The following is a 144179-nucleotide window of genomic DNA, read 5'->3' as shown; positions in this document are numbered from 1 at the left end:
CTAGGGTGTCAACCACCCTTAATGCAAGGTTCAAGCATGTGTCATTTTTGGTTTGCGGTGACAATTCCCACTGCTCCTTGAACAATATACAGTTCAATGCGCAAAACCTTGCGACTTGATCTGCATAACCGTTTCCCATAGACACAAAGGCGGTCATTCTGACCTTGGCGGACGGCGGAGGCCGTCCTCCAAGGTACCGCCGTCAGAACACCGCACCGCGGTCGAAAGACCGCGGCAGTGATTCTGACATTTGCCCTGGGCTGGCGGGCGGCCGCCAAAAGACCGCCCGCCAGCCCAGGGCAAATCAACCTTCCCACTAGGATGACATCTCAGAATTGAGCCGGCGGAGTGGGAAGGTGCGACGGGTGCAGTTGCACCCGTCGCGTATTTCAGTGTCTGCTAGGCAGACACTGAAATACTTTTTGGGGCCCTCTTACGGGGGCCCCTGCCGTGCCCATGCCATTGGCATGGGCACGGCAGGGGCCCCCAGGGGCCCCGCAGCACCCCCTACCGCCATCCTGTTCATGGCGGGCGAACCGCCATGAACAGGATGTCGGTAGGGGGTGTCAGAATCCCCATGGCGGCGGAGCGCGCTCCGCCGCCATGGAGGACTCTGACGGGCAGCGGAAAGTCGGCGGTACACCGCCGACTTTCCGCTTCTGACCGCGGCTGAACCGCCGCGGTCAGAATGCCCAGCGGTGCACCGCCAGCCTGTTGGCGGTGCAACCGCGGTCAGTCGCCCTGGCGGTTTTTACCGCCAGGGTTAGAATGACCACCAAAGTCTTGTGACTTAACGTGAGCATTGCATTTCACCACGGCAATCTCAAGAGGTAACTGAATTGCATGTAACAAATCCTTTATTTATTCACCATTTTTCACAGGAGAACCAGAAGAGGTCATGAAACCTCTCTGTGACCACAGTTGGTCGAAATCATGTAAAATTCCAAATCCATATCTCCTGTCAGTGTAGATAGTGACTCTCAGATTCACAGCTGCATGGCATGCCTTAGTAAGGGCAATTAATTCTGCCACTTGTGCGGAAAACACTCTCTCGAGCCAGGAAGCTTCAATGATACCAGCTATGGTACATACAGCTTAACCAGCCCTCAGTGTTCCGATGGAATCTCTTAAACAGGACCTATCGACAAACATGATACAATCATTCTCTTTCAGCTGTGTGTCTTGAATATCTGGTCGTGGCTTGGTACATAATTCCGTTACCTCAAGACAATCATGCTCAAATTCTTCCTCAATGTAAATTTCAGTATTCTCAGCAGGAAGTAAAGTTGCCGGGTTCAATACAGTACATCGTTTCAGCGAAACATTCTGTGACCCCAGTATGATTGTCTCGTATTTAGTGAGACTAGCATTTCTCATGTGCTGAGTTTTGGTCCGAGTCAACAGAATTTCAACTGAATGTGGAACCATTACTAGGGGATATCCCATCACTATGCCTTCACACTGCGTGAGGCTTTGACCAACTGCTGCAACTGCACGCAAACAACCCGGTAAGGCTGCTGCGACGGGGTCCAAGGTAGCTGAAAAATATGCTACAGGGCGATTTGCACAACCATGGACCTGTGTCAAAACAGACAAAGAACAAGCATCACGTTCATGGCAAAACAATAGAAAAGGTTTCATATAATCAGGCATACCTAACGCTGGTGCCCTGCACATGCACTCTCTCAGTTCCATGAATGACTCAAGCTCTTCTTTGGACAAAACTATGGTATGTGGCTCATCTTTGATCTCTTTGCCTGTCAATTTTATCAATGGTTTTGAGATTATTGAGAAGTTGGGTATCCACTGGGCACAGTAGCCCACCATTCCCAAAAACATCCTGACATCCCTTTTTGTCGTTGGAGGGTTCATTTGCAGTATGGCTGTTATTCTTTCTTTCGATATTCTCCTGGACCCTCTTTCGATTAGATGCCCTAGGTATTTCACCTCTTTCTGACAGTATTGCAGCTTCTTGAGTGATACCTTGTGTCCATTCTTTCCCAAATGATTCAGTAAGGCAATAGTATCATATTTACAGTTATCCCTCATTTTGGATGCAATCAGCAAATCATCGATGTACTGCACTAGGGTCGAGTTAAAAGGCAGTACTAAGGATTCCAAATCCTTTTTCAATATCTGATTAAAGATGGACGGTGACTCAGAAAACCCTTGAGGAATCCTGCACCAACTGCACACCTTATCCAGGAATTTGAAACTGAACAAAAATTGGCTGTCCTCATGAAGAGGTATAGAAAAGAAGGCTTGTGACAGGTCTATAACGGTGAACCACTCAGCATCACATAGAACCTGAAACATGATTACTGCTGGATTGGGCACTATGGGGCAACATTTTACCACAATCTTTTATTTTTCTCAAATCCTGCACAATTCGGACTTTCCCACAGGGCTTTTTCAAACCCATTATTGGAGAGTTACATGGACTGCTCAAAACTTCCTTCAGGACTCCCTGTCTCAGAAAATCTGCAATTATCTGTGACACTTCAATAAGAACATATTGTGCCATATGATATTGTGGCACCTGAGGAAACACTGAATTTGGCTTTACTTGTACTTTAACTGGTTCCACGCCTTTTATTAGTCCCACTTCCTTTCCTGTCAGATCCCACACTTTCTCTGTCACTGTTCCCTGTAACTCGACAGGTAGATCAATCATTGTAAGCATTGGGAACAAGGTAATTAAAGGATAATCCTCATTTGTCATCCCTGTCTCCTCTTCTGAGAACTAACCTTCGTCTCCTTCCTCATCACTATTTGTCTGTACTTCAATTCCATCATTGGAACAGGTAATCAAACATTTTGTCTTGCACAGTAAGTCCCTTCCCAGTAAGGATACTGGACTTGAATCACAGACTACAAACCAATGTAGCCCCTGGAAGTTGCCGATCTCAACCTGTACTGGATCTGTAATCGGGTTTGTCAGATACTGGTTTGCTACTCCGACCACCCTTGTGGTACGCCCCGAAAGTGGTAACTTTGGAACCTCTGCAATTCTGACTGTAGAGCATGTAGCTCCAGTATCGACCAAGAATGAAACTTTATAGGCCATTACCTTTCCTTCGACATAGGGACCCCTCTGATCAACCTCTAGGCATGCTGCAAGCCTGCATTCTTCACTATCTGAGCTATCATCCGACCATTCTTCATTCATGCCATTTTCACCTCGTAATGGGAATTGCTGCACTGTTTTATTTTGACTCATTACTTGGCCTGTGACCTGTTGAGGAAGCATCACCTGTTGCTGACCCATCGGAGCCATTGGTAATTGCATTTGCTGTCTAGGTACCATGGGAACCTGCTGTTGTACTTGTTGCATTTGCCCTGGCTGAAAACGCGGCATTTGTATCTGCTGCATGGGCTGTACCCTTTGCATCTGTACCAGGTTATTTTGAAAATTCGGGTTTTGATGTCTCAGTTTTGGACATCTCACATTTTGCAATGTACAGACATTAGTGCTTTGCTGAACAACACCATCCTGCACCACATTCGGGCACACCCGTTTCCAGTGCCCCACGCCCCGGCACGCGTGACACGGTGACATCTTTTTCACCCCTTGTACGTCATTTTGAACCATAACGGTATTCAAATCTGGACCACGATTCACAAACCCTCGACCTCGACTTCTCAGTTGCGCCTGAAACACACCATTCATTTGCGGTTGTTGCTGTATCATCTGTTGAACTCAATTTCCCTGTATTCCTGCCTGTGCAGCCCTTATCTGCATCACCATTACGTTCTCTTTCAGCTTTTTCTGCTTCAGCTCAATCTCATCACTACAGTATTTTGCATACTGCAACACTTCATCAATCGGCTTCGCTTGCCAACAGATCAAATGATTCTTAATCATCTGGCTAACTTCTGGTCTTAACCCTTCAACAAATCTGAACACAAGATGATTCATGTCCTTCAGGCTCAATGGTCTCAGTACCGCTGTAGTGTTTGAATGCCTTCAGCAACCACTCATAGTAAGCATGTATTGATTCCTTAACCTCTTGAGAGGTCCGGTCAATCTTCTGCCAATCAGTCACCTTCGGCGACACCTTTTGTTTCAAAAACTCAATCACCTTGTGATAATATTTCATCACCTCTTCAGAGGGAGCTCCGGTCACCTTATCCCTTGCCGGCTCCTTCGTCGGCCAGTCTACCCCTCTCTTACACTCGAGCCACAAATCAGGTGGAACAATGATCTCGAACAAAGTATTCAAGTCTTCCCAGAGACACTTCGCAAGTTTCACAAACCTATCTGTTTGCTGATACCACTCAATTGGCTTCTCCCTCAACCTGGGATAATCATTAGTAAAGGATAGGATGTCTCCTCTGGACCACGGCGCATGGACTAAGACACCACCAGCTGTTTCTCTCATGGGTAGTATTTTTACTGATTCTGTATCGGGTGAGACTTTGGCCTGACTCGACCCTGGACTGTCACCTTTTTCCTTATCTCTTTTCTTTCCCCATTTGCTTTCCCATTTTTCTAATGCACCCCAAATTTGAGCACTTTGCAATAATTCTTTTAAATGCGCCTTCATTCCTGCAGACCTCATGTGCTCAAAATCTTTCGAATCAAAGTCTAATCTGTAGCTTCTTTTCAAATGTTTAGTGTTCTCAATATCAATATTATATTTGTCTGCCAGGTTTGCTAATCTCTGATGCACCTTGCCCACTTCTTTGGTAATCTTGGGGTACAGGAATCTCAGTTCTGCTTCAGTGTATGACTTCAATTTATTTACTCCCATCATACCTTCCACTAGTTCAGCAGCTTCCGCTCCCAGTCTTACAAGATTTAGGTAGTCATCTTGCCTTGCCTTCTCTGGTTCCGCTGCAGTCACTGTAGTCTTTTATGAAGTATAAGTCTTTTCTAGCCATTCATTCAGCTGTTGCACTGTAAAACCCTGCAGTGAAATGTTCCCTGTATGTATCATTGGTGACTGTGAGGCATTCGTACTCATCGTCTGTGGAGTTAAATCCCCTAATCCTGCCTGACACATTGCTTCGATAGGTGCTTCTACTGGGCTAAGGTCTATTAAGGACCTCGGCTTTTCAACTGCTTGTTCTCCTGGGGCCATTATCTGGGGAGTTCCTATAGACCCTCCTCTTATCGCATCTTGGGTCATTACTCCCTGATCACATACGCCAGATTTGCCTTGTGCATACAATGGCACTGGTGGACCGACAGTAGTTGGTAATGATATGGCAGCAGGTGTCTGACCTGGTCCCAAACTCCGTGGAGCAGTAACTCCATAGGTCTGTTCCAAAGTACCCGGGACAGGCTCTAATGGAGGACCAGCCACTGGGTTATACCCTGGTATCAATTGTGGTTGTGGCTGGGATAGCAATTTCGGAGTTGACTCAATCTGCATTAACCTTGATTTCGTATATATCGGGTCTGGTGGTACTAACAGATTTGTAGTAGTCTCAAGTACTGGGAGGTCTGGATAGATTCTCTGTATCTGCGGTGGAGGTTGCAACTGTATCTGCATGTCTGGTGCAGTAGGTACACTGACACCATTCTGTATCGAAGTCGTATCACTAGTCTGTACTGTATCAGTAACTCCCCTCTCCTGCGTCTGGTTCCCAGGATTCACACTAGTGCTTGGAGCACTGTCGCTCACCGCATAAGGTGGCGGGCGATCATGTAATAATCTGTCCATGAATTCATCATTGTCTGAATCATCTTCTTCTTCCCAAGGTCTTTTATTCTCTTTAGACTTACTAGAGTCCTTATCTGTTTTACAGGAGGCTTTCTTTCCCTGTGTCTCTTCTCCCTGTGCTATTGCTGGGAACAATTTTAATCCGTCAACAATTCCCCGTCTCCACATTTTGTTCTCGTTATCCCATCTAGCCTCTGCGTAAGATTTTTCTGCCCTTTTCAGTCTTCTCTGAAACCTTTCTTGCCTATGTTTTTAAGAGCCATCAAGTCCCAAATCGCTAAAGCCTCATATTGAGCTGGTCTCGGAGGTGGTTTTTGTGTACTTAACATCTACGTTAAGTTCTCCAGCACCTTCGGATTGAACGTCCCAAGTTCTGGGAACGCTAAACATCCCTCCTTCTCTGTTAATTTGCGCCACTGTTTCATCTATAAACAAGGCACAACACACTTCTCCTCCATAACCAGGTAGGCTGGAGTATCCTCAGGCGGTGTAGGCTCCCCATCAGTTGCCATAATATATGCGTCTCCTTTCAGAGCGCTTTTGAATGCTTTGACAAAATTCATTTTGCGATTTTCTCTTATTTGTATTCTAATTAGAAAGTGACTTAGTTCCCAGGACACTCTTCACCCACCTTTCTCAACCTATTGCCTCTCACGGACGGCGGCCAATCCGTGCGCGACCCCTCTCGACAACTGACCTATCTCAGCGCGGCACCACTGACGTCACACTCACACACTGCAGCTGAAAAAGTCTTGCGGCTCGTCCGCCCCTTGCTGAACTCACACAGACTAATGCAAAATTATTGTGAGCACCTTTAATGACAACACAAATCTGCCGGTTTACTACAGGAAGGGTAACCCATTTGCTTCAGAACTTTATAGAGATTTCACTTGAAGCCTCGCCCGCTACTCTCTCCTTCTCAGCTCCCGCATACGCAAGCAGAATTCGACCCACAAATTCTACTCTCGACTTGTCAATGGTTTATCCTAGTGCACTTTAGAACTTGCCAAATCTCCATCGAAGGTTTCACACATACATTTTGGCTCAAACTTGGCTTGTCAACCACACCCGATTGACCTATTAAACCACACAGATTACAACATAAATTCAAGTGTCCCCTATACTTGTCAATATACTCCAGAGTCTTAGACCACGACGGGTCCGTACAATACAACCAACCACGTGGATAATTTTGAGCACAAAGCGCCACACTCATGTGAAGTACGCCGACTTCCCTACTCTCATACTGCGGAGTACGCCCACTCCTTATTAAGACAACATTTATCTGACCTAGATACATGCAGATTTCACAATCGCCTGCAAAAAGGCATAAGCTGAGCAAGCGCAAAAACCCTATACCACACACATTATGATGCCGAGAACATCCCCAACTCACTTAGGCAGGCTCCGAGATCCCGGGAAAGTCATGGTGAATTTAGAAACCCATCATACTTCCAATTTGCATTATCACAGAAAAACAATTTAAACAATGATTCTCCGTCCTAGGGCCCCAAAGGGCCAAAACCGTCGCTCTGCTGCCAGAACTGTTAACGCGTCCTTTTATGTTAATTTATTACACAATAGGACTCGTTTTAGGCCAATGAATCTTGTGACCCAGTTGAGAGACACCGTAGGACGAGATAGCTGATCAATATGTCAAGCATTATATCAATAATGTTATCAGTATTTATCACAACAATGCACTTTACTTTGGTCACAGACATTAATCAAATTTAAGACGCAACCATGACTTTTCCAGCCATGAATAACCACACCTTTTAATAGAATTTTATGAATTTTATTCCCTATTGGTTACAATCTACGAGCAAAAGAGTTTATCTCAATACCAAGAACCATAATAGCATAGTCACAATGTGGCAACTGTGACAAGATTTCATTAACGCGAGAATTACAAATATCAGAACATAGCACGGCGTAAACATAGATCAGAATACAGCAAGTGTCAAATATGCGTCAGTTCAACATAGCACAATGCCAGTTGTTTGTCTATTTGTGTCAGTTTAAGTGAACCCCTGTCCTAACCACTGATTAGCATTAGCATGTTGGGCTTCATGCAAAACAATTTAGAACACCAATATGAAAAACATCTAGCTATGGTCTCTATTAAAATGAGCAGTTGGTACCTAGAAATTACTGTCAAAATTACCCTCCAAGGATTAGGTCAGCACCCAGGATTAGTCTTCTGGACATCAGTCAAAACGCCATCAGTCTAAACTCAACTAAAGGGCATCAGGTCACTTCCCTCGTAAGGAGGAGAAGTGTAAAATGGGCAGTCTATGGGTGAGTATGGTTTTGATAAGTCTCGAAGTCACCAAACAGAGTGACAGAGTTTCTGGATAAAATCAATAGCATTCCCTACCTAGTTCCAATGACCCTTCTGTGACATGGGTTTTTATCCCTTTTTCGTAGTACATCCCCCAAAATTCTATTGGATATTTACTATACCCCATTATCTTTAACCTATCAAATTTAACATTAGGTAATCCCAATTGTCACCCCAAATTTATTCATAGCACTTTGATTGGTTTTCATAATTGACGTCTTCGGAGGTGGCACGTCCGGTGTTACTTCACACTTTGGCACATCTTTTGGGTCAGCAGATCCATTGTCTATCGGTCTAAGTGACCTTATACATTACATTAATCTACATTTGTTTCAGTTTGTACATAACTCTTGAACCAAGGCACCAATTTTGTGCTTGAAAACGGAATTGACATAGATACATTCGTCTTCCAAGTTGAAGAAAAAGAACATTTGCAGGGTCATGTCCCTTTGTGAGTCAGCACACTGGAAAAACAGAGAAATGCATTTAATATGAGAGCTGGGCAACTAAAACCCACAGCTCACGCTAATTTAAGGCCTATAAGATTTTCAATGTAGATGCAGTAACATAAATGTTAGTATAAACTTAATTAATCATAACATGAACATTTTACTCATCATTATTAGTTTGCGTAAACATTGGTGGCCTTTTACCGTGGTCACAATTCAGGTGCACGTTTAAGCAAATTCGCTATTATTATTGTTTTCTATGCAGCATCATTACACATTAATATAAGCATTTCGTTTTAATATATGTTATGTAAGCTGCGCTCTCTCACCTCAATGAGATCTGATCTATTCTTTTTTAGGGTTTTGATTAAGAATAGATTCTAAGTTAATCAAATGTGAAAGTCCTGCTAGGTATGGAACCAATTTGCACATATTGGGGGTCATTACGACCTCGGCGGTCTTTTCAAAAGACAGCCGAGGCCGCGGGAGACAGAATACCGCCATTGCAGGCGGTATTCCTGGCTCCCTATTATGACATTTCCGCTGGGCCAGCGGACGGTAACAGTGTTACCGTCCGCTGGCCCAGCGAAAATGTCACATCAACATTGCTGCCGGCTCATAATAGAGCTGGCGGCAATGCTGATGTGCAGCGGGTGCAGTAGCACCCGTCGCGCATTTCCCTGCCCGAAATTCGGGCAGTGAAATGCGCGACGGGGCTATGTCTAGGGGCCCCTGCATTGCCCATGACAAGTGCATGGACAGTGCAGGGGCCCCCAGGGGCACCCCAAGTCCCCTTACCGCCAGCCTTTCAATGGCGGTGTGTACCGCCACGGACAGGCTGGCGGTCGGGGACTCATAATCCCCAGGGCAACGGTGCATGCACCGCTGCCCTGGGGATTATGACCGCCAGGCGGTATCCTGGCGGGAAAGTGGAGGGGCCGGCGGTATGGCCGTGGCTTTTCCGCCACGGTCATAATTGCTGGCGGAACACCACCAGCCTGTTGGCGGTGTTATGGCCAATTTACCGCCGGCAGCCAGGGTCGTAATGACCCCCATTGTTTTTTCCCTGGAAATAGATTTCCCCATTATCTGGTGTGGGTCTTTTTTAGGTATTGTCTACACGATTGGTGTTGGCACTAAATGTATTCTTTAGTTGATTATGTTGTGTGGTGTATTGGAAATGTTTTTTGTGCAGGTGTTTCTATCATTCCTTCACTTTTTGGGTGTTCTAAGCTATTCATGCTGTTAATATTCACATCCACCTATATAGTACACTGGCAATTTTTGGATGGCATTGAACGATTTTCTGTAATGTTTAACATAGATAACTATGCAATTAAGTAATATATCCTTTTAATCCCTTATCTAAGTTTATATTGTTTGCTTTGGTGCTCTAAATGTATTTGCCCTGAAGAAGGTGGCTTGAGAGATTACAAGTATATTGGAGAGTTGGATCCATCAAAACGCGTGTCGGTGAGGGAGTACTGAATGTTGATTTTCTTATAAAAAGACAAACAATGCAAATATGGGAGCTAAGAATTGTCAGCCTTTTATAAAAAAAATAAAAAAAACAAAGGACAAAAAATATGCACAAATCTGGATAAAAACTTAAGAGACTTACAGAAAGTGGCAGAATATAAACTCTTAGTACCCTATGTGGGCAATATATGTGGAACTGCCACCATTGAGAAATTACATCTACTTCTATATGAGAAATATATGAGGTGCTTGTGTGTTTATTTGTTATTACCTTTGTGGAATTTTCTGTCAAGGTTTATTGAAAGATTTTTTCAGATATACATATGTTGTTTTTGATTATATGACAATTGTTTGGTCTGTGTTTGTCTATATACTGTATGGTTGTTTGATGTCTTGTTGATTGTTGACTGTTGGGTTTATGTTGTTCGTCCTTTGAACATTTTATCATTTGATATATGTCATTTGTTGTTCAGAGTCAGGCTTAGCATTTAATTTTGTATTCTTTAAATAAAGTATTTTATCTCAAGTGTATATCAGAACGATTGATGTTCATTTTTTGCTTATAAGATAGGAGAGTTTCACCTTTTGTGATTTGGGGGTCCCTCTGCCGCCAGGCTGGCAGGGAGGGAGGGGGCTGTGGGCCCTTGAGAGACTGCTCCCACCATGTGCCACCCGGCACGGGGGCCTCCCTCTCCTGCCCTGCGCCCTCGGGTGCCGGGACGGGGCCCACAATCCTTTGCAGGTCAGCATGGTGACCAGATTTCCCGAGTGGAAATCCCTGGTTCACACACATCACCGGGAGGCAAGCTGTCCCAAAAAGGAGCTTCTCAGAGTGCACGGCCAATCTTGTCTTCGCCGGGGTGACTGTCGTGCTGCCTGGTTCACTCTGGCCGCTGGGTCTTTGCAGGCCATCTGGTCACTGGGCTTGCCAACCAGATGGCTCACCGGCTGGGTGACCAAATGTCCAGTGGGGCAGGCCGCCAGACTAACTCTGACTTTTGTCTCTCCCCGGGGCTCTGTAAGCCCCCACTTCATGAGAGATTCAAAGTCAAAGAAAATGGGCAGGCCAGTGGGGGGAGGGTGTGGGGCAGTCCGGGCTTAAGCCTCTTGGTTTTCCCGTGCATGGGCTCCAGGAAAGTGGAAGGTACCCGCCCAAAGGCAGCACCCAGAGCCCACAGTAAAGTGAAGGCAGTCACTACCCAGGGCAGGGTGGCAGCAGACCGGAGAGGGCTCTTGTGCTCCCCTTACCTGGTTCAGGCCTAGAGTAGTGACTAGCCCTGCATGAAGGCTTAGCTCCCCCCCTTCCTTTCAGGTGACGAGCTGGAAGAGGAGCCCAGGAGAGATCCGAGAAGCCCTTAGCAGGGCCCATACTGGACAGCATCGCTGCAGCTGAGGACGTAACCATTACGCCCTGGGCACATAAGGGGTTAAGGGGACAAAGTATTCCTTCTACCCAGGGCTATGGAGCTCCAAGTCGCGTAAGATTCCAGGTTTTTCCCTTGGATGAAAGTGCACAAAAATCACTTCACATGTTCTAAAAGACATACAACCTCCTTCACAATGTCAGTTAAGAGCCTTCAGTGTCTCTGGCCCATTTCTAGCCTCTTAGCACGAGTTTTAGTGATATTTTCAACATTTTGAGTATTTCAGGTTCAAGAGGGCAAAGTCATTCCTTCTACTCAGGGCTATGGAGCTCCAAGTCCTATACAATTTCAGGTTTTTCCCTTAGATGGAAGTGAACCAGAAAAACACTCCACATGGTCCAAAAGGTATACAATCTCTTTCCTAATGTCAGTTCTGAGCCTTCAGTGACTCTGGACCATTGCTAGCCTCCCAGCACCCGTTTTAGTGATGTTTTTGAAAATTTTGAGTGTTTCAGGTTCAAGGGGACAAAGACATCCCTTCTACCCAGGGCTATGGAGCTCTAAGTCATTTAAGATTTCAGGTTTTTCCCTTAGATGGAAGTGAACAAAAAAAATACTCCACATGGTCCAAAAGGTAAACAAACTCCTTCCCAATGTCAATTCTGAGCCTTCAGTGCCTCTGGCCCATTTCTAGACTACCAGCACCTGTTTTAGTGATATTTTCGACATTTTGAGTTTTTCAATTTCAAGGGGACAAAGTAATTCTTTCTACCCAGGCCTATGGGGCTCATAGTAGGGTAGGATTTTAGTTTTTTCTCTTGGAAGGAGGTGAACGAAAAACCCTTCACAAGGTCCAAAAGGTACACAAACCCCTTCCCAGTGTCAGTTGTAAGCCTTCAGTACCTCTAGTCCATTTCTAGCCTCCCAGCTCCCTTTTTAGTGATATTTTCAACATTTTGCTCTGAGTAGGGTAAGATTTCCAGATTTTCCCTTAGATGGAGGTGAGCAATAAAAAACACTTCACATAGTCCCACAGGTACACAAACTCCTTCCTGGTGTCATTTCTGAGCCTTCGGTGTGTATGGTCCATGTCTAGCTTCTCAGCACCTGTTTTAGTGATATTTTTTACATTTTGAAATTTTCTGGTTAAAGGGGAGAACGTCATTACTTCTACCCAGGGCTATGGAGCTCCAAGTTGCGTAACATTTCAAGTTTTTCTCTTAGATGGAAGTGAACAAAAAAAAACACTCCACATGGTCCAAAAGGTATACAATCTCCTTCCTAAAGTCAGTTCTGAGCCTTCAGTGACTCTGGACCATTTCTAGCCTCCCAGCACCCATTTTAGTGATGTTTTTGAAAAGTTTGAGTGTTTCAGGTTCAAGGGGACAAAGACATTCCTTCCACCCAGGTCTATGGAGCTCCAAGACATTTAAGATTTCAGGTTCCTCCCTTTAGATGAAAGTGAACAAAAAAACAACTCCACATGGTCCAAAAGGTATACAAACTCCTTCCCAATGTCAATTATGAGCCTTCAGTGCCTCTGGCCCATTTCCAGCCTCTCAGCACCTGTTTTAGTGATATTGTTGTCAGTTTGAGTGATCAGGTTCAAGGGGGCAAAGTCATTCCTTCTACCTAGGGCTATGGAGATCCAAGTCAGGTAAGATTTCAGGCTTTTCCCTTAGATGGAAGTGAATTAAAAAATACTCTACATGGTCCAAAATTTAGACAAACTCCTTCCCAGTGTCAGTTCTAAGCCTTCAGAGCCCCTGGCCCATCTCTAGCCTAACAGCACCTGTTTTAGTGATATTTTCGACATTTTGAGTGTTTCAAGTTCAAGTGGGCAAAGTCATTCCTTCTACCCAGGGCCATGGAGCTCTAAGTCATGTACGATTACAGGTTTTTCCCTTAGATGGAAGTGAACAAAAAACAACACTCCACTTGGTCCAAAAGGTATACAAACTCCTTCCCAGTGTCAGTTGTAAGCCTTCAGTACCTCTGGTCCATTTCTAGCCTCCCAGCTCCCTTTTTAGTGATATTTTCAACATTTTGCTCTGAGTAGGGTAAGATTTCCAGATTTTCCCTTGGATGGAGGTGAGCAATAAAAAACACTTCACATAGTCCCACAGGTACACAAACTCCTTCCTGGTGTCATTTCTGAGCCATCGGTGTGTATGGTCCATTTCTAGCTTCTCAGCACCTGTTTTAGTGATATTTTTGAAATTTTGAAATTTTCAGGTTAAAGGGGAGAACACCATTACTTCTACCCAGGGATATGGAGCTTCAAGTTGAGTTAGATTCCAGGTTTTTCCCTTAGATGCAGGTGAACAAAAGACAACTTCTCATAGTCCAAAAGGTACACAAACTCCTTCCCAGAGTTAGTACTGAGCCACCAGTGCCTATTGCCCATTTTTAGCCTCCCAGCACCTGTTTTAGTGATATTTTCTACATTTTTAGATTTTCAGGTTCAAGGAGACAAAGTCAGTCCTTCTACCCAGGGGTATGGAGCTCAGAGTATGGTAAGATTTATGGTTTTTCACTTGGATGGAGGTGAACAAAAAAAGCAGTTCAAGTAGTCCAAAAGGTACACAAAAACCTTCCCAGTGTCAGTTCTGGTTCTTAAGTGCCTCTGGCTGGGTCTGAAAGCTATGACTGGGCCTGGCTGGGTGGAGAAGCTATGATGGGGCACCAGGTGAAAGCTGTGGCTAGCCATGGGTGGAAGCGCCCACTCCAGTCTGCCAATCCACAAATATAAATCAACCATTTAAAAGTGCTTCTAGGTCAGTGAACCTTGTGGGATCCACACAAAACACACCATATATTATTCCTTTAGTGACCAGTTTCCCATAAGATGTGACGGCAAGGTGTTCGCTACCGGGAAGAGTATGCATGGACGGTAAAAAGCAAAGAAAACACCAAAACATTATTGCACACCCATCCACTAGTCCATCTCAGGCATATTGGTTGGATTTGGCAAAAGGGTAAGTAAATGGTTCCTAAAAAATAACTTGATTCACCAATGACTTTCTGAAACAAAGGGCCAGATGTAGCAAGGCTTTTGTGCCTCGCAAACAGCGAAAATCACTGTTTGGGAGGTGCAAAACCCACATCGCAATGCCCATTCTCATTTTGCGTGTCGGTAACCTGGTTATCGACTCGCAAAATGGGAATGCGAGTCGCAAAGCTGGAATTTGCTACATCTGGCCCTAGATCCCTAAATAGCATTGATAAATCAAGCACTTATAAGTGCCCCTAGGTAAGTAAACCTTGTGCGTGCTACACAAAACACACCACATATATAATTCCCTGCTCTGATGACTAGGGTTCGGCGTGCGCATGCCAACATCATCACATCGCTGAGGGGGGGGCACGGGTGGCGGCAGAAGGTGTTCCACTGCCATTCCCGGTAGGAGCTTGTGGGTGGGTGGCCCACAGGGGTACCTTTTCCCCTGGGTCGGCCCAAAACATAATGGTTACGCCCTTGGTACAGCAGCGCTGCAGCTGAGGACGTAACCATTATTGCCTGGGCACAGAAGGGGTTAAGATCAGTAATGAAATTGAATAATCTTGATTTAGTATTTGTGAAAGACATTTTTTAACTTTAATTCTATGTGTTTGGTCTATGGACAAGTGTCTTAATAAAATAATTGTATTTTATTCTTTCCTATTATTACATTGAACAATGAAATAAAGACAAACTAGAAATGTTTAAAAACACAATTTTCTCAAATTATTCCCTGTTAAAGGATATTGTAAAAGCATTAGTATAGCCGTGACCTTCCCATACTGACCTCAAACACAGACCAGCACTCTAGATAGTGATGAAAAGGGAAGTGGGGAGGATGGTAGGAGTGGCAAGCAGCAACATATCATGACTGACCTCCATCCATCTGTGCGGCTGCCAGAGAAGAACAAACACACTAATTATTTATTTATCTAGAAAACTTTATTTCACAGTATTACAATGGCATTTGTGCGACCGACAAGGCAAGCTCCATTCCAGTGTTACACAATAGCTTGACTTTAGATTGTATGGGTGTTAGTGAGCCATCTTTAGTTGGCTACCCAGCGGTTGATTCATTCAGCTGGACAAACAAATGGTGACAGCAGCTTGAAGAGGAAGCACTCTTCCTGTGGAAGCCCACAGCTTTTGCCAAAACTAAAAAGCTGTACTTGTTCAAACCAGCATCAGGGTGTGGAAACTGTTCTGCTCTCTATAGAATTCCTGAATACTTATTTTTCTGTTAATCACATAAGGATGCCGATAGCTGCACTGTCAAGCAGGATGTAAAAAAACAAGTATGATTGTAAACTGCCCTGGCATAAATCATATAAGCATATGTGCAGAACGTAATATCTTGCTAAATATTATAATAATATAATATATTATTATTATTATAAATATGGTGAGGGGAATCATGGCCCAATGAAGAGCTGTCTCTCGTGAGTTATGGTACCCTCCAACACTCAATAAATGTAATAAATAGCATATTATTCTTTCATTTGAAAACCATAGTGAAAGTGCAGGTGTGGTTATAATACAACACAGAACACCCTCATATTCCCTAGTTATGGTTAGCTTTGGGAACCATATCTTGCACACCTAGCATGCATATCACATGCACAAAAATTACTAAACTATGCAGAAAGATAAGTACAGTAACGTTGAAAGAAGAATCATCTAGATTTCTTTTTACTTATTACTGATATCAGGGGTTTGTAAAATGGCTTTAAATTTTAAATGAACACCAAGACAGCATTATTTGATAGCAATCATGCTGCATAACAAAAGTAATTAGTTATACATATTTTACCTTACGTGTCTTTCAAATAACTCAAAGGGCCCGAATTAGAACTTGCAGAAAAAGTACTCTGTCACAGATGTAATAGGGTACCCAGTTCGCCACTCAATCTTCCCACCTAATTTAGAATTGGGCAGAATGTTAGTACTTCGTCAACACAGTACTTATTTAGGGTCGATGGGGTAACGTTTATTAATTTAGGAGCATCAATAAACATCTTGCCACAATCTGTTCTCAAAACTCTACCTATCCACCGAACACTTTGTCCCACCAACACTCAGGTCTATGCATTTGGGTCATCGACTCCACTTTCCCTTGCGGGAATTTTCACAACTGACATTGCGCATGGTCAGCAGACAACAAGTGCCAAAATGTATGTCACCAAGTCTGGATCCGGCATGTTGCTGAGATGCAAGACGGCGGAGAAGCTCCACCTGGTGTCATTCGCATTCACTGTGCACTTGAGGACGGTCAATGATTTGACCTCAGAATTCTCACAGCTTTTTGAAGGTATTGGATGTCTGAAGGGGTGGTTAGTCAACCTCCACACAGATGAATCCATTCAACCTTTGAGGCATCATCAGGTTGCGTTTAATTTGCGTCCCAAAGTAGAAGAGGAGTTGAGTTGAAGTTCGGCAAGCGGATATCATTGAACAGGTGAAGGGGCCGACTCCATGGGTCTCACCCATCGTCATCACTCACAAGCCTAAACAACCAGGCGAAGTACATATGCATTGATATGAGACTGCCTAACGTAGCAATCCAAAGGTAATGTCACCTGACACCGACCATTGATGACATTGTGGCTGAGGTGAATGGATCGTGAAGGTTCTCAAAGGTGGATCTCAGGGCACCAAGTGTTGCTGGCCCAGGAATCACGAGCCATCACCACATTTTCAATGCATGTGGGCCTCCGCAGGTACAAGTGCCTCAGTTTTGGCATCTCGAGTGCAGCAGAGGTCTTTCAGGATATCATTCATGGAGTGCTAGCCAGGTTGGAGGAGGTCATCAATGTTAGCGATGACATTCTGATACATTCCCGTACCATTGAAGATCGTGTTGAGAAGTTGCGAGCCACTTTCACGCAGCAGCATGGCAATGGTTTGACACTTCATAGGGAGAAGTGTACATTCCTACAACTGGAAATTGCCTTCTGTGGGTATCACTTCCCAGAAAATGGAGTCATGCCGCGCCCCGACAAGGTCAGAGACATTCAGTCTGCTCCGTAACTGGAGTTTGGAGTTTTCAGGGTACGGTTACATATTGTGGCAGGTTAATCCAGAACATTACCTCCCTCACCACCCCTCTTCAGGAGTAAACCAAATCTAATGTCAGCTGGGAGTGGGGAACTGCACAGGAAGCGGCGTTTTGAGCCTCCAAGCAGGCGTTGTCAGCGCACACCATTCTCCAACTTCAAGAATACCAGTTCTTGGTAGTTTATCGACTAGGAGCCCAAAATCCGGCAGACTATCTCTCTCGACATACCCGACCAGCTGCTACGAGTGAAGAAGCAGATGTCGGGGAGCTCGAAGAATATATGCAAAATGTATACAATCCTGGCCCCTACCCATCACACTAGAGGAAATCAGAACAGCGACTCAGACTGATGAGTGCCTGCAGTTGGTCATCTCTGCCATCACTGCAGGGAAGTGGCACACTTTGACACATCATCTCTCATGATGGACCGAAGAGGCGCAGTTGATGTTGTCATCACTTCATTCAGTTCAGCAAGAATTGGTGCTATCTCCAGATGAATGCTTACTAGGGGGACCACGATTAGTGATCCCGTCGTAACTGCAGCAGCGAGTGGTGGATCTTGCTCATGCCGAGCACCAAGGGATTGTCCAAACCAAAGCACGCCTCAGGTGCAATGTATGGTTCCCTGGCCTCGACGAACATGTGGAGCGTACTGTGAGATATTGTCATATTTGCCAAACGGTTGGTCCTGCAGATGCTCCGACGCCCATCATCACTGAGCCCATTCCTTCTGCTCCATGGCATTGCACAAGTGTGGATTTTGGAAGCCTGCCAGATGGACGACACATGTTAGTCGCCATTTATGACTTTTCAAAGTTCCCCGAGGTTGAAATCCTTGACTCCATCACCATGCCCACACTGTGCCACGCCTCGAGAAGATCATGGCCACCCATGGTCTTATTAAAGAGCTACAGATGGATAATGGCCCACCTATTTCAAGTCAAGACTTTGTGAGTTACCTAGCCTCTCGTAGTATCCACTATATTAAGATCACTCTTTGCTAGCCAAAAGCGAATGGGGAGGCTCAACAGTTCATGCGAAACTGAATGAGGTCTTGAGAATCGCTGTGGCGAATGGACGTGACATTGAATGTTCTCTGTATGCTTTTCTATGAGAATATCGGCTCACTCCCCATACCACCACCAAGGTAGCCCCCAGTGTCTTGGGCATGAACCAGCTGGTGTGTGACACGATCCCTCCTCATGAAGGTCCCTCGGTGTTGCGCAACCATGTAGCTGACAATTTGCGGCAACGTCATGTGCGTAACAGTCGCATATCCCAAAAGAGGCGGGCCAAGAGTCAGGATATTCAAGTAGGGGATCTCGTGTTGATCAAGAATCGACATGCTGTGGGAAAATTCTGGCTACCTTTTGAACCTGTCCCATGGACTGTGAGTCTGGATAGAGAAACTCTAATCACGGCTCAGCAAGGAAGTGCATCTTTAATGCGGAATATGACATTTTCAAAACAATATCTGTCCATGGAGTCCGCCCCTGATGAGGAGACCAGTGACTCTTCGGACGTTGTTGTGAATCCTCGAGAAGTTGGACTATCTGGTAGCTCAGCAGGAGGAGACACAGATCAGGCTCTTGAAGACAGTCTGCTGGGTATTTTCGTAACTGTTTGAGGACCGATTTTGTTGGGAGGCGGGGAAGTGTATTCTTGTATCTTCTATATGTTTGCTACACGTATGTAGTTTTCATTTTCTTTGATGCTGGTCAGAGTTAGTACTATCTTTTGTTTTTTTCCAGTTTCCAGTTTTACAGTTTATTACTGTGGGTATAGGAGGAATATTATTTTTGGGCCGTGCTATTGTGAGGAGTTTCTGTCCTCCCACGGCCAGTCGTTTTCCCTCATCCTGAGCAACACATGGTATGCCCCTGAGGTAAGGGGCAGAGGGAATGAAAGGAAGGGTTGGTCTTCGCACCACTATCTTCTATTACCCCTATACCACTGTGTCCCAGTGTTTGTATTATTCTATAAGGAGAGCTGCCCTCACCTGGTAATGGCGCTCCCCCCTGCAGGGCCAAAACAACCTGAAGGCATACTATGAAGATCTAAGTAACATCCACCATAAAAAAACCTTTATGTGGATCCTGGCAACTTCACAGTAAATCCAAATACCTTACTCTTTCATTTGCTTTATGGTGGTATTCAATTTGTTTGTTTGTACTTTAGCATATCTTAGTTATCAGTTAGTCATGCTTTATTCATGAATAAGGTTAATGTGTGTATGCCTTGAGTGTGAATACGGCTGCACTAGGGCACAAACAAACATGTGCTTCAGGCCCTTTGTGTTATTTATCTTCACTGATAATTACCTGTTGGCCGTCTCTTTTTCAACTTTATGCTAGAGTCGATACCATTGTCCTGGGCATGCCCCTTGGTGAAGAATACACACCTCATACTCAGGCTGCTGTTGAGAAGCTCCTGAGACAAGCTGGACACAGTCCTTGCCAGTTGGTACCACTGAACTTTGAAGAAGCTCCTCTGTAAAGGTGATGAGGCTACAGACATCCACCATGGGATATGTTCATCAACGCATATAAATTAAATCTTTTTGACATGTTCTTGTACCTGTAACTGCAAAACTGACCAACTGATAAAACAAGCAATTTCAAAGACAATAGTTTTTGTCTTTCTATGATGTACGCCTGCAAGAGATAGACCTGCACTCAGATCTGTTTGATTTCTTCTGTCCAGTTGCCTGCCTTAATGTTTCAATGGCCATGTGGCACGAAAGGAAGATGCATGCCAGGTATCGATAACTTCAATGTTCGTAAATATATGGGGCATATCAATCTACAGCTGAACAGAAAGGGTTATTTCAGGGCTACACTGAGCAAAAAATCATATGTGTCTTGGTTTATTAGGGCCATACATGCATTCTTGGGCTGCAGTAAGCATAGAGAGTTATGCTTGAGGACATAGTGCTATAACTGGACATATGAGACAGCAGTAATCATATAGGGCTATACATGAAAACAAGTTGCTAATTCTGTGACTATGTTGGGCTACAACTTAATTTATTGGGCCGCACTGAAAAATGGGGCCATACTTGTATATATGAGGCTTTACGGGACATGCAATAAATAGTTAAGGCAACCGATTTTTGGATACCACGGAGAATGTAGAGCTGCCTTTGTATCTTTAAATCAATGCCTCAGTGTTTGAGTGTGCACTTGACATTTGAAGTAAAGTATACAGGAGTATATAATAGTTGTGTCATAGTGTTTGTGCTTGTGTCTTGGTTGTTAAGGCTGTGCATTGCCATGAAAAAAGATTCCTAGTTTTTTTAAGCTCTTTTGAGGTATTTGAGTGTGTAATTGGGATTTGAGCCTGCTGGGATCTTGAAATGGTAATTTGGCATTTGAGGTTACATTTGACCACTTGCGGTTTTCATGAGATGTTGAAGCTGTACTGTAACTTGGACACTTGGGGGCATATTTATATATGTTTTGCACCGAATTTGCGTCATTTTTTTTTTACGTACATTCGGTGCAAAACTAACTCCATATTTATACTTTGGCACAAGACCTGTCTAGAGCCAAATTTATGGAGTTAAAGTCATTTTTTATACGTGGAAACCCACTTTGCGTCAATGAGATGCAAAGTAGGCCTTCCCGTGCAAAAAATTTCTCTAAGGCCCTAGTGCCTTATTTATCCTCCCATGCAAAAATCACGCAATGGGGGAAGGAGGGGTCAAAAAATGGTGCAAAGCTTGCTTTGCACCATATTTAACGTCTGGGTCAGGGCAGGCATTAGGGACCTGTGGGCCTATTTTCATGGTGGAACACCATGGAATAAGCCCACAGGTGCCCTTCCCAGGCCCCAGGGAAACCCCCACCCACACCCCCACCCACACCCCCACCCACACCAGTGGGACAGCCGAGGATGGGGGACCCCATCCAAGGTAAGTATAGGTAAGTACATGTAAGTATTTTCTTTTTTTTAAAGTGCCGTTGGGGCCCTGAAATGGACCACCCTACATGGCACTGAGTGCAATGACCATGCCCAGGGGACCCTGGTCCCCTGTGCTGGCCATTGGGGTGGTGGGCATGACTCCTGTCTTTTCTAAGACAGGATGGTATGGATGATTTTGCATCAGAAAATGACTCTAGGCAGGTTAGAGTAGTTTTTTTTTACTCTAACCTGCCTAACGTCATTTTTTGGTGCAAAACCCCCTTCTTCCATACAGCCAGCCCCACCCGACTAACGTCATATTTTTTTACGCTAGCCTACCCTTTGCACTGGTTTCACCATTCCATAAATATGGTGCCCGGCTGGTGCACAGAGAAGGTGCAAGCCAGTACTAAACAATTATTGACGCAAAAGAGGTGCAAGCACAACATTTGAATTTTGTATGTTTGCGCCGTTTGTGGTGTTCGTGTTTGTGTGCTGCTTTTGTGTGTTAGTGTGGGTACGTGCGGATCTGTCTGTGTGCTTGGGATAGGTTGGGGAATGGGGGATTGGGAAGGGGAAAAGGGAGGTGGAGGGGGAACTGAAGGGGAGGGTGACCGGCTGCTGTCAGTGAGGATGCTAAAGCCTGAAAAGATTTCTATAAGCCAGACATGGCACTAGGAATGCTGTCCAGGAATGCATTTGTCTGCTGCAGTTGGGTGGACTACCCCTGGATGGCATTCACAGTGGCAGTCTGACCCACAGAGATACTCCTCAGGAGGTTTATAGCCTCCTCACTCAGGGCAGCAGGGGCAACAGGGGCAGGGGCAGAGGTGCCTGCAGTAAAGGAGACACACACACCCTCTTGGGTGAGGGGGCATGGCCAACTGGGAGGAGAGCAACAGGGAGGGTGACAATCAATGTTCCCTCTCATTTATTTCCACTGTGTGCGGCAGTGTAAGGTCTCTGTGCGCTGCAGCCAAGGGTACGTACGCCAAGAAATTGACCATACACGCAAGTGCAGCGCATAACTATCAAGATCTTTGCCATTTGCCTCTCCATAGCTTTGTTTTACCACTAAAGCAAAAAAGGGATGTTTGTATAAACATTGCTCCATGTAAATGGGCATTACAGCAGTTTTGTGACCTAGTGGCACACCCCAAAGACCTGACCTGTTGAGTGCCACCTACACCCCATTTAGCGAAAACAGAAATCAGGAGGTTGAACCATTATGAATCTTTAATGAATACTCTCAGTGTGCTACAGAGAGCCATGTACATCAAATAAAGCATGTTGTACAATTAGTTAACATTTACAATTTGATAAACACACTACTGATAAATGCCATGAGGCTCCTGCAAAGAGACAGGCTGAGAAATGCTCTTACCCAAGCCACATAGTGACTGTAAGAAGAGCGGCATCAGAGTTTAGACAAGTCAGGTGCCAACAGTAGATGTGTGACATGTTTGTTTCTCTAATCGGTCCTTGCCATTCTTCCAGTGCTGATAAACTCGGTCTATGTCAACCTTTCCATTTGAGAGGCAGGCCTTTGTCCTCATCATCATATCTAGGTGACTCTTCTTGAGTCTGTTTCTTAATTTGTACTTGATTTCATTCATGAGGCTGAATCCTCCTTCACAGTCTGCACCTGAAGCCTGGAAAGTTGCACAGACATCAACAAGCTGAGATACAACACTATACTGTGCAGCATTCCGCACAGTGAAATTCACCATGTCTTGAAAGGTCCTAAACAATCCGCTTTTTATATGTTCTGCCACCACATATTTATAATCTCTGTATTGCTGAAGAACATCCTCAGGGGTGTCACAATCACCCAGGACCAAGACCTTCCTATACTTTTCAACAAGTCTTTGCACATTCTCAGTTCCAAAATCAAACTGTGATTGTGTTTTTACTGCATGGAAATCAAAGCTTGTCCATTCCTTCAATTCATCTTTCTTTCCATGTGCTCACAAAGAAGTTTAATGAAAGATAACATCGGCTCACTATCAAACTCTCGGTCCTCTCTGTTCAAAGCCCTCAGATCTCTTACTGTGTTGCTCTAAAAGACAGTGTCGCCCAAGTACTGTTCCTTTATTTGACCAATTGTTGCTCTTGCATATTGTACAGCTTCAACAGTGGTCAAAGAGCTTTTCTGAAACAACTTGCACAAAGATGCAAGTTCACCCAGAATGTCATTCAGTGCTGCAAAGAAAATATGGTAGTTGGCATCAGATAGTTTTTTTGTAGCAATATTTAGCAATTGGGTCATTCTCCTCAGCTATTTCATGATCAAAGTATTTGAGAGCAACCTCATAATTACGCAAGAGTGCACCAACAGCAAAATGCCTTGAAAGCCACCGCACTTCATTGAGAGGCCGTCAGGAGACTGCTTCACATTCAGGGGGTCATTATGACCCTGGCGGAAGGCGGAAAAGCGGCGTAAGACCGCCAACAGGCTGACGGTCTTTTTTTTCGAATTATGACCATGGCGGTTACCGCCATGGTCATCCGCTGGTTCTCCGTTCCGCCTGCCAGGGTGGAGACGACTGCCGGGCTGGAGACCTGGGTCTCCAGCCCAGCGGCCGTCACTATACCGCCGGCGGTATTTGGACCCGGCTGACCACCATGGATTTCATGCGGTTTGAAACCGCCATAAAAACCATGGCGGTAAGCACTATCAGTGCCAGGGAATTCCTTCCCTGGCACTGATAGGGGTCCCCCCACCCGACTCCCTCCCCTACACCCTAAACCACCCCTGCCACAACAGCACATCACTTACTCACACACGACACACACGCAGGCACCACCAACACAAATACACGCACACACGCCGACATACATGCAAACATCCACACACACAGTCCGACACGCATACCCACATTCAAACATACACGCACACATCCATACAGACATACCCGCAGACATACACGCACTCATTCCTATACTCACGACACCCCCGCAAGCATACAGGCACTCAGACATCCCCACTACATACAAACATGCACACCCCCATGCACGCACACAAAACACAACACCCCCACACCCCCCTCCCCTCACGGACGATCGACTTACCTGGTCCGACGATCATCCGGGAGGGGACGGGAGCCATGGGGGCTGCTCCGCCAACACCACACCGTCAACAGAACACCGCCACGCCGAATTACAGGACGTGATTCGGTGGGCAGTGTTCTGTTGAAGTGGAGGTGGAGCAACCTCCACTTCCCCGCCGCCCGCCATAATGGCTGTTGGCGGCTCTTCGTCCGAAAAAGGATGGAGAGCTGTCAACAGTCATAATAGCTGCAGTTTAGCTGCCTGGCTCTCATATTAAATGCATTTTTCTGTTTTTCAGTGTGCTGACTCACAAGGGGCCATGACCTTGCAAATGTCCTTTTTCTTCAAACTTGGAAGATGAAAGTAACCATGTTAGATCCGTTCCCAAGCGCATCTTCGGTGCCTTGGTTTAAAAGTTATAAATGAATTGAAACAAATGTAGATTAATGAAATGTACAAGGACACTTACACCAGTGAACAACAAATCTGCTGACCCAAAGGATGTACCAAGGAATGCCAAATTATGAAATAACGCCGGATGTGCTACCTCTGAAGACGTCAATTATGAAGACCAATCAAAGACCTGTGAATTAATGTGGGTTAACAATTGGGATTATCGAATGAAATTTGATAGGTTAAAAATAGTGGGGTAAACTAAATGTCCAATAAAATGTTGGGGCAATGTAGTACGAAAAAGGATAAAAACTCATGTCACAGAAAGGTGGAGAGAAATAGGTAGGGAATGGTATTGTTTTTATCCAGAAACTCTGTCACTCTGGTGACTTCAGACTTATTGAGAACCATCCTTATCCATAGACAGCCCATTTACACTTTCCTCCTTAAGAGGGAAGTGTCCCTTTTGCCCTTTAGTTAAGTCCTGACTGATGGTGATCTGACTGATGTCCTGAAGACGAAGACTGAACCTGTGCGCTGACCTAATCCTTGGAGGGTAATTATGACAATACAAATTGTAATTTGTCTGTTTGCTTTTCCTTTCTAGGTACCAACTGATTGCTTTTGACAGAGACCATAGCTAGATGTTTTCCAAATTGGTGTTCTAAATTGTTTTGCATGAAGCCCAACATGCGAATGCTAATCAGTGGTTAGGACAGGTGTTTACCAAATTGACACAAATAGACAAACAACCGGGACTATGCTTTGTTGAACTGACGTGATATCAATACTCTGCTATACTTTAATCTATGTTTAAGTCATGCTATGTTCTGATGTTTGTGATTCTTGCGTTATTAAAATCTTATCAAAGCTGTCATATCGTGACTATACTATTGAGTTTCCTGGTTTTGAGATTACCGTATATTATGCTAGATTGTAACTAATAGGGAATAAAACTCATGAAATTCTACTAAACAGGTGTGGTTATTCATGGCTGAAAAATCATGGTTGCGTCGTCAATTTGATGAATGACTCTGACTAAAGTGAAATGTGTGGTTGTGATAAATATTGATGATATTATTGATATATTGATTGACATATTGATTAGCTATCTAGTCCTACGGTGTCTCTCAACTGGGTCAAAAGATTAATTGGCCTAAAACGAGTCCTAATGTGTAATAAATTAACATAAAGGGACGTGTTAACAGAAGTGTTCATTTTGGTTGCTAGCAACACATTGTTGATGAGAATCTTTATTTTCTCAGGCAGAGATCTTTGCCGTTCAATCACTTCTAGTCCGTCTGCTCTGTCACTGGCAGATTCCGTCAGCATGGTGTGCACTCCAAAACCCAGCCTGGCAGCTGCACTTTTATTTCTTAGGGTCACCAAAGCAGATTCATGAACTTTGCTACATAGATGGCGATTCAAGTAGTCCAGCTTCCAGCCATCACTCCATTTCTTCCCAGTAGAAACGTCCCCTGCGATCTTTGCTTCTGTACATACTTTGCAAATCAGGCCTACTTCTGGATTGTATAAAAATAGCTCTCCCAGTTGTACGCTAACCTTGCTTCGTGACTTCTGTGTCTCAGTCTCCACAATTTCTTTCAGCCATTCTTCTTTGAACACAAGACAGCCTTTCTTCCTTTGTGGTGAAGCACTTCTCTCTGCTGAAGTCACATCTTTGCACTTGAACATTTTGGTGGCAATCAGTCTGAGTCTACTATGCCGTAAAGCCTAAAAAAAAAAAAAACAGAGGAACATTTTCTAAAGTGAGAAACATTATTTAAAGTTGGTTCTTAAGCTATTGAATGCAGGCTACCAGACAAGTCTGAGCTATCGCTTAGAAAATGTAGCAAGTAATTACCTGGGCCTTTCTGTTCTTACACCTGCCTGTAGATGTAACACTGTCTGCGATGTCTGCAATAGAAGAAAAAAATGGTTACAGCACATGCTTAAGTTCCAATGTTTCAGATGTACTACAAGGAAAAACTACTAAATAATCACTTGGTCTTTCTGCTTGTAGTCACTTCTGCCTTTTCTAATCTATGATTAGCACTGTCTAAGAAGCCTGCAAAAGAACAAAAACAGGGGTTGAAGAATGTTGTTGTATTATAATGTACTGGGTGCATCACAAGTGAAATCTACAAATAAATACCTTGTCTTTCTGCTTCTACTCACATGTGACTTTTTTAATCGATGAGTAGTGCTGTTGGAGATGCCTGCAAGAGAAGAAAAGGTGATTACGGTAGGTTGTCAGATTTCCCTGTACTAGGCGCACCACAATAGAAATCTGCAAAATTATTACCTTGTCTTTCTCCTTCTACTCATGTGTGCCTGTTCAAATGAATGTATAGCAAGGTCCAAGATGCCTGTAAAAGAGGAAAAATTGATTAAATCTCCTAATCGTTTCAATGCCTCATATTCACCAGAAGGAAAAACTAGCAAATAATAACCTGCTCTCTCTGCTGCTACTCCGGTCTGCCCGTCTTCCTCTATGACCAGTTCTGTCTGAGATAACTGCAACAAAAGAAAAGATGGTTAACAGTTGGTTACAGCATGTTGCCATGTTATAATGTGCCAGGTGACCCAGATGGGGGACCTACCAAATAATTACATGGTCCTTATGCTTCTACGCATGTCGGACCCTTTAAATCTATAACTTGCTCGGTCCGACTAACCTGTAATAGAAGCAAAGGTGTGGATCATGAAGGTGATTTATCTAGAGACCCTTAATCCCACCTGGAACATCTACAGAATTACCTGGTCTTCCTTGGTACTCAAGCCTGCCTGTTCAAATCCAAATGCCGACTGTTTGTAATTGGAGAGAAGATATTCAGCATAGGGTTTTAGGAGTTACAAAAACATTATGCATGACAGTTCCAGAGCTATCGAAGAGTTACCTGGGGTTTCAGTTTAGATGAACTATGGTTCCATATTATCATCCATTTAGAAACCTACATCATGCGTTAGACCTTTGACGATGCAGCCTTTACATGCCTCAAGTTATCTGCCAGCCCACTCGCTATGACTAATCAGATTTTAGAAGGGTGGGCTAGGAAGGAACTTACAGGGAACATTGCCTATGAGAACAGTAGTTCGCACAATAATGAAAAATGACTTTGGGAGAGTTTAATTACCAGGACATTTAAAACTTATTAGTTCAAGTCCTGCCTTTTACTTACTTAGCACCCTGCCCTATGGGCTACCTAGGGCCTACCTTAGGTGTGCCCTATGTGTAATAAAAGGGAGTTTAAGGGTTCTCAAGAGGTTTTAAATGCCAAGTGAAGGTGCAGTTGCAGGCCTGAGGGATGTTTACAGGGCTACTTGAATGGCTGGCACGATCAGTGCTGCTGGCCCACTAGTAGGAGGCCCTGGGTAAATGGTATACCACTTTACAAGGGACTTACAAGTAAATTAAATATGCTAATTGTGTATATAACAAGGTTACCATGTGTAGGGGAGAAGCACATGCACTTTAGTACTGGTTAGCAGTGGTAAAGTGCTCAGAGTGCTAAGGCCATCAAAAAACACAGCAAAAACAGGAGGTGAAAGGCAAAATGTCTGGGGTAAGACCACTCTAAGAATACCAGGTCTAACAATTGCCACTAATTGGTCCCTTAAAATTTTAGCTTTCTACAAACTTCTGGATGCCTTAGATTATCCATTCTGGGGCAAATGTGTGATAGGAAAGCACCTCCAATACTTGATTTGAGCAGGTTGATACCAGTTGTGGGCTACTGGCACTTATTTTGTGGGGCCAGCACTTATTTACCCTCATGAGACATGTCCCATGAGTGAATAACACACATCATAAATAGATGGAACAAGGGAAAGACAGAAAATCTATCACCAAGAGAGAAGACAGAACCCTGTTAAGTGTGGGATTATGGGACTGTCTGGCAGAGAATTAAAGAGACCTGAGATGGATTCATGACAACGTACCTTTGGTATTCAGCATGCTGACATTTTAATAGTGCTGACCAGGGATGTCTAAGCAGCGCATTGGGCATCGCCACCTAATATTTTACAAATAAAGCACGAGCACCTGTTTACCTGATATTTTCTAAACGTGTGCATATTTCGGATTGTAAGAGACATCAAATAAAAGAGTCAAAATTAATATTCAATAAACAGTTAATGTATTACATTATATAGCACCATATGCTCATAGGGTTATATAATAGATAGTACACATTTTGGCCACAATAGCTTTCCAGAATGATAAACGTGCACACTTTACAGGGAACATTGGTGCCCATACATGTGTGTTATATATATATACACACACACACACACACACACACACACACACATAAGACTAGACATATAAAATTAGCTATGGCTTGACCTCCCACCCTGCACCCCCAACCCACCCCGCCCACCTCTCTCTGCTCCCCACTCGTCTCTCTGCTGGGAGCAGACAGGGGACTGTGTTGCCTGACAGTAACAGATAAATTACTTTAATTATTGCAAACTTTGTAGGCATCTGTTAAAAGAGAGCATACCTTGAATTCATGCTTCCCTAGATAATCTGACCTTTGTCCCAAAAATCGGGACATTTATGTAATGATCTGACCTTCGTCCCAAAAACCGGGACATTTGTTTAAAATTAAGAGAAATATCGGGACACCGGGACAGTCCTCTTAAAAAATGGGACTGTCCGGTGAAATGCGGGATGTCTGGTCACCCTAGCTACAGCATGCTTTGTCGCAGGGTAGAGCAGTGGCACTGAAAGGCAGAAATGTCTGGGGTAGAGTCTGTTACCTATTGGGCTACAACAGGGTCAAGCTTCTGCCCGCGAAAGCCAGGTATGCTCGGGGAAAGTCCATCTCATGTCACCTATGTTGCTGCAGGAGGGGTAGGGCTGGGCCAGGGTCAGTAGGTTTGATACCTCGAATAGGTGGATCGGTGTGATGCTATTAATTGTGTTTGACCAATGACTTTGTGTTTCACCACTGCACATATTAGTTGTTCAATGTTCACCAGTAGCACATTATGGGGGTCATTCCGACCCTGGCGGTCATGGACCGCCAGGGCCGGGGACGGAGGAAGCACCGTACCGCCGTGGTCAGAAAAGGGAAACCGGCGGTTTCCCGACGGTTTTCCCCTGCCCCAGGGTATCCTCCACGGCGGCGCTGCAAGCAGCAGCCGCCATGGGGATTCCGACCCCCTTCCCGCCAGCCTGTTCCTGGTGGTTTACACCGCCAGGAAGAGGCTGGCGGTAACGGGTGTCGTGGGGCCCCTGGGGGCCCCTGCAGTGCCCATGCCACTGGCATGGGCACTGCAGGGGCCCCCTAACAGGGCCCCATTAAGATTTTCTGTGTCTGCAAAGCAGACACTGAAAATCGCGACGGTGCCACTGCACCCGTCGCACACCAGCAACTCCGCCGGCTCCATTCGGAGCCGGCTTCATCGTTGCTGGGGCTTTCCCGCTGGCATGGGCACTGCAGGGGCCCCATAACAGGGCCCCATTAAGCCAGTGTGACCCGCTAAGGAGTCATGTTAAAGATGATACCTGATTCAATCCTTGATACGTTCCCATAGTGTGTCTTACAGAATGGCTCAGGCCTCTAAACTCTGCCCTGACAGATGATGTAATTAATAACGTCAGCGGTCCACATTTTATTGACCTCGGAAAGATGGAAACTGCATTGTTTACATCTAAGACGAGCCTGCCATCTGCAGGGTTCGCACAGATTTTGGCAGAGTAAGCAGCTCTAAGTACAGCTATTTCCCTGATTCTTGGTGTTTGGTCACAGGTTTTAGATGACCCCCAATACCCAAAGCGAACCTGCTGTGGTTAACACCATTTCAGCCCCGACAGGCCTATCCAGACTGTAGAGGACCGGACTGGCCTGACTAACTCTGCTCCTACCCCTGCCCATTTTCAGAGGGACCGGCTTGGACTGATGAGCCTCTAGCCCGATTGTTCTGCTTTCCTACTTATCTCCTATCAGAGCTTACAGAACCTCTCTGGAATGCACTTCTGAGTTCAAAGAAGACCTTTATTGTTGTTAATTCTTCCCCACCCACAAGTTCTTTAGAGATGAATTAATAGACTTCAAGCACACGTTCAAAAGAGTAAAAGTGGTCGCAGTAATGAAAACAAAATATATCACAGTACTTCTCAGTTGCAATGTACACAGCAGATTATATTAGCAAAGCATAAAAATTACAATTCATCACTGTATGATCAAGTAGGACCTATCTTCAGCTTCATCTTTCTGGGGTCTGCAAGTTGATGACTTCGGTCAACTGCGAGAAAGAGATTATCTACCCACACGGGGGACTGGCAACTGGTGCCTAGTTCCAGCCTGAAGTCAAGCAGATTCAAATCTAACTCACTGTAGCCCAGAGTCATCCTTACAAAAGCGTGCCCCCTCTTCTCAGACTCAGGAAAACTACACAACCCTTTGGAGACTGGCCAGATCTCCTAGACTTCTCCTATTCCCAAGCCTGAGCAGAAAGGAAAACACCAAATGTACTCTCTCTTATCAGGTCTAGTCTGGTGTGAAGAAAACAGCTTGGTTCATCTTGTGAAAAAACACAGCTTGGAAGAATACAGACATCTGCGATGTTTCAACTGCAATGTCTAACTCCACGTTAAAGCCAATAGGCAGCTAACCTAAATATCAAATGTAATGTCTAATGTCATGTCAAAGCCAATAGGCAGCTGAACTGAATACAGCATGTCAAAGCCAATAGGCAGAATACAGAATGTAATAGCTAATGCAATGTCAAAGCCAATAGGCGGCTAAACTGAATACAGAAAGTAATGGCTAATGCCATGTCAAAGCCAATAGGCAGCTGAACTGAATACAGAATGTAATGGCTAACTCCATGTTAAAGCCAATAGGCAGCTAAACTGAACAAAACATATAGGGCCTGATTACAACTTTGGAGGATGCTGTTAAACCGTCCCAAAAGTGATGGATATACCACCTACCGTATTACGAGTTCCATAGGAAATAATGGACTCGTAATACGGTAGGTGGTATATCTGCCACTTTTGGGACGGTTTAACACCGTCCTCCAAAGTTGTAATCAGGCCCATAATGTGCTACTAGTGAACATTGAGCAACTAATATGCGCAGTGGTGAAACACAAAGTCATTGGTCAAACACAATTAATAGCATCACATTCCACCCTATGACCAATGCATTTTGGTTTCACATATCTATTGTTTCAAAGAAAAACAAAAAACATCAACACAAAAAAAACATTATCAGCAAATCAGATTTGAATGATAAAAGCAATCACTGTAAAGCAATGGAAGTGGATTAACATATTGATCTCATAACCTTTCACATCAGATACATCTACACTGAAAAGACTGAAACTTTTATACTTTGAATGAGATTATAGTGTCTCTAATTCAACAGTGTTTCTAGAACAGCAATTTGATGTAGCATGATTACTACTCATGTAAAGGTGCACAGTCCACTTGAAAGGTTTGCTGGAAGGTAAGTGAAAGTCAGAGTTCCACACGAAAAAACCCAGACAGTTAGCTTTTAAGGTTGCTTAGTTCCAGTGGAAGAATGTAATCAAACAAGTTGAACTTGAACTGAAGGTTCCATTTGCGCAAAATGGATTCATGGTGCTTGCACTTTACTCAGTCAGGTTCGGTTTTGGGGTTCGGTCCCTTCCCCGACCCCACACGCACACACCCGAAGGGGGACCACACAGCACACTCAGGGACAGTGGCGATACGTGGTAGGATCTGCAAATGAAAAAAGTATGACTTTTCTGGCAAATAACATTTGTCAATTGAAATGTACCATTCCTCTTTTCCCTGTTTTATAATCAGCAGGACTTTTTTGGGGCCCTTTGTTATTATTTCTGCAGGTTCTGGAGGGTCACTTGGGGCTTCAACCCACACCTCAGCACTGAGGTTTTTATCTGCTGCACCACAGCTTCCCTTTTCTTGCACTGTCAGAAGGGGTGGGGCAGACTCATTCTTTACCAAACCTCCATTCACTGCATTTTTGACAAGTTGGGCCATTCTGTCTCCAATTTGTATGAATGAATCAGATTCTTTTCAAGGTATCAGTATAATTTTGATTTCTCCTCGGTAATCTGCAGCAATCATTCCCCCTAAAACCTGATCAATATGCCATTTCTGTTCTGGTAACTTTCCTCTCCCCAACTGCTCTGCGACTGCTTGTGGGACAGATTGCTCTTGTGCGTGCTGCACAGTTTTTATCAAATCTAGGGGAATGTGCTTCTCTCTCATCTCTGCCCACCTATAAGTGGCTTTTTCTCCCAGCTGTTCACATTTCTGGTGCACCCACTTAGCCATCCCCACTAAGTCAGAATTCTGGGTGAACACTTCAGACTTTGATTTTTTCTCTTTAACATCTGCAAGGGAATTGAACCAGTTATGTACAAGCCATGTGGAAAACCAAACGGCTAAACCATTGGCAGTGAACCAAGAATCATTGTAAAAATGACTCATCTCACGCAGCTCTTGCTTTAAAATCTGACACACATTGTACAACACTGTTCCTTCTCTTGTGCTAGAAAACAACATTTCAGTCAATGAATCATTAGTCAAACAAACATGCTTTTTATCCTCAGGGGACACAAATACGAATGGTGCACTCAATTTCACTGGTGACTCTTTTACCTGTGGTACTCTAGCCCTGTCTTGCAGGTACCAGATCCAGTGTATGATCCTAGCTAGGTGCACTCTTTTCTTCCCCTGTTCCTGATTTACATATAAATCAGTGTTTCCCTCTTCCATTGTGCAGAAACCTAAAGTCTGCATTATTTCATTTGCCAAATCACAAGCGCGCAGCTGCATATAATTTTTCCTAGTGACCATAAACAAAAGTGTTAAGATTTCACTCAGATGAGGGCTATTCTGTTTTCAAAAATCAAACAAGCGAATGAAACTCTGTGTCTCTTGCTTAGTACAAACAGTAAGAAACTATAAAATCTTTCGTTTAACTTGCACATTTTGCAATGGTACCTCGTAAATCACACTCTGAGCTCTGTTCTCCATGTTATCAGTTAAGGAATGCACTTTGACTGCCAAAAAACCTGGCTCACACGGAGGCTCAGACTGGGTCACAGCTGTCTTAACCCCCTCATTACTGGAATGGGAAAAGACAGATTCTTCTAAAACAGCAGTTTTATAACTTTCAGCATTATCTTGCATTAATGTATTCTGGCTAATCTGCTCACGTAAATTCTTATTTTCATGTTCCAACTGCCTACATTTCTCCTGCATTTTTTTGTAAGCAGATAAAAGTATCCAAACCCTTCTGTCAAGAACAAAATGAACATCATTGCTTCCAAAAGGCACATTTTCTAAATATGCTTTATCACAGAAAGAAAACATGTTTCTCACAGCACCATCAGGCCGCTTAACTACACATGCATTTTCAAACATGGTCTGCCGTGCTTCTGTAATTCTCTAAACAACAAAAAACAATTACACTTTTAAATTGAGCACGTAGAAATCTATAATTCGACCCCACTCCTGGTACCAAAATGTTCTGCTTTCCTACTTATCTCCTATCAGAGCTTACAGAACCTCTCTGGAATGCACTTCTGAGTTCAAAGAAGACCTTTATTGTTATTAATTCTTCCCCACCCACAAGTTTTTGAGAGACGAATTAATAGACTTCAAGCACACGTTCAAAAGAGTAAAAGTAGTCGCAGCAATGAAAACAAAATATATCACAGTACTTCTCAGTTGCAATGTACACAGCAGATTATATTAGCAAAGCATAAAAATTAAAATTCATCACCGTATGAGCAAGTAGGACCTATCTTCAGCTTCATCTTTCTGGGGTCTGCAAGTTGATGACTCCGGTCAACTGCGAGAAAGAGATTATCTACCCACACGGGAGACTGCCAACTGGTGCCTAGTTCCAGCCTGAAGTCAAGCAGATTCGAATCTAACTCACTGTAGCCCAGAGTCATCCTTACAAAAGCGTGCCCACTCCTCTCAGACTCGGGAAAACTACACAAGCCTTTGGAGACTGCCAAGATCTCCTAGACTTCTCCTATTCCCAAGCCTGAGCAGAAAGGAAAACACCAAATGTAATCTCTCTTATCAGGTCTAGTCTGGTGTGAAGAAAACAGCTTGGTTCATCTTGTGGAAAAACACAGCTTGGAAGAATACAGACATTTGCGATGTTTCAACTGCAATGTCTAACTCCACGTTAAAGCCAATAGGCAGCTAACCTAAATATCAAATGTAATGTCTAATGTCATGTCAAAGCCAATCGGCAGCTGAACTGAATACAGCATGTCAAAGCCAATAGGCAGAATACAGAATGTAATGGCTAATGCAATGTTAAAGCCAATAGGCGGCTAAACTGAATACAGAAAGTAATGCTAATGCCATGTCAAAGCCAATAGGCAGCTGAACTGAATACAGAATGTAATGGCTAACTCCATGTTAAAGCCAATAGGCAGCTAAACTGAACAAAACATATAGGGGGTCATTCCAACCCCAGCGGGCGGCGGGCGCCGCCCGCCGGGCGGAGACCGCCAAAAGACCGCACCGTGGTCACCGCGGCGGTCATTCTGACTTTCCCGCTGGGCGGGCGGGCGACCCCCAAAAGGCCGCCCGCCCGCCCAGCGGGAAAGCCCCAGCAACGATGAAGCCGGCTCCGAATGGAGCCGGCGGAGTTGCTGGTGTGCGACGGGTGCAGTGCCACCCGTCGCGATTAAGCCACTCAGATAACCAGTCAAAACTGGCGATAAGAGCTTCTCTCATGAGACAGTTCCTCTAGAAGAGCATACATTCCCACAGTTCCTACATACATTCACCTAGTGCCAAACTGAGTAACAAAAACATCCCTTGTAGAAATGTTCAAACCAAATCCATTACCTTTCTCTCCTATCACTCTCTCTCTCTCATCGTTCCATCACTTCACTTTCCCTCCCTAGTTTTCTCTGCCTTTCACCACTCTGTCTCTTTCTCTAGGGATAAGAGGCCTCCAGGCCAGGCGTTTCTTTCACGACCCTCCGAGTCATTCATTTAACAAATATCTCTTAGACTTGCTGAAGTTACACCTAGCCATACACACTTGCATTCAAAAGAGGCAGAGAGTGTTTGCCTGAAAGTACAAATTTCTCCCAGAATGTTCCTTTGACACCACGTATATGACAATTATTTGGCTTCTGCGTGTTTTGAATCTTTCAAAGCGCTCTGAAGTGCACAAAGGCTGAGGTGTTGGCGCTCTGTGGAACACAATACAGAAACAGGCCCATGCTCAGGCTGACATTTCGCTCCGCGGTTTGCAGGCAGGTATTTTTTCTTGCTCGGTAAATAAGACGCCTCAGAGCAGGAAAGTCTGTCATGTCGAGATTTCCTGCCTGCCATTGTGCCAGCGGGCCCATAGAGGACGCCTTGTTGGTACCCACTGGCCTCGTCACAAAAGCCGAGGTGTTGGCGCTCTGTGGAACACAATAAAGAAACAGGCCTGTGCTCAGGCTGACATTTCGCTCCGCAGTTTGCACGCAGGTATTATTCTTGCTCGGTAAACAAGGCGCCTCAGAGCAGGAAAGTCCAGCATGTCGAGATTTCTTGCCAGCGGGCCCATAGAGGACGCCTTGTTGGTATCCACAGACCTCGTCACTAAGATACACAATGGAACCAAGGAAAACAGTGGTTGAGCCAGGCCTGTTGGAAAACTGACTGCGCTTTGTTTACGACTCCAAAACCCTTCTTTGTCCCACACAAAAAACTGACTGGCACCATGACTAAGTTAACTGCTTTGGATGGTGACACGTCTGTGCTTCACAAGGGAGAGTCAGAGGAGCCATTGTCCATGGCGTGCTGACACAGACCTGTGCCTGTGATATCAGAACGCTGTACGTACAAGGACGCACACTTACCTGCTTGCATTTGGTGCAGGGGGTTCTCCTCCGGTCGCCGTTTCTTGTACTGCTCTGCCCCGTCCTGCTCTGCCGCGAAGAGAGTGACCTTGTTTTTGCGCTGTTTCTTTTTTAAAACGTAGCGCTGACATACAGTTTCACTCTCTCGCGTGAGGCAGTAACGTGTCATGCAGGCACTGGCGACGTGGTGAACAACGTGCACGCACGGCAGAGAGGCCTGCGCAGTGGGTGAAGAAGGGTGCGCGCGCGCCTGTGCGTGCACTTTACAGGGAACATTGGTGACAATAGAACTGGGGGTATCTTACTAGCCACAGAGGGTAACCCAAGAAAACCCGAGGAGTCTGTGTAGAATTGATTACAAAACAACAAGGACCCCCTAGGAACCACTTATAACCTGGAACAATCCCATCCCTCATATCAACATATGCAGCGTTTAGGAGAACATCCTTTATTATTTAAACAAAATATATACTTTCCTCATATATATGCACAATATATACAATCCCCCATCATAACAAGAAGAAACAAGCATTTGCAATGCAATAGGTCTCGCATTTGCTTGAGTTAGAGCTATTGGTGTAAATGAATAACTGGACTTTTCTTGCCACATAAATTGGTCAACCCTGCTGCATAATTTGGTCCTTTCTGCCAGATAATTCCTATGGTCTTGCACATAACTAAAGCATTTACACTGTTCCTCTTTCTGAAGCAAAAATGAAAATATTGCCGTTATTTATTATATTTACATCACTGACCAAACTTTGTGTTCCCTGGGAAAATGTTTGTGAGTACCTATGATATAAAGGAGCCCTGCTTTCGGCTTTGTTGCTCTGTATAGTCATGCAATTCCTCTGTAACTTGCTATATTCTTATAATGTAAGGATGGGGGTATGTTATCCAACATTTCAAGTCCTAACACCAAAGTAGCAATAGGAGCAGCCTCACACCAATTACTTTTAAGACTACAAAAAGCGAAATACCAACGTTTAGAGAATCTGGGCAGATGTTATTGTATATCGTAGAAAGCTTTACTGACACCATGATGCAACAGATCTAAAAAAAATTATGAGACCTCCCATGCAAATAAGACCAAGGAGGGCCCTTAAAACAGGAAATACATTTTCAAATGGTAAAGGCAAAAATGATAACTGCTTTTACAAAATTGTGTTAAATAAAATATTTGACAGCAAGGCATGTTTTTGTTAGACCAGTAACATCAACATGGCCCGAGATAAACATACTATTGATGAGAACGTCTGCATTTATTATATATTTGCTAAGACAATAATATACGCTTGCGTAAGAAATCTGACATTGTACAAAGTTAATGCCCACTCATTTTGGGGGTGAGTAGGATTTAACCATAACTGCTTTTGAACAGCAAGCAAACCAGGACTGCTTATGTTCTGACCACATTAAACACGAAGAATGCAATAAGAAATGTATTTTCACACTGCACGCTGGTTGGGACATTTCACTGAGTTGCTTGCTCACAGTAAAGCTGCACCGGCCTCCGTGCCTTGCGCCCGCCGCCATACTGCCACGGGAAGAGTGCGGGCTTGAAACTCCATCTAACTCTCATCCCAGGCATTCAAACCCAACACCATGAAAGGAGGGAATTTACATACTTTTAGTGCCGTTCTTGCCTCCTTTAGTCAGCCGCAGAATGCCATGTTGGAGCTTAGGGGACAATAGAGGAGGAAAAGATATTCTCGGGAGAGCAGAGTGACCTGCAGTGTCACCTGGTGATAGGAGGCTGGATCACATCTCTGTAACTATCAACAGTAGTCAAAACCCATAAAAAACAAGCAATGGCGAAGGAAAAGACACGGCGCTGTGATGACGTTAATAACGTCAGCGCACATAATGTGCAGTAGCCATCTTAAATTGGAGGAATATGCATTACATTTTGTAGTGGTAGCGATTTTCTCTACGCATCGACAGCGCGTAAGGAAATCAGTGTGAACACTGTTGTGCTCGCGATCGTCTTTTTGTAGCGGTGGCAGAAGGCAGAAACAGGTGCCCTCTAACATTTGACCTCGGTTTTTGAATGCACACCACATGTAACCAGAGAAGAACATGATTTAGAGCCCTGTTTACAGAAACAGACTGGAGCCACTGAGCACATTCAGCGCTCTGGTCAAATGTTCTTAGCCTAAGAAAAAGTAGTCCCCAAGCACATGCTACATTGGCACAAGTGGAAGGGTACAAGTACTGTGGCCATGCTCCAGGGAAGTGTACACCTGAGGAAAAGGTGGGACAAATAGGTAGGATTGACCACTAGCAATCAAGGATTTTGTAAAGACACTGAAACAAACCAATGAAAAAGCAGAGAGCCCACAAAGAAGTATATACTAAAGTATTTACAAGAGGTCTCGAATGCTCGACCTAAAAAGGACAGAACAAAGTGCGAATGAATCTTGGATTGGTGTAATGGGAGATTATTATCCTTTTTCTTTTCTTTCTTGAATAAGGAGCACTTGTTTCATTCACACTTTGTTCTCTCCTTTTTTCTTCTTGTTATGATGGGATATTGTATATATCGTGTATATATATGAGGAAAGTATATCTTTTGTTTAAATAATAAAGGATGTTCTCCTAAATGCTGCATATGTCGATATGAGGGATGGGATTGTTCCTGGTTATAAGTGGTCCCTAGGGGGTTCTTGTTGTTTTGTAATAATAGAACTGGGGGTGGCAGACAAAGATGGTACAGGAGTATGTCTCAATAGGTCCGCCACCACTAGGGAGTGGCCACTGGAGGAAGAATCTGATGATGACGAGGATGTAGATCCGGTCTCCCCTCACCCTCCAGGCCACTGAGTCCCTCTGTGTTGGTGGTATCTTGACCCAATGTTAAACCTGACAGCCTTAGGGCGGTCACCCCTAACTTTTTGCCTGGCTCCCTCCACTTTTTAGATACTGTTTTTGCTGGTTTTAAGACTCTGCACACTTTACCACTGCTAACCAGTGCTAAAGTGCATATGCTCTTTCCCTTTAAACATGGTAACATTGGATCATACTGTAGGAAAGTACCATCTTGCCTGGCATGTTACCCCCATTCTGACTTGTGTGTATGTTTGTTTTTGCCTGTGTCACTGGGATCCTGCTAGCCAGGACCCCAGTGCTCATAAAGTATTCCCTGTATGTGTTCCCTGTGTGGTGCCTAACTGTATTACTGAGGCTCTGCTAACCAGAACCTCAGTGTTTATGCTCTCTCGGCTTTTAAAATTGTCACTGAAGGCTAGTGACTAATTTTACCAATTCTCATTGGCACACTGGAACACCCTTATAATTCCCTAGTATATGGTACCTAGGTACCCAGGGTATTGGGGTTCCAGGAGATCCCTACGGGCAGCAGCATTTCTTTTGCCACCCATAGGGAGCTCAGACAATTCTTACACAGGAATGCCACTGCAGCTTGCGTGAAATAACGTCCACGTTATTTCACAGCTATTTTCACTGCACTTAAGTAACTTATAAGTCACCTATAAGTCTAACCCTCACTTGGTGAAGGTTAGGTGCAAAGTTACTAAGTGTGAGGGCACCCTGGCACTATCCAAGGTGCCCCCACATCGTTCATGGCAATTTCCCCGGACTTTGTAAGTGCGGGGACAGCATTACACATGTGCACTACCTATAGGTCAATACCTACGTGTAGCGTCACAATGGTAACTCCAAACATGGCCATGTAACATGTCTAGGATCATGGAATTGTCTCCCCAATACCATTCTGGTATTGGGGGGACAATCCCATGCATCCCCGGGGCTCTAGCATAGAACCAGGGTACTGCCAAACTAACTCTCTGGGGTTTTCCTGGCAGCTACAGCTGCTGCCAACCCTCAGACAGGTTTCTGCCCCCCTGGGGCCTGGGCAGCCCAGTCACAGGAAGGCAGAACAAAGGATGTCCCCTCCCTTTCGAAATAGGTGTTAAGGGCCTGAGAGGAAAAGCCTCTCCTGGCCTCTGGAAATGCTTTGAAGGGCACTGATGGTGCCCTCCTTGCATAAGCCAATCTACACCGGTTCAGGGATCCCCCCCAGCCCTGCTCTGGCGTGAAACAGGACAAAGGAAAGGGGAGTGACCACTCCCCTGACCAGCACCTCCCCAAGGGAGGTGCTCAGAGCTCCTCCAGTGTGTCCCAGACCTCTGCCATCTTGGATGCAGAGGTGTGAGGGCACAATTGACACCTCTGAGTGGCCGGTGCCAGCAGGTGATGTCAGAGACCCCTCCTGATAGGTGCTTACCTCTCTCTTGTGCCAATACTCCCCTGAGGGCTATTTAGGGTCTCTCCTGTGGGTTTCTTGTCAGATAACAAATGCAAGAGCTCACCAGAGTTCCTCTGCACTTCCCTCTTCGAGTTCTGCCAAGGATCGAACGCTGACTGCTTCAGGATGCCTGCAAAACCACAACAAAGTAGCAAGAAGACTACCAGCAACACTGTAGCACCTAATCCTGCTGGCTTTCTTGACTGTTTCCTGGTGGTGCATACTCTGAGGGCTGTCTGCCATCATCCTGCACTGGGAGCCAAGAAGAAATCTCCAGTGGGTTGACGGAATCTTCCCCCTGCTAACGCAGGCACCAAACTTCTGCATCACCGGTCCTCTGGGTCCCCTCTCGTCTTTATGAGCATGGTCCCTGGAACAAAGGAGCTGGATCCAAGTGACCCCAAAAGTCCAGTGGTACTTCTGTCCAAATTTGGTGGAGGTAAGTCCTTGCCTCCCTACGCCAGACAGTAATCCTGTGTACTGCGTGATATGCAGCTGCTAGGGCTTCTGTGCACTTTTGCAAGGATTCCTTCGTGCACAGCATAGCCCAGGTCCCTACCACTTGAGGCCCCTTTACATGCCTCAAGTTATCTGCTCTCCCACTCGCCATGACTAATCGGATTTTATATGGGTGGGCTAGGAAGGAATTTACAGGGAACATTGCCTATGAGAGCAGTAGTTTGCACAATAATGAAAAACGACTTTGGGAGATTTTCATTACCAGGACATTTAAAACTTAATAGTTCAAGTCCTGCCTTTTACTTACTTAGCACCCTGCCCTATGGGCTACCTAGAGCCTAGCTTAGGTGTGACCTATGTGTAATAAAAGGTGAGTTTATGGGTTGGCAACAAGTGAAGGTGCAGTTGCAGGCCTGAGGGATATTTACAGGGCTACTTGAATGGCTGGCACGATCAGTGCTGCTGGCCCACTAGTAGGAGGCCCTGGGTAAGTGGTATACCACTTTACAAGGGACTTACAAGTAAATTAAATATGCTAATTGTGAATACACTAAGGTTACCATGTTTAGGGGAGACCCACATTCACTTTAGCACTGGTTAACATTGGTAAAGTGCTCAGAGTGCTAAGGCCATCAAAAAAACAGCAAAAACAGGAGGTGAAAGGGAAAAGGTCTGGGGAAAGACCACTCTAAGGATGCCAGGTCTAACAATTGCCACTAATTGGTCCCTTAAAATTTTAGCTTTCTGCAAACTTCTGGATGCCTTAGATTATCCATTCTGGGGCAAATGTGTGGTAGGAAAGCACATCCACTACTTGATTTGAGCAGGTTGATACCAGTTGGGGGCTACTGGCACTACTTATTCTGTGGGACCAGCACTTATTTACCCTCATGAGACATTTCCCATGAGTGAATAACACACATCATAAATAGATGGAAGAAGGAAAAGACAGAAAATCTATCACCAAAGTAGAAAACAGAACCCTGTTAAGTGTGAGATTACGGGACTGTCTGGCAGAGAATTAAAGAGACCTGACATGGCTTCATGACAACGTACCTTTGGTATTCAGCATGCTGACATTTTAATAGTGCTGACCAGGGATGTCTAAGCAGCGCATTGGCCATTGCAACCTATTATTTTACAAATAAAGCACGAGCACCTGTATACCTGATATTTTCTAAACATGTGTACATTTTGGATTGTGAGAGACATCAAATAAAAGAGTAAAAATTTATATTCAATAAACAGTTAATGTATTACATTATATAGCACCATACGCTCATAAGGTCATATAATAGATAGTACCCATTTTGCCCACAATAGCTTTTCAGAATGATAAACGTGCACACTTTACAGGGAACATTGGTGCCTATACATGTGTGTTTATATATTTATTTATATATATATATATATATATATATATATATATATACACACACACACAAGACTACACATATAAAATTAGCTACGGCTTGACCTCCCACCCTGCACCACCAACCCACCCCCGCCCACCTCTCTCTGCTCCCAACTCGTCTCTCTGCTGGGAGCAGACAGAGGACTGTGTTGCCTGACAGTAACGGATAAATTACTTTAATTATTGCAACCTTTGTAGGCGTCTGTTAAAGGAGAGCATACCTTGAATTTATGCTTCCCTTGATAATCTGACCTTTGTCCCAAAAACCGGGACATTTATGTAATGATCTGACCTTTGTCCCAAAAACCGGGACATTTGTTAAAATTAAGAGAAGCGTTGCGACACCGAGACAGTCCTCTAAAAAATGGGACTGTCCGGGGAAATCCGGGACGTCTGGTCACCCTAGCTACAGCATGCTCTGTCGCAGGGTAGAGCTGTGGCACTGAAAGGCAGAAATGTCTGGGGTAGAGTCTATTACCTATCGGGCTACAACAGGGTCAAGCTTCTGCCCGCGAAAGCCAGGTATCCTCGGGGAAAGTCCATCTCATGTCACCTATGTTGCTGCAAGAGGGGTAGATCTGGGCCAGGGTCAGTAGGTGTGATACCTCGAATAGGTGGATCGGGCTAGAGGCTCATCAGTCCAAGCCGGTCCCTCTGAAAATGGGCAGGGGTAGGAGCAGAGTTAGTCAGGCCAGGCCGGTCCTCTACAGTCTGGATAGGCCTGTGTGGCTGAAACGGTGTTAACCACAGCAAGTTCGCTTTGGGTATTGGGGTCATCTAAAACCTGTGACCAAACACCAAGACTCAGGGAAATAGCTGTACTTAAAGCTGCTTACTCTGCAAAAATCTGTGCGAACCCTGCAGATGGCAGGCTCGTCTTAGACGTAAACAATGCAGTTTCCATCTTTCCGAGGTCGATCAAATGTGGACCGCTGACGTTATTAATTACATCATCTGTCAGGGCAGTGTTTAGAGGCCTGAGCCATTCTGTAAGACACACTATGAGAACGTATCAAGGATTGGATCAGGTCTCATCTTTAACATGGCTCCTTAGCGGGTCTCCCTGGCTGACTGCATTCACACACCCACACACTCAGATAACCGGTCAAAACTGGCGATAAGAGCTTCTCTCATGAGACAGTTCCTCTAGAAGAGCATACATTCCCACAGTTCCTACATACATTCACCTACTGTAAAACTGGGTAACAAAAGCAGCCCTTGTAAACATTTCAAACCAGCTCCATTCCCTTTCTCTCCTATCACTCTCTCTCTCATCGTTCCATCACTTCACTTTTCCTCCCTATTTTTCTCTGCCTTTCACCACTGTGTCTCTTTCTTTAGGGATAAGAGGCCTCCAGGCCAGGCGTTTCTTTCACGATCGTCCGAGTCATTCATTTAACAAACATCTCTTAGACTTGCTGAAGTTACACCTAGCCATACACACTTGCATTCAAAAGCAGCAGAGAGTGTTTGCCTGAAAGTGCAAATTTCTCCAAGAATGTTCCTTTGACACCAGTATATGGCAATTATTTGGCTTCTGCGTGTTTTGAATCTTTCAAAGCGCTCTGAAGTGCACAAAGGCTGAGCTTTTGGCGCTCTGTGGAACACAATACAGAAACAGGCCCGTGCTCAGGCTGACATTTCACTCCGCGGTTTGCACGCAGGTATTTTTTCTTGCTCGGTAAATAGGACGTCTCAGAGCAGGAAAGTCTGTCATGTCGAGATTTCCTGCCTGCCATTGTGCCAGCGGGCCCATAGAGGACTCCTTGTTGGTACCCACTGGCCTCGTCACAAAGGCCGAGGTGTTGGCGCTCTGTGGAGCACAATAAAGAAACAGGCCTGTGCTCAGGCTGACATTTCGCTCCGCAGTTTGCACGCAGGTATTGTTCTTGCTCGGTAAACAAGGCGCCTCAGAGCAGGAAAGTCCGGCATGTCGAGATTACTTGCCAGCGGGCCCATAGACGACTCCTTGTTGGTATCCACAGACCTCGTCACTAAGATCCACAATGGAACCAAGGAAAACAGTGGTTGAGCCAGGCCTGGTGGAAAACTGACTGCGCTTTGTTTACGATTCCAAAACCCTTCTTTGTCCCACACAAAAAACAGACTGGCACCATGACTAAGTTAACTGCTTTGGATGGTAACACGTCTGTGTTTCACAAGGGAGAGTCAGAGGTGCCATTGTCCATGGCGTGCTGACACAGACCTGTGCCCGTGATATCAGAACGCTGTAGGTACAAGGAAGCACACTTACCTGCTTGCATTTGGTGCAGTGGGTTCTCCTCCAGTCGCCGTTTCTTGTACTGCTCTGCCCCGTCCTGCTCTTCCGCGAAGAGAATGACCGTGTTTTTGCGCTGTTTCTTTTTTAAAACGTAGCGCTGACATACGGTTTCACTCTCTTGAGTGAGGCAGTAACGTGTCATGCAGGCACTGGCGACGTGGCAAACAACTTGCACGCTCAGCAGAGAGGCCTGCGCGGTGGGCGAAGAAGGGTGCGCTCGCGCCTGTGCACGCACTTTACAGGGAACATTGGTGACAATAGAACTGGGGGTATCTTACTAGCCACAGAGGGTAACCCAAGAAAACCCGAGGGGTCTGGGTAGAATTTATTACAAAACAACAAGGACCCCTTAGGGACAACTTATAACCTGGAACAATCCCATCCCTCATATCAACATATGCAGCATTTAGGAGAACATCCTTTATTATTTAAACAAAATATATACTTTCCTCATATATATATACACAATATATACAATCCCCCATCATAACAAGAAAGAAAAAGGCCAGAACAAAGTGCAAATGAATCTTGGATTGTTGTAATGGGAGATTATTATCCTTTTTATTTTCTTTCTTGAATCACAAGCACTTTTTTTCTTCTTGTTATGATGGGGTATTGTATATATTGTGTGTATATATATATATATGAGGAAAGTATATATTTTGTTTAAATAATAAAGGATGTTCTCATAAATGCTGCATATGTCGATATGATGGATGGGATTGTTCCTGGTTATAAGTGGTCCCTAGGGGGTCCTTGTTGTTTTGTAATAATAGAACTGGGGGTGGCAAACAAAGATGGTACAGGAGTATGTCCCAATAGGTCCGCCACCACTAGGGAGTGGCCACTGGAGGAAGAATCTGATGATGACGAGGATGTAGATCCGGTCTCCCCTCACCCTCCAGGCCACTGAGTCCCTCTGTGTTGGTGGTATCTTGAAGGCAGGAAGGCAGAACAAAGGATTTCCTCTGAGAGAGGGTGTTACACCCTCTCCCTTTGGAAATAGGTGTTAAGGGCCTGAGAGGAGTAGCCTCTCCTGGCCTCTGGAAATGCTTCGAAAGGCACAGATGGTGCCCTCCTTGCATAAGCCAGTCTACTCCAGTTCAGGGATCACCCCAGCCCTCCTCTGGCGTGAAACTGGACAAAGGAAAGGGGAGTGACCACTCCCCTGACCAACACCTCCCCAAGGGAGGTGCCCAGAGCTCCTCCAGTGTGTCCCAGACCTCTGCCATCTTGGATGCAGAGGTGTGAGGGCACAATGGACACCTTTGAGTGGCCAGTGCCAGCAGGTGACGTCAAAGACCCCTCCTGATAGGTGCTTACCTCTCTCTGTAGCCAATCCTCCTCTAAGGGCTATTTAGGGTCTCTCCTATGGGTTTCTTGTCAGATGACAAATGCAAGAGCTCATCAGAGTTCCTCTGCACTTCCCTCTTCGACTTCTGCCAAGGATCGACCGCTGACTGCTCCAGGACGCCTGCAAAACCGCAACAAAGTAGCAAGATGACTACCAGCAACACTGTAGAACCTAATCCTGATAGCTTTCTTGACTGTTTCCTGGTGGTGCATGCTCTGAGGGCTGTCTGCCTTCACCCTGCACTGGAAGCCAAGCAGAAATCTCCTGTGGGTCGAAGGAATCTTCCCCCTGCTAACGCAGGCACCAAACTTCTGCATCACCGGTCATCTGGGTCCCCTCTCATATTGACGAGTGTGGTCCCTAGAACACAGGAGCTGGATCCAGGTGACTCCGACAGTCCAGTGGTCCTTCTGTCCAAATTTGGTGGTGGTAAGCCCTTGCATCCCCACGCCAGACAGTAATCCTGTGTACTGCGTGATCTGCAGCTGCTAGGGCTTTTGTGCACTTTTGCAAGGATTCCTTCGTGCACAGCACAGCCCAGGTCCCTAGCACTCTGTCCTGCATTGCTCAACTCGCTGAGTTGAACACCGGCTTCGTGGGACCCTCTGTTGTAGTGTTGAGACAACGCCGTGCTCAGATTTCCTGAATGCCTGTTCAGGTGCTTCTGTGGGTGCTGCCTGCTTCTGCATAGGCACTCTGTGTTGCTTAGCGCCCCCTTGGTCACCTCCTCCAAGGGGTACCTCCTGGTCCTTCCTTGGCCCTGGCAGCTCCCAAAACCTTCAAGCGGGACTCTTGCAGCTAGCAAGGCTTGTTTGTGGTCTTTTTGCGTGGAAATAAATCTGCATCCTCCAGCACACTGTGGGCTATCTTCTGACCAAAGGAGAAGTTCCTGGCACTTTCTGTTGTTGCAGAATCTTCGACTTCTTCCACCCGGAGGCAGTCCTTTTGCACCTTTATCCGGGGTTTATTGGGCTCCTGCCCCCCCTGGACACTTGCGTGACTCTTGGACTTGGTTCCCTTTCTTTGCAGGTCCCCAGGTCCAGAAATCCGTCTTCAGTGCTTTGCAGTCAGTTGTTGTCTTTGCAGAATCCCCTATCTCGACTTTACTGTCTTTCTGGGGTAGTAGGGTAACTTTACTCCCACTTTTCAGGGTCTTGGAGTGGGGTATCTTGGACACCCTTAGTGTTTTCTTACACTCCCAGCGATCCTCTACACACTACACTAGGCCTGGGGTCTCTTCGTGGTTCGCATTCAACTTCAGAGTATATGGTTTGTGTTGCCCCTAGGCCTATTGTCTCCTATTGCATTCTATTGTATTCCACAGAGTTTGCACTACTTTTCTAACTGTTTACTCACCTGATTTTGGTCTGTGTGTATATTTTGTGTATTTTACTTACCTCCTAAGGGAGTATATCCTCTGAGATACTTTTGGCATATTGGGGGTCATTCTGACCCGCCAGGGTCGGCGGGAGCACCGCCAACAGGCTGGGGGTGCCCCGCAGGGCATTCTGACCGCGGCGGTTTGGCCGCGGTCAGAAGAGGAAAACCGTCCGTCTCCCGCCGGTTTTCCGCTGCCCAGATGAATCCTCCATGGCGGCGCAGCTTGCTGCGCCGCCATGGGTATTCAGACACCCCATACCGCCATCCTGTTCCTGGCGGTTCGCCTGCCAGGAACAGGATGGCGGTATGGGGTGTCGTGGGGCCCCTGGGGGCCCCTGCAGTGCCCATGCCAATGGCATGGGCACTGCAGGGGCCCCCGTAAGAGGACCCCACAAAGAATTTCAGTGTCTGCTTTGCAGACACTGAAATTCGCGACGGGTGCAACTGCACCCGTCGCACCTTCCCACTCCGCCCGCTCCATTCGGAGCCGGCTTCCTCGTGGGAAGGGTGTTTCCCACTGGGCTGGCGGGCGGCCTTTTGGCGGTCGCCCGCCAGCCCAGTGGGAAACCCAGAATAACCGCAGCGGTCTTCTGACCGCGGTGCGGTATTCTGGAGGGGGGAACTCTGGCGGGCGGCCTCCGCCGCCCGCCAGGGGGTGATTCTAACTCTGGTGGGCGGCGAACTGCCAGGAACAGGATGGCGGTATGGGGTGTCTGAATCCCCATGGCGGCGCAGCAAGCTGCGCCGCCATGGAGGATTCATGTGGGCAGCGGAAAACCGGCGGAAGACCGCTGGTTTTCCTCTTCTGACCGCGGTCAGAATGCCCTGCGGGGCACCGCCAGCCTGTTGGCGGTGCTCCCGCCGACCCTGGCCCCGGCGGTCCTTGACCGCCGGGGTCAGAATGACCCCCAAAGTACCTTTATTTTTTAGTAACTCTGAGTATTGTGTTTCTTAAGATATGGTGCTATATGATATAAGTGGTATAGTAGGAGCTTTGCATGTCTCCTAGTTCAGCCTAAGCTGTTCTGCTATAGCTACCTTTATCGGCCTAAGCTGCTAGACACTACTAATCTACTAATAAGGTATAACTGGACCTGGCACAAGGTGTAAGTACCACAAGGTACCCACTATAAGCCAGGCCATCCTCCTACACAATAACCAGTTGGACTATATAATTTACTTATAAGTCCCTAGTAGAGTGCACTTCATGTGCCCAGGGCCTGCAGATTAAATGCTACTAGTGGGCCTGCAGCACTAATTGTGCCACCCACTTAAGTAGCCCCTAAGCCTTGTCTCAGGCCTGCCATTGTAAGGCCCGTGTGTGTAGTTCCACTGCCAATTCGACTTGGCATTTAAAAGTACTTGCCAAGCCTAAAACTCCCCTTTTTCTACATATAAGACACCCCTAAGGTATGCCCTAGGTAACCTATAGGGCAGGGTGCTGTGTAGGCAAAAGGCAGGACATGTACCTGTGTAGTTTACATGTCCTTGTAGTGTAAAACTTCAAAATTCGTTTTTACACTACTGTGAGGCCTGCTCCCTTCATAGGCTAACATTGGGGCTGCCCACATTTGTTTGAGTGGTAGCTGCTGACCTGAAAGGAGTAGGAAGGTCATATTTAGTATGGCCAGAATGGTGATACAAAATCCTGCTGACTGGTGAAGTTGGATTTAATATTACTATTTTAGAAATGCTACTTTTAGAAAATGAGCATTTTTCTGCACTTAAATCCTTCTGTGCCTTACAATCCACGTCTGGCTGGGTTTAGTTGACAGCTCCCTTGTGCATTCCCTCAGCCATACCCCAAACACAGGATACTCAGCCTCACTTGCATACGTCTGCATTTTGAATGGGTCTTCCTGGGCTGGGAGGGTGGAGGGCCTGACACTTGCATGTCAAAGGACAGTAGCCTGCCCTCACTCAAAGGACTGCCACACCCCCTACTGGGACCCTGGCAGACAGGATTGAACTGAAAGGGGACATTGTGCACTTCTAAGCCACTCTTTGAAGTCTCCCCCACTTCAAAGGCATATTTGGGTATTTAATCAGGGCCTCTGCCCCTACCAACTCAGACACTTCCCGGAGAAGAGAACCTGAACCAGAACCTGCATCCTGCCAAGAAGCCCTGTCTGGCTGCTCAAAGGACTCACCTATCTGCTTTCTGTGAAGGACTGCTGCCTTGCTGCTTTCTGGCTGTGGTGAAGAAGTGTTCTCCAAGGGCTTGGATAGCGCTTGCCTCCTGTTCCCTGAAGTCTCAGGACCAAAAAGACTTAGGGGGTCATTCTGACCTCGGCGGTAAAAGGCGCTTACCGCCGGTCAGAAGACTGCCATAACACCGCCGCGGCTGCGGTAAACCGCCACGGTCATTCTGACCTGCAACTGGCAAACCGCCAAAAACCCGACATCAACAAAAGTCCGCCACACCAAAGGTCAGCGAAAAACTGGCGATGACCAAACCTCCACCGTCACGCCAACAGAAATACGCCCATGCCATTACGACCCACGAATCCACGCGGCGGTCTTTCAACCGTGGTATTCCATTGGCGGTACACACCGCTGAGGTCAAAATACACACACCCTTACAGAACACAACCACATTGGACAATTTGAAATACACACACCTGATACACAAACACACCCACACACCCAAGACAATATAAAACACCCACCCACATCACCCACAAACCCCTTCGGAAAATAAAATCGACAGAAAGCCAGAGATAGACAGCACTGCTTAGACAACACCATCACACAGAGGCAAACCACACCATCACCCACACAATATCCATGCACAAAACACCACACATCACCACACTCACCACACTCTACAACACATACACCACCCCACACTTCATCCACACCACCCTATGGCACCCCAAAGACACCCCCGGTTCTCAGACGCCGAACTCCGGGTCATGGTGTAGGAAATAGTTCGGGTAGAGCCCCAGCTCTTCGGGACACAGGTGCAGCACACCAGCATTGCCAGGAAGATGGAGCTATGGCAAAGGATAGTCGACAGGGTCAACGCTGTGGGACAGCATCCACGAAATCGGGATGACATCAGGAAGCGGTGGAACGACCTACGGGGGAAGGTGCGTTCCATGGTATCAAGGCACAACATCGCGGTGCAGAAGACTGGTGGCGGACCCCCACCTACTCCCCCAGAATTTACAGCATGGGAGGAGGAAGTCTTGCACATCCTGCATCCTGAGGGCCTCGCAGGAGTAGGCGGAGGAATGGACTCTGGTAAGTCAAATCTTAACTACTTCTGCCCACCCCCACCCCACCTGCATCCCAAATCATACCCCCACCCACACCCCCACCCCCATCACACCTACTCCTTGCAAATGGCTCACCATCACAACCCACCCATCCCAACACCTAGACCTGCATGCGTCCACAAAGCATGGACACCCATCACCAAAGCATGCCCACTGCACATACACATCTCCACCACAAGCCACCGTCACAAACGCCCACACACAGGAATACCAGCCCTGGGGTACACGGGCACCCTCCCATTGACCGATATGGCACACACTGAAGCAATAACCATACCTCTATACCCCTGCAGGACCCGAACGCCACCACACCGCCCAGGAGGGTCCAGAAATGTCCATCCCTCCCCCAGAAGAGGCCACCAGTGATGACAGCAGCTCTGTCTCCCTGGACCCAGATGACCAGCCCGGACCATCGGGGACCTCTGGACAGTTGGTTCCCCTCACACAGCCACTGGCCACAGCAGACCCAACCCCCTCTGGGAACACCAGCACAGCTCCCACCCAGCGGGCCCATGCCTCTGTCTCCAGGACATGTCAATCAGCGGTGTGTCCACCACTACAGGGCACCCAGGTTAACCCACCACCCCAACAACAACAGGGACCTGGGGGCAGTGGTAGTGGGCACACGGTCCAGGGGACAGAGGCCCAGGGAAACAGGGGAACTGGGAGGGCTGCTGTGCGACAGGGGGGGACAGGCCTAGGGAACCCACTCTCCACGAGGCCCTCTCCTCCATCATGGGAGCATACCACCACTCCCAGGAGACGATGGCAACGGTACTGGCCAGGTTCCAGGAGATCCAGGTCATGCAGGAGCAACAGTACATGGGGTTCAGGGAAGAACTTCGAACCATCAGTTCCGCAATGGGCACCATCGTAGGGGCACTCAACCAGATTGTCACCACATTGCGGGACCATGTGGCACCACAAAGGGCCCCTGTCACTAGCAGGGACCAAGAACAGGCTACCACCTCCGCCGGCACTAGTGGACAGGAGGCCCCCACACAACAACAGGCCACCAGAACCCCACCTCCTGCAGAAGAAGAACCACCCCGCAAGCGGGGCCTGAGATCTCGTAAGAAGACAGAGTAGGATGTCAAGACCCCCGCCAGCAAAGGATACCCCCTGATGTTATCCCACTGTCCCACATTGTCACCCTGTCCAACCTTTAACTGCCCCTGCTCCACCTTCCACAGGCATATGGACAATGCACCTGTGAGACTGAAAAGCTGGACTCTGCCATGGACATTCCTCCACCATCACCCATCACCGAATTCCCACCATGTCCCTAAATTCAGATTATTAATAAAAACACGTATTGCACAAAAACAATCTGGAGTCTGCTTGTATTGTGAACAAATGTATTAAACATAATGCTGCCAAAATGTCTAGTTACACAGTGATGAAAACATACCACTGTCATACAGCTGTAGTCCATGGGGAAACAAAGCAGAGGTCACGCAGTGGGGGCCACATCTCTGAAATCTGAAGGGAAAGTCACAACTCAGTTAACATACACTGCGGGAATAGGACAGACAGTAGAGAGGCAGGAGACTGTAAGTAATTGTAAAATGCCGGTGTTGATTCTTACCAGTGTGTTATTTAAAATACTGTAGTATCACTGTGTCCCTGTTGTCTGTGTCGTCCCCGTCGTCTTCCTCCTCTTCACTCTCCACAGGTTCCACCGCTGCCACAACACCACCATCTGGACCATCCTCCTGCAGGAAAGGCACCTGGTGTCGCAAAGCCAGGTTGTGAAGCATACAGCAGGCCACGATGATATGACACACCTTCTTTGGTGAGTACATTAGGGATCCACCTGTCATATGCAGGCACCTAAACCTGGCCTTCAAGAGGCCGAAGGTCCGCTCGATCACCCTCCTAGTACGCCCATGGGCCTCATTGTACCATTCCTCTGCCCTGGTCCTGGGATTCCTCACTGGGGTCAGTAGCCATGACAGGTTGGGGTAACCAGAGTCACCTATTAGCCACACACGGTGTCTCTGTAGCTGTTCCATCACATAAGGGATGCTGCTGTTTCGCATGATGTACGCGTCATGCACTGACCCAGGGAACTTGGCATTTACATGGGAGATGTACTGGTCTGACAAACAGACCACCTGGACATTCATCGAATGATAACTTTTTCTGTTCCTGTACACCTGTTCACTTCCTCTGGGGGGGTACCAAAGCCACATGGGTCCCATCAATGGCACCAATGATGTTGGGAATATGTCCAAGGGTATAGAAATCACCCTTTACTGTAGCCAAATCCTCCACCTCAGGGAAAACAATGTAGCTCTGCATGTATTTCATCAGGGCAGACAACACTCTGGATAAAACCTTAGAAAACATAGGCTGAGACATCCCAGATGAAATGGCCACTGTTGTTTGGAATGATCCACTTGCCAAAAAATGGAGTACTGACAGAACCTGCACTAGAGGGGGAATCCCTGTGGGTTGGCGGATGGGTGACATCAGGTCTGGCTCCAGCTGGGCACACAGTTCCTTTATAGTGCACGGTCAAGTCTGTAGGTGAGTATGACATGTCGTTCTTCCATTGTCGACAGGTCCACCAGCGGTCTGAACACGGGAACAGCCCTCCATCTCCTCACAAGTCCCTGCGGACGGTGCCTAGGAAGGACAACATGGAGCACAGAGTAAATCAACCCACAGGTACGTTCACACAGCTTGCACTGTACACGATTCTCTATGCATTGAATGGCTTGTATGAGTGGCAATGCAAGGCCTAGGCCTGTGTGACGCAGTAGAAATTAACCCATGTGGGCCTTTGAAATGGCGGCTGCCTGACCTTTGAAGTGGGACAATGGGATGTGAGCTCATTGCGATGTCGTGGCACACCGTGGCGGTAGGCGGTCGAAGACCGCGGTGCAAAGCCGCATTGGTTAACATTGAACCCTATGGGTTTCAGGAGCCAATGAGGATGTGCGCCGGCGGTCGCGGTACGCACCACCGCGGTACGCACCGCCGCGGGCGTGACCACCATTTTCTATCTTCTTAATCACTCGAGACCTGATCATCCACAGGAGAGGACCTATACTGCAAGTGCTGCTGTGGCCTCGGTCTGGAAGTGACAATGGCTGCTGCGACTAGGGAAAGGGCCCCTGCCTTCACTTCAGAAGAGTTGGAGACACTTGTGGATGGGGTCCTCCCCCAGTATGCGCTACTCTACGGTCCTCCAGACCAACAGGTGAGTACACTGGGACCATGCTTAGTGGGCAATGCCTGTGTTGAGTGGGGTGAATGAACAATGGTGGGGAGGGGAGCGAATGAGGAATGCATCGCACAACAGATGAGAGCATGTGCCACATGGCAAGGTTGGGGATAGGGGGCCACTCACATCGACCATGCAGAAAAGTGATGATGTTTCTTTTCCCACCCTGTACATGTCACATAGGTCAGCGCCCATCAGAAGATAGACATTTGGCGTGCTATCGCCAAGGACGTCTGGGCCCTGAGGGTCCACAACAGATGGGGCACCCACTGCCGCAAGAGGTGGGAGGACATCCGCCGCGGGAGCAGAAAGACCGCTGAGGCTCTGCTGGGGATGGCCTCCCAACCTAGGAGGGGTGCCACACGGCAATTGAGCCCCCTGATGTCCCGGATCCTGGCGGTGGCCTACCCCGATTTGGATGGGCGCGTGAGGACATCACAGCAGACACAAGGGGGTGAGTATCAGCACATTCTGCTATATTAGCGCACAGTGGAGGTGTCTGGGTGGGGGAGGAGGGCTGTGGCTATCTCTAGGCCAGGGCGGTTTCTGTAGGCTAGGCCACTCCGTAAGGCATGGCCCTGTGCCCCGCCCCCCCACCTCTGTAGGGTGCTAAGTACAGCTATCCATGGCCTGGACTCACCTATGTGTGCATTTGTCATCCATAGACTTGTAGGCCAAGTCACAATAATTGAGTAGTGTACCCCGAGTGCGCGGCGTAGTGCAGGGGGCTTCTGTGTCTGTCCTCTCCGCCAACGGTGTCGACAATGCATGCACTCAACATGTCTTTCTTTCTTCTCCCCCCCTTTTTTTTTGGTTTTCCTGTTCATGTGTGCATTAGCATCATCAGGCGGAGGAGAAGTGGCATCGGCGCACGAGGGAGCTGCATCTCACATGGCCCCGGAGGGCCATGCAACCAACTCCGAGTTCACCAGTGAGACGGAGGGCGAGGGGAGCTCCACAACGGGGACCCGTGGAGACATCAGCGACACCGACACGTCCTCGGAAGGGAGCTCCCTTGTGGTGGCGGCAACATCCGTGCCCACCGCTACAACAGGTACAGCCGCCACCCAGCGCACCAGCTCCACCCTCCCAGCAGCCCCTCAGCGTTCGCCCCATGCCCACTCGGCCAGGAAGCCGGGCCTCTCCTTCGCCCCAGGCACCTCAGGCCCTGCCCCAGTTACCCCTGCTGCCCTCAGTGCAGAGATCATTGACCTCCTCCAGACGCTCATTGTTGGGCAGTCAACCCTTTTGAATGCCATCCAGGGTGCAAAAAGGGAGGTGCATCGGAGCAATGCATACCTGGAGGGCATTCATTCGGGTCAGGCTGCCCATCAGCGATCGTTCAATGCTCTGGCCTCAGCACTGACGGCAGCCATTGTCCCTGTCTCCAGCCTCCCTCCTCCAACTCCCTCCACCCAGTCCCACTCCCCTGTTCCTCTGCCTATCCCAGCCACACCTACAGACCAGCCTGCACACACCTCAACACCCAAGGGCAGCTCATCCAGACATAAGCACCACAGATCACACAAGCATTCACCCAAGCAACATCCACATGCAGACATGCCAACAGCCACTGCCTCCTCTGTGTCCCCCTCCTCGTCTCCTTCCTCCCTCCCTGTGACGTCTCCACTCACACCTGCATGCACACCACCATCAGCCAGTACGTCCATCACCAGCACACCCACCAGAACACTCTGCACACGTGCAGACACCACCCCCACTGCCATTTACACGTCCCCTGTGTCCTCTCCCACTGTGTCTGTCACCCCCTCTTCCAAACCACACAAACGCAGGCAGCCACCCACCCAACAGCCATCCACCTCACGACAGCCTCCGTCACAAGCACCTGCACCCAAAGACAGCACACTTGACTCTCCTACAACCACATCCTCTTCCTCCACTCCCATACCCACTGCACCTACCCTTCCCATTGCTCCTAAAAAACTTTTCCTCTCCAAAATTAACCTCTTTGCATCACCTGACCCACCCCCTCCATCTGGTAAGAGTCCAAACAGCACCTCAGCCACCACAAGCCCTGCACCTACTAGGACCATAGTTCAGGGCTATTGGAGTCCACCAGCTCCTAGGGCAGGAACATCGGCCAGCAGCAAGGGGACAGCCAGCCCACCCCCTGGGAAAAGAACCAAAAAAGGGAAGGGCCGGCGCGACAGGCCTGAGATGGCTGCCCCCAAGGATACTAGCCTTGCACCGTCACCTGGCACATCCACAAAGGGAAGTAAGGGCCCCAGAGATTCGGCGAAGGATGGCAAGGGCAGCAGGGCGAACAAGTCCGGCAGCATGCGAGCTGCCTAGGAGGGCCCCACCAGCCCCATTTCGGGTGTGACGGAGGACACCCACGGGCCCAGGACTCCAGCACAGGAGGGCCCCGCAAGCGAAAGGTCGGATGGCGACTGAGCGGGAAATATTGGCCAGATCTGGTTCCCTAGGAACACAGGACAAGCACCGCTGAACAGGGCCCCGACAAGACAGGCACCGCTGAACAGGGCCCCGCCAAGACAGGCACCGCTGAGCAGGGGCCCGCCGTGACAAGCACCGCTGAACAGGCCCCGCCGTGACAAGCACCGCTGAACAGGCCCCGCCGCGACAAGCACCGCTGAACAGGCCCTGCCGTGACAAGCACCGCTGAACAGGGCCCCGCCGTGACAAGCACCACTGAACAGGGCCCCGCCGTGACAAGCACCTCTGAACAGGGCCCTTCCTGTCAAGCACCGCTGAACAGGCCCCGCCGTGACAAGCACCGCTGAACAGGGCCCCGCCGTGACAATCACCGCTGAACAGGGCCCCGCTGTGACAAGCACCACTGAACAGGGCCCCGCCGTGACAAGCACCGCTGAACAGGGCCCTTCCTGTCAAGCACCGCTGAACAGGGCCCCAACGTGACAAGCACCGCTGAACAGGGCCCCGCCGTGACAAGCACCGCTGAACAGGGCCCGCCGTGACAAGCACCGCTGAACAGGGCCCTGCCGTGACAAGCACCGCTCCGCTGAGCCCTTCCTTTCAAGCACCGCTCCGCTGGGCACCGCCGTCTCTGAACTGCTCCACTGGGCCCTTCCTGTCAAGCACCGCTCCGCTGGGCCCTTCCTGTCATGAACCGCTACGCTGGGCCCTTCCTGTCAAGCACCGCTCCGCTGGGCCCTTCCTGTCAAGCACTGCTCTGCTGGGCACCGCCGTCTCTGAACTGCTCCGCTGGGCCCTTCCTGTCAAGCACCGCTCCGCTGGGCCCTTCCTGTCATGCACCGCTCCGCTGGGCTCTTCCTGTCAAGCACCGCTCCGCTGGGCCCTTGCTGTCAAGCACCGCTCCGCTGGGCACCGCCGTCTCTGAACTGCTCCGCTGGGCCCTTCCTGTCAAGCACCGCTCCGCTGGGCCCTTCCTGTCAAGCACCGCTCCGCTGGGCACCGCCGTCTCTGAACTGCTCCGCTGGGCCCTTCCTGTCAAGCACCGCTCCGCTGGGCCCTTCCTGTCATGCACCGCTCCACTGGGCCCTTCATCTCAAGCACCGCTCCGCTGGGCCCTTCCTGTCAAGCACTGCTCCGCTGGGCCCTTCCTGTCAAGCACCGCTCCGCTGAGCACCGCCGTCTCTGAACTGCTCTGCTGGGCCCTTCCTGTCAAGCACCGCTACGCTGGGCCCTTCCTGTCAAGCACCGCTCCGCTGGGCCCTTCCTGTTATGCACCGCTCCGCTGGGCACCGCTGTCTCTGAACTGCTCTGCTGGGCCCTTCCTGTCAAGCACCGCTCCGCTGGGCCCTTCCTGTCATGCACCGCTCCGCTGGGCCCTTCATCTCAAGCACCGCTCCGCTGGGCCCTTCATCTCAAGCACCGCTCCGCTGGGCCCTTCCTGTCAAGCACCGCTCCGCTGGGCACCGCCGTCTCTGAACTGCTCCGCTGGGCCCTTCCTGTCAAGCACCGCTCCGCTGGGCACCGCCGTCTCTCAACTGCTCCGCTGGGCCCATCATCTCAAGCACCGCTGGCCCATTGGCAGGGCCGGATCTGTGTCGGGCAGGGCTTCACGAAGCACTCTGGCCAACATGCCTCCTCCATAACCAGTGGAGTCTGTAATCCACCTGATGGACTGTGGCTTTGCACTTCCTAGGATGTAACAGTGGTCAACCCACCCACTGTATAGACTTGAGAGACTGTGGCTTTGCACTCCCCAGGATACAGCAGTGGCCAATCCACCCACTGTAGAGACTTGAGAGACTGTGGCTTTGCACTCCCCAGGATGGTACAGTGGGCATGGAGGCCCCTCGTGGATCTGGCGTCGTGGACTCATGTGGCTGAGGTGCCCCCCTTCCCTTCCCCCTGAGGTGCCTGTAGTTTTATTATCTGATGCCCCAGCAGTGTTCTCTCCAATGGAATCAGGTCTCGTGTGTGGGGTTTGCCCATGTGTTTATGCACATTGGCCCACGAACAATGGAAGGTTGCCAAAATGTGCCGGACTTTTGGGCTATGTATATATTGTTCATGTTGTTATTTATTTTATTTATATATTTATTATTTCACTTAACTTCAAATGTGCTATAATATACTTCAATTTTAATGATCATTTTATTTTGTCTTTGCATTATTCCGTGGGGTTTGGGGGGTGTCACTCTGACTTGTTGCTCTGCATTGGTGTTTAGGGATTTGGGGGGGGTGGGGGGGTGGGTGTGTCGCGTATGTGTGTGCCCGTAACCTTTTCTCCTCCCCCCTCCCCTGTGTCGTAGGTGCAGTACTCACCGTTGTCGTCTGCGCCGGCATTCGTGCTCCTGGTAGAGGAGCAGGTAGACAATAGCTGGTAGGATGTTTAATTTGGGTTCCATGCTGTCGAGATTCCTCGTGGAGTGTATAGAGGTGAGCGTTTTACCGTTCGTAGTCTGTTTCCGCCGTGTTTCTATCGGCGGGGCTCCCGCCCCGGAAAAGGTGGCGGATTGGTGAGTTGTGATAGGGTGGGTGGTACATTGTCTGCCGCCTGTCTGTTGGCGGTGACCGCCGCGCTGTTTGTTTGTCCCGCCGTGGCGGTCGGAGTGTTAAAGTGGCGGGCTGTGTTGGCGGTTCACGCCAGGGTCAGAAATCAATTTTTTTTACCGCCTGCCTGTTGGCGGGTTGGCCGCCACTTTAACACCGACCGCCAGGGTTGGAATGACCCCCTTAATCTCTACAAGAAGGACTCCTTGTGTGGCGAAATTCAACGCACAGCCTGCCAGAAATGACGCACAGCCTGCACCACTGTGAAAATGTCCCCGCACGTCGAAGCAGAACGATGCAGTTCGACTAGGCATCGAGAAGATCGACGCAGCGACAGCGTACTGACAGGAAATTCGACGCACGGCCCGCTGGATCAACGCACAGCCGACCCGGAATGACACAGCCCAACGTCCAGAGAGGAATCAAAGCAGCGTCTGCCATGCGGTAAAAAATTTGACACAATGCTAACCGAATTGACGCAGCTCCTGTGACTTCGTCCTGCAAGCCCAGGAAATCTACACATCGTCCTTGTGGCGTCTGAAAACCCTGGAACCCAAAGAGGATCCACGACCGAGTGCTGGAAATCGACACCCAGCCATCACTTTGTGAAAACTAAACGACGCATCACCGTGTGCAGCCTAAGAAATCGACGCACACCCCTTCGTTTCCACGCATCTCCTCCTCTGCAGTTTTTTGCGGAGATTTTTCATGTGAACCAAGTACTTTGTGCTTGAAAGAGGCTTTGATTGCTTTTAAAAGACTTAAGACACTCTGGGGGTTCCCGCCGCCCGCCTGGAGTGAACCGCCGAATGACCGCACCGCGGTCAAAAGACCACGGCGGCCATTCTGGCTTTCCCGCTGGGCCGGCGGGCGACCGCCAGAAGGCCGCCCGCCGGCCCAGCGGGAAACCCCCTTCAACAATGAAGCCGGCTCCGAATGGAGCCGGCGGAGTTTTAGGGGTGCGACAGGTGCAGTGGCACCCGTCTCGATTTTCAGTGTCTGCAAAGCAGACACTGAATATCTTTATGGGGCCCTGTTAGGGGGCCCCTGCACTGCCCATGCCAGTGGCATGGGCAGTGCAGGGGCCCCCAGGGGCCCCACGACACCTGTTCCCGCCATCCTGTTCCTGGCAGTAAAAACCGCCAGGAACAGGATGGCGGGAAGGGGGTCGGAATCCCCATGGCGGCGCTGCAAGCAGTGCCGCCATGGAGGATTCCCTGGGCCAGGAGTAAACCGGCGGGAAACCGCCGGTTGCCATTTCTGACCGCGGCTTTACCGCCGCGGTCAGAATGGCCCAGGAAGCACCGCCAGCCTGTTGGCGGTGCTTCCGCGGTCCCTGGCCCTGGCGGTCATGGACCGCCAGGGTCGGAATGACCCCCTCTATATCACTTTTACAGTGATAACTTAACATACACTTATTCCATTTTTATCGTTTTGACCTGCATTTTATCAGATAAATATTATAGATTTTTATAAACACTGTGTGGTGTATTTTTTGTGGTACTACATGGTGTTATTGTGTGATTTATTGCACAAATACTTTACACATTGCCTTCTAAGTTAAGCCTGACTGCTCAATGCCAAGCTACCAGAGGGTGGGCACAGGATAATTTGGATTGTGTGTGACTTACCCTGACTAGAGTGAGAGTCCTTGCTTGGACAGTGGGTAACCTGACTGCCAACCAAAGACCCCATTTCTAACACCTAAGGTTCCATGGCCAGATGCTTCCCTACTCGTCTGTGCCCTGTCTCCTTAGCTTCCCATGGCTGATGCTGCAAATACAAAATGTGTCCATGACCAACAGCTCTGATTGGCAAACACTACCATGATGACAAGTAGGCCCCAGCAACAAAGTAGCCCATACAAGTACCATATCATATGCATGCATGCCATATGAACTGTAAACAGCTGCCCAAAGGAAAATCAGGATTTCAGACAACTACATTTGCATGGCTGAAGTTGTCCAATCACAGTAACCATTGAACAAGTGGGAGACCACATCACCATCAATGCTTTGCCTCATGGAGCCTACATTACTTACCTGTTGTCAACCAATAGTAGCCCAGTGCCAACTGCATTCTCACAGATCCCACATAAGGTCATGCAGACATCTATTTGTCACGTACACAGTCAATCTCCAATAAGAAATGCCTCTCCCAGAGCATGCTATGTTGCTGACAACAATACAATAGTCTGGAGAAAGTGACATGGAAATACTCACTTCACACCGGAAACATATCAACAATGTGCACTTCACCAAGTGAAATATGTCCCAATGGAGTCATGGAGGCAGTACTGATTTGCTCAGATATGCCACATATTTGGAATGGAAATGTACAATGTCAACAAAATATGCAAAATGACAGGGAGATATGTCTTTAAAATACATAACACAATAAATCAGCAAGTCCTGAGGAAATCACCACTAATGCTTGGTATCCTTGCAATGACATACTCTGAGGGCATCCATAGATGCTGTTAGTCCCTTGGATGTTGGAGAAGCTCAGAGATTTGCAAGTACTTGTAGAAGGACCTCAACATGTTGCCCAAAGGGAAGCTAAATAATTGTCTCCATTTTGGTCATGAAAACCCGGATGTCTGTGAATGAATGGCTGTACCCAACCACATGTGATTCCAATATAAACGCAAGTCTGTCCATTATGCATGCCGACAGTCAGGTTACAAACCGTCCCCATTTCACATATGCAAAACACTTTGCTACATGATTCTACATCAATGGCATGGAAACGTACATTGTGGGTACAAACTCTAGGCCTACCCGTCATCTCCCTCATTGCTACTGCAGTTGTACATGCCAAATGACATGCTATGACGTGGAGGTATGTGTTGGGCAATAATCAATGGTGACACACTCCTGTCTGTGGCACCACATGAAATGTACTCCCATTTTAAATGTCCTATTCCACACATAGGATGGCATGCATATATATGTGAGGGAATACAGAAATTATCCCTTCAACGCAAGTAGCCCATGTTTGAAACAGAAGCTTACAAATGATTTGCAAAAGAGAATGGGATACATGCTGACATGTAGGCACAAGGAATGGTGGCAACAGTGATGGCACATAAATCATGTTAATGGACATTCCCCACTTACCAAGGGAAAGTTTTGATCTACAGCTACACCCAAAAAATTGTATTCACTGTCACATGTATGATGGTGATCTTCATATTACAGACAGCAGTGAGGCACTAGCACCCGTCATATGCTGAAGGCAAATAGCCTTTGGGTGGCAGATGACAATATACTAATTTTACCAGACACGTGCTGAGGATAGTTATCCATCACTACCTTTCATTTGGCCTGTAACACTGAGGAGTAGTGGTCTATTGCATAGAATCCACACCAGCTACAACAACAAACAGTACTTGATTGATAAATGTACACAGCCATATGTTGTCCCTGGAGAGCAAGTTGTTTTTGGATTGTATACAGTTGTGTCCTAGGTCCCTGGGCCAATAAGCAAGGCACATCAGTATGTTTCACATGATGTCTACTCAAACAATCACTCATTTACTGTGTTACACATGGTTCATTCCTAATCGTCAGGGGGAGATGTCAGAGCCGAACGTATTCACTTACCAATGTGACAGGCAAGAATATGCCCTGTACTCACCCCCTTGTGTCTGCTGTACTGTCCCCAAATGCCCATCAAAATATGGGTAGGCCACCACGAGAGTGCAGGCCATTAGGGCGTTCATGGTCTGACATGTGCCCCATACACGATAGGAGGACATCCCGAGCTGGACCTCCGCGATCTCTAGGGTCCAGCATCTCAGGTCCTCCCATCTCTTCCAACAGTGGGCACTCCGCCATCTGTGGACCTTCAGGGCCCGCTCCATCCAGGCAGTGGCTCTCCATAGTTCCTTCTTCTGATGGGCGTTTACCTGCATGGATGCAAAAGACAAATCAAGAGTTTACAATGACAAGTTTTTCCCCAAATGTTTGAGTCAAATACATGTTAGAAACACCAAGTTAGAAATTTTTAATTTGTTAAGACTCCACAAATGTGAAGCACACAAGCCAATAAGTACAGGGACATGACTACAGACATGTGTATTTTCGTCTGAAGACTAACCTGTCACATGGGCTCTCATTATCCTAATGAGGCTCCTGGATTTGGGCAGCAGCTTCACCTGAATCGGGGGGAACTGTGTCCAATTCCACACCATGTGACAACTGTCGGCCTCATCTGTTTCTGGCCAACTAGCAGCGCCTCATCTCTGCCCAAGAGCAGGGATGATTTGTGGCAACCGGGCTCATGACAAGATGACTTCTCAGGGAAATCGTGGTTGAAAGACAAACAGAGGCACAAAATGGGTCAATAAGATTTATTGAATCAACTGTGTCTTAGATAAAATGGAATGAAATGCAATAATGAGAATGATAAAGCATACTAGAAGCAAATGGTGACAAGGATAGTGAAACACATGAAAGGTCCCACCATACTGTCACTGTACACAATATCTGTCATTCCTACCTAAGATATGTTAGAGAACAGCATGATAAGCGCTAATCCACCCTTCAGGATTCCCCCCAGGAAGACATCATCCCCCATACCAGAGTGTGATGGTAGTAAAGAAGGCCATTGTCTATAGAGACACGATCCCCATGTAGTCCAGGGAACCGGTGGTCTCAGCAAGCAGCTGTAACGAAGTCAAACAGCATGCATTTATGGTCATCTGGCTGAAACCTCCCTATAACATGCGTGGGACAGAGAAATGTTTTTATAATAAAACAGCTGATGTTCTGAGAAGATGTTCCTACATAAAACTGTGTGTTTCTGTGAACGTTGGAGATGCTGTGTACCAATTGTGCCGACAATCCTATCTTACTGCAGCCTTGAGCAAAGCACAGGGTGAAAGAATGTCATTCTAAGACACGTAATGCTTTCTTAGGTGAAAGGAAAACCAGAGAAAGAAAAGAAAATATCACCACAAATTGTCCTGATTCTAAAATAATAAAAAATAGTCAGAATAAAATATTACTAGGCTAAAGGGCACAAGCAGCAGGCTTAGTTGCTAAAATAACGTGCGCAGAAACATTATTAAAATGGCTACAAAACACCCTTCCCTTGTCGGTTCAGAAGTGGTAAAGCACCCTAATATAAAAAATAAAGGCAACTAAAAATGTACTGCTTAAAAACATATACACATAAATGTCAGTTTATGTGTTATGTGTAACATACTGAAGCAAGTAAAACATATCAGAAAGGGTCAACTTAGAGGCTTAGCCGTGACGCCATTAAAACCAAATTTACAAACTAGTGCCACTGAAACTCTCCTATTACCGCTGAGATAATTGAAGCAAGGTAATGTTCCACTTTGGCAGGTGGTAATGTGTCCAAATCGTTCCCAAGGAAAAACAAAGAGCACTCATGCTCCAAAGCCTGCGCTCCAGCTGAGGCAGCAGCATTCCATGTTGTGCTCTATGTTAAGTTAAGAGCTGTATGTTCCACAAAGGCAGCTCATAAATGGTTCCTGTAGCAAACGCACCCTCAACGCGCATGCCTGGCAATGAGCCCTCAGCGACAACATCAACAGATCAGTGCCCAATGAAAGTAAGCGCCATGTAGAAAGTCAAACTTTAAGTGCACATTTGAAAAGGCACCAAAAGCACCGAAACACGAGCTGCACACAATCCAAAACTGGTCTGAATGACAGAGACGAGTTGCACTCCAGTTCTTCCACGAGTTGCGCTTCAAAATACTGCATCATTCGTTCATGACACAGTTGTGCCAGTGGAAGTGCCATTAGCCCTCCTTGTTGGGATGGGGCAGCCATTGCAAATAAAAAACAGCAACAGCAAGCTGCCACCGATTAAGGCCAAAGTAATCGGAAATCCCCTGAAAATACTTTAAAATATTGAGTGTATGACTGACGGAATTAAGCCAAATATAGAGGCGAAGGTTTTAACGGAACCGAAACCAACACCCTTAAATAAATGTACAATCCCCGTAGTACTCGATGCGTTAAAACTTCGTCCCATGAGTTCACCAAAATGTCTCAGGAAGTTTGTATTTAAAAGGGACTGTATTTCTGCAGATGCCTTCACCACTTGGAGTGCATAGGTCTAACATGCAGATGTCAGCGCCACATGTTTTTGAAACAATAAAGCCTTTAGACTGCTTACCCTGTCACATTTGAAGTAGCAATATCAGGCACAATTTCTGCTACTTTTGTCTGTTGCGAAGGGGGAAAAAGAAAATTCCCACAACAGGTGACAATTTGGGAGACCAAAACAACGTACGCTATTCCTGCTTGCATTCCACAACAGCTCTCACTATTAAGAAGCACATAGCTTCCATTAGAGAGCACCTGTAACGCAGGTCTAATCAAGGGGACTGGAATTCCCTTCAGATAGCAAGATGAATTTGCTGCTAAAGCATTACACGCCCTGTCCAAGAACAGCTGCCTACAAACCATCAAATGGCTCACAGAAGTCTTGTATTCGCTGCTGCTAAGAAAGACCTATTTCATGCCATTGAGACATTTGTGCGAGAAGGGAATATCCCACACCTCATGAATGTAACTATCTCCCAGCCTTTCATATCTGCCTACTGGAATATGTTTCAAGCAGGACGTGAATTACAGTGTTGAAATAGGCAGATTAATAACCCTTTGTATTAACCATTCAGCAGATGGTATTTCAGGCACAGTAAAAGGCAACTTTTCTAATTTCTTGATGTTTAATAAAACATAAGTCTCTTCCTCCTTAGCGATTATTTGTTGCTTTCTCAAAAATGACATGTCACTTTTCACAATGTCCGTTGCATATGAAACAATGTTGTATAAAGTGTATTTGCGGTCAGACAAGGTGTTAATCCCATTATCTACAATGGCTAATACTTTTTGTAAGTTTTCCTGATCTATTTGCCTGAACTTGGCAGCAGCTTCTTGTTGAGAAAGTTTCGAAATCTCATTATAAACTGCATATAAAAAGCACTTTTTAACGTTGTCTTCTGGGTCCTAACAGGAAATCCTGCAAGTCTGTGTTATTAGACAGGAGACTGTGGTGTTCTTTAACAGCATCTGGCGAGCATGTCTTTAACCATTGCTGGCATAATTTCCCTACACTATATGTTATTACTATACTCGAATGTTTTGATGACACATACCGAGAGCCTGGCCTATTTGTTCTAAAACCCCTCATGGAGTTTACAAAACATGCATGACAACCATATGTGTCTACTGGCCACAATAACCACCCACCAGGATGTTAAAGTGCTGTCTTAAATGTTCCATTTTGGACCCACCCGTCGAGCTGGTCCTAAGTTGCATTAATGTATTCTTGCCATTTGTATAATTTAGAAGGGTGCATTCAAATCCTTAATTTTTACCAAGCCTAAACAACTTATCTGTTATACAGTTTCATTTATAAATATCATTTGAACAGGTATCAGGCATGCTCTAAATAAAGCTTCCTTTCCCCCTTGTTTGCCAATTTTTAGTTCCCCTAACACCTTTTGAGTCATTTGACTTCAGCCAATATTCATAGCCTTCTATAGCCAACCGGGAAACAAAGGAATCAGAATAAATCAATTTTGTATCAGTTAATAAAACAGGGTCCATTTCCATTATTATCAATTTAAAATAATATGACTCAGCATTTTTAACATCATGCCCAGAAAAATATGCAATCTTTTCTGAGTATGTTTTTGATCTCCCTATTGGAGGAGTTGGACAATGTTCTCATTGTGTGTAATTAAAATTAGTCTTTGGGATACTTGCTCTGTGAATGTAATGATGTCCATAATTATCTTTCGATTGATAAACATCTGCACTTTTAAATACAGTAAAATATTCTAATTCTGATAACATAGAATCAACTGTTTTTATATCCCATTAATCAGAAACGGCTCCAGGTGTTATTGCATCATTCACTGAGAGCTTAAATACATATGGAATTTGAATAACCTCCTTGGGGCTATTTATATCAAATGGTACTTTTCCCCAAACAATCCCATCAGCAATGTTCACTAGGGACAAGTCTCTGCAGACCTTATGGGAGGAAAAATGTGGTTTTAACCACTTCGCTGCCAGGCCTTTTCCCCCTCCTGTGCCAGGCCTTTTTTTGCCTATTTGGGGCAGTTCGCGCTTAGGCCCTCATAACTTTTTGTACACATAAGCTAACCAAGCCAAATTTGCGTCCTTTTTTTCCAACATCCTAGGGATTCTAAAGGTACCCAGACTTTGTGGGTTCCCCTGAAGGAGGCCAAGAAATTGGCCAAAATACAGTGAAAATTTCGTTTTTTTCAAAAAAATTGGAAAAAGGGGCTGCAGAAGAAGGGTTGTGGTTTTTCCCCTGAAAATGGCATCAACAAAGGGTTTGTGGTGCTAAACTTAGCAGCTTCCCAGCTTTCAGGAACAGGCAGACATGAATCCGAAAACCCAATTTTTCAACACAATTTTGGCATTTTACTGGGGCATACCCCATTTGTGCAATTTTTTGTGCTTTCAGCCTCCTTCCAGTCAGTGACCGGAATGGTCATGAAACCAATGCTGGATCCCAGAAACCTAAACATTTCTGCAAAGTAGACAAAATTCTGAATTCAGCAAGGGGTCATTTGTGTAGATCCTACAAGGGTTTCCTACAGAAAATAACAGCTGAAAAAGAAAAATATTGAAATTGAGGTGAAAAAAACATAAATTTTTCTCTACTTTTTACTCTGTAACTTTTCCCTGCAATGTCAGATTATCGAAAGCAATATACCGTTACGTTTGCTGGACTCCTCTGGTTGCGGGGATATATAGGGTTTGTAGGTTCATCAAGAACCCGAGGAACCCAGAGCCAATAAATGAGCTGCACCCTGCAGTGCGTTTTCATTCTATACCGGGTATACAGTAATTCATTTGCTGAAATATAAGGAGTAAAAAATAGCTATCAAGAAAACCTTTGCATTTCCAAAAAGGGCACAAGATAAGGTGTTGAGGAGCAGTGGTTATTTGCACATCTCTGAATTCCGGCGTTCCCCCACGTCTCCCGATAAAAATGATACCTCACTTGTGTGGGTAGGCCTAGCGCCCGCGACAGGATATGCCCCAAAACACAACGTGGACATATCACAGAAAACAGAGCTGTTTTTAGCAAAGTGACTACCTGTAGATTTTGGCCTCTAGCTCAGCCGCCACCTAGGGAAACCTACCAAACCTATGCATTTCTGAAAACTAGAGACCTAGGGGAATCCAAGGAGGGGTGACTTGTGTGGCTCGGACCAGGTTCTGTTACCCAGAATCCTTTGCAAACCTCAAAATTTGGCTAAAAAAACACATGTTCCTCACATTTCTGTGGCAGAAAGTTCTGGAATCTGAGAGGAGCCACAAATTTCCTTCCACCCAGCGTTCCCCCACGTCTCCCGATAAAAATGATACCTCACTTGTGTGGGTAGGCCTAGCGCCCGCGACAGGATATGCCCCAAAACACAACGTGGACATATCACAGAAAACAGAGCTGTTTTTAGCAAAGTGACTACCTGTAGATTTTGGCCTCTAGCTCAGCCGCCACCTAGGGAAACCTACCAAACCTGTGCATTTCTGAAAACTAGAGACCTAGGGGGATCCAAGGAGGGGTGACTTGCGGGGCTCGGACCAGGTTCTGTTACCCAAAATCCTTTGCAAACCTCAAAATTTGGCTAAAAAAAACACATGTTCCTCACATTTCTGTGGCAGAAAGTTATGGAATCTGAGAGGAGCCACAAATTTCCTTCCACCCAGCGTTCCCCCAAGTCTCCCGATAAAAATGATACCTCACTTGTGTGGGTAGGCCTAGCGCCCGCGACAGGATATGCCCCAAAACACAACGTGGACATATCACAGAAAACAGAGCTGTTTTTAGCAAAGTGACTACCTGTAGATTTTGGCCTCTAGCTCAGCCGCCACCTAGGGAAACCTACCAAACCTGTGCATTTCTGAAAACTAGAGACCTAGGGGAATCCAAGGAGGGTGTGACTTGCGGGGCTCGGACCAGGTTCTGTTACCCAGAATCCTTTGCAAACCTCAAAATTTTGCTAAAAAAACACATGTCCCTCACATTTCTGTGGCAGAAAGTTCTGGAATCTGGGAGGAGCTACAAATTTCCTTCCACCCAGCGTTCCCCCAAGTCTCCCGATAAAAATGATACCTCACTTGCGTGCGTAGGCCTAGCGCCGGCGACAGGAAACACCCCAAAGCGCAACGTGGACACATCCTAAATTTTGGAAAAAAACAGAGGTGTTTTTTGCGAAGTGCCTACCTGTAGATTTTGGCCTCTAGCTCAGCCGGCACCTAGGGAAACCTACCAAACCTGTGCATTTCTGAAAACTAGAGACCTAGGGGAATCCAAGGAGGGGTGACTTGCGGGGCTCGGACCAGGTTCTGTTACCCAGAATCCTTTGCAAACCTCAAAATTTGGCTAAAAAAACACATGTCCCTCACATTTCTGTGGCAGAAAGTTCTGGAATCTGAGAGGAGCTACAAATTTCCTTCCACCCAGCGTTCCCCCACATCTCCCGATAAAAATGATACCTCACTTGCGTGGGTAGGCCTAGCGCCCGTGACAGGATATGCCCCAAAACACAACGTGGACATATCACAGAAAACAGAGCTGTTTTTAGCAAAGTGACTACCTGTAGATTTTGGCCTCTAGCTCAGCCGCCACCTAGGGAAACCTACCAAACCTGTGCATTTCTGAAAACTAGAGACCTAGGGGGATCCAAGGAGGGGTGACTTGCGGGGCTCGGACCAGGTTCTGTTACCCAGAATCCTTTGCAAACCTCAAAATTTGGCTAAAAAAACTCATGTTCCTCACATTTCTGTGGCAGAAAGTTCTGGAATCTGAGAGGAGCTACAAATTTCCTTCCACCCAGCGTTCCCCCAAGTCTCCCGATAAAAATGATACCTCACTTGCGTGGGTAGGCCTAGCGCCGGCGACAGGAAACACCCCAAAGCGCAACGTGGACACATCCTAAATTTTGGAAAAAAACAGAGGTGTTTTTTGCGAAGTGCCTACCTGTAGATTTTGGCCTCTAGCTCAGCCGCCACCTAGGGAAACCTACCAAACCTGTGCATTTCTGAAAACTAGAGACCTAGAGGAATCCAAGGAGCGGTGACTTGCGGGGCTCGGACCAGGTTCTGTTACCCAGAATCCTTTGCAAACCTCAAAATTTGGCTAAAAAAACACATGTTCCTCACATTTCTGTGGCAGAAAGTTCTGGAATCTGAGAGGAACTACAAATTTCCTTCCACCCAGCGTTCCCCCAAGTCTCCTGATAAAAATGATACCTCACTTGTGTGGGTGGCCCAGGTGCCTGCAACATAATAAGGCCCAAAACCTGAAGGGATAGAAGGGATAGCACAGCAAGTTTATAAGGGCATATTCTTTTATACATCTTTAGACGGACTCTGCTTTGGGGACCCACATAAGTGAGGTGTCATTTTACTTGGGAGACTGAGGGGAAAACTGGGGAGTAGGAATTTTGTGCTGGAGCGTAGATCCTACTAAGAAAAATCAGGAAAATATGCTTTTTTATGCAAATTGTGAGGTTTACAGAGGAGTCTGGGTAAGAAAATGTTGGGGGAGCCACACAAGCCACACCTCCCTAGACTCCTTGGGGTGCCTAGTTTTAAAAAGTTTCTGGGTTTTGTAGGTTTCCCTACATGACGGCCGCACCCAGGACCAAAAACATAGGTGGGCCCTCCCCCCCAAACACAGGTATTTTTGGAATATATCACTTTGATGTGTGCACATATGTCCGTGATGTGCCAAACACTAAAATTGTGAAAAGAAACACTTAGGTTATGTGAAGAAGACCCCTCACCCACCAACCAAGTTGGTGGCATGCTTCATCATCGGGGTCCCACCTGAGGCACCTAGCATGTCTCAAGTGTGCTGCGACGCCTGATTACAGCGGAGCAGGTTTTGTCATTTGTACCACACATACTGGTTGGATTTGGCACGAGGGTGAGTGATGGTTCAGTAGATCAAATTTTATTAACAAGAGATTTCACAAAAGTGAAATGCACTGGTAATAACTGAAAGGCCAAAAAACTGAACCAATGACTCACAGCTCGTGAGCTGTAAAGCCACGACAAGGCACCAACCGCTTTACAGTCCATTCACACACCTTTCATACATGACATGCACTAGACCATTCACGCCGCCAGCCACGGGCCCAGCACATTACAAGACTCGCATCCACAGACAGCGCCAGTCAAGGGCCCATCACTTTCATACGCCCACATGCCTGATACAGCAATCACACCAGCTGATGAGTGTGTGGACTGGCGTTTGGCCGGCACTGCCAGCCAAGCGCCACACCACCAGCCAAGCGCCACCCCACCCACACCACCAGCCAAGCGCCACCCCACACACACCGCCAGCCCAGCGCCACCCCACACACACCGCCAGCCAAGCGCCACCCCACACACACCGCCAGCCAAGCGCCACCCCACCCACGCCGCCAGCCAAGCGCCACTCTACACATGCCATCCCCTTTTTTTTGTTTTTAAACAACAAAGAAACCACTAATCATAAATTAGTACAAAACTACAAACACAAAAGCTCTAACTGAATACATGACTAATGCCAACCGTGAAACCGAACATATAAAAATATAAAACACCAGTTTACGCTCACGGAATTTCCCAATAATTCTTCTGTGTGTGGTAGCTCCTGAAACAGCCACCCACACACAGCCCAGGCTTTGAAGGACAATCAGGGCAGTACATCCTAGTCTCCTTCCTGATACCTCTTCGAGCACAGACTCTACATCTCTTAGCAGGAAAGTTTTTTTTGGCCGTGGGAGGAATGTGCTCAGCAAAGTGACGATCTTTCAATCTAGCCACATCCTCCACCACTGCTTCTCTGGGAACTCTTGCCTGTTCCAGCACAACAAGGCTAGCTATGATAGACTCCTGAAATTTCACAAATGTCATCCTTGACTCTGGAGAACTATCCTTAAACACAACAAAAGCATTAAAAGTTGCCAAGTGGAACAAGTGAAGCGCTAATTTCTTATACCACACATAAGACTTACGAGCAGCAGTGTAAGGTTCTAACCTCTGATCTACTCTATCAACACCACCCATGTGCTTATTATAGTCTAAGATGCACACAGGTTTGCGCACTTCGGCAACCTGACCCCAAACAGCCACAGGTGAAGTACTCTCATCATGGATGGTGCTTAGCATGTATACATCCCTCTTGTCTACAAATTTCAGAGCTAGCAGCTCATCATTCCGCAAGGCACTGCACTGTCCCTTCTCAAGTTTTTTACAGACAAGCTCTTTTGGATAGCCTTTCCGATTAGAGCGGATTGTGCCACAAGCAACAGTGTCCACTCTGAACAACTCCTTGAACAACCGAACTCCAGTGTAGAAGTTATCTACATATAAATGGTGACCTTTGTTAAACAGTCGTCTACCAAGTTCCCACACAATTTTCTCACTAACTCCAAAAGTGGGAGGACAACCAGGGGGGTCAATATTGGAATCCCTACCAGTGTAGACCCGGAAATTATAAACATATCCTGTACTACTTTCTGACAGCATATACAATTTAATTCCATACCGTGCCCTCTTGCTAGGAATGTACTGCCTAAAAACCAAACGACCCTTGAACAGGACCAAAGACTCATCTACAGATATTTCTTTCCCTGGAACATAGATCTCTGAAAACCGATCTACCAAATGATCAAGGACAGGTCTAATCTTAAAAAGACGGTCAGAATCAGGATGATCTCGTGGCAAGGCTAAAGCATTATCTACAAAATGCAACATCCGAAGAAGAAGCTCATACCGGTTACGACTCATGATGGCAGGAAATATAGCAGTTGCCATCAAGGGACTAGTAGACCAATATGAAGACAGCGACGGCTTCCTTATCAGCCCCATCAAAAAAGTTAAACCCAAGAACTTTTTCAACTCTTCCAGATTTGTGGGAATCCACCGGCTAGCTCTAGAGTGTGGCCTAAGTCTGGCAGCGTTGTCCCTCAAAAACTGCTCTGCATACAAATTAGTCTGCTCAACAATCTCTTCCAAAAATATATCGTCCATAAACAACTCAAAAAAGTTGACGGGCAAAAAGTTTTCCGTATTAACTCGACACCCTGGAAAACCAGTAAACGCAGGCAACTGTGGCTGCTCCATGTTTGGTGCAACCCATGCGTCAGGTCTTCCAATGGGAAGCCTTTCAGCCGCTGGCTCCTGCACCATTGGCACATCACTGTCCTCCTCTAAAACAGGCCCTTCATCAGCACTGAGAGTGGCTTCATCATCAGATGATTCATCTCTGACAGAAAATTCACTTCCAGAATCCTGCACTTCCTCCTCTCCCTCAGATGCAGAGTCAGTCTCATATTCATGGTCAGAAGATGACTCAAAAAGCACACTAACAACCTGCTGAGCGGTCATCCTACGGCTGGCCATGATCCTTCCTACTAAAATTAACTGGACAAATACACCACCAACAACCAGCACTGTGTAAGATAAGTAACAAAGTATAGGTTTATCACTAAGAATTATAAACTCAAAAACTATACTGCTCACTTGCCTGAAAAAGCTTGACTCACCAGCAACTACTCTGCACAGCCACAGCAATCACCAACGATATCCCACTAAAAAGAGAAAAAAAAAAGCAAATTAGACATAAGACAACACAATAATCATTGTGCATAACTCTAAGGACAATTTCACACACAATCCTGCATTCAGTACACCACCTACAAACATGTCATTCATGCATTGCAACAATACTCACTTGGAGTAAATTTATTTACTTACCTAAAACATGCAACTACGCAAACCGCAGGACAACTACTGCCAAAACTGCAACAAGCCACAGCAAAGTCAGCAAAAGCTTTGAACTAAAACAAAAAGGAGAAAAACTGTTATTATCATAAAAGCAAATACTTCGCCAGTTGACAAACACTCCGCCACTAACCATTTTTTCATTTTCCCCTGTGTCTAGTCTTCTCTGCTTGGGGGAAGATGGGCCTAAAAAAAAATTGGCCAATCTACCCCCAAGGGGAGGGGGCAGAAATCGCCCAGATTACATTGCACCCTTTGGGGGGGGGCGACCCTTGCCCAAGGGGCCACACCCCCACAGAAAGCACACACACACACATAGTATCCCTGGCGCTATGGGGATTCTGCCCCCCTTGGGGACAGAAAGGCCTACAAAATAGGCATATCTGCCCCCTAGGGGGGCAGAACTGCCCAAAAATACATGTGGGCCCCTGGGGGCGACCCTTGCCCAAGGGGCCGCCCCCCAACACAAAAAATAAAAACCAACAATAAAATCCCTGGTGTCTAGTGGCTTTCTGCCCCCCTTGGGGGCAGATCGGCGTAAAAATAGGGCCAATCTGCCCCCAAGGGGGGCAGAAACGACGATAAATACATTGCGCCCCCGGGGGGAGCGACCCTTGCCCAAGGGGCCACCCCCCAACACAAAGCACACATACAAACATATCTTTCTGGCGCTATTGGGATTCTGCCCCCCTTGGGGGCAGAAAGGCCTAAAAAAAATAGGCCTCTCTGCCCCCAAGGGGGGCAGAACTGCCCAAAAATACATGTGGGCCCATGGGGGCGACCCTTGCCCAAGGGGCCACCCCCCAACACAAAAAATAAAAATCAACAATAAAATCCCTGGTGTCTAGTGGCTTTCTGCCCCCCTTGGGGGCAGATCGGCCTAAAAATAGGGCCAATCTGCCCCCAAGGGGGGCAGAAACGACAATAAATACATTGCGCCCCTGGGGGGAGCGACCCTTGCCCAAGGGGCCACCCCCCAACACAAAGCACACATACATACATACTATTTCTGGCGCTATTGGGATTCTGCCCCCCTTGGGGGCAGAAAGGCCTAAAAAAAATAGGCCTCTCTGCCCCCAAGGGGGGCAGAAATGCCCAAAAATACATGTGGGCCCCTGGGGGCGACCCTTGCCCAAGGGGCCGCCCCCAACACAAAAAATACACATCAACAATAAAATCCCTGGTGTCTAGTGGCTTTCTGCCCCCCTTGGGGGCAGATCGGCCTAAAAATAGGGCCAATCTGCCCCCAGGGGGGGCAGAAATGACGTAAAATACATTTGCCCCCAAAGGGGAGCGACCCTTGCCCAAGGGGCCGCCCCCCAACACAAAAAATACAAATCAATAATAAAATCCCTGGTGTCTAGTGGCTTTCTGCCCCCCTTGGGGGCAGATCGGCCTAAAAATAGGGCCAATCTGCCCCCAGGGGGGGCAGAAACGACGTAAAATACATGTGCCCCCAAAGGGGAGCGACCCTTGCCCAAGGGGCCGCCCCCCAACACAAAAAATACAAAGCAACAATAAAATCCCTGGTGTCTAGTGGCTTTCTGCCCCCCTTGGGGGCAGATCGGCCTAAAAATAGGGCCAATCTGCCCCCAGGGGGGGCAGAAACGACGTAAAATACATGTGCCCCCAAAGGGGAGCGACCCTTGCCCAAGGGGTCGCTCCCCTACACTAATAAGCACACACACACACACATACTGAAATCCCTGGTGTCTAGTGGGCATTCCTGCTGCCCGATCGCATTGCGATCGGGCAGCAGGAATGCTCAAAGAGACATCGAGGGAAAGGAAAACCCTTTCCTTTCCCTCGATGCCTCTCTGAGAGCACCCCCACCCCGCACGAAGGTGAAAAACTCACCTTCTCCCTTAGACGCGCTGGAAGCAAATGGCTTCCAGCGCGTCTTTCCCCCTTTCCCTGAAATCAGTGCGCGATCGCACGCTGACGTCATGGGGGGGGGTGGGGGGGGGTGGGCGTGAAAGGGGAAGGGATTCCCCTTTCAGCCCTGGCCTGGGGGTGTTGGGGGGCGGCCCTCGGGGGAAGCGCTAGCGCTTCCCCCGACTGCCAGTCCCAGGACGTAATGGTTACGTCCATGGCGCCCCACGGGTGCTGCCATGGACGTAACCATTACGTCCGTGGCGGGGAAGGGGTTAAGACATCATCCACCAGTTCAACCATAGAGCGTTCAGGGAGGTAATGACGATGTATTAGTAGGAAAAACATAATGACAAACCCAATCCAAAGAAAGAAGGCAAGTACAGTTAATAAAAGCCACAGATAGTTCCATGGAAGAATGAAATAGTTATTTTAAACCAATTTATCAACTTACATGCTCTGGACAGTCTTGTTGCAGAAGAGATAGATGAGTCGGTAAAAGATATTTGGATATCGGCAAAGTATCCAGAAGCAGTATGTGCAAAAACTGGAGTCACGTTTTGAGGGGAGAACTGGCAGAATTCTCCTTTGGTAGTTCATAGAAGATGATTCCATCCGTTTGGATTGAATCTGAGTAGAATTGCTCAATACTGTTGACAACACTTGAAGGAGTTAATGGGACTAATGAAAGATAATTTTCCACACTCCCCAAGCTCGGAGAGGTATCTGCGTTGGTGCTCAAAACCTGGAGAGGAACATCCTGGTCTGTAGTGAGAGGGAGTCGGGTACTAACCAGGAGTCCACTAGGTCTGCTGTGCAGGATCGGCCATATGGTGTAGCTTAACATTGTCAATGGAGACAAACCGATTTTCTTTAGAACCAGGCAGTGGTGGTAGAATAACAGTTCTGGTACAGTGTCTTTCCAGGACTGCAACCGGTGCACAACAAGAAGGACCAAAGTCCTTTTTCACAGAAATCTTTTCACGCATTAGATCCCCAACTTTTGGAATCCAGCCAGTTGGTGTTATTGGTGCATCCCCTATTCCCAAGTAGGCAGCACTGGCAGATGCGTTGTTGTCATGGAACAGTTGTAAGTCCTGCAAGACAGTGACATGTTCATTTATGTCAAAAGATGAACCTGCCGCCTCCAGGACCATCAAGATCTGGAACAATACTTTTGTGTTCCAAACAGCATTCATATGGGGTACGCCCTCCCAGGGACCTCCTGGGAAGATTATTAAGTGCTTTCTGGACTCCATACAAGTGATTAAGCCAACAACTGCCATTGTCTAATAGTCTGGCTGTTAAGGATTGCTTTAAATCTTGGTTTCTTTGCTCCACAACACTGTTTCCCTCAGATTAGACGGAGATGAATAACACAGTTGGACCCCTAACGAAGACATGGTGTCCCTGAATGCCCCATAGGTGAAAGCAGGGCCCTGGACCGGGTGGAATGCTGCAACTGCATATGTGCTGATAAAGACTTAAAAATCTTTAATAAGACTTTGAGTGTCATCCGAGTGTTGGAAATCTGGAGCATGAGTCAACAGCGACTCAGATGTATTTGTGTGCACCATCAGGTGTCAAGGGACCACAATGGTCCAGGTACACACATTGTAGTGGTTTGTTGGAAAGTAGGAGGGGTGTCTGTGGTGGGCGTTTGACGTGGACCCTTTTATTTGCTGACAGATGTCACAACAAAGGACATACTGCTTGGTTTGTTTATATATACCAGGCCACCAGTAGCATGCTTGTAGCAGAAAAATGGCAGCCGTCACACAAACATCAGCAGAAGCAACTTCCCTGTGTGCTACTTTGATGAACTCAGGTCTTTGATCTTTGTTGGGGATCACAAGATCTCCAACACAAGTATTGCTACTAGGGCAGTATTGAGGCTAGATATGCAGTAGGAATATTTGGCAGGATATGCCTTTGGCATGGGCTTGCCTTCAGTCGAAGCTTTCACAGCAGTCAGTGTTTCATAATACAACCTTGCCCGTGAACGAGTTATTGTAGCAACGGAAGCCATAGCTATGGCTGTCTTGGCACTTCATCAGCCAAGGTAGTGCCATCAATGTATATTCCAGCACGTTGAGGTCCCATTGTATGAACGACATGGACATTGGGTAGCATTTCATGCAGATCCTTTACTTTCCACCACAGTAGTTTGTGTTTGATGGTGTTGCGTTTTGAATCTCTAAACTCATTCTGGCACCAGTAATGCAGATTTTCATTGAAGGACTGGACACAGTAATATGAATCTCAGACAATGAATGTTAACTGTCCTGGATCCATGTGTTCCGGTGCCATCAACACAGCCTTGGGCACTGCTAGTTGTGCGGTGCAGTCCCCTAAGGTCTGCGTGTAAGTGTATTGTAGATGGAATTCACCATCCTTCATATATCCAGTCATAATCATACCTGCTGCACAGTATTGGTGTTTAGTGCCTACTGCAGGTTGGGCTTGGCCATCGGTGTACATGATTGTTTGATATTGTTCAATAGACAATGTGTTTGCTGGAACTGGGTATTCAAGTTTGTGTTGTAAAAATTCTTGAGTTTGTAATTTTGGGTCAAAAACATAATCAACATCAGTGGCTGCCAGAGACGTTTCCCATTAAATCCAACATGGTTGTAGTGCATTAGAGTTAGGAACATTGGCTTTGGTAACAGCCTCAAGGGCTGGGATTAAGAGATATGAAAATGATGCATTTCCCCTGGACCAAAGGTCTCTCTTTAATGACAGACATCTGAACAGCAGTCAATATTTTTTCTGTGGGAGCAAAGCGTTGTTCAGCTGTGGAGCATAAATTTGATTTGTATGCAATAGGGATGATATCATCCTCATTGAACTTAAAATAGGTGAAACCAATGGCACCAGCAATTACTCTGATGACCAAGTGTGTTTTGTTGTTTCTTGTGTGTTTAGCTGTAAGCATGTCTTGTTGTAATGCTCTGAGAATGTGTGTGTTCAACTATCGAATATTTACTTGAGAAGTTAGGACATGTTAAGTCATATAATGGTTTGATGTGTTGTTAATAACCTGGAATTTATGTTCTGCTAAAGTATAAAAAGTCCAACAATGACTGGAGCTTTTTGGTAGTATTTGGTGGTTGCAGTTGTGCACAGTTTCCATAAAAATTGGGACGCTAGGCTCTTGCCTTCATCTGATAGTTCGTATCCCAAAAACAGAACACTAAGGAAGGCTTTTTTTAAGTTACATTTATAGCCTAATATGGCAAATCCTACACCAGTGAAGCTCACCCGTTATATCATCTATGTAGGACAATGCCCGAGGGTCAATGTCGCGTAAAATTGAAGTAGCTCGAGCTGAAAACAACCCTGGACTGTTTTTATGCCCTTGTGGGAGTCGGCTAAACTGTTGTGTGAGCCTAAAGCACTAAAACTTGTTAAATCCCTACTTTCAGGTGCTATATTTTGGCAGAAGAAAACATTGGAAATATCCATGATTCTTTTGTATTTTTTGCGCACTATGGGCCAGATGTACTAAACTTTTTGCACGTCGCAAACAGCTAATTTTGCTGTTTGCGACATGCAAAAAGCACATTGCGATGCCCAAACCCCGTTTTGAGAGTCAGTAACCTGGTTACCAAATCGCAAAATGGAATTGCGAGTCGCAATTAGGAAGGGGTGTTCCCTTCCTAATTGCGAGTTGCAGCGTGATGTTGTATTGTTTTATGACCGCGAACGCGGTCGCAAAACAATCGCAGTTAGCACCCATTTCAAATGGGTGCTAAACCATTCGCAAAATGGAAGGGGTCCCCATGGGACCCTTTCCCCTTTGTGAATGGCATTAAAAACATTTCTCCAGAGCAGGCAGTGGTCTTATGGACCACTGCCTGCTCTGAAAAAATGAAACGAAAATGTTTCATTTTTTAGTTTTGTAATGCATCTCGTTTTCCGTTAAGGAAAACGGGCTGCATTACAAAAAAAAAACCTGCTTTATTTAAAAGCAGTCACAGCCATGGTGGTCTGCTGTCCTCAGCAGGCCACCATCACTGTGAGTGCTGCGATTCTCAAGGCGGTCGCAAATTGCGACCCACCTCATGAATATTCATGAGGTGGGCATTTGCGCCCCCCTTGGGAGTTGCAAACAGTGTCAGGGACACTGTTGTGCATAAAGTTTTGCGAGTCGCAAATTGCGAGTCGCTCTGACTCGCAATTTGCAAGTCGCAAAACCCAACGTACCTACATCAGGCCCTATATTGTTTATAAGTGCTGTACTGTGTGCATTTTGAATGGCAAATGTGTGTGTATGACTATTTAAATGTCTGTAATCTAATATTATTCTACATGAATGGTCCGGTTTAGATACAGGGAACAAAGGGTTGTTCATAGGCGAGACACAGGATTCAATTACACCTTGGTACTCAGGCTGTGTGAGGATTTCCCTCACGGGTGCTCTAGCTTCATGCTTTATTGGGTATTGGGGTTGAGGTTGGGCTTGAAATCCAATTGGTATTATTTGATATGGAGAATCTTTATCCCAATCTACATGGTTACAATATAATGCAGGTGCCTGCGCTTTCGCCCAATCAACTGCGCAAGCCTCTTTGAGCTCTTTGGGAACAAGGGGTGAGAAAGGGGGTTCAAATACCTCTTCCCCATGTGTGAGATTGCGGATAAATTCTGGTGGCCAAACTTTTTCAGACTACCAAATGTCAAAAATGGTAACTACGCAATCCCAAAAGATAGCGTCTGTTGTGCTCTCAATCTTTCCTTCTAATTGTATTTTTAGTTTATTCACCCTGTCGGGTGTGGAGATGCACATGCACACAGTCTCGACTCGTAAAGTCTAGCATGGCCAAAGTCCACTTATTGTTCTTCAGTAAAACTCTCATCCTGAGTGGCATTTTGTATAGAAATCGCTGCCACTTTTTTCTTTTTGAATTAGGGTTTTTGTTGGGAACGTTTCTCTTCTTCCTTAACAGAAACATCTGACAAGCATTGTGATTCCTTTCTTGGTTTCACGTACTCAGTTAGCTTCTCTGACCACCCACCTCCCTCACTGCATTTATCTGGTGAGTCCTGAAAGGAACACGATTGGCATGTATATGTATTTTGATATCTAACAAGCATTTTTACATTATCTCTATTTCTCAGATTATAGCGACTCTGAGGGGTCTCCGAATGCGGAGATACTCTCCCCTTTTCTTTTTTAGGTGTTTCTTTTTGCTTATCCCAGCATTTTTAGAACCCTCAGGTGATTGCTTGGTAAAATACTTACTGGATTAACTGTGTAATTGTGGTTTGCTAGGTCTGGCTCCCAGCCTATTCCGACCAATACTAGAATAGGTCTTGGCGATAATCTTTGGCAGCTCGCGTTCTTGAGCCAGTATAGGAACGTCCACAGCCAAATGTGCACTGGTAGTGCTACTGCTTCCCATTTAAGATTACTTAATATTATTGAAGATAGAGTGGCAAAATTGTTCCTTAATTGCATCTTGAATTTGTTTTAACATTTATGGTATATTGGCAAGTGTCGGCGAACTGTGTGCAGTAGTATAGAGTGTGGTGAATACTGTGTCCTAAGTATTTCAGTTGTCTACTGTTGGAACCATCCTAAATGGCAAGCACTTAGTGAGAATCCTATGTTTAACCTGAGGTCCCGCATGGGAAAAGACTGCTGCCAGTGCATTTATTTTTTGAGCTAACCAAAACAGAATTTCTTCTCGTTTGGCGGGTACTTTACCCATAATCGAATGTACAGTTGCAGGGTTAATGCCTGGTGTGACTGCATGAGGTTGTGCTGGAGAGGCTCATACTGAGTTAGTATTTAATGTTTGCATTACAAACTGTAATAATAGTCTATATATCACTGTGAGTTCAACATATAAGTAGCGAATCTCAGATACAGCCAAGGTGGCTGCATCAGGATACGGTGTATAGGTGCCCAAAATAGGCCAGGTAGGACCATCATTGCTCAGAGGGCCTAATCTAACTTGTAGTTTTATGTGTGGTAGGGCGCCATCAAGCCAGTTGTTATGGTCTTGAAAGGATAGAGGAATCATGAAATATGCATACATTCTCTATTATGCAGGTATGTCAGCAAGAGTGTAATAATGAAATGTATTAGTGTTCCCATCAACTGCTGTAAAGGTGACCCAAGAATAAAATATTTTTGCTCTGTAGACTGGATGAGCTTGAAACCACAAATGCTACAGGACCCCCTTGGGCTGTGACGCCATGAGCTAACAAATGGGCAGTAAGAGGAGGTCATCTGTTTAATGCTAACCCTTGTAGGTTCACCATGGTGGGTATACCTGTTCAAAGATAAGGACACCAAAATCAGGATTAATCCTTTTAAGGTTCAAGCTTGAACAACCTGCAGCATTGGATAGGTATTGCCTACCTATCTGAGGAGGAAAATCCTCAATACCACAGACATCTCCGTATATAGTATTGAGGTGCATTTACCATGTAGTGAGATAGAGATACTCAGGGGGATCTGAAAATCAGTGCCTGACCAAACAAAGGTGGTGCCATGTCACGTTGGTTCTCATTATCCTAATGAGGCTGCTGGATTAGGGCAACAGCATCACCTGAATTGTGGGAGTCCAATCCCACACCTAGTGACAACTGTCGGCCTAATCTTTTTCCGGTCAACTAGCAGCGCCTCATCTCTCCCCAAGAGCAGGGATGATTTGTGGCAACCGGGCTCATAACAAGATGACTTCTCAGAGAAATCATGGTGGATCAAATTGCATCCTTTTCTTTCAGTTACACTAGTCTCACATATGCAAAGACAAACAGAGGCAGAGAATTGTTCAATAAAATTTATTGAATCAGCTGTGTCTTAGATAAAATGGCATGAAATGCAGTAATGAGAAAGGTGAAAGGACAAGCAGATAAAGAAAATAAAATGTTGCCACGAATGTGGCCAATTCTGAAATAATATAACTGAAATAGAATAAAATTTTACTAGGCTAAAGGGAACAAGCAGCAGGCCTAGCTGCTAAAATAACATGCCCAGAGACATTATTAAAATGGCTATACAACAAAACCACTATCCTGCTCAGGGCCAACAATAACTAAGCAAGCTTAATGACATTAGTTAGCCCGTGCTCCAGCAACATGTACTGTGATGTGAGCCACAATGAAACACTACACCCTATGCGGCTTCTGAAGGGTAATCTCTTTAGGCTTGAATGGGCCAACAGATTCACACTCTGTGAGATTGACTCACTGCAAACAGTCCCTACAGGCAACTGCCATAGTACAAACTTCACCATTACACTTGAGTGATAATCAAGAGGCTGGCATGGTGGATACAGAAAGTGTATTCCTTATCCATGTGTGGACAAGTGGCCTATCAAATGCAGACTCATGCCACTCCAGGGGGCTGGGTTCTGTGGAATGTACCTGTACCTCAAAATAGTCCTTTGGACATGTGCATCGATCCTACAGAGATGACATCTGACATTTAAAGGCATGCATTGTTCAATTTCTCCTACGTGACCAAGCAATTGACTCGCATATCATGACCTACCAGGAATCAACACACTGTCTGCACTGTGAGACTGTCATTTGTGCTATAGGTCTATACAGGACAAATATGACCTGTGTGACTGTGACAACAGAGCTGTGGGAGTAAGGGACCTGTCCTCAGTCAAAGTTACACATTGACAATGATGAAAAATGCACATATGGACTAGTTGAATGATTCACCTCAGTACCCATTCATAATCTAATCAAAGGAATGAGGCATTCCGGGCAGGTTTTGCTACTGGAGCATCATATTCTCCACATGCTAGGATCTGCTGGTATACAGGGAGTGAGCACAGTGCCATAGCTGCATTGCCAAAGTGACTCTCCCACTGCCTGGACTAGGTCCTATACTGGGATATACAGTTGACAGACCCTCGTCTCTGCAGGCTGAGCAGACAGAACGTACACGACACTCCATTTCCATCGCTACCATGCATGACAGTACATTATGTCCCTGTCAAAAAGTTGGCATGCGGTTTGTGTGTCAACTTAAAGGGCAGAGTGAGTCACGCCTTTCACACAAGTTTTAAATGGGTTTAAAGATCTGTGGCACTATACACATTGTTCACATGATTCTTAAATGATTCATACAAGATGCATATACAGCTCATGCTGTTATGCACATACATGTGCCATAGCCATAGAGCTCACCAAAGAAGCAGATAACAAGCCTCTCTTTAACAAGCCTCTGCAGGTCCTCTGGAGAGAAGGCCTATCAGCTTCTGGACATAGCATGATTGCTCCCAGAGGCAGCACACAGCAGCTCAGGTTGTGGAGGTGTTGCTGTCAGCAGTGTCAGGAGTCAAGTGAGTGAATCTGCACAACATGGCGATCACGTCTGCCACATATGCGGTCGTCACTGCTGGCAGACACAGCCAGTAGGCCACGACTGCCTTTGGCAAAAACGTGTACGCCATGGTATCAACCGCCTACCACTATGACTAACTCCGCTGGCAGTCACAGGCGGTTCCTAATGTCCAGTGGAGTATGTCAGGCAGGTATCATTTTGGCCACCTGAAATATTGTAATGGTCTTTATAAACTGAGTCACACCTACAAAAGATGTTTTGCTACTTCACAAACATTCTTATCTTGTCTTTTAATGTAGGTCCTTCTACTCAACTACCATTGTAGTATGTTGCAGGGCACAGATGGCATTAAACAGAGGTGCACAGTCCACTACCGCAGATGGTCATTTTGGCGGTTGGAATATACAGTCATATTGCGAGGGGCAATTGTGTTGCACATTTTTGAGTTTGGTCCAAATCCATGTTGTGGAAACGTGTGTTGAAAACCATGGGGGTCACATGTGACCCTTGTGTAGTTTCCAGCTGGGATATGTACTGGGTGTCATGTCTATAGAGTCAGGAATGCTTTGTCACAGATGATTAGCATGCATCATGTATGCTGCTGTGGAAACACTGACTAATGTTACAAATCATATTTTGTCACACACAGCTACCAAGGGAGAGGGAGGATATGACATCCTCCTCTCTACCATCCACTGCAGACCTTCAGGCCATGGAGCAACGGGACATTATCATGTACTCCGGCCTGGATAGGCAAACAATAGTGGACTTATGTAATCAGTTGGACCCAGATCAGATGCCAGCTTTTAGTTAACCAGCCATCATACTACCCATTGTACAAGCCATGCCAATATTGCACTTCCTAGCCACAGGGTCCTTCCAACATGCAGTGGCCCTATCTGCTGGTATGTCCCAACCTGTGTTCAGTCTGGTGTTGAAGGATGTTCTCTCAGCAATGTTGAAACAGCTTGACAGCTATATCTGGCTTCCCCAACGTGAGTATTCAGCCAATGTGAGGCTGGCTTTTATGGATTTGCTGCCTCCCACATGTGGTGGGCACTGTTGATGGCACACAAGGTGGCTTGGTGCCGCCGTAGGCCAATGAACAACTTTATTGTAACAGAAAGAAATTTCATTCCATCGCTGTGCAAATTGTCTGTTTGGCAGATCTCTACATTTCACATGTCTGTGCCCATTATCCGGGGTTGAGTCCATGATTCCTTCATAATGTAGAATAGCACAATACCCCAGATGATGTCACAACTGTACCCAGAGAGGGCCAGGCTGGTTGGTAAGTCACATCTGTCCTGATTGCGTGTGTGCAATGTCAGGTGCTACTATCATGAACTGAGTGACTCATTTTTGCACATATGTCCCATTCCTTAACAGGAGACTCCGCATATCCAAACCTTCCTTGGTTGTTGATGTCAGTACCGAATACAACTATGCCAGGAGAAGTCCGCTTTAATGAGGCCCATGGAAGAACACGGCAGGTAGTGGAACAAGACTTTGGGCTCCTGAAAGCCAGATTTAGGTGTCTGGACAGGACTGGTGGAGCCCTCCTCTGCTCACCCAGAAAAGTGTGTCAGATCACTGTGGCCTGCTGCATGCTCCACAACATCTCCCTACGGATCAATATCCCGTACATCCCAGAGGAGGGTGAGCCTGAAGTGGCACTGGGTGAGACTCCTGAAATGCCAAATGAGGATGACAATGGTGACGAGGAAGGAGGTGATATGTGGGAAGATCTCATTAACAGCTACTTTTCATGAGTGTAAGTATGTCATGTGGTATAATGACTGTGACTGTACAATGAACTGTAGATGTGAGAATTTGTGGAGTTTATTGTTTTAGAAACAGCTTGGGAGCTGATACTCTGCAATATTCAGCCAGAGGCTGCTTAATGAGATAGTGTTTGACACATCCCCACCTTGATGATGTTGCTTTGTTTATGTCAGTTTCCTTGTAATGTAATTTGTTTTCCAGATGCTTGCTATGTGATTTGTGTAATAGGTATTCAAGCCTATGCTCCTTGTTTTATCTTTGTACAAATACCTTCACCATGTCATCCTCATGTGGGCATTTCAGTGTTGTGACATTGGCAGATATCTGATGCTGTTTTGACACACAAAGTGGGCATGAATTGTTCCTGGTAATGTAGGGCTCAGAGTTTGGGTGTATGAGACCTGTGCTAAGACAACTTACACAGTGTTTGGGTGGAGGTTGAGAAGTGCCCATTGGACTTTGTTTGTGTGCTTTGGTGGGCTGATTGCATCATGTGTGTCAACATGTCAGAATGAAACGTAGTCATAGATTGCGACCAAGTCATTTTACCTTCATATTGGCTAAACACTTTTTGTATGACTGGCATGTAGCTGTAGATGTGTTTCATCATTGCAGGCCACAGTGCCTGTGCCACATCACTGACATATGTTTGTGTCATACAACCAGATGCACAGTAACTGGATTATGATGGGCCTGTGATCAGGGATTGTTGTGCTGCCATCTGCCTGTATGCCGGATTATGTGATGTTGTAGTACTTTGGTGTGGTATGTGATAAGGCTCAAGCTGGTGACATCATCTATTTTAATGTTTGCCTATTCTACAGGACAATGTCTGACAAATCCCCTGCTTCCACGGTCTGGGGGGGCCTATGTGCTGTACACTGGTAATACATTTTTGGTTGACCAGACACTAATACTAATGTGTTGGTGTGTAATGGTTGTAATCCTGAGCAGGACACTGTGTACATGTAACATATCCCTCCCTGCACAAGCAGCTTGTGTCTACATCATATGGTTCACGTGCTCTTTCATCTCTACATAGCAAAATGAAAAGTAGAAATTAAGCAAGCAGACGATGAGTTTGTCAGGGGTGAATTTGTTTTTTTAAGTGATTTTTGTTATTTAAAAAAAATCTGTGTCCTAACTGTTATGTCCCTGTAATTCTTGCTTTTTTCAATGAATTTCTATGTTTTTTTTCAACGTAAAGTAATTTTCATTACTGTATGTTAATCCAACCACCACCACGCATGGCCTTTGGCCATGCACAGCGGCGGTTGGCTACAGGGCCTGCGACCAAGCGCTATAACCACCCAACCCCGGGTTGTGCATACTCAAAGGCCATGCGGAGTGGGGCCTAGCCACAGGGCCTGGACTACCACCAAGCCCTTCAGCCAACCCCTATAACCACCCAACCCTGTGCTTCACACAGCCTTTGGCTCTGCATAGTAGGAGTTGGCGCAAAGCCTGGCCAGTGGCCAGTCCATGCATCCCACACCCCAGTCCACCCAACCCTATGCTGCACACAGCCTTTGGCCATGCACATTGGTAAATGGCCGCAGGTGTGCATGCCCCCTTCCCTCAGTTGATTTTGGCTCCAGGACCATATCCTCCGGGGCCCAGCCTTCTAAATCTTTTTTTTTGGAATGGAGGCTGCGCAGCCCCTGTTACCAGGCTGATCCTGGCCTTGAGGACCCCATTTCCAAGGGCTCGGCCTACATTTTTTATTGTTTTTTTTAGGAGGGGGCTACACGGCCCCTCCCCCCAGACCAATCTCAGCCAGGGTACCCCATTCACCCGAGGCCCGGCCCATATTTATTGGGTAGGGGGAGTGGGCTGCATGGCCCCCCCATTCCCAGGACAATCTTGACCCTGGGGACCCATCCCCGGGGCCTGGCCTAATTATTAAAACTTTTTCTGGGGAGAGAGGTCACGTGGCCCCCCCTCCACTTGGCCAATCTGGGCCTCCAGGGTCCGGAATTGTGACCTGGATGCCCTTTAGGGGACTGTGAGAGGAGCATTGAGGCCCCCACGGTCCCAGCCAGCTCCCCACCTCCTGCGGGAGCTGGAATTGCTGTCACACAGAGGGAGCTATTAAAGCAGCTCCCTCTCTATGAGACCAATGTTTCCTCTGTTTCCCTTCCTGCATCTCTGTGGGCAGGGGAACAGAGGAAACCTCCGCTCGCAGTGAGGGAGAGCTGTTTGACAGCTCTCTCTCACTGCAAGCAGAGTGTTTGCCTTGACTTGACGGGAGCTGCCAGTGCTCCCACCAAGTCAGAGCAATCAGCTATTTCCTGGGGATGGGCAACTTGGGACATAGCAGGAGCCGGCCCTGGCAGGTGGCGATCCCCTGGGCCATCATTGGCTCCATGAGGGGGGGTGCAACTCCCTCCAACATCAATAGCCCCACAGAGGTGGTAGTCCCCCAGGGCCTGAGGCGGCCCACAAATGCCCCCCAAATGTTTTAAAATTACCCTAGGAGTGTGACAGTCCCCAGGGCTGCAGTAGGACCGAGCAGCTCCCACATTAAATTGTCCAGGCTTTGCAGCCACCTCCCAGTAACTACCCAGAGAGTTTTTCTAAATTTTAATAAATGAAATAGTTAGAATGATATAGTTTAGGACAAATTAAAAAGAAAAATGTAATTGTTAAGTGAAAAGAGTGAGATCACCTTTCAGTATATACCTTAAACATTCAAAGTTTAAAAGAATTAAATCAGGCAAATGACCAGAGACAAGCTAACCCTCAACCTTCAGAGTGTGGGTCAGAGACCGTAACCACTAGTCCATTGATTATCCCTTAGTGTATACCGTCAAGACATAACTTTGACATCAAGCCAAAGATTTTGTTGGTGAAAAGAATTAAATATTACATTGCTAAGAATGTTTAACACTCAAAACACTAGCGAAAATAAACAGACACAGTGCATGAGATACCAGGATTTGAATCTTCAACCTACTGAGTGACAGTGCAATAGCTATACCAGCAGGTGAGAAGTCACTTTGTGTTTTTTTATATGTTCAAAATGTAACTATAACATTTGAACCAAATATCTCGCTAGTGTGATACTTTGAAGTTAGTGCATGTAGAGACCACGGAAATAACAATCTCTCTCTCTTCCATCCCAATATAGGATGCAAGAGTGTGAGAGAGAGTGTGAGAGAGAGAGAGCGAGAGAGAAAAGACTCTAGGGTGAGACTCAAGGCCCCCGTGGTTCTTGCCAGCTCTCGACTCCTTGAAATAGAAGCTCCCTGCTTACAGGAGCAATGTTTTCATATGTTTCCCTGCACTCATATCTGCATGCAGGGAAACAGATGGAAACTCTACTTTCTGCCAACAGGAGCTGTTTGACAGCTACCACTTGCAGAATGCTAGGGTTAAGTTTGCTTTTGCTTGGTGGCAGCTCGAAGGTCTCCCCAGGCAAAAGCAAACAACTATGTCCTCCTAGGGTGGGCACCCCAGGACAAGGCAGGACCCAGCCCTGGGGGGGTGACAGTCCCCAAGGCCATTTATGGCTCCTCGATGAAGGCCATGCAACTCCACCACCAACCTAAACAGCCCTGGGGAGGAGGTGATTGCCAGGGCCGAGGCTCTGTGAAGAACCCCCTTCATTATTAAAATTCAGCCCTCAGGAGGTAGCATTCCCCTGGGCTGTAGGGGGGCTGTCCAGCCCCCCCCCTTAATTAATATGAATTGCCCCATGGAGGTGGCAGTTCCTGGGGCTGTCGGGGGTCGTCGCGGCTCACCTTCATTCATAATGCCTTTACCCAAGAGAGATTAAGGTCCCCAGGGCTTCAGAGGGCGTGCAGCTCCCATGCATTCATAATGGCTTCACCCCAGGGGGTGGCAGTTCTCCGGGGCTGCAGGGGGACCATGGGGCCCCCGCATTCATGATGTCTTTAGCCCTGGGGAGATGGCAGTCATCAGGGCTGTGGGAGGACCACAAGCCCCCCACATTCAATGTGCATTAGGCCATGGGGAGTTGGTGGTCCCCGGGGCTGAGAGAGGGGCCGCACACCTCCCGCAAACAATGTAAATTATGCCCTTTGGCGATGGCGTCCGGGGAGAATGGGTCCATATTATGAAATGTATAAGCTCTGGGGAGGTGGTGGTCACTGGGGCATAATAATGCCCTAGGAAGGAGGCTTCATGTGCCCCCTCCCTTATTTTTACATGCCCCCGGAAACTGACCCACCCTTGGGCTTCATTAAAATAAGCATAGGGGCCTGCGCTTGTATTTTAAAATTTTTGTCATGGATTCACAACCCTGTCGTGAATTTGCAGCAAAAATTTCCCTCTGGGACCCCAGAACCAGAGCTAAGGGGTCAGGGTGTCCCTTACCTGGCTCCTTTTCTTATTTTTTACCTTTTTTGTCTGGGATTCTGCAGAAGCCAAGTCCCAAGATGACTGGTAACACTTACTGGATGAAGTGTTGGCAACCAGTCAGAGCTTTGCAGATCTCTTCACAAACTTGTTATTATTCTCAAATCCTTCGTGCCTCTAGGTATCTTTATTTCTTTTTCTCTTAATATTTCCAAAACTACTGAGCGGATTTAGACCAAATAACAAAAACCACTCTTTCTTGACCAAGAGATACCTTCCTTCCAAATGTGGTGTAATTCTGTCCAGCTGTTCAGGCTGTAGTAGTGTCTAAAACCCTAATGGGAATTATAATCAGAACACACACTTTTTTGACCATTCCCTTTTTCTTTGCCCCCACTTGACCAATCACCCCGACACCTCCCATGTACAACATGATTCTTGGGAAATCTTTTTTGGGAACATTTCATGAAGATTCGTGAAATGGTGTCAAAGATATAGGCAAGTCACAAAAGCTTTTTCAATGGAAACATGGCCCTAACTATAACTACCTACTGACGCTATATATATATATATATATGGTGAGAGGTGTTAATCAAAAAGAGTAAGCTTTTTATTATCTTTGTTGATTTATGCATGTTTTTTTACCTGGTTCAGACAGGGAAGCTTTGGAAGGTGTTGGCGAAAATGGGCATCCCTGCAACCCTATTGAACATCTTGTTATGATGGCATGCTGAGAATATGGCCTAAGTTAGATGGGGGAGGATAAGCAGTGACCAAACCCTTCAAAGTAGATTGTGGAGTTAGACAACGTTGCGTCTTTGTCTCAACCCTGCTCTCCCTTTATATTAACATGGTGATAGAGTTCTTAAGCAGGGACAGGTGTGACGCATCCAAACTTGAGGGAAGAAGGATACTGACCATCCTCTTCGCAGATGATACCCTGCTGATCTCTGCGTCACCACAGGGGCTTCAATTATTGCTTGACCTCTTTAATTCCTTTTTGTGATAAGTGGGGGTTGGAGCCCAATAGCATAAAGACCAAGTGTATGTTTTTGTTGCAATTGCAAGGTGAGCCTCTGCAATAGAACATGCTAATGGGTAGTACCCCTTTAGATCGGGTAGCTGCTTTTGATTTCTTAGGCATTAGACTCACACCCAACCTGAGTTGGGATCTTCAGGTGGAGAAAGCTCACATGTCCCTTTTCCAGAAGACTGCAAATATAGCAAAGATCCTCTGTATGACCAAATCTAGAATGGTTGCCCTAGTCCTTGAAATTTATAATGTAAAGGCAATGTAGTCTGTACTGTGTGGCTCCGAACAATGGGGCAGTTTGAATACTAACAGTTTAGATTTTGTGGAATACATGGTTTTGAGGTCTATATTAAATCTTCTGTCAAGTCCCCCCCTTATGGCAGTATATTTAGATATAGAACAGAGAAAAATCTCACACAAAATAGAATGCAGACTTCTTACTTTTTGACACTGGCTGTGGACAACCGCAGCCTTTGTAATGTATTGAGAAGGCATAAACGTTCTTATAGCTCCCCAGTGCTCCCCCGGTTTAGAACTTTAAAGTCATTACTCCAGAAACTAGGTCTAGACAACAATTGGCCCTCACCAGAGTCAGTGAGCCAGTTCCAACAAGATAGTATCAAATACCATTTTTGAGAGTGTATAGCCATTAAAATTTTGGCACAGAGCAAATGAAGGCTAACACTGGACTTTATTGGTGCAAAACCTTGTGCATGCAACGAGGCGACCATTGATGAAATTGTTCTAACCCTAGCAAGTAAGTTACAACACAGCACCCTATCCACTAAAGCATTTAGCCCTAAGTGGCGCAAAAAGAGCGAGGTGGGTGACCAGCACCATGGGTGTATGGAATCATTGGAACACATATCATTCTTCTGTCCTTGCTATCTTAACATTGGGGTCAAATGGACTGTGCCCCTCTGACAGAACCTGGGCACCAGGAGGTATTCAGATGCTCTTATAATCTTGAGAGCCAACACAAGCAGAGTCCTTGTGTTTAGTGTGTCAAGATAATTAATGGTACTATAGTAAGGCGTACCAAGCATCTAGATAGAGGCATAGGAGGTTGAGTACCTGTTCTGTATCTATGCACTACAATATAACGATAAACCGGAGCGACAAATTGGACGATCACAGAGTTTGCATTTGTTCTTAGCAATTTTAACAATCTTGAGAAACCAGAAATGGTCTGTTAAATTGGCACAGCACTGGTCCCCTTTTTTTATAAGAATTATGATCTGTGTTTATCCACAATAGGCAATGTACAAGAATTCACCAAGAAGCTTATTATTTTTCACACTGCTGTTTTGAGTCATGGGATGTCACAAACTTTTCTGATTTTTTAACTGTGATTTCATAATACTGTGTTGCATATTATTGTATTTGTATCCATTTGATTGTAGGACGTTTATTAATATGTACTATTTATTAAGTATGTATTTTTATGATGTTACATAAATGAATGAAATGATATATATGTGAATAAATATATACATATATGTTCTTGTTCACAGGCCAAATGCTTGGGTTCAGCAACTGTACTTTGAATTTAGCCACTGAGGTGTTTTAGTGTGTAGGGATGTTTTGTTTGGCTGCAGCAACCTACCAAGGATGAAAAATAAATATACCAAAGATGACATATAAATACGCAGGAATACCTTTACCAGGATGCAATTTATAACTCACTTAGAAGCCCACTGAGGGCTGAACTGGTATTTGATCTTGTAATCAGGTGTCTGCAATTATTTGCTGAACCTAAGCATTTGGCCTGTGAACAAGGACGAAGATGTCTGAAATGCGTAAGGCCTGGAGAAATGTTAAAGAATTCTCTGTATGTTGCTGGCTTTTCTGCATTCCAGTGTAAATTTTAACCTGTTTGGGAGTGTGCTTCCTTTCGAGGACAACTGTTTGTGTGTGTGTGTGTGTGTGTGTGTGTGTGTGTGTGTGTACGTATGTATGTATATATGTATATATATATATATATATATATATATATATCAAACACAAACTGACGTCGCACTCCCGGAGTCTGTGAATGTATTTCATTTATTTCTCTGGAAAGCATCAGACCTTACTATTTTTCTGGAAAGCATCAGACCTCACAACGCGTTTCGACATTACATCTTCTTCAAAGTGATGTAGCCTATGTTGCTAGTCTAGACTACATCACTTTGAAGAAGACGTAATGTCGAAACGCATTGTGAGGTCTGATGCTTTCCAGAAAAATAGTGAGGTCTGATGCTTTCCAGAGAAATAAATGAAATACATTCACAGACTCGGGAGTGTGATGTCAGTTTGTGTTTGATATATGAGGGTTTCTGGTCTTTACCCTTAGGCTGCACCAGCAGAAAGGTGCGTTGCTTCTAGACCAGATGTCGTGGATATACATACATATATACATATATATACATATATACATACATATATTATATTATATATATACATACATATATATATATATATATATATATATATATATATATATATATATATATATATATATATATAAAGAGATAGATATAGATATTTACTTAAAAGCTAGGCTCACATTTTAAACGTACAAAACCATACAAATTCATCTGATATGAATAGTTAGCTCAAGAAACTATAACTTGTGCCCTAAGGTAATTCTAACTAGTGCCCCCGCCATGCACAGTTTTTTCATTAAAAAAGTTACTACAAATATTACACTGCTATTATCAATTATGTTCAAAGTTGTCATGAGTGCTGTAATTTGTGGGGTAATTAGCAGTGCATGGCAAGGGCGCGAGTTAGAATTACCTTAGGGCATGAGTTATGGTTACTTGATTTTACCCTAACTGTAACACTTGAATTTCTATGGGTGAGTACATTTAAAATGTGAGCCTAACTATAACGTTTCTGTAACCTTTGATTTTTTTAAGTGAATTTGTATATATTTTTTAATTCTATTTCCTAATTATAACTTCGCTGTAACCTTTGGTGTTTTCAATGAATTTCTTTTTTTTTTTTTTTACGTATAGTAATTTTCATTACTATACGTTAATGCAACCATCGCCGCACATGGCCTTCAACTGAGTGCAGTGGTGGTTGACTGCAGGGCCTTGCTTATGGCCAGGCCCTGTGGCTAACCCCTATAGCCACCCAACCCAATACTGCGCATGGCCTTTAAACATGTGCAGCGGTGTTGGCCGCAGGGCCTGCAGCTAACTCCTGCTAACCACCCAAACCATAAACCATGCAAGGTGAAAGGCCACACGGGGGGGTTGACAGCAGGGCTTGACCACAGCCTGTAGCCAATCCTCTTAACAGCCCAACTCAACACCATGTACAGCTGAACAGTCTGTATCTCTTTGTGTGAGAATAGGTGTGAGAGGGTGCCTCTGGGTGTGAGAGTGTCTATCTGGGTATGAAAGTGAGTGTTTAAGGGTGTGAGTATTACTGTGAGTGGGTGCATGAGGGTCTGAGTGGGTCTGTGAGTCTGTGCGTCAGTGTCTGACTGGGTCTTTGAGTGGGTACATCAGTGTCCGTGTGGGTCTATGAGTGGATGCATGAGGGTCTGAGTGGGTCTGTGAGTTGGTGCATGAATGTCTGAGTGGGACTGAGAGTGGGTGCATGAGGGTCTGAGTGGGTCTGGGGGTGGATGTGTCATTGTCTGAGTGGGTCTGTGAGTGGGTGCTTGACTGAGTGGGTCTGTGACTTGGTGCATGAGGGTCTTAGTGGGTCTGTGAGTTGGTCTGTCAGGTTCTGAGTGGGTCTGTGAGTGGGGGCATCATTGTCTGAGTGGGTCTGTAAGTGGGTGAATGGGGATCTGAGTGGGTGTGGGAGTATGAGTGTCTTAGTGGGTCTGTGAGTGAATGTGTGAGTGTCTGAGTGGGTTTGTGAGTGGGAGTGTCAGTGTCTGAGTGGGTCTGTGAGTGGGTGTATGAGGGTTTGAGTGGGTTTGTGAGTTGGTGCACGAGTGGTTAAGTGGATCTGAAAGTGGGTGTGAAGTCTATGAGTGGGTCCAAGTGGGTGCATGAGTGTCTGATTCGGTGTGTGTGTGGGTGCATGAGTCTCTGAGTGCATATATGAGTGAATGAATTAGTGTATAAATGAGTCTGTGATTTAAAACATTTTTTTTCGCTTATTTGTGATTAATCTTGATTAATCTTGATTAGAAAAATAATTTCAAACCCATAACTTGACCCTCAAGCATGCCTGTATCACACTCTTGGGGTTAGGGTACCACCACCCTGACCCATTTTGCTAGTTTTCATTTTTTTCAGCCACAGGGACCATGCCCTGAGACCTTAAAATGGCAGCCGCAACTTTCTGTTCAGGTGGTGGCCAGCCCATTACAGTGCTTCTATTTGGGTGTGCAGTCGTGAAAATTCACGAACATTCACGAATTATTAGCGACCTCAGATATATGCATTTATTTTACCTTTAATATCTCAAAAACTTCTGAATGGATTTACAGTAAATACCCAAAAATACAATCTGTGTACTGAAACCTAGCTTTCTGCCAAATTTGCTGTAATTCTGTCCAGTGGTTCGGGCTGTAGCTTTGTTTAAAGGTTCTATGGGAATTAACATTGGAAACACAACTTTTTGGATCCCCCTTTTTCTTGGCCCCTGCTTGATGGGTCACCCTGAAACTTTCCATGTGCAACAAGAATCGCTGGGGCACTTTTGTTTGGAGAATTTTGGGAAGATTCATCAACCAATGCTAAAGATATAGGCAAGTCAAAAAACACTTTTTCTATGGAAGCATGGTCCAAACTATACCTGCCTAATGGCGACCGTCAATAGGTAGTATATATTCGTGCCCTGAGGTCACTATAACTTGCGCCCTCGCCATGCACTGCTAATTAACATATATAGTAAAATTATTTAGTGGAAAACCGTGCATGACAGGGGCGTGAGTAATAGTTTCCTTAGGGCATGAGTTATAGCTTGAGCTAATCAGAATTATAACTGATGAATTTCTAGGATTTTGTGTGAGTAAATTCAGATCCTAACTAAAATGTCCCTGTGACTTTTTTAACTTTAACTTTTTTGTTATAGTTAGGTTGACGTTTTAACCAAACAAAACCATAGAAATTCAGCAGTCAAAATTATACTTCCAGCTATCCGGGTATAGTTTCTTTGGGTAAGTATAACTATATGTTAAACTATAACTGCTTAATTTTTATAGTTTTGCATGGGTAAAATATCAACCTAACTATAATGTCCCTGTAACCTTTAAGCCTGGGCCAAGTTCCCAGAGATCCGCTACTCGGAATTCCATGGGGTCAAAAAAAGGTACATGAAGTCCTCAAACTCTGCATGGATGGGCGGAGTTGTGCTTGGCCACTCATTTGCACTGATTGGTGGAAGTAGCGTGCTCCGCGTTGCCACGCAAGGACAAACAGCACTACACGGTCGCCAGCGCATGCAGCCATTTTGTTTTTCCTAATCTGTGCATGGTGCTGGGCCTACTTTTGAATCCCTAGTATATCTTAGCCATCCTTACTTTGCCCAACTTATTCTTCTCTGATTTCCATTTAGTTTCTTAATGTGTGCATTTGTGTTGGTGTATTTTACAACTTTTTCTATTTTCTGTGACTTTTTTGCCCCTTTATTAGTTTTCCTCTAACTTCCTAATTTCTCCCTCTATTCCTTTTCTTTTCTTTCCCTTTTCTATTCTTTATATTCCACCCAGTGCCTTGGCCGACTGTTGGGATGAGGCAGCGCCAGTGCTGGGGGTGCAGCTGACCGCAAGCCCTGTGGCACCAGCACTGCCAGGGAATGCAGCGTCACCTCCCCTCCATGCTGGCAGCAGGTAGTAGGCCTGGAAGTGAACATGGAAAGATACTGAATGACAACAGAGGGCCCCTGCAAAAACAAATATAGTGCTGGCAATACCAGGGGAAATATGGTGTGAAGGAATAATAAGAATAAGAATTGCCACCTAACTATTTCATTATGGTGTGCATCATCCAACAGCATGCAATGTATCAATATTTCAAGCCAACAATGGATGAAAAACAGACACTTCTTATGTACTTCATTTTCATATGATCCTGCAAACAATGATACCTGTACGTTATCTGATTACACATCATGTACAACTTTTACAAGTTACAAGATCATATTATGAAATATTTGGGTGACAAGTCTGTTATTCTTTTACACTGTATTTCCCTAGGAGTGGGTACAGCCTGAGGAAGTGTCAGTTGCTGTGGGGAGGGTGCGCTGTTGCATCCGCCGATGTACTGGAGTTTGGCGCACCCAGCAGCAGCTGATGCACTGATGGGCCAATATTGTAGACCGGCAGAGGGACCTGCTCGACCTACTGGGCATCCAGGTTGCTGGCCTTGATGACTACTAATAATCAGTTATTACTAATTTTGTTGTGTCCTATCCTATAATGTTATTTTTTTTCCCAAATAGCCTGCTGCTCACACTCAGAGGTTAATTAAGTTCACGTAATGTAACATTACAAATATTATGTGATCCAATTTGAGATAGCCTGGCACTCTATGCTACCTAGTTCTGCTCACTGCTGCAGGCACTCTCTTGGGCTGATTATTTAAGAACGTATGCTGACTCCACTGTTCTCCTGTCACTAAGATTGTGGTACTGTGATAGATGTAGTAATATAATATCCGTGAGTTAGCATTCTCTGTGTCTTTCTTTTTATGTAGCTCGTACAGTCCCAAGCGATCTTCTAGTGTTGTATGCATCCATGCATTGAAAAGGGAAACTGACTGAACTGACCCATCAAAGCGGGTTGCAAATGTTATTTGCAGATCAAGAATAATTTATTGCAATGCATTAGTATGACCAAATGTAGTTTAGGAAATTTGAACTAGGGCATAGGTAAGGTTTCAGAAATTCAGGAGGAATATGTCAACTCGAAAATAAAGGCAATCTGAGTTAGAAAAGCACAATGTCAATATGTTACTGCGTTGCTTTCGCCTGTCAAAATATTTTCTAGGAGATTCATTGTACTACTGATCTGTTTGGTTGTCTTCTTTATTTTTTAGATCAGCACCCAAGGGTATGAAGAGGGTGTTAGAGTGTTGAGTCGAAGTGAGTAATGTACTGCCAACCATACTGGATGCCATCATCCATCTTACTTCCTTCCACATCCTCTTCTCCAATACCCAGCAACTGCAGTAGGAGAAAAAGAAGGTTTCTATGTAGTTGCTGGGTTTCCACATATGCTGACTGCCATGGATTGCACGTGTGTGCAACTCATCCCACCTTCTGCAACTGAACATCTGTACCGCAACAGGAAGCACACACATTTGATCAACATCCAGGCCATTTTGGACCATCGGGGCCTCTTCATCAATATTCTTGCAAAATATCCTGGCAGCGTTCATGATGCCCATATCTTCAGGCACTCTGTCATCAATCAACATTTCCAGGATAGACAATAAGTATCTGGCCTACTCATAGATAAGCTAGCAGACACTAGATAACACATACAACAAATTAGACATATGGGCTAAACAATGCACACACTACACTCTACACACATGGAAAGTGACTCATGGATGATTGCTCATCAACACATATGTAACATGCATTACGTCACACATCCAATGCACATCACCCTCACATAGGGCCCCTTGTACAAGACCCTAGTACCACTGGAGCATCACTTTTACTGATGCTTTGGTGGAGCATTGCCCACTCCACATTTAAAAAGGTGGTATCAAGACACTTTTTGTGTCCTAACACCTTCTTGTAAATATGGCATAGTTACACACATCACTTAGCAGCATATTTACATGCCTCTTGGGCTGTCTTACCACCACCTTAGTGTAATTTCTATGATGCTAAGGTGGTGGTAAGGTGGCCAATCCCCCATGACATATAATAAAGTGGTACTATGCAAGCACTGTGCCACTTTGCAACCCCTTGCACCATATCATGGCCGTGTCAGGCATAGTGTATGCAAGGGGAACGTTCCCAAGCAGGGATGCCATAAAAAATGGCATAGTGAAATTTACAAGATTTCACAGCGCAACTTGTTCCATCATTTCTAATATCTGCTCAGGGCAGGCGTAAAAGTGATGCCCCCATTATAATATATGGGTCTCCCTGACCTTTGGTGCACTAGCATCAAAATTGTTGATGCTAGACTAGCAAAGCGCCATGGCAGCATCAATAATGTTGACTCTGTTGTGGTAATGACTTCCATGGTGTGCTGCATAGTAAATAACGCGCAACCATAGTGTTGTTAGGAGGGGCAAGGGGGACTCGAGAAAAGTGGTGCATTGGAACTAATGCACCACTTTCTCATATTATGCCCCTTATTGTAGAAGGTCTGTGCAATGGGTGTTGCTGTGGGCATGCCACTACAACACCCATTGCGTTTTGGCACAGACCCACATTTACAGAAAACTAGTAACTTAATGCAGCACCAAAAACTAATGCCACCATGGGGTGGAATTACCATGGCGCAAGCAGGAGAAATACTTGATTTTACCAAAGTATTTCCATTTTCCTATGTGTGATGCATTCTGCAGCACACATAGAAGAGTGAATCTCGATCACTGGTCAGCCATGTGCAGGAAGCAAAGGTAAATTAGCCACAGGCATGACAATAGATCTTAAGCTACTATGCCACACTTTGCGTTACATTTACACATACACATGCATGCCAGCCAGAAAATATGGATAACAGATCTGTGTGCAAGGGAGGTGTACCGTGTCCATGGACAACATACAGGGCACACCTGTCTCATGGCACACACAACACAAACTATGAGAATACTCACAGAACATGGCTCATTGGCAGGTCCCATGTTACTGGACACGTGCAATAATCTGCAACATCACACACATCTTGCATTGGTGAACTGTCATGCCTCACTAATTACACAATCACCAAGCCCTTAAGCCTGTACTCATGACTGGAAAGTGCACCATCACTCACAACTACATTTATGTATGCAAAAGGGAAACCATGCAACACCAGATGCAAGTCTGAATATCTAATTCATAGACTAATATTGTGCAAGGCCAGTTCTTAACAAATACAAGAGCAAGTCTGACACTGTCTCTTCTCTTCCATTACAGCTGACCAAGGACATGGCATCCAGCCGTGGGTGATGACACCCTGTGTCAATCCACAGAGCGATGCTGAAAAGGCATACAATGTGGCTAACGTCCACACCCGGAATGTTGTGGAGTAGACATTCAGCATTATTAAGTTGTGTTTCAGATGCCTTAATGTATCAGGGTGGAGGCTGCTATACTCACCCCCCCTTGTCTGTCAAATGATCATTGTTTGAACAATATTGCACAATATCTGTGTGCAAACTAATGTCCCCTGAGATGAACAGGTTGAGGACCCCAAGGAGAAGAATGAGGACAATGATGCCCCACCTCAAGGTGGGGAAGAACATAATACAACTGCTTGGGCACACAGACATGCACGTATTGTTGAGAATTTCTTCTCATGAACATTGCAATTAATACGTCACTTTGGAAAAAATGTGTGAACACACAAGTGTCTTGGAGTATCTGTCACATGCAAATGCAACAGTAACTCATACACATCTAGGAAAGCAAGACTAGCCCACAACAGTGGGAAAACAAGAAGGAACATACACAGGAACACCAAACAACTACACACAAAGCAATGAGAATGAAATGTGCAGGTGTAACGTCTGCAGTGCCAGTTTAACATACATGCTACATAGCAACTCATATATCACAGAGGTCTGTTGGGTTTAAAATTGACAGCAGCCACATTGTTACTCTATGTGAGGAATTTTATCTATATGTCAGCCCTTGGTAGGACAAGAGCATTCAGTACCCACAACAGTAGGTCAGTATCAGCTATGTGACAACGCAATGTCTTCATGTCTCAATCATAGGTGAAAAATCCTAACATATCCACATGTATGACAAATAGCATGTGGCACACAGAGGGCATTTAACCAATATGTCTAGGCCTCTTCTACTCAAATAAGTAGTCATCTCCCATTTATGTCAAACAATGTCATAGCATCTCCCATACCCTTGCACAATCCATGTGTATCAGGACACAGACATATTTCCACATACATGTGTGTACCATAGCTGTCAGGAGTATACATACAATCCACCCACACTCATTGTGCATCTGACACAGGATGTTGGCAGCAGTTGTGTGTGAGTGCCCATGTTAAACACACATATATTGAAAGACAGCTGACACACTCCAGCACTGAACACAACCACTTTGTGGAGGTGAATCACAGACTACCCAAGTGCTGCGGCTGGAGTGTGGAGATGTGTGGATGCCTGTCACTCATCCTGCATACAATGGATATGCTGCGGTAAATATTGCTCGCCTTGTAGCAAACTCAAGCTTCATTAGCAAATATCACATGGACAAAATGCAGTGACATGCATGAAGGACTGGACAGTGAGGATGATGAAGATGAGGAGCAAGAACCAATTGTCCAAACAGTGCCAGCAATGTAGCAATTGAGGCCTACAGTACACTATCTGGCTTCTACAGGTGGAATGTCTACACAATCTCAATATCAATCCACAATACAACCTTGTAGATATGTAAGACCACGTACACATAAAAGCACACACATTGTGTATGCTACTTAACATCCCAGTCAACTGTCAGCAAGTCCACCTGTTTGTATGCCCAGCACAAAAAAGTATGAGTGATACATATGTAAACTGACAATGGGGGTCATTACAACCCTGGCGGACGGTGTTAAAGTGGCGGTAAGACCGCCAACAGGCTGGCGGTCTTTTTTTGAGGATTATGACCATGGCGGTTACCGCCATGGTCATCCGCCGCTTCCCCGTTCCGCCCGCTGGGTCTCCAGCCCGGCGGCCGTGACAATACCGCCACCGGTACTTTGACCCGGCTTACCGCCGTGGATTTCCAGCAGTAGGAACCGCCATGAAATCCATGGCGGTAAGCACTGTCAGTGCTAGGGAATTCCTTCCCTGGCACTCATAGGGGTCTCCAACACCCCCCACACCGACTTCCTCCCCTACACCCCCCACCACTCCTGCCACCCCCCAAATGTGGCAGGACCCCCCTCCCCAACCCAACCCCCGACATTTCCTTACACATACGCACCCGACACGCACGCAGGCACCACCAACACACATACACGCACACACACCGACATACATGCCAACATCCACACACACAGTCAGACACGCACGCCCACATTCAAACATACACGCGCATATCCATACAGACATACCTACAGACATACACGCACTCATTCCCAAAACACGCAACACCCCCGCAAGCATACATGCACTCACACACCCATGCACCCACACAACACAGGACGTGATTCGCTGGGCGGTGTTCTGTTGGCGTGACGGTGGAGGTGGAGCAACCTCCACTTCCCCGCCGCCCGTCACTATGGCTGTTGGCGGCTCTCCTTTGGAAAAACGACGTAGAGCTGCCAACAGTCATAATACGCCAAGCGGATAACCGCCACCACTGGCGGTCTTCAGCACGGCGGTCCCTCGGCGGTCTTGTAAAAAGACCGCTGAGGTTGTAATGACCCCCAATATCTGTATCCTGGGTCTGAAGACATGTCCCTGACCAACTAAATACCAATGGAGTGCCAATGCAATAAAGGCTCATATACCATTCCAAGTCACAGACACTTGTAATTCCCAGTATATCACAGTCCAAGGCTTACATAAATCCCCTATAAGTCCTTAGTAGATAATAGGGCAAGGCAGACATAAATCCAATGTAATTCCCTAGTAGATAATAGGGCAAAGCTGACATCAACAACCTGTAAGTCGATCGTAGATAAAATGGCAGGGGAGTGTAGACATATATTTGGATAGTTGTACTTGAGTGTGCACTGATGTGTAGCCTGTTATCCCTGTCTCATTGCACCTCTACCATGCACAGTGTGCTAGAAGGTAATTCTGTGCACAACTATGTGGTGAGGAAATGTACTGTCAAAGTGTTCCTTGATATATCATTGTCATAAAGTGCAACCATAATATGTCCCCTAGGTGCCCCAAGCTCTGTGTGGCCCAACATTGTGAGCATGGACTAATAATAAGACTTATCATAGCTGCTATTTGTGTTTTGGTAAAACACCTCTTAACACTTACAAACAGTAGTGATGTATCTAGAGAGGGTAACATGCTAATCACTGACATGATCAAAGATATTGTACTGCAGGTGCACTATGACCCATGATTGGATTATGAAAATTGTTGCACTGATATCCCAGACATACCACTGTAGTAGGCAAACGAAATCACACGTGAAGAACACAAAACCAACCACATGCATGGCATGACAGAAATATGAATGACACATGCCTGTTCAAAACATCTCAACACTTGCCTGCATGGGGAGCCATAAGTTATCAAAGGGGCATGACAGCCTGATGTCTGCTCTTTTGGACACACATTATTTTTGTCACACAAATGCACTGTCATAGGGGTTTGCTAGCTGCCTACAATCTAGGGAAATTCAAAAGCAACCCTGGATACACTCCTAGCAGGGGTATTATGTGAATGAACATTTTGAGCACATGGGTCATCTATCCTAAGCTGTGTGGCTACACAAAATGTGGAATCTCTGTAGTCTAATCCCAATAATGATTGGGCCCCCACATAAGTACACTTACAGTAAACATATTGAACACATAGGAAGACAGGAAGGTAGTAAATAGTGAAGTTCATGTTAAGCAAGCAACTCGTAAATGATCACCACATTTGACAGCACCATACATATTAAACACTAGCCTCCTCTCCCCCTTGCGTGACAGCCTGCAGTCTGTACTTTGGGAAAAAGCACATATTGTTTTCCATGTGCACAGTCCTACATGTGGGTTTGGGCCACATGCCATGGCTAGTCAATGGCATCCCTGGGAGTCAACTGATCAATGTACTGAGGTGCTAGCCCATAGGGGAATAATTACAGAAAACTGATGCATCAGCTCAGATGCCCTACTTTCCTTGGACTGCCCTGTGCCCCTCTAACAACACCATGGTAGTGCTGTATTCACAATACAGTGCACCAATTCACTCATTAGCACAACTGTTTCAAAAAAAGGGCGCTGTTATGATGCTTTGCTGGACTGGCACCAAAAGCAATTGCACTAGACCATTGAAGCTCAGCAAACCCCGTAGGACATAGCACTAGCATCAGTCTAATGCCTGCCATGGGCAACTTTTGAAAAATGATGCTAGAATGGTGCAGTGACATCTAGTAACTTTTCCAGTGCTATTGCTCTTGGGCCTCCCTGTGGGGGAACACCCACCTTGCGCAGGTATGATGTGTTGTAATGGGTTTAAAAAGTGGCACAATGCAGCATTGCACCACTTTGTATATATGGCGCAGGGTGAGGGCCTGTTTAGTGCCACCGTAGCATCAAAATGAATGATGCTACGGAGGCGCAAAGGTGCGCAGGGGGCTTGTAAATTTGCCCTATTGTTGGCACATAAGGCCTCTCTATGAAGTTGCCATTGACATGACTCATGGGAAATGTGACCTCTGTATTGTCTGGTCCTCGTAAGGCATGTACCATCACACATGTAGATTTGCAAGACATACCTTTACCACATGGAAAGAGAGGAGTATGTTGATTTCAAATATCCACAGGTAACACAACAGTACACATGACTGAATATGTGTAAAAGAGATTTTCTATAGCACACCTTACATTTTTGACATATCACATGATTTGCATGAAAAAATGATGTATTGCAGCAATGCTTGGGTTCTGATGGTGTTCCGTCTGCCAAAAATGATGCATCCCATGGGACAAATCAGAACTGGCTAATGTTGTGTTGCCCTGTGAGCTAAAAAAAATCATGCACAGACGCCTAACTTAAAAAAAAAAGACACATCATCAAAATCATGACTCATTATCACAGGAAGTGAGGTAATGGACCTTGTACACTGCTCACCAGGAACTGCAAATTTATTTTCACTTTATTTTACAGTCACGGTCTTTTTGTCTGTGTTGGTAAGAGGAGGTGTATTTGAGAGTTGTGTCACTGAGTGGTGTTAGAGGTGTCTTTTGTACTATCTTCTGTCCAAATATTGTCCCTGATGTCTGTTTTGTCATGGTTATTTGTATAGTGTTGCAATTGTATTGTGGGGTGTCTGTCTCTGTGGTAGTTTTGTAAGTTGGGTTAGTTCGGGGTAGTTTGGGTTTGTATTTTTTTTAAGGGTACAGTGGGTGACTGTGACGTGATATCAGAGAAAGGAAGGACAACTCACTTTAGTGCTGAGGAATTAGGTGGCTTTCTGTATCTGGTAATGCATTACCTGCCCAAAATGGTGGCCTGGGTGGCCGTATTATACAGGGCTATCGTACTGAAGCATGGAAGCTGTGGTGGGATAGGTCCAGGCACAAATGACAAGAATATTCAAGACTGAGCGGCTGCCCAGCAACTCAAGCATTGCTGGGCAGACATTGTCAGCAGGGAGCAGGACCTTCTTGATCACATTAGGATAGAGGTCAGAGAAACTGTGGGTGAGTACACAATCTATGTGGCTGACTCCTGTTTTACAATTGTAAATACATCTCTGTTGTAAATAGGGTCTCCTTTACCACTCAACCATACACAATTGGAGAAGTGGTAAGCTTCGCTGAACCTGCTGTAACCAGTGAGTCACAACCTATATGTGTAATGTGTAGTGCAAGTGTTGTGTGTGCCGTTGCATACAATGCCATGTTCCAAGTGCATTATGCTACTACAAACATAGGCCCTCATTATGACATTTGTGGTAAATCCCACTTACCGCCACGCTGACTGCCGCCAACATACTGCCGCCGCAGAGGATATCCGCTTACCATATTATGACACACACATACCAATCCGTCACTATAGAGCCACACACACAAGTCTGCCAGCCCAAAGGTCAGTGATAAACTGGCGGTAGCAAAACCCACACCATTACACCAACAGAACACGCCCACAACATTATGACACACGAATCACCACAGCGGACATTCAATGATGGTAAACCATTGGCGGTACATACTGCTGCGCAAAAAATACACACACTCAAACATAAAAACACCACATTGGACAATTCAAACAACACATACCTGACACACATACACACACCACACACACACACACACACACCCACACCACTATAAAACACACACCCACATTACTCGCAACCCCTTACGAATACAAACAATTGCCAACAGAGAGAGACAGCAAGTGCACTCACACAACCAGAGCCACATACCACCATCACCTATACACCACCCAGGCACCTTACATCACACACCCCAACACATCACCCTACACACCCTCACCCACTCCACTCACACTATACCCACAACACCACAACGACACCCAGATTCTCTGAGGAGGAGCTAAGGGTCATGGTGGAGGAAATCATCCGGGTAGAGCCTCAACTAATTGGATCACAGGTGCAGCAGATATCCATTGCTAGGTAGATGGAGATATGGCAGAGAGTCATGGACAGAGTTAACGCCGTGGTACAGCACCCAAGAACAAGGGATGACATCAGGAAGAGGTGGAACGACCTATGGGGGAAGGTGCATTCCATTGCAGCTCGCTGTACAGAGGACTGGCGGTGGACCCACTCCTCCTCCCCCACAACTAACAAAATGAGAGGAGCAAGTCTTGGCAATCATGCATCCTGATGGCCTGGCATGAGTAGCAGGAGGACTGGACTCTGGTAAGTCAACTCTTTACTACTATCACCCCCCTATCTACATGCCATCACACACCTGACCCCACCCTCACTCCCATCACTCAACCACCTCCCACACACCCCACCATCACAACCCACTCATCCCAATGCCATGCCCAGCATGCACCACCAATTCGTGGACACCACTCACAGACCTGCATGGACACCCATCACTAAAGCATGCACAATAGGGACAATCAGCTAGCCCACCAAATACCTCACACAAGGCAAAGCTGCCAGGGCAATAACAACCATAGTGGGTAACCCACCCATGCACAATATGTCACACACAGAAACAATAACGCTGTTTTTACATCCCACAGGTATCCCAGCCAATGTCACCGGAGAAGAGGTGCCAGCAACATCCAGTCCCCCCACTGAAGAGGCCCACAGTGATGACAGCAGCTCTGGTCACCTGAATCTGGATGACCAACCTGGCCCATCAGGGACCTCCGGACAGTCGGTTATCCAGGCACATTCTCACACCACCACAGAGCCTCCACCCTCAGGAAACACCACCACAGCACCCACCCAGCATACCCATACCTCTGTCCCCAGGACACGTCAATCAGCAGTGTGTCCACCACTTCCAGGGATCCCAGGGCATACCACAAACCCAGGAACATCAGGGACCTGGGGTCAGTTGCAGTGGGCCCACGGTTCAGGGGACAGAGGCACAGGACAACAGGGAAACTGGGAGGCCTGCTGTGCACCAGGGGGAGGACAGGCCCGGGGAACAGACTCTCCAGAAGGCACTCACTGCAATCCTGGGAGCATACCAACATTCCCAGGATTCTGGGCCGGAACCTCAAAAAGTTGCAGGAGAACATGTTGCTGCAGGAGGGACAGTACCTGGGGATCAAGGAGGACTTGAAGTCCATTAACACCTCCCTGGTCTCCATTGCAGGGGTGCTGTCAGCTATGGCCAACAGTATGAGGGAGGCAGTGTCACACCAGCGGGCCCCTGCCACTAGCCATACTACTGAACTGCCCTCCACCTCAGCTGCCGCTAGTGGACAGGAGGCCCCGCCACAGGACCAACAGGCCACCAGCACCCCTCCCCCTGCAGAAGGAGAGCCACCCTGCAAACGTTCTCTGTGATCCAGGCAGAAGCCAGAGACTATTGCCAAGACCCCCGTCAGGAAATTAGACTCTCCTGATTGTCACCCTTGTGTTCCACTCTGTCACCCTGTCCACCTTGAACTGCCATTGCTCCCTTTCCTATGTCCCCTTGGACATTGCACCTGTGCTACAGATAGACTGGACTCTAACCTGGACTTTCCTCCATCATCAACCCAGCCCATTGCACTTCCCCCTTTTCGTTAGAGCACAGCAATAAACACACTTTGAAAAAAAACCAATATGGAATATGTCAAATGGTTTAAGTATGTATTCGTGTAACAAAGTTTAAACATTGAAATTCAACTGTACAGTGATGTTTACATAGGAAAGACCTGTAGTTGGCTGCAGTGAACACACCAGGAGCGATAGTGGGGCACAAGCATCTGCAATAAGAGATGCCAAAGGGTACAGTGAGTGGGCATAGAAGTAGGAATTCACAGTCTGCCAGTGAATATGTCAAACATTATACTGTCAATGAAATGTGAAATTACACTGTCTCACCTGTGTGTCATTGGAAGTACTGATGAATCACTGCACTTCTGTTGTCCTCATCCTCATCGTCTGCCTCCTCATCTTCACTGTCCACCGGGTCCACTGCTGCCACACGGCCATCTCCAGCCTCCTCCTCCTGCAGAAAAGGCACAAGGCGTCTCAAGGCAAGGTTATGCAACATACAGCATGCCACGATGATCTGGCAGACCTTCTTGGGTGAGTAGCACAGGGATCCACCCGTTAGATGGAGGCACCGAAACCTGGCCTTCAAGAGGCCAAATGTAAGTTCAATTATCCTTCTTGTTCACCCATGTGCCTCATTATACCGTTCCTCTGCCCTGGGATTCCTCACAGGGGTCAGTAGCCATGAGAGGTGGGATAACCAGAGTCACCTGCAAATATCGAGGGACAACTGCTAGTCACACACTAACCCTTATGGCCCACACCATACCCACACATCAACATCCACTGGGTGGGAACCAGGGCTCACCTATTAGTCACCCCTGTGCCTCTGGAGTTGGTACATCACATTTGGGATGGTGCTATTCCTCAGGATAAAGGCATCATACACCAAGCCTGTATACTTGACATGGGAGATGTACTTGTCTGCCAAACACACCATCTGCACATTCATCAAGTAAAAACTTTTTTGATTTCTGAACACCTCTTCATTTTGCCAGGGGGGGGGCAAATGCAATATGTGTTCCATCAATAGCCCCAATAATGTTGGGGATATGTCCAATTGCATAGAAGTCAGCCTTCACTGTGGCCAAATCCTCCACCTGGGGGAAAATGATATAGCTGCACATGTGTTTAATCAGGGCAGCCAACACTCTGGTCAGCACTGTTGAGAACATTGGCTGTGACATTCCTGCTGCTAAGCCCACTGTCACTTGGAAAGAACCAGTTGCCAAGAAATGGAGCACTGATAGCACTTGCACAAGAGGGGGGGATCCCAGTGGGGTGATGGATAGCTGATATCAGCTAAGGCTCCTATTGGGCACACAGCTCTGTGATTGTGGCCCTGTCAAGTCTGTAGGTGAGGATGATGTGCCTGTCCTCCAGTGTTTCTAAGTCCACCATGGGTCTGTACACGGGGGTATGTCTCCATCCCCTATTCATCCGCAGCGGTTGCAATCTATGGGGCAAAAGAGTGAGGAGCTGGTCATAATCTGTACATTGTAACCACTACAGTTCAAGGCATGATGTGATTTTTACAATTTATTGGTGGCATATGTCCAGAATGTACAATTGTGAACTGTGACGCAGTTAGGATACATTGACTGCCCCCCCCCCCGAAATGGCGTCCGCCTGTTCTGTGTGGAGGGACAGGTGGAAGTGAGGTAATGTCAACATCAGGACAGTGCGCGCTCTATGGGCGATGTAATGCAAAAAGCCAATCCTTATGTAATGTAATAATTCATGCATTGTGTATTGATGCAGTATGTTAACCTTTTGCATTGCAGAGATTTATCTTGAAACGTCATTAATGCTGATTGCGATGTATTGCTCATTTTCAAGGCTTTGCTGCAGGATTACAGGGTGTCGTTAGGGTGTGGTCCCTATTCTGAGCCTTTCTAGAATCCTTTCCTGCAGTCTGGCTGGGCGTGGCATGTGGGAGGGGCCTGGGTCTATTTAAGGGACCCAGCCCAGCTCCACATACTCACTATTCAGAGGTCCCGGTGCAGAGCAGCAGCATTTTCCTGAGCTCCTGTTCCGAAGGCCTACCTAGGATTTCCTGGCCCTGTCCTCATTTCCCTTGTGAACTTCAAGCAGGGCGGTAAGGGTTAGGCCCCCGACTCCGTTTTCAGAATGCTCACGTTTTGGGCCTTTTGGTTAAATCGTTGTGTGCGATGGTTTTCTTGGCATTTAACTCTTGCAGTTCAGATCGGCAGTGTGCGCGATCATTTCCTGGCATTTAAACATTAATTGTTGAATCGGCAATAGTGTGCGCGATTCATTCTTGGCATTTAACTATTGCAGCTCAGATCGGCAGTGTGCGCGATCGTATCGTGGCATTTTAAACCTTGATGGTTGAATCTGCAGCAGTGTGCACAATTCATTCTTGGCAATTAACCTTTGCAGCTCAGATCGGCAGAGTGCACGATCGTTTCTAGACATTTAAATCCTGGTGGTTGAATCAGCAGCAGAGTGCATGATGCATTCTTAACATTTAACCTTGTGTTTCAGATCGACAGAGTGTGCGATCATTTCTAGGCATTGAAATCTTGATGCACACTTTGGTATTAAAGTGTTTAATAATTTCTAATCAATTGAATCCTGAAATTCAAGACAGAGTGTGACCTTGCAGTGTCATTCAAGAGTCTATTGCAGTTTATTCTTGAAAACTAATGTGTTCATTGATTCCTGTTATAATGTAGTTGCTATTCCAAGAAATAACTTGAGACAGTTCAAGGTTCAGAGCCTAAGATGTTATTCTAAAAACACTCATATGAAAGTTTGTATAATCCTTCTTTATTTTCCAGGTACAAAGAGCTAATAAGGTCATGATATAGGAAAGCTCTTGATCATTCATGTTATCAGTATATAAATTTTAGGAACAACGTTTATGAAAGTCAATGTGAATAATCTTGCTATTGTGTTCTTAATTTTTGCTTCCACAGGTCTCCTTCTTCGCTGTTCCCAACCTAAAACCCCATCCCCCACTTGGTTATTCTTTAACTCTGTGCTATAATAGCTAGTAGAGCTTGGAGCTGCCAAGAGATGGACATTTTGGGAACAGGCGCAAACCGTGAGGATCCGGACTCCCTGACAGAATAGTGAGCCCACAAATGTTTAATCCTCCTGTCCTTCCTGTCCACAATATTTTAATCTTAGCATAGCTGCTCAAGATGTATCTAGGTGTTTAACCACATCACAGAGTGTACCATGATCTGTATTGTGGTCCCTCCAGGTGGGTAAACTTCATTTGTGAGTTCACAGACAAATGTACAATGTCATATGGACACTGTCCTGGTTATTGGAGTTACAGGGACTGACCCTCCTGGGATTTACAGTCATGTTACTCCAAGTACTACACACAATATACAAGTGTCATACTCTCAGGTGAGTACAGTTCAAAAGCTGAGTAGAAGCAGAAGGATCATTGGAGCAGAGCACACTGCTGTGGCTGAGGGGAGTGACAGTAGCAGTGCTTCCTGGACTTCTGGGTCCTGTCAGTGCCCGTCCCACCCATAGACTATACAGGTGTCATCCTCTCAGGTGAGTACAGTTCAAAGGCTGAGTTGAGGCAGATGGGTCATTGGAGCAAAGGACACTATTGTGGCTGACTGTAGTGACAGTAGCAGTGCCTCCTGGCCTTCTCAGTCCTGTCAGTGCCTGTACTACCAATACACTATACAGATGCCATCCTCACAGGTGAGGACAGCAGTGGACACTGTTGTGGCTGAGTGTAATGACAGTAGCTGTGCCTCCTGGCCTTAGCACTCTTGTCAATGCCTGTCCTACCCATACACTATGCAGATGTCATTCTCTGAGGTGAGTACAGTTCAAAAGGTGAGCAGAGGGAGAAGGGTCATTGGAGCAGAGGACACTGGTGTGGCTGAGAAGGGTGACAGTAGCAGTGCCTCCTGGCCTTTTTAGTCCTGTCAGTGCCTGTCCTACCAACACACTCTACAGATGTCATCCTCTCAGGTGTGTGCATTCCAATAGGGAGTTGACAGACAAGGCAATTTTGAGTAGGATACACTGTTCTGGTTTTTGTAATGGAACAGCGCCTGCTGGAAATTGTAGTGCTGTCAATCCCTGTACTGTACACACTATACAGAGATATTGGTGCCCCAGGTGATTCGGTTTACATGTTGGAGACCAGACAGAGGTCTATGGACAGGTGGACACTGGGCTGTTCAGTAGGTTGACAGTGAAATTGGCAAAAGGTAATGAATGAGCATGCATGACAATATATTTTGGTGATATTTTATTGCTGTGACTTACCCGACTCCACTCCCCAAGTATTCCTGTCAAGTACTCAGGATGAAGAATGGTCAAGACCTTCTCCTCCCAGGATGTGAATTTTAAGGGAGGAGGTTGTTCCACCTCTTCCTGATGTTGTTCCTTGTGCTTGGTGTGAGGCAACAGCATTCACTCCGTTGACTATCCTTTGCCTCATTACCATTTTCCTGGTGATTGTAGTGTGGGCTCCAAAGAGCTATGGCTCTACTCTTATGATTTCATCCACCATGACTCTATACTCATCTTCACTGAAACAGGGATTTTTCTGGGGTGACATGGTGGTAATAAAAAAAGTGCTAGGGGGTGGGAATTAAACAGGTGATAGGTAGTAAATGGAGTAGAGAGATGCAAATCGATGTGATAGGAGTGTGTAGAGGGTGTGGGATATGTGCTTAGTGAAAGTTGAAGGGGTGCTTATTCTGTTTTTTTATATGTTCTCAGGCTACAGTGTTGGGCGTTGGGGATGCAAAGGATTGTGGTGTGTGAAGGGGGTGCTTTATGGTGCGCTTTCCAGGTGTGTTGGGTGTAACAATGTGTGTCAGCTGTGTTTTTTTTAAATCCATCCAATGTGGTGTTATGTATTACTTTGTTGACTGTGAACCCCTGTGGTTTGGACCGCTATTGGCAGACCGTCATGGCTGACCGCCACTGCATCTTTGTACTTGTAATAGGTTTGGTGGTTGGTTGACGGGCTACCGGTGCTGGTGGTTGGACCGCCTATCACCCACCCTCCAACGTACTGATGGTGCTGGCTTTATGGCTGGCTTTTGTCGGTCCTGCCTGTGTGACTCTTAATACGGCACTCTGTATGATCGCCAACATGGCGGTCTTTTGATGGATGCCACTATGGTGGTCTGGTGGCCAGACCTCCAAACTCATAATCAGGCCCTATGTCTCCCCCTGGTTTATGTGCTGTGTTCCTGAATATGAAAGGCCTCAATAGCTATATCAAAAGGTTAACTACCTTCTTGGCCTTCTTAGTGATCACATATCTCTATGTGGCCCTGATGCAAGAAACTGATTTCCCAGCTGCTGAATCTTCCAAACTGCAGCGAGACACAGTGGGAAAAGTGATTTTTGCTGTGGGTCCCACCCCCAAGAATGATGGCACTGCTATACTGCTCCATAAATGGGTGATGGCACGCATAACTCACCATTGGAAGAATAAAGATTGAGAATATGTGCTTGCACAGTTTTAAACTCAGTCCCCATACGTTGTTTTAGGCAGCATCTACACTCCAATGGTCCAAAATTCTCCTACCTCTCCAGGTTACATAGATTTTGCGTGGGCATTGGACATACCCGTTTCATACTGGCAGAGACTGGAACTCGGTACAAAAATCTGTCCTCGACAGGCCCAGCACAACTGAGACTGGTTGGAAATGTGGCCCAATGGCGCTATTAGATCTAATGGTGGATCATGCATAGATAAACCCCGTGAAGTAAATCCATAAGAAAAATACCAATTCAAAAAAGTAAAATACTTGTTTATTTATTCAAGTCCGGAAGAATGAAAGACCCCAGCCGCTCCTGCTCAGCTCCTTCTTTAACTGCCTCCAATCCCCACATTCCAGGCAGTACCGTTCTGAGAACAGGGAGAGCAGGAAGATACCATTTCACATAACATAAATAAACAAAGCGTAAAGGGACAAGATATAATTACCTGAACCTTGAATTACAATTTGCATACATAAATGTTTCCCCAACAAACAGAATACCACACCATCTTTCCCCTTCAAACAAATAACTATATACATAATATTATTTTGATATTCCTAATGAGATTCCCAAATAACTATACACATATACACATTATTTTATTTTGACAATTCTATTGAGATTCCATACACGTCCATCAACCAATTTAACCGCTCCTTTGTAGACTTTAATAATTTTAAAGACTCTACTAAAGTGAGACTGCCCTCCAGCAGTTCTCCCTGGTAATTTAACTTTAACTAACTCCCCTACCCCAAAATGCATCTCCTTTACAGATTTTCTCGCATCATACACAAGTTTTCTTTTCTCCTGACAGGACAAATGCTTACTCCTTGCTGAAACTCTCCCGCCCTCATAATTGAGAGGATCCTTGGTATAATTCTTAACCCACAGTGCATTTATCACAGTGTGAGGTACACGTTTCCTGAACATGATGAACGGAGATTGACCAGTGAGTGCTAGTGTGAGGGGTGAACCTATATTCCTCAACCTTCTTCTTAACCATATACTCCCAATCACAATTTAAATGATTACCTAACTGGATAGTCTCTTTTAATGTTCTGTTGAAGCGTTCTACCATGCCATTGGTTTCTGGATGATATAAAGCACTCTTTTTGTGTAAAATCCCTCTTTTCCTCAAGAACTCACACATAAGTTTGGATGTGAATTGAACTCCATTATCGGTCAAAATAGACTTAGGATTACCCTCTCTACTAAATACGTCAGTGAGGAATTCTAAAACAGTCAAAGAAGACACCTCAGAGACAATCTTGACTTCCGGCCATCTAGATAACTCATCCATGAGGACCACCCATACTTCGAATGAGATTTATAATTCAAAGGCCCCAAAATGTCAATGGATACAGAATCCCACACCTCACTGGGAATTTTTTGGAGTATCATGGGTTGAGTTCTGACTTTCAACGATTTATCTGCAACATTACACTCCACACAATCTCGCACCCTTCTCTCGATAGATAAATCCATCCCTGGCCACCAATACACTCCCCTAAGTCTTTCTTTAGTTTTGCAGATCCCATGATGACCACTGTGAGCAAGATCCATAATACGTTCACGCAAATTGCATGGCGGGATCAACCTTTCCCCTCTTAATACAATTCTATTTTGAATGGACAATTCATGCCAAATCTTACCAAAACCATCACCTATACTCTCACTTTTATCTAAAACCTTACCAACAGAAAGTAAATCTCTCACACGGGAAAGTTCAACATCATCATCCACTCCTTGTTTCCATTCTTCTTCAGTAACACATCTATCCGTTACAGCACATACTTTCACCTCCTCATCTACCCACCAGGAACTTTCAGAGTCATCTTCTCCCACTCCTCTATTTCTGAGTCTGGATAAACAGTCTGCAGCTTTATTCTCACAACCTGGCACATACTTTACATCGAAAAAATAATCCTGTAGGCCAACAATCCATTTACAAATACGACCTGAAATATTATCCAACCCCTTCTTCTCAAAAATCTCACGTAGTGGTTTGTGATCAGTGCACACTTCAAATTTAGTTCCCCACAGAAATTGTTGAAATTTCTTTATAGCCTAAAAAATTGCCAAAGCCTCTTTTTCAATGGTAGAATATTTATACTCCGCTCCGCGTAAACTCCTTGACGCAAAAGCAATGGTTTTGTTCTCATCACCACTAAGTTGTTTCAAAACACAACCTAACCCTTTCTCAGATGCATCCGTAGTGATAGAGCACGGAAGGCCAGGTTGGAAACTATTTAAGGATTGTGCTGATGACAAGCTCTCTTTCAAGTCGTCAAATTCCCTTTGACATTCTGAGTCCCACATGAATACAGATCGACTTTTAAGTAAGTTTCTGATAGCACAAGTTCTTTTAGCTAGATCAGGAATGAACCTAGAATAATATTCCACCATTCCCAAGAACGTCTGCACATCAGATTTACTTTCAGGCACAGTAAGCTTGATAATAGATTTCACTAGATCATCTTTCGGCTTTACACCTTCTGCAGTAATCATGTGTCCAAGGTAAGAGATTTCATTTTTTTTAAACTTACACTTATCCCCTTTAAGAGTTATACCTTTGTTCCGGAAAATGTTGAGCACACTCCTCACAGATGTTCTGTGTTGTTCAAGGGTACTGGAGAATATGAGAACATCATCTTGAAAAGATTTCACGAAAGGCAACTCACCAAGAAGCTCATTCATGAGTCTTTGGAAGACCGAAGCCGCAGAACATAGACCAAACAGCATCCGGTTGAATTTATAAACACCAAAAGGAGTGATAAAGGAAGTCAACACTTTAGATTCTTCACAAAGCTGAACCTGGTGATAAGCCGAGCTAAGATCCAAAGTAGTGAAAAATCTAGCATTACCCAACAAACTTATTATTTCAGTTATGTTGGGTAAGGGAAACCTGTCTTCAACTACTGCCTTATTTAAATTGCGCAAGTCCACACACAATATTATGTCTCCATTGGCCTTAGAGGCAACCACAATGGGTGCAATCCATTCCGCAGCCTCAACTTTTTCAATGATACTTTCTGATTCTAATCTCTGAAGTTCCTTTCTAACATTGTCCCTTGCACTAAAGGGTATACTTCTATCTTTGCACATTACAGGTATTGCTCCTTTCTTAAGTACAATGCGATGCTTGTAGCCCTTAACACACCCAATTTTGTTGGAAAATACCTCAGGTAATTCATTCTTGAGCTCTTCACCCTCCGTACATACCTTCTGCACTTGAACTTGAGGGTTAGCATTAGGATTCAATATAATATTAAGTAATTTTTGATGAGGCCATCCCAAAATCGTGTCACCCACAACAGGAATATATATTTTTCCTTCAATTACGTTTCCCTTGAACGTGATCTTAGCCTCAAAGTCCCCTCTTAACTCAATAGGTTTCCACCATAACGAAACGGCATAACATCCGGAGGGAGAAGAGTCACATTGTTGACAAAGTATTTCAAATAATCTGACTCCGAAATCAGGGTTAACTTTGCGCCTGAATCCATCATCATGGAAACCTTGATCCCATTTACATCAACCTCATCAATGGGATTATCACAATTTACCCTGGCAATACAATTTACATCATTAACAACCTGTAACACAAACAACTTCTCTTCCTCTTCATCACTGCAAGCATACTCAATTTCATTCACTTTCACCACTTTCTTCTCACGTGACTTGCAACATCTAGCAAAATGCCCTCTTTTACCACATTTTTTACATAACATGTTAATTGCTGGACAATCCTTGCTATTGGCTAAGTGTGATGAAGAATTACACCTATAGCATAACAGTTTAGATTTGAGTGATCCAGTCAGTTTCTTTGTTGCCACCTTGGTTTCAACTAACTGGATATCCCTCAAGGCATTTTTAGATTTTCCTAAGTTTTCCATGCAAGTTCAGAATGTTCAATTTATTTTGCCACCATTATATCTTCATCCAAATTTGGATCACCTTTGGATCACAAGGCTTCTCTAATCTCGTTGCTCTTACATTCCAGCATAAATTGGTCCCTAATGCGCTCCTCCAAAGTGTCACCAAATTTACATTGGGCAGCCAATTTACGCAAAGCAGTCATATAATCCTCCACTGTCTCAGTTTCACTTTGCTTACATTTACCAAAGTAGTACCTTTGTAAGATAATGGACACTTTTGGGAGATAATGTCTATCCAACCTGAGCAAAGTTAATTCAAACTCATTCAAATTTGTGTCGCCTTCCGCTCCATCTGGTGAATCAATTACTGGTAAATTCTCCAAAATCTCCTGACCTTCTGCACCCAGACAATGTTGGAGAATGGAAGTTTCCGGTCTGCAGATAAATTGCTGCCACAAACTCGAATGTATGTAAGAAAAACCTTTTTCCATTTACTCCATGGTATAGGTGGATCACCAGGTAAAGACAAGCAAAAGGGGGGCGTTGTTATATTCTGAATTCTCTCAGATATACTCTTACTTAAATGCAACCCTTTGAAATGTAAAACTACCTTAAATGTTAATAATCATGTGTAACAAAGCAGAGCATATCAAAAGAATACATGGTTGAAAACAAAGAGGAAAAACAACAGAGTTTTACAGCACTTGCTAGTGAGGTTGCTAAAGCTTGTGCGTTGCCTAGCAACAGAACCTTAATGCTGAGATAGAAGCATTGGCCCAAAACCAAGATAAATACCCAACTTTTCTTAACCACAATGAAGCAAGGTAATTATCAAATTCAGCTGAACACTTCAAGACTCATGTTGGCAGGCATACAAAGTAAATACCAAGCTCCAAATTGAAATGACAATCTCCTTAGATGCACAGCAGCTCTAGTAACTGTGAAATGTAAACATTGGCTGGGAGCCAAAACAACATCACACAGCGTTAAATCCTTTCTTCGGATAGTTTCAGTTGAACACTCTTTTGTTGGCAGGCAGCCAAAATCAATACCTAACTCCGATGAGCTAATTCTGCTTGTGTTGACACAGTTTGAAGCAGGAATAGCACAAAGCGCGTTAAGCTTCAAAGTAAATATTGGCAGGCGGCCAAGATGAAATGAAACTCATACGATTTCCTTCTCCTGCTCTGTCAATAAATAGGCGAAGGGCAAAGACCAGTCTGCCTAAAGTGAACACAGATCCTTCAGTTCCAACGGCCTTACTTTAGGAAATCCCTTAGCTTCAGCCGTTGCCTAGGAAACCAGCAATGTCGAACAGCATGAATAGCTCTGGGTTTAAAAGCTCAGATGAGAGCAGGTCCTGGGGTCAAAAAGTCCCTCGTCACCAAAATGAAGTAAATCCATAAGAAAAATACCAATTCAAAAAAGTAAAATACTTGTTTATTTATTCAAGTCCGGAAGAATGAAAGACCCCCAGCCGCTCCTGCTCAGCTCCTTCTTTAACTGCTTCCAATCCCCACTTTCCAGGCAGTACCGTTCTAAGAGCAGGGAGAGCAGGAAGATACCATTTCACATAACATAAATAAACGAAGCGTAAAGGGACAAGATATAATTACCTGAACCTTGAATTACAATTTGCATACATAAATGTTTCCCCAACAAACAGAATACCACACCCTGGCATCTCTTCGACCCCTCATGGCACTGAGGGCCTCATTATGAATTTGGCGGTCCAGTGAGTGCCAATGGTCTGCCAAAACGGACCGCCATATTACCAGTTTGGTGGTCGTACAAATAGAAGACCACCAGCAGTTTACTGGCACAGCCAGGCAGCACAGACCACCACGGTCATAAGGAAGCACAAACAGGCAGGCGGAGACAGTGTTTCTGCCAGACCTATTATGAGGTTACACACTGCCAATGTGACCATGGCGGTCCAACCACCATGTACAAGCTTGTGGAAACAAACAGTATAAAGGGAGACACTAAGCTGCAGGAAGCCTCACATGTCCTGGGCCGCCATGGAGCCATTCCCAAACATCATGCCACTTCTGCTGCTTGCCAAAAGACAACAAAATCAACGTTGACACCATCAACATACACCTACCTGTATCATTAACCTTTAAAAACAGCTTGTAGCGCCGTCAAACGGGGGGATTCGCCACTGTGCTGATGCTGCAAAAATAATGAGAAAGGGTCAGAGCACATACATTATAACACTTCAATTACAACTCTGATTGACAAAGAATACCATCATGTCATGTAGACTCCATCAAAAACTCTCACCTAAGTGGCACATTCTTGTGCCATTACACATGGATGCATGCCATCTGGACTTACGAAAGTTACCCACAGGCTAATCAGGATCCCAGAGAAATACAATTGCATGGCTGAAGTCTTGCAACCACACTAACCATACAACAACTAGGTTACCTCTCCATCCTCACAGTTGTGCCACATGCAGCAGACTCCAGTTGACTTGTAGCCAACAATACTTTCCCTTTGCAAAGTTTCTTCCCCTATTTCACACAAAAGTTTATGCACACATCTATTTTGCACTTACCTGATGTACCAACAATTATAGATGATGCCAGTGAAATCCAGCTATCTCAGATACAAAAGTGCAGTATCCTGGAGAAGTTGACATGGAAATACCTATGTCACAATTGACACATTTCAACAATGTGCAGCTCAAAAAGTGACACCTGTCCCAATAGAGTCAAGGAGGTAGTATCAATGTCACTTAGGCCCTCATTACAACCGTGGCGGTAAATGCCGCCTACCGCCGTTCTGATGGCCGCCAACATACCATGCCCGAGGCAATATTCCGCCACGGGTATTGTGACCCACAAAGAGAATTCCGCAACAATACAGACACCCACACAAGTCCGCCAGCCCAAAGGTCAGTTATAAACTGCACATAGCAAAACCCCCACAATTACGCCAACAAGAATACGCCCACAGTATCACGACTCACGAATCACCGCGGAGGTCTTTCAATGGGGGTAAACCATTGGCGGTACACACCGCAGCGCTCAAAATACACACACACTAACAAAACACGACCACATTGGACAATTCAAGCTACACACATCTGACACACATACACACACCTCACCCACACAACCACACCACTATAAAACACCCACCCACATTACCCACAACCCTTTCAATGAAAAAAAAGATTGCCAACACAGAGAGACACAAGCCAGGAGAACCCACTCAATCAGGCTCCCAGAACACCATCCACGTACATCACAGCATACACCCCAACACATCACCCCACACATCACCCCACCCATCCTCACACATATTACTTGTACCACATCCATGGCACCCCAAAGACACCCCAGGTTTTCAGAGGAGGAGCTAAGGGTCATGGTGGAGGAACTCATCCGGGTAGAGCCACAGCTATTCGGATCACAGGTGCAGCAGACATCTATTGCAAGGAAGATGGAGCTATGGTGGAGAATCATGGACAGGGTCAACGCCGTGGGACAGCACCCAAGAACAAGGGATGACATCAGGAAGAGGTGAAATGACCTTCGGGGGAAGGTGCGTGTGTAGTTGAAAGACACCAGGTAGCCGTACAGAGGACAGCCGGTGGACCCCTACCTCCTCCGCCCACAACTAACAACATGGGAGGAGCAAGTCTTGACGATCATGCATCCTTAGGGCCTCGCAAGAATAGCAGGAGGACTGGACTCTGGTAAGTCAAAGCTTTACTACTTTATCCCCCCCACCTGAATGCCATCACAAACTCCTACCCCTACCCTCACCCCCATCACTCCACCACCTCACATATACCCCACTATCACAATCCACCCATCCCAATACCAAGCCCTGCATGCAACACCGATGCATGGACACCCATTACAAACCTGCATGGACACCCATCACCACAGCATGCCCAGTAGAGAGACTCACCCAGCCCACAAAATCACCACTCACACAAGGCCAAGCTGACAGGAAAATCACAATCATACAGTGAAACACACCCATGCACAAGATGGCAAACGCAGATAAATTACCAATGCCTTTGCATCCCCACAGGACCCATACTCAACGTCACCGGAGAGGAGGTGCCAGCTACATCCAGTCCCCCCACAGAAGAGGCCCACATTGACAACAGCAGCTCTGCACGCCTGGATCACAATGACCATCCTGGCCCATCAGGGTCCTCTCGACAGTCGGTTCCCCTGCCACAGTCCCAATCCACCACAGAGCAAACACAAGCACAGGAAACACAAGCACAGCACCCACCCAGGAAACACAAGCACAGCACCCACCCAGCGGGCCCATGCCACTGTCCCCAGGACATGTCAATCAGCAGTGTGTCCACCACTACAGGGACCCCAGGCAACACCACAAACACAGAACGATCAGGGACCTGGGGTCAGTGGCATTGGGCACACGGTCCAGGGGACAGAGGCACAGGACAACAGGGAAGCTGGGAGGACTGCTGTGCAACAGGGGGAGGACAGGCCCAGGGAACCCACTCTCCACGAGGCACTCTCCAACATCCTGGGAGCATACCACCATTCCCAGGAGACGATGGGCCAGATACTGGCCAAGTTGCAGAAGACCCGGTGGCTGCAGGAGGGACAGTACCTGGGGATCAGGGATGACCTAACAAAAATCTACACCATCCTGGTCACCATTGCAGGGTTGCTGGCTGACATGGGCAAGACCATGAGGGAGGCAGTGGCACAACAACAGGCGCCTGACACTAGCCAAACCGTGGAACAGCCTTCCATCTCCGCCGGCGCTAGTGGACAGGAGGCCCTGCCACAGGACCAACAGGCCACCAGCACCCCACCCCTGCAGAAGGAGAACCACCCCACAAACGGTCCCTGCGATCCAGGCAGAAGCCAGAGAACATTGCCAAGACCCCAGCCAGGAAATAAGACTCTCCTGATTGTCACCCTTCTGTCCCACTCTGTCACCCTGTCCACCTTGAACTGCCATTAATCCACTTCCTATGCCCCATTAGACAAATTCACCTGTGATACCAATAGACTGGACTCTAACTGGACATTTCTCCTCCATCACCCCAGCCCATTGCACATCCCCCTCTACTTATGAGCACCTAAATAAACACCCTTGGAACAAATACCAATCTGGAGTCTGTCAAATGATTTCCAAATGTATTAGTACAGCATTATCAAAGCATTGCAACTCAAATATACAGTGAAATATACTTTAGGATGACCTTTGGTGGGCAGCAGTACACAGCAGGAGCCAGAGTGGGGAACAGAGATCTGAAAATAGAGATGCCAAAGAGTACAGTCGGTGTCCATAGACATAGGGAAAGAGGCTGCTTTGTACAATGTCCAACAGATAACTGAAATGTAAAGTGAAGTTACAGTGTCTTACCTGTGTGTCACTGGAAGTACTGCTGAATTATATTGCTTCTGTTGTCAACATCTTCTTCCTCTACCTCCTCTTCCTCACTGTCCACAGGCTCCATCGCTGCCACAAGACCATCTCCAGGCACATCCTCCTGCAGACAAGGCACCTGGGGCCAGATGTAGCAAATTTGGAAATTGCGACTTGCAATTTGCGAGTCGGAGTGTCTCGCAAATTGCAAGTCCCAATTTCCAATGCAGAACTGTGTCTCAGACACCGTCTGCGACTCGCTATGGGGTCGCAATGACCCACCTCATGAATATTCATGAGGTGGGTCGCAAATTGCGGCCCCATAGCGAGTCTAGGCACTCGCAAACATGGAGGCCTGCTGTCGTCAGCAGACCTCCATGTTCGTGACTGCTTTAAATAAAGCAGTTTTTTTTTTTTTTTTAAGTGTAGCCCGTTTCCTTAAAGGAAAACGAGCTGCACTTAAAAAAAAATCCGAAACCTTTAGTTTCGTTTTTTTTCAGGGCAGGTAGTGGTCCCTTGGACCACTACCTACCCTGAAAAAATATTTGTAGGTCCATTCACAAAGTGGAAGGGGTCCCATGCGGACCCCTTCCAATTTGCGAGTAGGTTACCATCCACTTGAAGTGGATGGTAACTGCGACACCATTTGCGACCGCATATGCGGTCGCAAATGGTATTGCATGCCACTCCGAATCGCAAATAGGAAGGGAACACCCCTTCCTATTTGCGATTCTGAAATGCATATTGTGAGTCGGTACCGGCTCGCAATATGCATTTCTGCATAGGGAAACGCGTATAGCGAGTCGCAAACGGCAATTTTTGCCGTTTGCGAGTCGCTAAACGTTTCCTGCATCTGGCCCCTGGCGTCTCAAGGCCAGGTTGTGCAACATGCAACGATGATCTGGCACACCTTCTTGGGTGAGTAGAACAAGGATCCACCTGTCAGATGGAGGCATGAAATTGGCCTTCAGGAAGCCGAAGGTCCTTTCAATAATCCTCCTTGTACGCCCATATGCCTCATTGTAACGTTCCTCTGCCCTTGTCCTAGCATTCCTCAATGGGGTCAGTAGTCATGAGAGGTTGGTGTAACCAGAGTCACCTGCAAAAGACACAACTAACCCTTAGGGACAACCCCATACCCAGACACCTACTCATAGTGTGTGGGGACCTTTGGCTCACCTATTAGCCACACCCTGTGCCTCTCGAGTTGGCCCATCACATATGGGATGCTGCTATTACTCAAAATAAAGGCGTCATGCATAGAGCCAGGATATTTGGCATTCACATGGGAGATGTACTGGTCTGCCAAATACACACCATCTGCACATTCATAGAGTGATAGCTTTTTCTATTCCTGTAAACTTGTTCATTTCTCCGGGGGGGGGTGGACAAATGCCACATGTGTACCATCAATGGCACCGATGATGTTGTGGATATGTCCCAGGGCATAAAAGTCAGCCTTCACTGTGGCCAAATCCTCCACCTGGGGAAACACAATGTAGCTGTGCATGTGTTTCAGCAGGGCAGACAACACTCTGGTCAACACATTAGAGAACATTGGCTGATGCCAAGGCCACTGTTGTTTGGAAGGAACCACTTTCCAGGAAATGGAGCACTGACAGGACCTGCACTAGAGTGGGGATACCTGTGGGCTGGCGGATAGCTGACATCAGGTCTGGCTCCAATTGGGCACGCAGTTCTTGGATTGTGGCCCTAATAAGTCTGTAGGTAAGGATAATGTGTCTGTCCCCCATTGTCGCAAGGTCCACCAGGGGTCTGTACACCGGAGGATGCCACCATCTCATATTCTGCCTCAGCGGTTGAAGCTTATGGAAGAGAACGGTGAGCAGAGGGTCATATTCAGACATCTATTGCACTAATGATGATTTGTTTACTTGACAGAAACAAAATGTGAATCCGACAATCAGTTGCCGTGCCAATGTCTGCTGTGACGCAGTCAGGTGCCATGCCCTGTGCCCCCCTGAAATGGCGGCTGCCTGACCTGTGCAGAGGGACAAGTGGAAATGAGGTAATAGCGCTGGCGTTGTGCGCCATTGCGGTAGGCGGTCGATGACCACTGCGCAAAATCGCATTGGTTATCATTGGGCCCTATTGGTTCCAGGAGCCAATGGCGATGTACACCTGAGGTGACGGTACGCACCGCCGCCGACATCACCACCATTTTCTATCTATTCACTCACTTGCTACCTGACCTTCAACAGGACAGGACCCACACTGCAAGTGCTGCTGTGACCAGTGTCTGGGATCGACCATGGCTCATGTGTCTGGGAAAAGGGCCCCTGCCTTCACTGCGGACGAGTTGGAGAAACTGGTGGATGGGGTCCTACCCCATTACACGTTACTCTACAGTCCTCCAGACAAACAGGTGAGTACACTATGAGCATGATGTGTGTGCCATTAATGTATGGGGTGCTGTGTATATGAGCCACATGTGGGGGGAGGCAGAGGCGTACTGGCCAGAGTGCAGCATGTAAGGTGGTCAATGTATGTGCATCAGGGGATAGGTGGGATCTGGTGGGCAATGAGACTGAGGTCCGGACAGTTAACTAATTCCCTTTTCTGCTGTCTTTTCCCTGCAGGTCAGCGCCCACCAGAAAAAGGGTTTTTGGCGTGCCATCACCAAGGAGGTGCGGACCCTGAGGGCATTTGACAGGCAGAGCACCCACTGCCGCAAGAGGTGGGAGGACCTGCGCCACTGGGCAAAGAAGACGGCGGAGGCCCAGCTTGGGCTGGCCTCCCAATGAGGAAGGGGTGCCCGTCACACCATGCCCCCTGATGTTTCCTCATGCTGGCGGTGGCCTATCCGGAGTTGGATGGGCGCTTGAAGGCATCACAGCAGCCACAAGGGGGTGAGTACTGAATCTGAAACCTGACTTTGCTCGCATTAGGAGGTACCTGTGTGGGGGATGTGGGCTATGGGTGCCCATAGGCCAGGGCAAAAATGGCAAGGTAGGTCCCTTGTTGGGCAGACTCTGGAGCACTCCTACCCCAATAGTGTTAGTGGGCATCTACTACTGGGCAGGGTCCTGTGGGTTTCTGGTGTGCAGCTGATGGCGTTAGGCATTGTACCCCATGGGCAGGTGACTGTCTTAGTAAATGGTTGGGCATGGCTTAGTTCATAGGGCTGCTTCCTGTGTGTTGTGTACGCCAACGTTAGTGGTGTTGCTGGCATTGACCAAGTGTATCCTCTGACTCTCCCACCCCCTTTTCTTTTGTCACCGTGTCCTTATGTACATTAGCATCATCTGGCGGAGGAGCAGAGGCACCGGCGATGGAGGGAGCTGCATCCCACATGGGCCTGGAGGCCGAATCCACAGAGGGTGAGGGCACCAGTGGGACAGAGGGCGAGGGGAGCACCACGACAGGTATAGGAGGGGAGACCACAGACAGTGACTCCTCCTCCGATGGAAGCTCCCTGGCGGTGGCGGACACCTCCGTGCCCACCCCAACAACAGGTACAGCCGCCACCCCCCCTACCAGCACCGCCCTTCCCAGCAACCCCTCAGTGTGTTTCCCGTGACCGCTCACCCAGGAGGGTGGGCATCTCCTTCGCCCCAGCACCTAAGGCCCTGCCCCAGTCAGCCCTGCTGCCCTCAGTGAGGAGGCTATTGACCTCCTGAGATCACTCACTGTTGGGCAGTCAACCATACTGAATGCCATTCAGGGTGTCGAGTGGCATTTTCAACAAACAAATGCAAACCTGGAGGGCATTCACTCTGGCGTGGCGGACCAACAGAAAGCATTTCAGGCTCTGGCCTCTGCACTGATGGCAGCCCTTGTCCCTGTGTCTAGCCTCCCCCCTTCAACTTCCTCTACCCAGACCCAATCCCCTCAACCCCAGCCTATTCCAAGCACACCTTCAGACCAGCATTCACCCAAATCACCACACAAAAGTGGCTCAGGCAAACATAAGCACCACACTTCATCTCACAGGCACTCACACAAGCACCATACCCATGCAGACACACCAACATCCACTGCCTCCACTGTGTCCCCCTCCTCCTCTTCATCCACCTCCCTCCCAGTAGCGTCTCCACTCGCACCTGCATACACTACATCTTCATCCACTACCTCCATCACAAGCACACCCATCACAACACACCCCTCACGAACAGTCACCACCCCCACAACCATGCACACGTCCCCTGTGTCCTCTCCCAGTGTGTCTATGACCCCTTCTCCCAAAGTACACAAACGCAAGCACCCACCCACCCAACAGCCATCCACCTCACAACAGCATCCACCCCATGCACCTTCACCCAAACTCAGCAGACAGACACCACCTACAACCACTCCCTCTACCTCCACTCCCAAACCCTCTCCCTCTTCCCGCCCCAGTGTGTCAAAAAAACTTTTCCAGGCAAACATTGACCTGTTCCCTCCCCCTCCCCCGTCCTTCCCCTCGGGCCAGGGTGTCCAGAACCCAGGCCAGCACCTCAGCCACCAATTCGTCGTCCGCTGTGGTACCTGCAACTCCCAGAAGCTCAAATGGGGCACCCGTCAGGCCAGCCAGTGTGCCACCAACCAGTGCATAGGACCAAACCATTCCGCCACCTGCCAAGGTGAAGAAGGGGACAGCATGCAGCAAGGGCAAGGAGCACAACCCACCCAGCAAGACCTCCTCCAAAACTCCAGCTGCCAGAGCCAAGGTCACAACGGCATCTGCCAAGGTGAGGAAGGGGCAGAAAACCCAAGGCAAGGCACTTCAGGCGTTGGAGGCTGCAGGTGAGGGCCTGGTGTCCACCAGCAGAACCGCCAGACCCGCCACCTGCACTGCCGCAAGCACCGCCACCTGCATCGCCGCTGCCACCACTACTGTCAGCAGCAGCATCCCCAGTGGCCAGCGTTCTGAGGCTGCAGGGGAAAGACTGGTGCCTCCCTCCACCACTGGCAGCACCCCCACAAGCACCACAGCCAGCACCGCCAGCATCCCGTTTGCAAGCACCACCGCAAACACCGCCACCTGCACCGCTGACAGTAGGACCACTACCAGCAGCAGCAGCCCCAGTGGGCGGCCGTCCGAGGCTGCAGGAGACAGGCTGGAGCCTCCCACCACCACTGGCAGCACCCCCATCAGCACCAGCACTACCACCAGTTTGCAGCCTTAGGCGCAGCAGGATGGAGTCTAGCCCTGCCTCCATGGAGTATCATGCAACCTGGTCCCTGCAAATCTGATGCCTCAGACACCCAGGTGAGGGAATGTGAACTGCCACTCCCCAAGTGCTACATCACTGGGCACAAGGCCCCCTCCAGAACTAGTGGAGATATGCATCCACTCACCCTTTCCTTGGCAGGATGAAGCAGTCTGGGCATAAAGCCCCCTCCAGAACCTGTGGAGATATGCATCCACTCACCCTTTCCTTGGCAGGATGAAGCCGACTGGGCACAAAGCCCCTTCCAGAACCAGTGGAGTATCTCATCCACTACCTCAGTCCTTGGCAGTATGAAGCACTCTGTCCACAAAGCCCCCTCCAGAACCAGTGGAGAAAGGCATCCACTACCGCAGGCCTTGGCAGGATGAAGCACTCTGGGCACAAAGCCCCCTCCAGAACCAGTGGAGACTGTTATCCACTTGAGAGACTGTGGCTTTGCACTCCCCAGGATAAAGCAGTGGGCAAACCACCCACTGAAAAGACTTGAGAGACTGTGGCTTTGCACTCCCCAGGATAAAGCAGTGGGCAAACCACCCACTTGGGAGACTTGGGAGACTGTGGCTTTGCACTCCCCAGGATCCAGCAGTGAAAAAACCACCCACTGGAAAGACTTGAGAGACTGTTGCTTTGCACTCCCCAGTTGAGACCCTTATGGATTGGGCGTGGCCCTTCTTTGAATCATGAGACAAAATAAACTGTGATCTCAAGCATTCATAACAGTATTAACTCACAAATATGCTCCTGGACAAAGGTGTCTCCAATTGCAAGTTGAGGCCCTTATGGACTAGGCGTGGCCCTTCTTTGACCATGGGACATGAACAAACTATACTCACAATAACTGAGTATGGCATGAGCTTTAGACAATGATCACACTTAGAATAATAACTGGATAACAATTATACTCTCATTAAATGAAGGTCTGATCTTGGCATAGAAATCCTGAAAACCTTAAATATATATCTCGCATATCGTACCACAAAAAACAATAAAAACTACGGGTGGCTTTTCTCTTTGTCCTTGGAGCGCTTTGCTTGTTGTGCCTGAAGCGCTTTATTCGTTGTGTCTGGAGCGCTCTGCTCGTTGTGCCTGAAGCCCTTTGCTTGTTGTGCCTGAAACACTTTGTTTGTTGTGCCTGAAGATCTTTGCTCATTGTGCCTGAAGCGCTTTGCTCGTTATGTCTAAAGCGCTTTGCTCATTGTGCCTAAAGCGCTTTGCTTGTTGTGCCTGAAGCGCTTTGCTAGTTATGTCTGAAGCGCTTTGCTCGTTGTGCCTGAAGCGCTTTGCTCGTTATGTCTGAAGCGATTTGCTCGTTGTGCCTGAAACGCTTTGCTTGTTGTGCCTGTTTACCCCTTTTAAGTTTGACCAAACAAGAACTTACCGCCACAAGTACAACCTACTCATTTTTTTAATATACAAGAGGAAACTAGAATACTCTGCCATGCTGCCACTCTGCCATGCTGCTATTCAGCTCTTTCCTGAGAGGAACTCCAACGAGGTCAGACAGAACCAAAGTCTGCAAAATAGTGAGAAATGTGCTTGGGTATGGCTGGGCTTTATAGGCCTGCCACACCCCACGATGGCCGCTGCCTCTAAAATCTTGGGAGTTGTAGTCCATTCATAGAATGCCACTGATAGGTACATCGTGTCCACCAATGCCCTGATCCTGCAGCTACATGAGCTTTTCCAGAGGGCAGGCGACGCCCATGATCATTCCTGGAGCAAGGGGGGATAAATAGTGGTGCGCATGAAGCGCTGCAAAAGCACAAAGTGGATGCCAGGGCGAGTCCTGGACTGCGCACAGCCTTATTCCTGACATATACTGTTTGAGTGGTAGATTCTGATCAGAATCGGAAACCAGGTCATATTTAGTATGGCCAGAATGGTACTGGAAACTCCTGCTTATTCGTGAGGTTGGATTTTATATTACTATTTTAGAAATGACAATTTTAAAAAGTGAGCATTTCTCAGCACTTTAAATACATCTGTGCCTTGCAGCCTGTCTCCAATCAACATCTGGGCTAGGCTGGTTGACAGCGCTCTTGTGCATTTCACCCAGACAACCACAAACATAGTATACTCAGTCACACCTGCACTCATCTGCATACTGAATGGGTATTCCTGGGCTGAAAGGGTGGAGGGCCTGACACTTACATTTCAAAGGCTAGTTTCCTGCCCTCACACAATGGACCACCAAACCCCCTACTGGGGCCCTGGCAGACAGACCTGTACCGAAAGGGGACCTTGTGCACTTCAGAACCACCCTTTGAAGTCTCCCCCACTTCAAAGGCATTTTTGGATATATAAACTGGGTCTCTGACCCCACCAACGCAGACACTGTCGGATCTGAAACTGCAACCTGTCAAGAAGAACTGCCTGGCTGCCCAAAGGGCTTATCTGGACCTCTTTGCTGAGCAGGACTGCTGCCCTGCTGTTGTGCTGCTGCCCTGCTGCCCTCTGACTTTGCTGAGAAGTGCTCTCCAAGGGCTTGGATTGAGCTTGCCTCCTGTTTTCAGAAGTCTCAGGGCCAAAAAGACTTTGGGCCTGATTCTAACTTTGGAGGATGGTGTTAAACCGTCCCAAAAGTGGCGGATATACCACCTACCGTATTACGAGTCCATTATATCCTATGGAACTCGTAATACGGTAGGTGGTATATCCGCCACTTTTGGGACGGTTTAACACCGTCCTCCAGAGTTAGAATCAGGCCCTTTATCTCTTCAGGAAACTTCTTGCGTGCCGAAACGTGACGCACAGCCTACCAGAAACGATGCACAGCCGTTTTGTAACCGAGAAATCGCCGCACAGATGAACCGGAAAGATGCAGCCCGACTTTCCGAGTGAAGAATCAACACAGCGCCTGCTTTGCGGCCGGAAATTAAATGTACAGCCTACCGGATCGAATCACAGCCAAACCGGAACAATGCTGCCTGACTTCCTGAGTGAAGAATTGATGCAGCACATACTGTGCAACAGAAAATTCGGTGCGTCGCCTACCGGATCGGCGCAACACCTCTGACTTCTTCCCATACACCCGGGATTTTCCCCGCATCATTCCTGGGCATCAAAAAGATCCCCGCATCGCAATGAGGAATCAAGACTGCACGCCGGACTTCGATGCAAAGCCCCTTGGAGCATGGAAAGAAACCACGCATCGTCTGTGCCATGGCACAAAGTCCGACCTGCGCCCTATTTTCCCACGCATCTCTTTCTCTGAGGTCTCCATGCGTGTTATTTTGGACACAAATCAGGTATTTTGTGTAAACAAGAGACAACTGTTGATTTCTAAGATTTAAGACTCTTTTTAACCTTGCAAATGTGAAATTTCAACTTCTGCTTATTGAATCTTTATTGTTTTGACCTTAATTTAACCAGATAAATATATTATATTTTTCGAGACCTGTGTGGTGTATTTTTGTGGTGTTTTCACTGTGTTACTGTATGATTAATTGCACAAATACTTTGCACATTGTCTTCTAAGTTAAGCCTGACTGCTCAGCGCCAAGCTACCAGAGGGTGGGTACAGGATAATTTGGATTGTGTGTGACTTACCCTGACTAGGATTGTGGCCCTATTTGGACAAAGGTGAATACCTCTGCCAGCTAGAGGCCCCATTTCTAACAGAACATATTTGATTGGATGGTGGAGATGTGCAGGGAACTAAAATCAGGTAGTGATTTTAAGAAAAAAATAACTGACCATGTGATTGGCTTTGAAAAATAAAAAAAAGTTATATGGTAGTGGAGACTGTTCCAAACATGGTTACTATGGAATTGGAGCTAAAGGAGTATGGGGGGTGGGAGGAACGCAATAGACTGCAGTGTGAAACTGAAAAGCAGAGTGGTGTACAAAAATTGGTCAGTAGAGAGTGTATGGTTTGTAATTGAATATTTTTGCAAAGTCAACTAGAAACGGAAAGAACTGACAGAATATGCTTGTAAGGGCTTCCATTTGAATCTGGTGATTTGCCACAAATTTACACGAGGCCTTGTTGAACACTGCAGTTGATCCGCTCATCCACTCAAAAACACTACCAAATTGGGCTTCTTTACAGGAGACTTAGAAAGGGTTAACAATATTGACCATTTAGAAGTGGTATAAAAATTAAAAGATGAAAGGAATTTTGTGATTTGCTATGTAGAGGAGTATCAGTGAAAGAAGAGGGGAAAGGTAGCCATTATTGGTATTTTTGCACCGAGAGTGGAAAAGCATTGCTATATTTCTGACTTGAGAAATGCACTAAAAAGAGATATTATGTGATAATAAAAGAAGAGTTGGAAAACAGCAAATATATTTTACAAGCATGTGAACTATGGTGTACTCTAAAAACCATATGTAAAAAAATAATTTTAACTGCATGTAAGCTTAAAGAAAATGTGTTGATCTAGACAGAACAGTAAAAGGCAAAATAGAAGGGAGATTAGATGAGGACAAAAACACATGGCTTGATTTAGATCTTGGTAGTCTCACCACCAAACTACATCAGCAGCAGACTTGAGAAGACTGCCAAGTTGACAGTCTTCCGCCTGCCGTATTTAGATGTATTGCAGCCAAGCAGAAGACTGGTGTGACGGAGTGCTCTCCCTAGCTGTCAGGCAGGCGGGCTCCAGATGATAATTACTTAGATGTTACAGTTGGACAGGGGGTATACTGGTGGCGGTTTGCTGATGGAGGGAGGACATCGCTGGACCCAATGGACATTGGACAATGCCAGTGGCCATGGAAAAGAGGTAATTCACAAACACAAAATCTACCCTTTACACATGCGCCCCACCTGCATCACACACAACACAATACACCACATACACATCATTATCCTTTTCTGTGGATATCAGAAACGCACATACACGTACATCCACAACACAACACACACACTAGTGACACTGCACCCACACATGACACAACCACAACATCCAACACTCATCTACACAAACACACACAAGCACAACTACACACATGACAGCAACTGCCACACAACAACATGTACCTGAGTTCTCCATGCAGCAGCATAACACAGAACAAAACATCCACAAAAACATACACACCATATGCAAGTGGAACACATAATGACACAACCACATCACCCACTACTCCTCCCTCCACCTCACTCAGCCAATTGCATTGCCCACATAAACATGTACTGACTCACACAAAACTTAAGCACAACATGAAAGGTACATGTCCCCTTGTAATGTGCACATCGGCACAGTTGACAAGTGTGAATGTATCATCATTATGGTGCCAGCATTCATTTGGGAATGAATATGATACCATAATGACAGTTGTGTATGTGTTATATGTGTTGTGTATCAGTGTGTACCCACCCTTGTCCGGCACACTCAGGTCGCCGACATGTGCATGTCACAGTCATTAAAAAAATGACTGTGACATGTACATGTATGCAGTGGTCCCATGCTCACGTGCAGTGACCCCCCAACATACACAGCCAATGTGGGTTGTCTCCCTTCATGTCTACCGAAAGGGGGTCTTGTTTTCTCCAGGGTCCTGTAACAGCAGTGATGGAGGGTCCTGTCCTTTCCGCCACAAATCTGCCAATTCAGGAGTGGAGGTCGGATCGCCTCTTTTGCTTGGACCTATGGCACATCCAAATCTGCTCTGTGGTTATTGTGGCCGAGGTCCCGCCGTCAGCCACTATTTCCTATGGTGCTGTGGCTGAGGATGGGATTCATTGGCGGAGTCGGCAGGACACGGGATGGGTTAAGGTATATGGGACCACCAACATCTAAATACGGTGGTTAGACCGTCATTGAGGTGGGCGGGTTTTCAGTCAGACAACTGACAGCAGGACCATTACCGCCAACATCTAAATCAGGCCCACAGTGACTAGCAAAGGAGAAAGAGGAATTGGTAAGGCAGTATTAATAAATGTGTTTGAAATTAGATGTGGGCGCTTGGTTATTTTATGTAATTTAATAGTATGTAATTTATACCCACTTGCACAAACAAGCACTTACATTCCTAGTTAAACTCCTGCAAAAGCAATTATGTACCCATCACTCATGTAGACAGAGATTTACTGACATATTCAGAATCACACAAATCAAAAAATTGACACATCCATTTACTCACCTATACATTCCCTTACATAGTCATTCACAGACATATAGAGGCACTCACACACCCACTAACACATGTATGTGGTTATTTATATACGCAGCACTGAGATACGTATGTGAACATACACTTGCACACACATACACCAGTTATAAATCCAGGGGCAAATTTCTAGTAGGTGTGTGCCACCGTTGCATCACTTTTAATGATGTAGCAGCAGTGTAAACCTCTCAACCATATCTTTGAGGCCACCAAAAACACTTTGTGTGGATTTGAATGGCCTCTTACATCTGGAGTAAGGCAAGGCAGCACAAATCACTGCATTGTCTTACTCTGCACCAGACAGGCATTCCCCAGGCATTGTGGTGGGTTTTCCCACACAACACCCATGGATTTTGACACATTCCTAGATTTACAAGAGCCTGTAAAACTAGGAATGTGCCAAAACCTTACACCTCCTCAGGGGGAGGCGCAACAAGTAGAAATGTCTTTATTTATCCTCATTTTTTTCTCTTTCTATATGTGCTGCATTGTACAGCACACATAGACAGAAGAAAAAGCCTCCCAGGTTTTTTTTTGTGTGGGAAGGTGCCCCTTCCTGCACATAAACAATCCTGCCCACAACGCAGACACCCTTGCACCATGGTGCAAGGGTGCCTGCATTGTCACTAGGCAGCCAAAATAGTGCCAACACTTTTGGAAGGAACAGGAATGTGCTGTATTGCATAGATACGGTGCATTCATGTCTTTTCCTTCTGATACAAGGCAGTGCAGCAAGAAGACTTGCTGCACTGCCTGCGTCAAATTCTTGTAAATTTGGCCCCCAGTCACCTACACATATAGCCACTCATATACCTATATACAAAACCAAACAGCCACTTACACACTCAGTGAGACAGTGGCAGAGGCAATTTCACATCCACTCACATACCCACACAACAGTTATGTATGCACAACTAACAAACACAGTTGCACATACAGACACCCAAACAGTCACTAACACAGCAAGTTAGAAATTCATAGAGACAATTCCATACCCATTTACACACCAATACAAGCAGCCACTCAAATACCCTCACAGCTATTTACACATCCAGTGACACACTCACACAAGCAGTGATGTACTCACTCACATATGCACTCAACCACTTACAGACCCATTCACCCACCTATCCAGGCACTCGTATACCCATTTATACACCTTCACAGGGTATGACAGAGTGACATAATCACATATGTAGATATTTACTCATAATATGTAATTTAATAGTATGTCATGTAAACTTAAATATATTCTGTATTTGATTTTCAGATATACACTTGTCTTGAAGTTGGAGGATTTAAAAAGCCAAGAAAGGAAGAGAGAAGAAAAGCAAAGAAAACAAGGTACTATAGGCATAAAAATGAAATTAAAAAAGGGTATGATGTGGAGAACGCGTTGGAAACAAGAGTTGCTGGTAAGAGAACTGAGGGGTTTCTCAAAACAGTATGTAGAAAAATGAAAAATGTGGAAAAAATTGCAAATGAAAAGCGAGGTCAGAAAATCAACTCACAAAGGAGAAGTAAGGGAAATTGGAAGTGAGAAATCTTGTAGGGAAACACCAAGTTTGACAAGGAGACAGAAACAATTTAAAGAAATCCCAATTGGAATGTTTGGAAGTAGGAAGAGACAGAGGCGGTCATTCTGACCCTGGCGGTCAAAGACCGCCAGGGCGGAGGACCGCGGGAGCACCGCCGACAGGCCGGCGGTGCTCCAATGGGGATTCCGACCGCGGCGGTAAAGCCGCGGTCGGACCGGCAACACTGGTGGTCTCCCGCCAGTGTACCGGTGCCCCATTGAATCCTCCAAGGCGGCGCAGCTTGCTGCGCCGCCGAGGGGATTCCGACCCCCCCCTACCGCCATCCAGATCCCGGCGGTCCGACCGCCGGGAACCGGATGGCGGTAGGGGGGTCGCGGGGCCCCTGGGGGCCCCTGCAGTGGCCATGCCACTGGCATGGGCATTGCAGGGGCCCCCGTAAGAGGGCCCCTACAAATATTTCACTGTCTGCTTGGCAGACAGTGAAATACGCGACGGGTGCAACTGCACCCGTCGCACAGCTTCCACTCCGCCGGCTCGATTCCGAGCAGGCTTCATCGTGGAAGCCTCTTTCCCGCTGGGCTGGCGGGCGGCCTGAAGGCGGCCGCCCGCCAGCCCAGCGGGAATGTCAGAATTACCGCCGCGGTCTTTCGACCGCGGAACGGTAACCTGACGGCGGGACTTTGGCGGGCGGCCTCCGCCGCCCGCCAAGGTCAGAATGAGGGCCAGAATTTGTTATGAAGCTGTATAAGATGAGAAGGGCAACACTGAAGTAAAAACAACATATTGAAAGTATGGTTGGTAAAGCGTTTGTCCTGAAGCACAAACTAAACATCTTGATTCTAAACAGAATGAAAACACTGGACAAAACAGCATTCTATATGAGAAAAAAAATTCCTTAAAAAGGTTTATTAATGTTCAAGGAGAATAGAAGCATACATCTAGTACTGAGGCTTTCCTTAATGAGGAAAGCTGCTCACAAGAGAATGCATTAGTGCATTCATTTGAATCAATTGGCTGATGCTAGGAGGTAAAAATGGTACACCCATTGCAAAAGGGTAGGTGGTCCCTAGAAATGTAGAGGGAGAGACAGATAAAGAGATACATGCAAGGCGTAGACCTCCCTCTGTGTATAAGTGGCACTAGTATTCACCAGGAATCAACTGATATATTGAGAAAGTTTCTACGTCCCTTTCCAGATGGTAGTGTGAAAAAGAAAAATTCTAATTTGCAGGCTTTAGATCCATGCAAAGTAAGAAAATATGCCAATTTGCAAGGTCACTCGTTGGTGTGTCCATCCAGTAAAGTGTGCACAAGTACTTTTCATCATTTTATAATGTTGGTTGTTTATCATTCAACAAATGTGAAATATTAGTTAGAAGACTTTACTTTGTATAAAAGTCCAGCATTTTGTTTAGGAGAAATAAACAAAGCACTTTTGTATCATACAGTATCAGAGGTTGAAAATCTTTTGAAGATATTCATTTATGCTTCTTTGGTCCTGAAGTGGAGTCTGGACAAAATTAAGAGTTGGTATGTTCAGGTGTTGAGGAACAAAACATTTGTATTGTGACTGATAAATTTGCATGAGAAATAGCAAAGTTTAATGTAGTTTCTACACAAAAACAAAACTATGGGCCAAATTTAGAACTTGGCAGAATTGTTCTTGTCTTTGTTTTTCCATTGGATAATACGTCCACCTGTTTAATTTAGATGCTGACGGGCCCATAGACAATAGTCCGTCGGCGATCTGCCATCACAGCCAGAATTTTACACCTGTGCCAATCACAATATGCCTTCCCCCTGACTTAACAGTGGCAGGGAAACCACACCTGAGATGAGGGGTTTGGAAGGCGTATAATGTTGAAGCTTACCTTTATTTCTTCTTTTCACTTCCCTTTCTGTCATGAACCTGATTGTACAAGTCCTTCCTTTGCTTCTGCTAATTGAGCACGACACAAATCAACCCCGTCATCTCCAAAATCAAAAGTGTCTTTTGTAACTGCTACCATGAGAATTTTCTGTTTACATTAGCTCTGGACCCATGCATTTTTAATTCATACTTACACGCAATAGTGTAATAATGTGTAATGTATACTTGTGTAATGTGGTCGTTCAAGAAATGGAAAGAAACACAGGTGTATATATATTTACATTTACAAATTTGGTCCAACCTTCCTTCATGTTAATGGACACCTACACAAAAATCACATTAATCCCAGATTCAAAATGCAGGTCTGTTTAATCATTTACCCTAAACTATCACATCAGGTACATATGCATTACACATTATTGGAACAACATAAATGTAACAAAATGTAGAGGTTTCGAAGAAATGTAAAATCAATGTTATTTTTAAACTTAAAACATCTCGTATCTATATCATTGTCACATATCCCCTTGTGTAGTACATTTTCTGCAAATAATTACATTTTATATAACTCTAAATTTTTTAAAATGTGTAATCAATGTTCTTATTTTTAACACATCATTTTAAAATAAATACACCTGTATTAACAAGATAAAAAAAAGTAATCATGTTTAATTTTGATGAATGTTGTTTATCATGATGAATGTTTGCATCAAAATTACCAGGCCCATTACAAAATGTGCATCACTAATGGATGCACTGTATAAATATATCATTAAAAAACCTTTCTTGTTCATAAATAAATGAACTTATTTTATGTTAGTCTCATTTTCATATTTAACATTGCTCTTAATTAATGACTTGTGTAACTGTGTTGTTTGGATGAGTGTGCTGTTAAGGTGGATGTTGTGGTTGTTGTATCCGTGGGTGCGGTGGTGGTTGTGGGCATACTGGTGGTTGTGGGTGTGCGTGCTGGTGGTCGTGGTGATTGTGGGTGTGCTCATGGTTGTGGGTGGGGTAGTGATTGTGGGTGTGGTGGCAGTTGTGGTACTTGTGGATGTGGTGGTGGATGTGGTGGGTGTATTCATGATTGTGGTGCTTGTGGGTATGCTGTTGGTTGTGGTGTTTGTAGCTGTGTGGTGGGAGTAGTGGTTGTGGGTGTGGTTGTTGTGCCTGTGGGTGTAATGTCAGTAGTATGTGTATGTTGGATAGGTGTTTGTACTTCTTTGTGTATTTGTGTTTATGTGTGTGTGTGGGTGTGCTGCCTGTGTCTGTTGGAGTGTGTACCTGCTAAGAAGTGAATGTGCTTGAGATTGGGCATGAGTTGGGATTTGGGATGAGGAAGGGACCACAGCAGGGTCACAAAGTTGAGTTGGTTGTGGGGCTGCGGTCAGTTCAGAGGCTATTTTTGTAAGCGATATCTGCATGTCAGGCATTGAACTATGAATAGCATCTAGAAATTTAACCATTTGTTGCATTTTGCAACTAAGGTCCTGGATGCCATTCGTGATCACAGTCTGGTCTAGAGAGATGCTGCATAAAAGGTCAATAGCCTCTTCACTAAGTGCAACCAGGGAGACGGGGGCAGGGGGGAGGTGCCTTTGGCAAAGGAGACCCCCAGCCCTTTTAGGGGGGTGGATTTGGCCAAGACAAGGATGCAGATGGGAAAAGTCTTATGGGGTCTGCCACCGCTAGGGACTGGTTGCTTGTGGAAGACTAGAAAAAGATGATGAGCTTGTGGCCTCTGTTCCCGTCGCTCTCACCCTCCATGCCACTGTGTCAATTGGTGTCCAAGGTCTCACCACCCGACACACATTAGCCAGCTTCTTCCCTGACTTCGTGATCAATGTCCCTTTCGCCTGCTCCTGAAGATGGTGAAAAGACAGATATAACATCTTTATTGGATATGTGTAAATAAAACTGATCTTGAGGTTTTTGTAACAAAACATTTCCTAATTTTCATAGAGCACCTGCGTTTAACTTTAAAAATTAGGTATACTTTACCATTACCTCATACATGAAGGGAATATTTTCAGGACCCCTTTGATCACAGCTTTGTTATTTCACATCATTACTCCCATTTAATTTTTGAACATTTCTCTTAATCATTTTCAATTTGCTCCAAGAATTGTTTAAAACCTTTAAATTGTATTTATTGGTCATTTTGAATAGTGAACTCATGTCACAAAAATAAACATCTAACAAAAAAAATCCTTTGTACATTGTCTATCTGCACTAATCTCTTTGTCTTCAATATTAATTTCTTATCTGGACATAAAGGACAAAAAAAGTCATTTTGGGGATGTGCTACTCTGTCATCAATGTGTACACATTTCAGTCTGTATTTTAAAAAGTGTATGACTATCAAAATCATGTTTAATAAAACAGACTGGCTTACATGGACATTTGTGAAGGAGTAATCAGCAAGTTTGAAAATAAATTTGATTTGAAAACTAATTTTTGTGAAAACATATGTGTAGCATGTTTTTACTAACAAATATTGCCATTGTTCTCAAGTTTATAGTCATTTTGGCTTACATGCTCACTATAATTTGTCTATGATACTAACTCACCAATGTGATGTTTGGAACATGTCAGTATCATAAGTCCATTTTATGCTATGTCACCTGTAATTGGGCCAATGTAACCGCCTTCACAATTGTGATGGAGCATCATACCCGACACAACAAATCGTGGCTTCTTTGGTACAACTGCCCCTTGTAACATCATGCTAATTTATTTACCACTTTTTTATTAGGCAGGCATGTGCTCAAAACAGTTTCTTGGTAGTGATCAGAAAAATAGTGGTAACATGTTCTGAAACAAAATATACAAAACACATCATCATACACAATGTGCTAAACTTACACCTTCCAGAAATCTTCTTGTGTGTTGGACGTGTGTCAACCTTTATGTTGATGTCACAATTAGTTGCGGCAACAAAAAATAGTTATTTAACAATACAGACTCAAAAAAGAACTTACCCCCTTGGTGCTGTTGTTGGGCTCTCAACTGCCCATCAAGCAGGGGATAGGCCATCACAAGAATGCGGGCCATTATGGGGGTCAGGGTGCTGCACAGGTATTTCCCATGTTGGGAGGACTTGCCGAGGTAGACTTCAGCTGACTTCTTGGTCCAGCATTGTAGGTCCTCCCACCCCTTTCTACAATGGATGCTGTACCACTTGTAGACCCCCAGGATCTGCACCTTCTTCGCAATAGCCTTGCAGACGTTCTTTTTCTGATGGCCATTGACCTGTATGGCCATGGAAAAAAGAAAGAAAAAAATGTTTTGAGAGGTTTTGTTTGGTTGTATTGAAGCAAAACAATTTTGATAAATCTATCACAAGCATTTCTGAAAAGTTAGTACAGCATATTTTCTAAAATGTATTTTTTTTGCTTGAAGCTAAAAATTTGTAGTAACCTGTTGAGTCACACTATCCTTTTTCATGTTCTCATTTTACAAATCCAGGCATCTAGGTCAGGGGTCTGAAATATTTCTTGTAGAGAGAGCTAATTCTGATCAGTGCAAATCAATGTGAGCTACTGAAGGCTATACAACTTGTGCATTGTTACCACACACCCCCACGGCCAACTTCATTAGCTTAATGCCTAATGTCTTTTAAGCCAGATACTATGGTTTGAACCATATACTATGCCTAAGGGGACTAAGAAAGGGCTATTATATGTGTCAGTGAGAATCGTTGGTGATGTATGAACATGTGTGCGTAGGAATGGGATATATTTGTATGGGTGACTGAGAGCCTGTGTTGTATGTACCTGCAGCACTAGATATACTTTTCACCATATGTGGCACAGCTCCATGTATAACACAAACATACACTCATTATTTGGAAAATGGGAGAAATTTAAAGTGCAGAAAATTATTCTCCATGCATGTTCATAACCATAACTGCCAAGTTTCCCAGGTGCATATATGATATGCTGCTCCAGTCCAGAGATCTTCTTTTTGAATTCTGTGGCTTGTAGTCTTGTTTCATAATGGATTAAGCAAGTCTACAAATCCCATAATTCATATATAAAAGCTGGAATGGAGCAGAACATCACACATGAACTTGGGAAACTTTGCACTTTACATTTCTCTCATTTGAACAAATGGCTATATTTTATGCTGATACCTACGGCACAGTGTCTACTGGCCAATGGGAGTGAGGGGCATGCAGTTTGTAAATGCAAAACTTTGAAATGTGAGTAAATTAAAATTAAGAGTTACCTCAATCATCAAGGTAACTTTTCATTTAAATTTTGCGGCATTTGAAAGCATTCATAAACATGATTTTGTTCACAACGCCAATGTTTAATTGACTTCACTCCAATCACTACACTTCACTCAGGGACTCAAACGGACATTTTAGCCTGTGTTTAAAAAAAACAAGTTAGTGAAAAATACATTTTCTTTTTAAACATGCACCTGTTCCTTTGGTGAGCCATATAGCTGGCTGTACAGGGATAGGACCTCAGTGGTCAGCAAATTTAGCTCCTCTGCTAAGAAGGTAGGGGACTTGTCACCTGCTTTTCGGGCATCGTGGCTTCCAGAGGTCAGAGACAGCAGCAATCATAGAGGAGATGTTGATGGCTGTCGCACTGGGAGGCAAGTGAGCTTTTTTTAATGTGCCGCATACATATGCATGAAGTACATAATCATCAATGAAGATAAACTCATCCAATGGCTTTTGTATGTTGCTGTGACACAGGTTACCCCATGGCTGTGTCTGTTGTAGAGTCTTACACACGCTAACTGGTCAGCACTGATGACACCTTCTGATTTGGAAATGTCCTGACGGCAAGGTCAGTTGCTTGCCAGTTTGGATTGTGAAACAGTATATTGTGAATGTTAAGTGCGTCACCACCACTCAAAATGGTGGCTAGTTTGTTTAGATATACAAAATGCGAATGTTACTCATTTTTCAAACAAAAACAGTATTATGTAGTGTGTTGTTGTGGTTAAATGCGATACTAGCATAGTTTTGTTTATACTTCTGTTGACAGAAGTTTTTAAAAAATCAAATAAAAAAATATGTGTAAATAATGCATTTAAAATGTATTATTTACAAATTATTTAAAAAAATAATAGACCTGTAAAAATGCTATTTGAAATAAAATCTATCAAAGAAATGTTTGGATGTTTAAATAAATGTTTTATATTTTTATTAAATGAAAATGTGAACCCAGGGAGAGGTAGAAGAGTACAACCTCAAGTTTTTTTTTACCGTTTCTAGACATTGCCACCGTGGAAGAACGAGATATTATCATAAAGATCAGATTAAATAGGCATACTATTCTTGATTTCTGTCATCAGCTGGGGCCAGATCTTCTATCCCACAATAGGAACCCCACATCAATTACACCAATAGTGAAAATAGTGGCAGTACATTTTGTGACCACAGGATCATTCCAATACACTGTGGCAGTACTGGTGGCATGTCACAACCAACTTTTAGTGGTATGCTAGAAGACATTCTTTCTTCGTTGATGAGACACATCAACAGCTTCATACAGTTTCCACGAAATTAGAATTTTGCCACTGTGAAGAGAGATTTTTATGCTTTGGGTGGCATACCACATGTAGTTGGTGCAATTGATGGCACACTTATTGCCTTAGTGCCACCATATGACAGAGAACAGGTCTCCCACAATGGGAAGAACTTCAGTTTAATCAATGTGCAAGTTGCCTTTTAACCTGATTTGTACATCATAAGTGTGTGGGCCTGTTTCCCAAGATCAACACATGATTTCTTTGTACTACAGAACAGCAGCATTCCCCTGCAAATATCAGAACTTGGATCTGAGAGGGCCTGGTTTGTTAGTAAATACAATCTGTCAATATAATTATTTGGTTAATTTCTAGTTTAAGGATCTACAATGGGGTTGTATATTTTGGCTCATTTTATTTTTTTAATTCATATAGGAAACTCAGCGTAACTAAACTGGCCATGGCTGTTAGTACCACTGAGGAATCAAACACACTAGGGGAAGAACTCTTCACTGAGGCTCATGGAATAACACAGAGGCCAGTGAATCAGGCTTTTGGACTCCTAAAGGCCAGATTTAGATGTCTGAATAAGATTGGTGAAGCCGTCCTCTACTCACCTGATAATGTGTGCAAAATAATCATGGCATGCTCCACGTTGCACAACATAGCCCTGCAATGGAACATTCCGCCAATTGCAGAGGATGGAGACCATGATGAGCCACCAGGTGAGGATGTTGAAATACCAAATTAAGACGATAATGGTAAAAAGAAAGGAACTGACGTATGTTGAGATGTTATTGACAACTTGATCATGAGTGTAAGTATATTTTTACATAATGTTACATAAAATGTCAAAAAAACTTTTCCATATGATGAGTGTATATGTATGTGCTGGACATTTTTTAGGACTGGGAATTTGAGGAAATTCCTGGGCAAATATGTTTTTT

The sequence above is a fragment of the Pleurodeles waltl genome, chromosome 10 (genome assembly GCF_031143425.1).
Source record: "Pleurodeles waltl isolate 20211129_DDA chromosome 10, aPleWal1.hap1.20221129, whole genome shotgun sequence".
In the NCBI taxonomy this organism is placed as follows: domain Eukaryota; kingdom Metazoa; phylum Chordata; class Amphibia; order Caudata; family Salamandridae; genus Pleurodeles; species Pleurodeles waltl.
This window is presented reverse-complemented; position numbering follows the sequence as displayed.